The 144179-nt window shown below is 41.8% G+C and overlaps 2 protein-coding genes across 4 annotated transcripts; both read left to right on the plus strand.

Moving 5' to 3' along the window:
- The first annotated feature begins 15610 nt into the window (after window positions 1-15610).
- Window positions 15611-77376, plus strand: rbm17 (RNA binding motif protein 17). 2 transcript variants are annotated; one of them, XM_060902968.1, is made up of 13 exons: window positions 15611-15694; window positions 28108-28236; window positions 34751-34867; window positions 40551-40717; window positions 40849-40958; window positions 44805-44855; window positions 50201-50327; window positions 56108-56259; window positions 56443-56499; window positions 60194-60264; window positions 60386-60484; window positions 67150-67222; window positions 76971-77376. In XM_060902968.1, exons 2-13 carry the CDS (start codon window positions 28114-28116, stop codon window positions 77072-77074), a joined length of 1251 nt encoding a protein of 416 aa, XP_060758951.1. In that variant the 5' UTR covers window positions 15611-15694; window positions 28108-28113; the 3' UTR covers window positions 77075-77376. The 2 variants fall into 2 exon arrangements, with proteins under 2 accessions (XP_060758951.1, XP_060758950.1); XM_060902967.1 differs by having other exon boundaries at window positions 15611-15683.
- Window positions 77377-99643: 22267 nt separating this feature from the next.
- Window positions 99644-126031, plus strand: pfkfb3 (6-phosphofructo-2-kinase/fructose-2,6-biphosphatase 3). Of its 2 annotated transcripts, XM_060902971.1 has the most exons (16): window positions 99835-99922; window positions 102897-102962; window positions 109514-109642; window positions 112705-112801; window positions 112881-112947; window positions 113020-113094; window positions 113198-113254; window positions 113378-113502; window positions 113905-114112; window positions 115304-115450; window positions 115538-115642; window positions 119459-119588; window positions 119686-119748; window positions 120837-120901; window positions 120989-121168; window positions 124717-126031. In XM_060902971.1, exons 3-16 carry the CDS (start codon window positions 109558-109560, stop codon window positions 124741-124743), a joined length of 1431 nt encoding a protein of 476 aa, XP_060758954.1. In that variant the 5' UTR covers window positions 99835-99922; window positions 102897-102962; window positions 109514-109557; the 3' UTR covers window positions 124744-126031. The 2 variants fall into 2 exon arrangements, with proteins under 2 accessions (XP_060758953.1, XP_060758954.1); XM_060902970.1 differs by lacking the exon at window positions 102897-102962 and having other exon boundaries at window positions 99644-99922.
- Window positions 126032-144179: the final 18148 nt, after the last annotated feature.

The following is a 144179-nucleotide window of genomic DNA, read 5'->3' on the forward strand; positions in this document are numbered from 1 at the left end:
AGTGTTCCGTCGTCCGAGGATCAGACGCATAGGGCCCACCCAGGGACGCCGAATTGTAATGGAAATTTCTAATAAACACTTCAGAACGCTTAGCAGTTGTCTTTTCAGTCATTTATTATGGTAAATAATATAAAAGAAATATAAGATAGGAAAGCAAGAAAATTAAAGCAGAACATCACCTCTAGTGATGTGATAGTACACGCGCGCTCTGAGTTGTGGTTTTTTTGGCTGTTATCTATTATACTCTAAAGGCATTCGCTCACTGCTTGTGTCTTCACGTGATTGGCTCAAGATTTTCTATGAAGCTTTGTTAAAGCGTGCACCTGGCATGCTCTGGGATGTGCAGGAACTCAGACACCCTGCTTATCACCAGCCAAGGCCACAGAAAGACGATTACAGCATTGCAAAAAACAACTTCTCAGTACACTAAGTCACTTGAGCTCAACATACAGAAACACAGAGAATAAGAATGTTCATCCACTAAATTTCCCTCACAATGAGATATGGACAAACCTATGAAATACTGTGAGAATATAGTCTGGTTAGATAAGACCAAAATTTAACTCTTTGGATTTCATAGCGCCCACCATGTTTGGAGGAGAATTGGCACTGCACATCACTCCAAAAACACCATACCAACAGTGAAGTTTGGAGGTGGGAACATCATGGTGTGGGGCTGTTTTTCAGCATATGGTACTGGCAGACTTCATATAATTGAAGGAAGGATGAATGGAGAAATGTACCAAGACATTCTTGATAAGAGCCTGCTGCCATCTACCAGGATGCTGAAGATGAAACGAGAATGGACATTTCAGCAAGACAATGATCCCAAACACACAGCCAAGGAAACTCTCAGTTGGTTTCAGAGAAAGAAAATAAAGCTGCTAGAATGGCCCAGTCAGTCACCTGACTTGAATCCAATTGAAAATCTGTGGAAAGAACTGAAGATCAGAGTTCATAGAAGAGGCCCTGGAATCTTCAAGATTTGAAGACAGTTTGTGTAGAACGGGCCAAAATCACACCTGAGCAACGCACGCAACTAGTTTCTCCATACAGGAGGCGTCTTGAAGCTGTCATTACCAACAAAGGCTTTTCTACTAAGTATTAAATAAATTTCAGTAAGTATGTTCAATACTGATTCCCTGTGTCATTCCACTTTATTACACTTAATTTATGGACATATATGTTTTGATTTCTTTGTATGTGTGAATTACTTGGGTTGTTACCGACATCTGGTGAAAATTTCATGTCAGTAGCCCCATCAGAAATATATTTACTGAGAAAAATGTTGATGCATTCAATACTTATTTTCCCTGCTGTGTGTACTGTATATATACACACATATATATACACACACACACACACACACACACACAGTGGTGTAGTGGTTAGCACTGTCGCCTCACAGCAAGAAGGTACTGGGTTCAAGCCCAGCGGCTGGCGAGGACCTTTCTGTGTGGAGTTTGCATGTTCTCCCCATGTCTGCGTGGGTTTCCTCCGGGTGCTCCGGTTTCCCCCACAGTCCAAAGACATGCAGGTTAGGTTAACTGGTGACTCTAAATTGACCGTAGGTGTGAATGTGAGTGTGAATGGTTGTCTGTGTCTATGTGTCAGCCCTGCGATGATCTGGCGACTTGTCCAGGGTGTACCCCGCCTCTCGCCCATAGTCAGCTGGAATAGGCTCTAGCTTGCCTGCAACCCTGTAGAACAGGATAAGCGGCTACAGATAATGGATGGATGGGATGGATATATAATATAGGTCTCTCTCTCTCTCTCTCTCTCTCTCTCTCTCTCTCTGTGTGCGTGTGCAGGGAGAACATTGCCAACTTGGCATTGTGGATAACAGTTGAAATAATCCTGATTGCATGATTGAGTAACAGTGAAATGAGCGAGCATGGGGAACACATTTACTTAATTATTTAGTTTATTTGCTCATTCTTTCGTGTGAACGTTTATTCATTTAAATAAAAAACACGCTTGGAATTAAAAAAAGCCCCAAAATGTAAAATAGTTTAAATTATTAATTACCACATTATATATGTAATGTTTAATGATGATACAATATATTAACATATTTTAAGATTTTATATTTCTTTGGTTTTTCATAAAAACGAATGCCATGTGACCTCATCGACTGGATTTAACAACTACTAATGCCTTCAGCAATGACTGTACGATTGCCTTTAGCAACTACTAATGCCTATATCAAGGACGTGCATTGCAAAGAAGCTCTTTGTCCTGTTGCTCTTTAGACTCCTTCTTACGAGTGAGTTCGGGAAAAACACATACAGAGACAATGTTCATTGTTTAAGAGAGTCTCTCAACTTGCTCTTTAGCCCTAAAAGGCAACGTTATCAGGAAACCTACCCCAGGCTGGTCTGAGGTGACCAGAAGTTTCTAGTAACTCCAATAAGCACTCTTTACAATCATGGTGAGCAGGAAAGCATCTCAAAATGCACAACACATCAAACCTTGAGGTGGATGGGTTCCAACAGCAGAAGACCACATCAGGTTCCACTCTTGTCAGCCACAAAGAAGAATCTGAGACTATTCTGGGCACAGACTCAATGAAAGTAGACAGTTGAAGATTAGGGGAATAAAACGACCTGGGCTGGGTTTCCCAAAATCCTTCGTGCTAAGAGCATCTTAACTGGGAGAGAGAGTGTTCATTGTGATTCTCGCTCTACCATTTAACCATGATCTTTGTGCTACGATGCTTTTGGGAAACCCACCCCTGATATTTTTCCAGTCTTCAACTGAAGATCAAGTGGAAAACTTTTAGACAGGAGGCTTATCCATACATACATACATACATACATACATACATACATACATACATACATACATATACATAAATTTTACATGCTACACATAAATTTTAAGCAAAGTTTGAAGCACATCCAATCCTTGAATCCTGCAGAGTGGAAAAAAATCATGCCTCAACATAGGTTCTGGCCTCAGGGAACAACATTTAAATTAAGAACACACTGAATGACTCTTTATACTCCCTGTTGTCACCACAAAAGTATTACATTTCATGTTCCAGCCTCTCAATATAATGCCAGCAGTTATGCAATATCCTCAAGACACATTCTTTATTTTCCTGGAAGTTCAGTTAACTGTCTCTGTTCTGCACCCTGCATTAATAAGGACAAGATTTAGAAATGATTTAGCACCATTATTACAGGTTTATAATACAGCAACACACTATTAGTGAGTTACAGATAATGTGTTACATTCAAAGAATCAAGCATTTGCCATGGCCAACCCGGTCTGTGACCTAAACCCCAGTGAAAATCTGTGTGCTGAGCTGAAGAGGAATCCAAAAGAGAGGACTAAGGACCCTGAAAGATCTGGAGAGATACTTTACTGGGAGGGATTAGATTTAGATGTGTACATGGAATGTTTCAGTTTTAGATTTAAGCTACAAAGTCAAAGTCCCTTTCACACCAGAATCTGGTCTTCCCAGGCAGTCTCTTGTCTTAGTACTAACCAGGCCCTTAAGGCACATTGTGCGGCTTATATGTTCCTCGGCCTCTCACATAGCTAGGCTAACAGGGGGGGCTAGTCCTCTGGTAACCACAAGAGTTTGACTGAGGAAAGCAAGACAGGGAAAGAAATAACAAGATCAGCTCATCCTGGATTTCGGTGTGCCTCACCAGATGGCAGTATACCATTTTTATGATGGTCTTTGAGATGATACCTGGTCAAGAAGCGGACACGCTAACCACTAGACCAACTTGTGGTCAGATTTAAGCTTAGTATCTAGAAATTTATGAGGATATGTGCATGAGATGTATTGGAAGAAGCAGAGGTACTGTAGATAGTGATGAAATGGGAAGAATGAAGAGAAAGTTGGTTCCTTGGTGAACAGATTAGTGTGGTAGAGCAGTAAAAAGAAAGAAAGCTCTCAGGATATTAAGAAGGGGGCGGCATGGTGGTGTAGTGGTTAGCACTGTTACCTCACAGCAAGAAGTTTCTGGGTTTGAGCCCAGGGACCAATGGGGGCCTTTCTGTGTTGAGTTTGCATGTTCTCCCTGTGTCTGCGTTTTCCCAACAGTCCAAAGACATGCAGGTTAGGCTAATTAGCGGCTCTAAATTGACCGTAGGTGTGAATGTGAGTGTGAATGGTTGTTTGTCTCTGTGTGTCAGCCCTGCAATTATCTGGTGACTTGTCCAGGGTGTACCCTGCCTCTCGCCCATAGTCAGCTGGGATAGACTCCAGCTTGCCTGCGACCCTGTAGAACAGGATAAGTGGCTACAGATAATGGATGGATGAACAAAGTATGTAAAGCAATAAGGAAAAAATGGCAGACCTTTCATAATAAAATTGGTAGATCAACACCAATCAGGAGGGAAAAGCAATATCCAGTAGTGAAGATGGAGGAGAAAGCAGCAAGGATGATAGCGAAGGCTGTTACTCAAATACTTTGATTACTCCATAGCTCTGATAATCTGACTGAGGAGAGCAAGACAGGAAGGTAAATAATAAGATCACCTGGAATTCTTGAGAGAAGGGAAGATATTAACAATGGATCCTCCATTTATTTTGGAAGAAATGAAGACAGCACTAGTAAGATGTGGACTAACATCTCCTGGGAAGGATGTAATTTGCTATGAAAATGTTATGTCAAAGCATTTCGGAGGATTTAGCATCGATGAAGCTGTTAGGTTTTTATAATAAAGTATGGGAAGAGGGAAATTGCCAAGATGGCATGATTATTCATATCAGGAAACCAGGGAAGGACCCAGCAAGTCCAGTGAACTATAGGTCAATAGCACTAATGTCATATATAGGAAAGATAATGGAAAGAATGATAACAGAAAGATTGCCATTTTATATGGAATGCAGAGGAATTCTATCACCTCATCAGAGTGGATTTAGAAGGGGTAGGGTAGGTCTAAAATGTAAAGTGCTCTGATCTTGGCTCGCTGCTCTCCTATAACCAGTGACAGAAAATAAGGACAGCTGAAGGTAAATGCGTATTTTACCTTTATGATTAAAATATCTGTGATTAAAATATGCCATGAAGGAAAGAAAATATCTATTCGCATGTTTTATTCATAACTTCCACATATAACGTGTAGACGAAGAAAAAGTTTGAGGTGGATTTCGAAGGGATCACTAACAGTGAATTTGCAGAGGTTTTGCTGCACAGAAAGCTAGCAGAGTAGCAGTCACATGATTTCAAGACAAAAACAATGAACTGGATTCTGGGAAGGGCGTATCGGTCCCTTTAACAAGGCTGAGTTTAGGACATACCAGACTTAAAGGTAGACGACCTTTCGATTTCATAAAATCGGTGAAATTTAGTTCCCTCTGAAATTTGGTCATTGAAACAGGATATATGTTTATTTCTTTAATATCTCACAAAATATCAGGCCATTCTGTGCCTAGGAAGTTATTTAATTTGAAGGGATTCCCTAGCAAATAATGTGCATGAAATCGCCCGCTTCGCACAGTCAAGCAGTCAGAAGAAGTCCGTGTGTATGCACATGCAGGTTTACCTTCTTCTTCTTCTTCTTTTGGGTTTTACAGCAGCTGACATCCACAGTGTTGCATTACTGCCATCTACAGGTTTACTTTTGACCATGCACTGACAGTTCCATCATTCTGTTGCTAAACGAACAGCTGATCACACCGAGGTGCTCGCTGACCGCCGATATTTATTAGTTTGGTCCTGCGTTTCCTTTCCTTCATATATAACATAACATCTTTTCTTCTCGCTTTCCATTACTGTAGTCGGTCTTTCACATTTCATTCGCACACTCACATCCTCCATTTTTCTCTCCTGTTTCAAATTTGTACCCTTGCGCGAACAGGGAAAGCCTACCATGTGATGCATGATGTAGTATCTTATATTGGGTCATGGTGAAGCAGGAAAAGATAGCAGAGAATTTAGGGCCACGTGACCTGAAATTCATTAATTGTTCTATTTTAAAAATTTATAAAATTGGAAGTCTGTGATTCGAATTCAGTAGCTTTCGGTCCACTAAACAAAAATAATTGGGTGTCAGGGAAAATTCTTTTTATGACCGACACTTGAAAAATCTGAAAGGTAGTCTACCTTTAATAAAACAATGCACTTAGTAAACGAACATCTCTCAGGATTATGTGAGTACTGATAAAAATGAGGAATCAGTGGTGCATGTCATTTTCTTTTATTGCCAAATGTATTCTTGAGAAGAAGAAGCATTAAAGAGGGAAATCAGGAAGCTAAGCACGAAAGAAATTAGTCTAAAAAATGTGTGTTCCGGATTAGGGAGTCTACAACCCCGATTCCAAAAAAGTTGGGACAAAGTACAAATTGTAAATAAAAACTGAATGCAATGATGTGGAAGTTTCAAAATTCCATATTTTATTCAGAATAGAACATATATGACATATCAAATGTTTAAACTGAGAAAATGTATCATTTAAAGAGAAAAATTAGGTGATTTTAAATTTCATGACAACAACACATCTCAAAAAAGTTGGGACAAGGCCATGTTTACCACTGTGAGACATCCCCTTTTCTCTTTACAACAGTCTGTAAACGTCTGGGGACTGAGGAGACAAGTTGCTCAAGTTTAGGGATAGGAATGTTAACCCATTCTTGTCTAATGTAGGATTCTAGTTGCTCAACTGTCTTAGGTCTTTTTTGTCGTATCTTCCGTTTTATGATGCGCCAAATGTTTTCTATGGGTGAAAGATCTGGACTGCAGACTGGCGAGTTCAGTACCCGGACCCTTCTTCTACGCAGCCATGATGCTGTAATTGATGCAGTATGTGGTTTGGCATTGTCATGTTGGAAAATGCAAGGTCTTCCCTGAAAGAGACGTCATCTGGATGGGAGCATATGTTGGAAAGGATATACCTTTCAGCATTGATGGTGTCTTTCCAGATGTGTAAGCTGCCCATGCCACACGCACTAATGCAACCCCATACCATCAGAGATGCAGGCTTCTGAACTGAGCGCTGATAACAACTCGGGTCATCCTTCTCCTCTTTAGTCCGAATGACACGGCGGCCCTGATGTCCATAAAGAACTTCAAATTTTGATTCGTCTGACCACAGAACAGTTTTCCACTTTGCCACAGTCCATTTTAAATGAGCCTTGGCCCAGAGAAGACGTCTGCGCTTCTGGATTGTGTTCAGATATGGCTTCTTCTTTGAACTATAGAGTTTTAGCTGGCAACGGCGGATGGCACGGTGAATTGTGTTCACAGATAATGTTCTCTGGAAATATTCCTGAGCCCATTTTGTGATTTCCAATACAGAAGCATGCCTGTATGTGATGCAGTGCCGTCTAAGGGCCCGAAGATCACGGGCACCCAGTATGATTTTCCGGCCTTGACCCTTACGCACGGAGATTCTTCCAGATTCTCTGAATCTTTTGATGATATTATGCACTGTAGATGATGATATGTTCAAACTCTTTGCAATTTTACACTGTCGAACTCCTTTCTGATATTGCTCCACTATTTGTCGGCGCAGAATTAGGGGGATTCGTGATCCTTTTCCCATCTTTACTTCTGAGAGCCGCTGCCACTCCAAGATGCTCTTTTTATACCCAGTTATGTTATTGACCTATTGCCAATTGACCTAATGAGTTGCAATTTGGTCCTCCAGCTGTTCCTTTTTTGTCCCTTTAACTTTTCCAGCCTCTTATTGGCCCTGTCCCAACTTTTTTGAGATGTGTTGCTGTCATGAAATTTCAAATGAGCCAATATTTGGCATGAAATTTCAAAATGTCTCACTTTTGACATTTGATATGTCGTCTATGTTCTATTGTGAATACAATATCAGTTTTTGAGATTTGTAAATTATTGCATTCTGTTTTTATTAGGGCCCGAGCACCGAACGGTGTGAAGACCCTATTGTTTTTCGAAGGATTATTAATATTATTATTATTATTATTATTATTATGCCGCGTTTGGCCTTATTTGAGGCATTTCCCATGCATGAAAACTCATGAAATTCGATACACACATCAGTCATTGTCACCGCTACTCGGCCACAGACTTTTGGCCCCGGGCATGGCCCAGGGACTTTATAGCGCCCCTTTTTCCATTTCCCATTGAAATGAATGGGGAGAACTTTGGAGTGATGATGTCATAAGGCCATTTGGAGTGAAATTGCACATGGTCATTTCTAACGTACTCCTCCTAGACGGTTCATCAAATTCATGTCAAACTTGGCAAACATGATGCCAAGATATTGCTGAAGTTGAATTGCTAAGGGATTTTTGATATGTTGTAATATGTTGAAATATTATTAACATATAATATGCCAAGATATTGCTGAATGCTGAATGTTGAACTTGATATCTTGTAATATGATTCTGATACTCTTTAGCCGTTATGGGCCTGTCTGGTATAGCGCCACCAACTGGCCAAGGAAAGAATAGGGTTTTGAATATGTGTGTTTTGACACATGATGAATTTTAACATGCTCCTCCTAGATGGTTCATGAGATTCATGTGAAATTTGTTGTACGTGATGCCAAGATGTCGCTGATATTAAATTGCAAAGGGATTTTTGATATCTGGTAATATGTTGAAATGGCCTTATGATTTTAATATCTTGCCACATAAACAGGAAACGTGTCAGAAAGCCACAGTGCATTGACTGTATGGTCGGACACTTCTTACTTCAATAGAAATTATGATTATTATGATAACCTGATGCCCAATGGGCCTGCCTGTTATAGCGCCACCACCTGGCCAAGCAGGAAATGTGCCAGAAATTGGCAATGCCTTAACTGATTGATCTGACACTTGACAAAATCTCATCTCATTTCATTATCTCTTGCCGCTTTATCCTGTTCTACAGGGTCGCAGGCAAGCTGGAGCCTATCCCAGCTGACTACGGGCGAAAGGCGGGGTAGACCCTGGACAAGTCGCCAGGTCCACTTGACAAAATATTGTGTATTATGATTGTGATGATATTCACATGTGTAATTCAGATGCCTAGCACAGCGCCACCATCTGGCCAAGCAGGAAATGGGGAAAATGTTCAATTCATTGATGGATTGATCTGAAACTTTACAAAATATTGGATATCATGAGTCTGATGATATAACATATACAATCTGTGCACACTCATACACACACTCAGTCATATGCATATTTATGCATACACACTCTCATAAGTATGCACTCACATGCACACGCAACATCTATGAGCACACTCTCTTTCACACACACTCCCTCCGACAAACAGACACACACACACACAAAATAATAGCGGAGCTCCAGCAGAGCACCATACCTAAGAAAAAATGGTAAACCCATCGAGTCGATTTTTTGTGGTTTGTCTATGTACGTGTACCACCAGTCATTACACACCGCCTAGTGGTCAGTGTTAGTAATTACCAGTCATACACACCGCCTAGTGGCCAGTGTTAGTAATTACCAGCCATACACACCGCCTAGTGGCCAGTGCTAGTAATTACCAGTCATACACACCGCCTAGTGGCCAGCGTTAGTAATTACCAGCCATACACACCGCCTAGTGGCCAGTGCTAGCCAGTCTCATCTCATCTCATTATCTCTAGCCGCTTTATCCTTCTACAGGGTCGCAGGCAAGCTGGAGCCTATCCCAGCTGACTACGGGCGAAAGGCGGGGTACACCCTGGACAAGTCGCCAGGTCATCACAGGGCTGACACATAGACACAGACAACCATTCACACTCACACCTACGGTCAATTTAGAGTCACCAGTTAACCTAACCTGGACTGTGGGGGAAACCGGAGCACCCGGAGGAAACCCACACGGACACGGGGAGAACATGCAAACTCCACACAGAAAGGCCCTTGCCGGACCCGGGGTTCGAACCCAGGACCTTCTTGCTGTGAGGCGACAGCGCTAACCACTACACCACCGTGCCCGTGCTAGCCAGTAAAGAAATAAAACAAAAGAGACTGGCTAGGATATAAGAAAATTTTACAACCCAGAAACAGATGGGAGCTCCGCTTTTAGGCAGTGCCTAAATCTATATATTAGTGACCTGCCATCATTGTGCATTTTGTTGCAGACATATGAAAACTCTGCATGTACACACACACACACACACACACACGTTGCAGACACAGGAAAGCTAAGATGACTTAAGATTACAGCTTGAGATAGAAATAAGGAGGAGACATGTATAGTTTTGTACATATATAAATGTACATTTTCACACCACAGAAACACACACACACACACACACACACACACACACACACACACACACACACACACACAGTCTTTATCTGACTATCTCTCATCTGTCAAGCAGTCATGGCATTTGCAACATGCACATCACCTTTGAACATTTGATGAATATATGACGTGACTGTTTTGTTGGGTGGTGTGATGTCCTGGGTTGCAGAACCACATGTGCGAGGGCCCGTCAAGGCTGCTAGCGGCTTTAATTATTATTATTATTATTATTATTATTATTTTTTTTTTTTTTCTGTCACGCTAGGCCTTTTTTGAGGCATTTCCCATGCACAAAAACTCATGAAATTTGATACACACATCAGTCATTGTAACTGCTTCTCAGCCACAGACTTTTGGCCCCAGGCATGGCCCAGGGACTTCATAGCGCCCCTTTTTCCATTTCCCATTGAAATGAATGGGTTATATGCGTTTGGACACATGGTCATTTTTAACGTACTCCTCCTAGATGGTTCATCAGATTCATGTCAAACTTGGCAAACATAATGCCAAGATATTGCTGATGTTGAATTACTAAGGGATTTTTGATATGTTGTAATATGTTGAAATGGCAATATTATGAATTGTAGGGATTGTTGCAAAGGGATTTTTGATATCTTGTAATATGATTCTGATACTCTTATCTGTTTTGACATCTTTATTAACAATCACGATCTTACAATTTCTCTAGTTATTATTATTATTATTATTATTATTATTATTATGTCGCGCTTGGCTTTTTCTGAGGCATTTCCCATGCACGAAAACTCATAGATATTATGATTATTATGATAACCTGACGCCCAATGGGCCTGCCTGTTATAGCGCTACCACCTGGCCAAGCAGGAAATGTGCCAGAAATTGGCAATGCCTTAACTGATTGATCTGACACTTTACAAAATATTGTGTATTATGATTGTGATGATATTCACATGTGCAATTCAGATGCCTAGCACAGCGCCACCATCTGGCCAAGCAGGAAATGTGCCAGAAATTGGCAATGCCTTAATTGATTGATCTGACACTTTACAAAATATTGTGTATTATGATGATATTCATATGTGTAATTCAGATGCCTAGCACAGCACCACCATCTGGCCAAGCAGGAAATGGGGAAAAATGTGCAATTCATTGATGGATTGATCTGAAACTTTACAAAATATTGGATATCGTGATTCTGATTATATTGACACATCTAATTCACATGCCTAGCACAGTATCACCATCTGGCCAAGCAGGAAATGTGGCAAAAATTTTCAATGCTTTGACAGATTGATCTATGACATGCCTGACATAGCGCCACCAACACACTCACACTCATAGTGGAGCTCCGAGCAGAGCACCATACCTACCATGTGTGTGTGTCTCTTTCACACACACACTTTCTGTCTCTCTCTCTCTCCCTCTGACAAACACACACACACACACACACACACACACACACACATTAATAGTGACCTGCCATCATTGTGCATTTTTCTGCAGACACATGAAAACTCTGCATGTATACACACACACACACTGCAGACACAGGAAAGCTAAGATGACTTAAGATTACAGCGTGAGATAGAGACAAGGAGGAGATACATGTACAGTTTTGTACATATAAATGTACATTTTCACACCACAGAAACACACACACACACACACACACACACACACACACACACACACACTTACAGTCTTTCTCTGTCTATCTCTCATCCGTCAAGCAGTCATGGCATTTGCAACATGCACATCACCTTTGAACATTTGATGAATATATGACATGTGACTGTTTTGTTGGGTGGCGGAATGTCCTGGGTTGCTGAACCACACGTGCCAGGGCCCATCAAGGCTGCTAGCAGCTTTAATTATCACTTATTTTTTTCGCGGAGCGGTTTTCATCAAATCCTGCGCTCTGATTGGCTGGCGAAGCAGGTCCGTATCCTACGGTATGGACCCCGGATATGGACCTCTGGCGACTCGCTCGTTCACAACAACAACAAACATAGTAGCAATTTTTGCCAACATTTATCTTTTTTATAAGATTTATTTATAAGATTTTTATAAAAAATCTTATAAATCTTTGCTAGCATTTCTCAGCATAATAGCATTAATTTTACAGCATGGATAGCGATAACGACAGTCTTCACAGCAAAAGCGAGTTTTACTACCCTGAGGAAGAAGAAATAAAATAAAACATTTCAGGAGAAAGCTAAAAACCTGTAACTGTTGCTAACACCGAGCAAAAACATGGCTGAATCCTGAATGACTCCTATTTGTATAAATAGGGGACGACATAGGCGGCAAAATGTAGTTTTTTTCCTGCCATGGAAGTGCACTTGTATACCGAGGAGGAAGCCATTTGCATTACAGCCATGAATGAGGATTCAAAATAGCATTAATTTTATAGCATGGATAGCGATAACGACAGTGTTCACAGCGAAAGCGAGTTGTACTACCCTGAGGAAGACAAAAGAAAAGAAAACATTTCAGGAGAAAGCTAAAAACCTGTAACTTGCTAATGCTGAGCAAAAACATGGCTGAATCCTGATTGACTCAGTTTTGTATAAATAGGGGACTACATAGGCGGCAAAATGTAGTTTTTTTCCTGCCATGGAAGTGCACTTGTATAGACCCTTTTCAGTCATGTGACCTTCGTAAACGCGACCACCATTTTGGACATGTAGTGGACTTCGGCTCGAATCAGTTTGAATGTGAGGAAGGCAACAAACGAAAAACATAAAAGAAAAAGGAGCGAGATGCAGAAAACACCTTCCTATCCAGCGACGTAGGGCATTTACAGGGCGAGCAGAGGGAGAGGTATTTGCAAAAATTGAGGTTAGCAGGCTTAGAGAAGGACGTTTACCTGCTTCCACCGGATTGTTCACTGACGTATGCTCCGGCTTGCTCCCCCTCAAATTAAGCAGCGAGCTCCAGCTTGCTCCCGGAGTGCTCCGGCCGAGGTTCCGGAGCGCACTCCGGCTTGCTCCCCCTCAAATTAAGCAGCGCGCTCCAGAACCTCGGCCGGAGCACTCCGGGAGCAAGCCGGAGTGCGCTGCTTAATTTGAGGGGGAGCAAGCCGGAGTGCGCTCTGGAACCTCGGCCGGAGCAAGCCGGAGCGCGCTGCTTAATTTGAGGGGGAGCAAGCTGGAGCGCGCTCCGGAACCTCGGCCGGAGCACTCCGGGAGCAAGCCGGAGCGCGCTGCTTAATTTGAGGGGGAGCAAGCCGGAGCGCACTCCGGAACCTCGGACGTTGGCTCCGGCAGCTATTTACACTGGATCCGGTGTAAATAGCTGCCGGATCATAATTACAGTAAACTAGTAAATACAGTAAAGGAAAAACTTGAGACTGAAAGGTTTTAACAGTCATCCAAATGACTGAACGTAAACATTGCTACAGTAACATACCAGCTGCTATGTTGTTGACATTAGCTAGTCAACAATAGCTACTACAGAAGAACAAAGAAGTTACAATGGGTTATTTTAACCTATTTGGTTACACACTCGCCGCCACAGAATGTTAACAGCAATGTAATGCCTTTTCTGGCTAATTTTATTCATCTTACCTCCAACAAAGTGGTCACTACACAAGCGTTGGTATGCCGAGGGATGACAATCTTTCCTGTTAATGGCCGCTATCCATCTTCTCCGTCGGGATCCGATAAAATGATAAACCTTGCCTTGTTTGTTGATGGTTACTACATCCAGGTGCACAACAATATAGTGGCATGATGGAAGTCTTGCTGAAAGTAAAAACTTTCTTTGCTGCTGTTCCTCAATGTTGGCTGTGGTAAACTACTGGTAGTACATGTCCAAAATGGCGGCTGCGTTTGTCGTGACGTCACGTGAAAAGGGTCTATACTGAGGAGGAAGCAATTTGCATTACAGCCGTGAATGAGGATTCAAAATGGCGTCTCGTCTTGGTTTTCCCTTTCGGGCGCTCTTGTTTTCTGTTAGAATTTCATCTCATCTCATTATCTCTAGCTGCTTTATCCTGTTCTACAGGATCGCAGGCAAGCTGGAGCCTATCCCAGCTGACTACGGGCGAGAGGCGGGGTACACCCTGGACAAGTCGCCAGGTCATCACAGGGCTGACACATAGACACAGACAACCATTCACACTCACATTCACACCTACGGTCAATTTAGAGTCACCAGTTAACCTAACCTGCATGTCTTTGGACTGTGGGGGAAACCGGAGCACCCGGAGGAAACCCACGCGGACACAGGGAGAACATGCAAACTCCGCACAGAAAGGCCCTCGCCGGCCACGGGGCTCGAACCTGGACCTTCTTGCTGTGAGGTGACAGCGCTAACCACTACACCACCATGCCGCCCCTGTTAGAATTTGGTAAAGAAAAAATATAAATATTATTTACCAGCTTAAGGTCGGTCCGTATGGTGAAATACCGTGACCTCGGCCTCGAATACTGACCTCGGCCCAGAGGGCCTCGCTCAGTACTTTCAAGACCTCGGTCACGGTATTTCACCATACGGACCTCCCAGCTGGGAAATAATATGTCTCTTCTCCATCTTCATCATGGGACATATACCCCTTTTCCACCAAATCAGTTCCAGGGCTGGTTCGGAGCCAGTGCTGGTGCTAGTTCACAACTCGTTCAACTTGCGAGCCAGCTGAGAACCAGTTTGCTTTTCCATCGCTCGCGGTGCCACGTCATTATGTCGCTGTATACATCATTACATCGCTGTATACGTCAGTTACGTCGCTACGTTTGCTTAAACCTTGGCGCGAATATCGAAGCAAAAACAACATAGAAGAAGCAGCAGCAGCAGCAACAACAACAATAATAATAATAATGGATGACTTCGCGTTTGTACAGCTGCTGCTTCTCGCCGCTTAAAAATGGCGATCTTTCGCGGTCTTGTTATTGTTGTTGGTCTTAACAACTCCGCCCCCCCGCTGACGTAAGCGGTTCTGTCCTCTGGCCCAGCAAAGAGTTGGTGCTAGCCTGGAACCGGTTTTTCTGGCCCCAGAGCCAGTTCTTTGTCAGTGGAAACAGAAAACCCGGTTCCAAACTAAGCACTGGCCCCGAACCAGCCCTGGAACTGCTTTGGTGGAAAAGGGGCAATAGTGAATTTTTGCACATTCCGGACATACTGTACAGCTTGGACTTCAACAACTCATGCACACACCTGTCCACTTTTCAAATTTGTATATTTCAGATTCTTCTGTTTTCATTCTATGCATATAGCTAGTTGTTGTCTTTGCTAAATTATTTAATTTTAACTGTTCAAGCACCAACCACCAAAACAAATTCCTTGTATGTGAGACTGTACTTGGCAATAAACTTGATTCTGATTCTAATTCTGATCCTGATTTGTAATGGGATCGATAAGGCCGATCCACACTCCAACACAGGAGGTGGCGTTAATGCATGACAGCCATTGTGGACAGGATTGATGACGTCGCTTGACGTCACAATAACGCGACGGCGCAGTTTCTGCTAGCATGCTGTGCTAATTTTGTGGAATATATTGTGCTCTGACACTGGGTTGGTATTTTGTAAGTAGAGTAATAACTGGATAAAAAGTCGAGTCGATTTTCAAAAATACTGCGGTATCGCTGTTAATTGCTATTTCTTTTTTTTTGTGTGTGTGTCTTTTGGCTGTTTATTTAACTGCTTTTCCACACAGCTAGCTAATGCTAAAGCTATGTTTTAGATACTAGAGCAGTATTGGTGTATGATTATAGTGTATTGTTATACAAGTAATGCGTATAATAATGCCAGATACTTAATACAAAACAACTTTGTTGTTATAAAATTGTAATTTGGACAGCAGGTTTAGCCATGTTTTAGCCAGAACAAGTGTGTTGTTCATCTATAGCGGGGGGCGTTTAATAATAATCAGAGACCTGAAGTTCAAATGTCCTTTTAAGTGTACTAGTCTAGACAGTGTGTGTATATACAGTGGTGCTTGAAAGTTTGTGAACCCTTTAGAATTTTCTATATTTATGCATAAATATGACCTAAATTATCAGATTTTTACACAAGTCCTAAAAGTAGATAAAGACTTAGACAACCTTTATTGTCATTCAGTATGCAGTAAGTATACACCAAACGAAATTTCGTTGCAAATTGGCTCAGCGCAGAAATGTATATGTATTAAATTTTATATGCTTACATTAGTGTCGTCGGATCACCATGGAGAACACTTTTTATTTATTTATTTTGTTTTCATGTTCATTCATTTTTTATGCCTTTTGGGTCCATTTTAGGGCTGTTCCACTGTACATTGAACTATATAACATCATACAAAATCCCACATTTCGAGTGCATTTTGTGCTATAAGATTGATATGAAATGATAATGTAGTATCTCTGCTTAATTTAATATATGCATATAAAGGAGTCATTTATCACCTGGCAAAATTTTTTGCAGTTCTTTGATAATGTGTCCGTCGTTATGCCAAATGACGTTTTTGGTCAGTGCTCTCAAAAAGGAGCCCAAAAATTCAATCACTGATTCTTTTAATGGTATCCATTTTGGTAGTTTCAATCTCTATATATGTAGGAATAATGCACAGCAAAAAATTTGACTGTAAGGCACTGACACTTTTCAGCGTCCATTGAAAATGTTCACTGGGATAATGGAAAAAGCAATGTAGTCTCTGTAGCCCTCTCTAAACTCAGGGTTTAATCAGGGTTAAAGAATTTCCCATAATGTTTTTATAAGTCCCATGAGAAGTAAAGTTATAAAAATGCCTTTAGTCATTACAGACTTGAAGTAATTGCACTGAGTAGTGGTTTAATTGAGAAATATAGTCTCCGTAGCCCCTAATTCTTCGTTAGGCATTTCTTCGTTAGAAAAGATATTTGGGTTTCCGGTTGGTGTAAGATGTGGTAGGACGTGCGTGTCGAGTGCTCCCACCACACGGTGCTTATTTGGCCGTCTACTCGCAGTTTTTTTCCTGTGTTTGACGACTTTGGCGATCTGAACGTGGTCTTCCTATATTGCTGACCAGAATGGCTTCAAAATCGAAGAAGAAAGCCGCAAAATCGGACAAGAAAGGGGATTCTGCTTCTGTCCCCGACAACGCCATGCTTGCTAGCATGATAGCACAACTGAGAACTGACATGCTAGAGTTACTGACAGGGCCAGATTCACTGACGGCAAAGATAGACGCCATAGCTGCAAGGCTTGACAGGAAAATAACTGCCGTAGAGGAGAGGGCGGATGCAATTCAGGCTACAGTTAACAGTCACGAACAGCGACTCTCTGACGTGGAAGCTGGGTTGACTAGCCTGCAAGTTTTGGAGGCGCAGGTCGATTCCTTGACCCGAGAGAAGGCTGCGCTGAAAGCCAAAGTTGCCGACTTAGAGGGGAGAAGCAGAAGGAACAACATTTGTGTCGTGGGGATTCCCGAGTCCACTGAAGGTACGAGACCAACTGCATTCTTTTCCAATCTGTTGTTTGAGGTGCTCGGGGAAGACGTACTGCCTACCCCCCTGAGTTGGAAAGAGCCCATCGTACGCTCCGTCAAAAACCAGCTAAGAAAGATCCACCTAGAGCTGTCGTCATGTGTTTCAGTAGGTTTCAAGTTAAGGAAGCAGTAATCCGCGCTGCCAGAGAGAGGCGAGGCAAGTTGACATACGATGGCAAGCCGATACATATCTATGAAGATTTTCCCCCCGCCGTTCTCGCACAACGAGCGAAATACAAGGATGTGATGCAGCGACTCTACAACCTTCAGTTAAAACCCACACTACGGTACCCAGCGCGGTTGTTCATCAAGGTGGGGGATGGAGAAAGACAGCATTTAGAGTCGGTGGCAGAAGCGGAGGGCTTCCTGGCAACCTACGAGGAGCCCAGGTCCGATGCGGGGGTCTGATTCAAGTCACGACCCAGCGGAGTTGATGGTTTGCTGCTGCTGCGCCTTTTCTCTGTGAAATGGACAAAGCCAGGTGACACTCATTTAACTTATTTCCACTATGCCTATGTTCTGTGAAATGGATGGTCCCTGGTGACGCTCATTTCACTCACTTCCACTGTATTCTACTGAGTGGCACAGCGACAACCTGAACTGACTGTTGACCCATGGTTGGGTCATTTTGTTGGCTGAGTTTAATTGTGTATTGAAGCCATGTAATGTAGGCTAAACTAGATAGTAGTTTAGCCTAATCTGTTCTGTGTTTCTTTGGAGTTAGGCTACTGTTGTTGCCTAGTCTATTTTATCATCTTAGTGTTATGCGGTGTAGAATGGTCTAAACCCTTTTTTTTTTAAATTACCTTTTAATTGCTGTGTGGTGGGGCAGAGGAGAGTGGAATAGTGCCCCGGAATAATTTTTCTAAGCGAAACTGCCCAGATGTGCAGGGGTTCTGGGTGTTGGGTGTTCAGGGACAACGGGGATGGGTTAGGACTGGGGGTAGGGTCAGGGTTTTTTTTTTCCCTCGGATACTGTGCCTCCTCCTGTGCTTACTCCTCATACTCATTAATGCCATGGTATATAATGCATACTTCATGCTGAGCTCTCAACCTGCATGGATAATAGGAAGTCAGTGAATAATATTAGATTCATATCATGGAACGTCAAAGGGGCAAACCAAGCAATAAAAATAAATAAGATTATAACTCATGTTCAGGGGCTGGGAGGGGAGGTGGTCTTCCTACAGGAAACACACCTGCGCACTGGGGAAACTCTGCGCATTAAAAGGGGCAAATTCAACCATCTATTTCACTCTAAGTTTACTGATCGGTCTAGAGGGGCTGCAATTTTGATTCAAAACCACATTCCCTTTCAGCTAGAAAAATTGGTCGCTGATTCATTTGGTAGGTTCGTTATAGTGTCAGGGCAGCTGTGCAACACCCCAGTCATTTTGGCTAGCGTCTGCGCACCAAATTGGGATGATGCTGAATTCATATCCAGGTTTTTCACCTCAATGCCCAATATTGAAAATTATCACATAATCATAGGAGGAGAGATTTCAATTTTGTTCAGCATCCTACTTTAGACAGATCATCAACCAGACCATACTCCCTTACAAAGTCTGCCAAACAACTTTCATCCACAGCATCACAGCTGGGTTTTTCAGATCCATGGCGGTTCAAATTTCCAGACAAAAAATCCTCTTTTTTCTCACCTGTCCATCATTCCTATTCTAGGATAGACTTCTTTCTCCTAGATAACAGATTACTTTCTAATATACACACGTGACTACCATAATATTATAATTTCAGACCATGCTCCCATTTCTCTAGACATACATTTTCCCGCTTACAGACGCCCACTAAACTCATGGAGATTTAGCTCAAGTCTACTAGCTAACGACTTCTTTGTTGAGTCTATAAAGACCAACTCTCAATTGTTTTTCACAATTAATGACACTCCAGAGGTGTCAAGGGGCACCCTATGGGAGACCTATAAGGCTTACATGAGGGGCCTTGTAATTTCTTACTCATCTTATTATAAAAAAGTGGATGTGAGGAGACAGTCAGAGCTAGAACGAATGATCCAGGAAGTTGATGATAATTACTCTACAAACCCAGATCCTGCACTCTACAAACCCAGATCCTGCACTCTACAAAAAACGGCTACAACTTAATTCTGAGCTAGCCCTTTTAACCACCAATGAAGCGGAACGGCAGTTGCTCAAGTCTCAGCAAAAATTCTTTGAATCAGGGGACAAGGCAGGCAAACTCCTTGCCCAGCAATCTAGAGCTGCTGCTGCCTCTAGGCTAATTCCTAGCATAAAATCACCAACTGGTGCTACCCTTACTGACCCAAAAAGTATAAACGAGACATTTACAAAATTTTATACTGACCTCTATACATCTGACCACCATCAAACTGCCACACACGACTTACTCAACAACATTGTATTTCCCACAATAGACAAGTAGTGGGTACAACATTTAGCTAATCCAACATCTCCAACTGAGGTTGCCAATGCTATCGGAGCCTTGCAAAGTGGTAAATCACCGGGTCCAGACGGATTCACAGTAGAATTCTACAAGGAGTTTTCCCCACTTCTCTCTAAAATCTTAAGTGATGTATATAATGAAGCACTGTCTGCTGGCTGTCTACCACCAACTTTGAACAATGCCACCATTTCTCTTTTGTTAAAGAAGGATAAGGACCCGTTACTTTGTAGTAGTTTCAGACCAATATCACTATTAAATGTTGATTACAAAATACTAGCTAAACTTCTATCCCTTCGTCTCCAGCAGATTTTACCAAATATTATTTCACCAGATCAAACAGGTTTTATGCTAGGCAGACACTCATTTCACAATACCAGAAGGCTTTTCAACATACTTAACACCCCCAACCCAGACGTCCCAGAGGTGGTGGTGTCGCTAGACGCGGAAAAGGCTTTTGACAGGGTAGAATGGGACTTCCTGTTTGAGGTAATGGATAGATTTGGGTTGGGCTCTGGCTTCATTTCATGGGTGAAACTGCTATATTCGTCCCCAGTTGCATCTGTGCAAACAAACAATATACTTTCACCTCCTTTTCATCTCCACCGTGGTACAAGACAGGGTTGTCCACTATCCCCCTTATTGTTTGCCATAGCTATTGAACCATTAGCAATCTGGTTGAGATCTGAACCAGGATTCCAGGGCATCCTTCATCACAACACTGAACATAAACTATCCCTGTATGCCGATGATTTGCTTCTTTATGTCTCCAACCCATCCACATCACTCCCAGTCACCTTAGACATTTTAAAACAGTTTGGCCAACTTTCTGGCTATAAACTCAATGTTGGGAAAAGTGAATTATTTGCTTTAAACAAGCTGGTTGGGGTTCTTCCTGACACCATAGCTCCCTTTAGAAGGGCAGGCAATAGCTTTAAATATTTAGGCATAACCATAGCCACGACCCTGACAGACACTTTCAATAAAAACTTTGCTCCCTTGCTTAGTAAGGTCGAGGAGGACTTTGCCAGGTGGTCCACTTTACCCTTGTCACTGGCTGGCAGGGTGAACCTTATTAAGATGACCGTATTGCCTAAGTTTCTCTACCTTTTTCAACACATTCCTGTACTAATTTCCAAAAGTTTTTTTGATAAACTAGACAAGTCAGTGTCTAAGTTTCTTTGGGCCAGCAAACCTGTACGAATACGGAAAAAAATATTGCAGCTTCCTAAAAGAATGGGGGGGTCTTGCTCTCCCCAATTTTCTACACTATTACTGGGCAGCCAATATTCATAAACTGTTATACTGGACTGATACATCCATGACCAACCAGCCTGCATGGGTGAGAATGGAACTGTCTTCGTCTCAGTCCTCCCTGAGGGCATGGCTGTGCTCTCCTCTTACCTTGTCAACAACTGAGGCAAGCTCAAATCCAGTAGTCAAACAGTCGCTCAAAATCTGGTCACAATTTAGGAGACACTTTGGCTTGAAAGATTGCTCAATCCATGCACCAATACTAAGTAACCATAACTTTAAACCGTCTATTATGGACTCTGCCCTTAAGTTGTGGTTTGAGAGGGGCATAGTTTCAATTAATGATCTTTATGATGGTGGCATTTTCATGTCCTTCACTAGCTTGTCAACCAAATTTAAGCTTCCCCCCCTCACACCTTTTTCATTTTTTTCAAATCAGGGACTTTGTTCAGAAAAATTACCCTGACTTCCCAAATCTTCCTACACAAACCTTATTGGATGAACTCTTCTTGATAGACCCCAATCAGCGAGCAACTATTTCACATATTTTTAGGGCATTGGACTCCATTACCTCTGTTTTCCCCCAACAAACGAAAAATCTATGGGAACAAGATCTAGGCCTAACCCTTGAGGAGGACCAGTGGGCTAATATACTAAGACTGGTACATGACTCATCTATCTGTGCACGACATGGGTAATCCAATGCAAATTAATATATAGGACCTACTATACGAATCACAGATTGTCAAAATTCTACCCCAATGTTGCAGACTCCTGCAATAGATGCAACCAGTCTCCAGCTGATCTCATGCATATGTTTTGGTCATGCTCTAAATTGAGAACTTTTTGGTCTGAGATATTTGCGACCCTCCACAGTGCCTATGACACTGGGAGTGAACCTCATCCCCTTCCAGCTCTTTTTGGAATCCTTCAATCCAAACCTTTCTCCAGTGAGGCCCAGCACTGTATGGCCTTCTGCTCCCTGCTGGCAAGGCGTCTGATCTTACTTAAATGGAAATGTACTGAACCCCCTACTTTCAGTAGCTGGATCAAGGAGGTTTTGTTTGCTTTGAAGCTGGAAAAGATCAGATTCTCTGCCAGGGGTTCACTAAGCCGTTTTGGCAGGACTTGGGACCCCCTTCTATCGATTATAGATATCGCAGAGGTTGAGCCAGAGGAGGCACAGGCCTGAGGCTTTTCTTTTTTTTTTTAAAATCATTGTTGTTTTTTTTGGATTGTAGGTTTCTTTTCTTCTTTGTTTTTTATTTCCCTTTTTCTTTCTTTTTTCCCCCCTTTTCTTTTAGGTGTGTGGGAGGGGTGTGTGTGTGTGTGGGGGGGGGTTCTTCATTGTTGGAAAAAAAAAGTGGGCTATATGCATGTGTTCTTTTGTTGTGTCTTTGCCGTTGCCCAATAAACAAATTAAAAAAAAAAAAAAAGATATTTGATTCTGTGCTCATTGCCATACAAATTGTATTTCATAATATTTCCAATAAAATATATCTAGTTATATCTTTTTAAATCTTTTTTTTATTCTGTGGAAAAAAATATACACTGTTGTAGTCTCCGTAGCCCCCACCAATTCACCGAAACGGTGGTCTTGATCAACAGGCCATATCTTCTGAATCAGATGAGGATACCTCATGAGATTTTCACACTAATATTAAGATATGTGGAAACAAAATGCACTGACTAAAAATCTGAAAACTAAACTTTCAAAAAATGACCATTTTGGAACAGAAATGTGTACCCTGGGTGAAAAAATTCCCTAAATTAAATTATGCAGCAGCAGAAATATAAAGTGCAATAGTATAAAGTGACCTGTGGAATTTGGAATGTTCAAGTTATAAATAGAAATTTAGGGTTTGGAGTTCAGCAGTCTGCTGACCTGGGGGGAAAAGCTGTTACAGAACCTGGTGGTGCTGCACCGAATGCCGCGGAACCTCTTTCCAGAGGCCAGAGGGGAGAACAGTCCGTAATGTTCCGATTACGTTCATTATGTCTTATATTGAATATTGTTAGTTTTTTCTTTTTTATCAGACATCTAATTTTTTAGGTTTGTTTACCTGACATGTTTCGACGTACGACTGTCGTCTTCCTCAGAGTGTCACCGAATGTTATTGGTGACGCATCTTTTATCAGCTGATGTGTCCGAAGGCGTGGCCTTCCTGTCTGGATTGACCGGTCGGTCACGCCTTCTACTGTCAGTTCGTCCCCTGCAAGATGGCACTCCAGGTATGGGAGAGCATGTATGCTCCCTCATCTCAGTTGATGGTCCTCGGACTTCGCTTATGCCTTCGGACACATCAGCTGATAAAAGATGCGTCACCAATAACATCCGGTGACACTCTGAGGAAGACGACAGTCGTACGTCGAAACATGTCAGGTAAACAAACCTAAAAAATTAGATGTCTGATAAAAAAGAAAAAACTAACAATAGTCCATAATGAGGGTGTGAGGGGTCACTGATGATGTTTCTGGCTCGAGACATGCAACGCCTTGGTGCAATGTCCTGAATGGAGGGAAGAGAAGTCCCAATGATTTTCTCTGCTGTCCTCACCACTCTCCTCACATTCTTCCAGTCAGAGGCACTGCAGCCTCCACACCACACAGAGATGCAGCTGGTTAGAACGCTCTCTATGGTAATTCTGTAGAATGTAGTGAGGATGGGCCGGGGGAGGTGGGCTCTTCTCATCCTACGCAGGAAGTGCAGGCGCTGCTGTGCCTTCTTGACCAGTGATGCGGTGTTCACGGACCAGGTGAAGTTGTCTGTGATGTGCACCCCCAGGACCTTGGTGCTATTGACCACCTCCATGGCTGTGTTGTTGAGAAGAAGTGGAGCGTGGTTGGGCTGGTTTTTCCTGAAGTCAACAATGATCTCTCTAGTTTTGTCCACGTTCAGGATCAGGTTGTTTTCTCTGCACCAGCCCACCAGCTGCTCCACCTCCTCTCTATAGGCCAGGTCGTTATCGTCCCTGATAGGCCCACAGACAAGGAAGGGGGAAATGGGAGGACACCATGGGTGTGCTGGGCTGGCTGGGGTGGAGCCGGCCCCCGCCTCTGCGGTGGGGGAATGGGGCAAGGACGGGAAACGGAGGGAGAAGAGGAGACACGCCGTCAGAACTGCTGCCATGTAGTCCTCTGCCAGCTTGATTGCCTGGTCCAGCGATACCGGGCGATGACACTGGACCCACTCCGCTGGTCCTTCTGGAAGTCGTGCGATGAATTGTTCCAGTGTCACCAGGTCAATCAGTCCCTCGGCGTCGCGGTCGTCTGCCCTCAGCCACCGCCGGCAGGCGTCCCGGAGTTGCTGCCCAAACACGAACGGCCGACCAACCTCCTCCAAGCACAGCGAGCAGAAGCGCAGCCGTTGTTGCTCTGGGGAGCGGCCGACACGCTGGAGGATGGCTCTGCGAAGGTCCGTGTAGACGAGCCAGCTGTCGGCGGGGAGCTGCAGCGCGGCCAGTTGCGCCTCGCCCATCAGCAGGGGAAGGAGGTGCACTGGTCCACCGGCCAACCCCACGCCTCCGCTGCCTGCTCGAAGAGCGCGAGGAAGGCTTCCGGGTCATCGTGCGGACCCATCTTCGTTAAGGTGAGGTGGGGAAGGTCTGCTCTGGTGGCGGTCGTGGGCCCTGCCGACGTGAGCAGGTGCCGGAATGCCTGGTGGTCCTCCTGTTGGGCCAGCACCAAGGCTTCGAATCGTTGCTCCTGCTCTTTCCGGAGGGTGACCAGCACTTGGTGCTGGTTCTGCTGGGCTGTGGCAAGGGCATTTATCAGCTCCTTAAATGGCGAGGACTCCATGGGGCTGTTCCCTTCTGTACTCATTCCGGGTTTCGGCACCACTGTAGGAAGACTCTGGTGTGGGTGGAGCACAGAAGCACGGCAGGCGGTTGTTTGCGATTCGTTCTTGACTTTATTGCTGCTTTACAGCACACAACTTGGACACATTCTCTCTCACAGACGCGCGCATGCACACACACACACGGGCTAGAAGCAAGCTCTCGGTGCCATCCTCCCCTTCTCACCCTCCTTTTATCAGGCACAGTCACTGAAGGAGACACACAAACACACGTTAATTGATAACAGGTGTCGTGACATGACCACTCACCTTCCCTGACTCTGCTCTCCATTCACAGACTGCCGCGCGGCCACGCCCCCGCTGCCACAACATACTTTTGCCACTCAGGCCATCCTTAAAAAAAAATCCGTTTCCTGTCCACCGGGTGAGCAAAAAAATTTTCAGTCAGGAGGGAGGGATTTTTTTTTTTAATATATATTATATATGGATGGATAAGAAATCGCAATGCTGTTTTGCTTATTCTTTCAGTACTTTTTTATTACAAAAGCAGACACATTTAATAAAATGATAGTTTAATCAACTGAAACTTGTACAGAAACTTTAAGTTAGCATTTTAAATGCTGACTGCAACATTTGCAAAACTTTTACAAAGGTACTTAAAATGTCCGACACACGGACTTTTTGTAGTTCTAAATCGAGCGTTAGGCCTAGTTCGGATGAAATTACACTATTAAAATGATCACTGAATGATTTGTTTTTCTGAATCTTTACTATTTTGTTGTTCGCTAGAATACCATTTTGCGATTTCACACTTAAGCAAATGTTTGAAAACTCCGGATCTCCTTCCTTCATGGTGGCTGCCATTTTTTTGTGCCGCACGGCGCATGCGCAGATCTGATTCAGTTCAGAGTGCGCGCGCACTCGGCGGAGGCAGTAGTGTGTCAGAGGCGACAGCGGAGGGAACAGAAGCAGAGATAACGCTTATTTTGTCTCCGGTAAACCAGTCTTCTCTCGTTCAATTACGTGCTGGCATCAAAAGACACCGTTGGTTGTAAATGAAGCCAAACTGAGTGGTTGGAGTGTATTTTCATACACAAATGGAGAAATGTTCGCTGAGTGTGTAATTGTGTAGCCCCACTGCAGACCGTTGTCGTTGTTAATTCATAGCATGCTCAGCTGCGTGAATGTGTCATGCACCGAAAATAAGAGATTTACAAGCCAGGAACGCCTCATGATGCAATACGCAAGAAAAGAAAGATTTACTGCCATTTTACTTTGTATTTGAGTAAAGTGAATAAATAAATGGTCTGTGGAAAATACATTTAATCCTGGGAACTGCGTGCACAGGAGTTTATTTTGTGTTTACTCCGCCCCGGCTGGCTACTTATTTGTCATGGCTAGCTAGTGGGTTTATTGATGGCATGCAATATTATCGTATCACTCATCATCCATGTATTACACCACTCTCCCCACTGGAGAATGAGCATGCAGTATTGTTATAATATTGCACATTGTCAAGACAACACGCCGTCACACATCAGAGCTCATGCGAAGACCCAATGACAAAACTTTTCTGCTGCACATGTGCAGAATCATTTCTTTATCCATGGCGAAAGAGAGATGATGAGGCTAAGCCAGTGCTAGGATTAAGCACTAAATAAATAAACTGAAGACGCACTGAACAACCAGAAGGCTACCAAAACTTCATTAGATATCCTTCATGCATATTTACAGGACAAAAACATTACCAACGGACATCGAAAAACTGGGAAAGGGACACGTCGGAGATGCAAAACTTCTGTATTAGCGAGTGACTGTTACAGTTTGTAAACAAACATGGCCGTGAGGTTTGCTTGGTTAAAAGCGGAAGATTTTGAGAGAATTTTGGCTGACAGGTCACTCCGTAGTGTGTAGTTGTCGATGTTGATTTTAAAAGTAACCAAGTAAATTACACAGGGAATATAATATTTGGCTTGACTGCACTAGCATTGGCCTTCGCTAACACTACACCTGCTGGAAGTTAACTGCACTGCCACACTAACAGCACCGAGTCGTGGGTAAGCTAGCGATGGCCTTTGAGAATGCTGACATGAAGTGTGTGTGTTAGGGATCGACCGATATGTTTTTTTCAAGGCCGATACCGATATCGGTATCGAGCGAGGCCCTCTGGGCCGAGGTCAGTATTCAAGGTCGAGGTCACAGTATTTCACCATACGGACCGACTTTAAGCTGGTAAATAATATATTTATTTATTTTCTTTACCAAATTCTAACAGAAAACGAGGGCACCCGAAAGGGAAAACCGAGCCGAGCCGCCATTTTGAATCCTCATTCACGGCTGTAATGCAAATTGCTTCCTCCTCGGTATACAAGTGCACTTCCATGTCAGGAAAAAAAAACTACATTTTGCCGCCTATGTAGTCCCCTATTTATACAAAATTGAGTCATTCAGCCATGTTTTTGCTCGGTGTTAGCAAGTTAGAGGTTTTTAGCTTTCTCCTGAAATGTTTTATTTCTTCTTCCTCAGGGTAGTAAAACTCGCTTTTGCTGTGAAGACTGTCGTTATCACTATCCATGTTGTAAAATTAATGCTATTATGCTGAGAAATGCTAGCAAAAATTTATAAGATTTTTGATGAAAATCTTATAAAAAAGATAAACGTTGAGAAAAATTGCTACTATGTTTGTTGTTGTGAATGAGCAAGTCGCCAGAGGTCCGTAACCGGGGTCCATAACTGGGGTCCGTACCATAAGATACGGACCCGCTCGCCAGCCAATTAGAGCGCAGGACTTGATGAAAACCGCACCGTGAAAAAAATAGAGATTTATGTCACGGTTTTGGTTCTCCATGTCCCGGCTGTAGCTCGTATGAAAAATACAAGTGCTATACTTCCCAGTAAAACACTCATTTCCATATAGTGTGTGTGTGTGTGTGTGTGTGTGTAAGCTTCAGCCACTGAGCAGGATGCACCATAATTTTTCTCCTTTCCACGTGTATGTGTTTGTGCAGGCGAACATGTCTCTATATGACGATTTGGGGGTCGCCACCAGCGATGCAAAAACTGAAGGCTGGTCGAAAAACTTCAAATTGCTGCAGTCCCAGCTGAAAGTGAAAAAAGCTGCCCTGACACAGGCAAAGGTACACAGCATTTGTGCATCATTTCATTTGTTTGAGAATATACTGTTTGGAAGTATAATCTGTGTTCGAACATGTTGTGAACTTGTGCGATTTAGACGAAAAGAAAAATGGCCGATATGATGCTCTGTGGTCAAACATTGTGATAAAGTACTGTATGTCGTGATGTTCGTTTCTCAGAATGTTCTGAGTGTCATGAGTCGCTCTGGACTGCATGATGCGTGCAATCTTAAAACAACAGCGATGTCCAATTCTGCTGTAAGAAAAAACAGAAAAAAAAGATTTCACGTAAGCCTGCTATATTATCGTATTTTTGTTAATTATCAATTACATTAGTTAATGAACAGGGTTTTTTTTTTTTCCTCCGAGTAATAAATTGTATGACGTGGTATTCACTACATTAAATGCCAGAAATTTTAAATGAAAATCTGGCTGCCTGTGCTAGGAAGTTATAGACGAATCATGGTTGAGTCTTCCAGCAGGACAACGCTCTAAAACAGAGGTCACTAACAGGCGGTCCGGGTCCGGACCCAGAAGCTGTCCCATATGGACCCGGACCTGCAACCAAAGCAGAAGGTTATGATTTAAAACCTCATGGGTCGCTTCTATTTTAACCGGCGCAGCTTTTAGTGGCTGAGGAAACGCACAGACCAATTACTTGCGAGTTAAGCCATTCCACGTGATACCACTCAGGCCCTGTTTACATTATTTCGAATCAGCGGCTCATCAGATTAACGTTTTTAAAACGATTCGCGTGCACACAGCAACGCCAATACACGATTCGCGTGCACACAGCAACGCCAATACACGGATACGCTAATCACATGACTAATTAGATGGCACGTCACATGATCCCAGTGCATATCGGGCATGCGCAAGTCACTCACCACTTGCAAGTGGAAGGACGGCAAGCGAACACCTTCTCCAGCAGATAAACACACCTGGCTGTGATGTTCATGTTCTTACTGAGTTTAAGCACTTGAAGGAGGTTGAAATGTGTAAATAAACCTCAGTGCGGCTCAGCGCTTCCTCCTGCGCTCCAAATCACTCTGCCCTGAACAGCGAGTGCCCTCTGGAGGGTGCGCACTCCGGCCCTGCGCAGCTCACAGAGCGCGCGAGTGAAGCGCACGAGCAGTGATTCGGGACTGAGCCGCTGTGTGTGTGATCCCAACGCCAGCGAATCAGGAAGGTGGATGTCACAGTGACGTTGTCCAATGACAACGTCAGCTAGAGCTCAGCACAGCGTATCCTCAATGTTTACACAGCAACGGTTCAAATACGAACTGGGTTGAATACGTCGGCCCTGGCGAATTCCCGTTTCCCGGCGTTTTAATGTGAACGGACAGTGCATCCGCGAAGAAAACGAGACAGATACAGTCTAATGTAAACTTGGCCTCAGCCAATCAAGTCTGCAGCATTCCAGTCTGTAATTGCGACTCTACAGTGCAGACAGATGAGAGAGTTAGAGGCAAGTTACACATGAAAATACGGTAGAAAGAAAAAGAAAGATAGCAATACATGTAGAAAACAAAGGGAGAGATACAGACGACTGAGCCGGAGAAAGTTGAGAAAATAGACGGAGAAAGTCTTCACCTTTTTCCTGGAAAAAGACGGAGCAAGTTGAGGAAAAAGACAGGTGAGACGAAGAAAGGGAGAGAAAAATAAGGAACAAATGGCGCTCTCCAAAAAAAGAAAAGTGGACAGCGAAAATAGAGCATTTAATCCAGAATCGACAGGCTCATTTTTGTTCATACTTCCTTCTGGGAGCACTAAACCAGTGTGTCTCATGTGTTCAGAAACCGTGGCACTTATTAAAAGTGCCAATGTGAAACACCATTATAAGACAAAACATAAAGGCTTTGAACAAACATACCCACTCAAATCTGAAGTGAGATCACAGAAAATAAGTAGTCTCAGAGTCCAGTATGACCAGTCCACCAAGATCCTGAGCCACTCATTCACTGCCCAACAACGTGCTCATGAGTGTTCCCTCAGAGTTGCTTGGATTTTGGGTCACCACAAAAAGCCATTTACTGATGGAGGGGTTGTCAAAGAATGCATGAGTGCAGTAGCTGAAACACTACTTGAGGGAAAACAAAAGCAAGAGCTTTGTGATAAAATAAAGCAAATACCCATGTCAGCATCATCTGCCACAAAGAAAAGTGAAATATTGACTCAGGACGTGCCAACCCAGCTAGATGAAGCCATGCATAAGGCACCATGTGTAGGCTTACCTGTGGATGAGTCCACTGACGTGTGACAGTGCTGCAGCTGTTAGTGTATGTCAGGTTTTTCAACACCGACCAGAAAGCATTCTGTGAAGACCTGTTAGGTGTCACTCCCCTTCAGACCAGTACAAGAGGAGAAGACATCTATCGTACCTGGCCATTAAGGAGACATTAACAGAGAGGAATAGAGCCAAAAAAGTGGTTTCAATAACCACAGATGGAGCCCCTGCTACGATCGGGAGAGAGAAAGGAGCTGTAGCAAGACTGAAAGAGGACAATCCTGAGCTCATAGCTTACCATTGCATCATTCATCAATCTGTCCTCTGCGCCTCTCTGTCAGATGAGCATGCTGAGGTGATGAATACAATGATGAAAATTATCAATTTTCTCAGGGCATCCTCTTCCTATCAGCATCACATGCTTAGGGAATTCCTCAGAGAAGTTAATGCCAATGCTGATGATCTTTTGCTGCACAACAATGTGAGATGGCTCAGCAAAGGCAGGGTGTTGGCGTGCTTTTGGTCCATTAAGAGGATAGTAGCATCTTTTTTGGCAGAGCTAAGAAGTCAGAAGGCAACACAGTTATTTCTCTCTTTTTAGAAAATGAGAAACAGATGGACAGTGTGGCCTTTTTGGTTGATATCACTTCATATCTGAATGAACTGAATTTGAGGCTACAGGGCAAGAACAATTCAGTTTGTGAACTGATGACAGCTGTCTGCTCCTTTCATGCCCCTTTTCCACCAAAGCAGTTCCAGGGCTGGTTCGGGGCCAGTGCTTAGTTTGGAACCGGGTTTTCTGTTTCCACTGAACAAAGAACTGTCTCTGGGCCAGAAAAACTGGTTCCAGGGTAGCACCAACTCTTTGCTGGGCTAGAGGAAAGAACTGCTTATGTCAGCGGGGGGGTTGTTAAGACCAACAACAATAGCAAGACCGTGAGAGGGCGCCATTTCTGATCCCAATGAAGCACCGTAAAGCCGGAAGCAGCAGCTGTACAAACGCGAAGTCATCCGTTGTTGTTGTTGTTGTTGCTGCTGCTGCTTCTTCTTCTTCTTCTCCGTGTTGTTGTTGCTTCGATATTCGCGCCAAGGTTTATGCAAACGCGCGACGTAACTGACGTATACAGTGACGTAATGACGTGGCTCCCCTTAGCACCCCGAGCTATGGAAAAGCAAACTGGTTCTCAGCTGGCTCGCAAGTTGAACGAGTTGTGAACCAGCACCAGCACTGGCCCCGAACCAGCCCTGGAACTGATTTGGTGGAAATGGGGAACCAGAGGAAACTTGAGGTGTTCAAAGAAGACCTGCAGGAAGACTGTGCACACTTCCCAGCAGTGCAGGAACAGGTTCAGGGACGGCAAGATGCGTCTTCTTTTGTTGACTTTATTGATAAGCTGATTGTAAACTTCAGCAACCGTTTTGACAGCTTCAGCTTTGGACAGCAGCTCACCATGTTCATTCAGAACCCATTTCTCATCACAGATGTCAGGGGGTTCTCAAAGAAAGTGACACAGCACTTTAAATTGCCTCTGCAGATGCAATTGGTTGATCTCCAAGCAGATGTGACCCTGAAAGAGCAGTTTGTAAGAACTGACCCTTCCACTTTCTGGCTCCAAATGGTCCCTGAGACAGCTTTCCCAGGTCTGAGGAAAGTAGCCCTATACATTTTGACCATGTTTGGCTCCACACACAACTGCAAGGCAGCTTTCTCCACAATGAACATACCGTAAAATACCAAATAATAGCCGAGTTCCAATTAACCGCCGAGTTCCCTTTAACGGCCGGGTGTACGCGTGTGTTGTGACAAATAAAGGCCGGTTCCGAATACTCGCCGGGGTCTTAAAAAAAAAAAAAAGCGTCCGAACGTTCTATCTAGAATCTTGAGGCCCAGCACTTTTCTGGTTTTCTGGTGTTTAAACGATTTTGCAGAATGAATGAATGAAATTATTTCTATAATACTGTTTACAACATTTTGTTACGTGATAATAAACATGCCATTTCAATGTTATAATCTTGGTCTACCGTAATATTTCTTGAGGAATGCAACTCCGTAACTTTTGACAGATGTCTTAGCCACCCCTTTGGGTATACCCAACGAAAGCCAGCGTGTGTGGTGACATTGAGGACTGCGGGTTTCCAAGGTTGGACTGCTGCTTCTGTTAAACGACCTAAATTGCCGAATGCATGCGTCAAAGCACACACTGAGTTTTATTAAAGACCTTATACCATTTCACTTGCCCTTACCCATTCGGATCTGGAAGACGCTTTACAAAAAAGGTGAGAGCGTTCTAACATGCATTTCAGTCTGCTCGCGGCCAATGTAATCCAAGGGGCCTTTTCAACAAGTAATCTGTTGTGCAAGTTGGGCAGAAGCACGCGTCAGGCAGGCAACATGTAGGCCTACAAGTCAGTAACCTATTCAACTAACTTTCATCCGAACTTTAAGTTTTCTACGGGGTCGAGCCACCGTACCAACTCACTCGGGGAATAGGCTCATATCGGCCAAATAGGGAGACGTCTTGGAGAGAAATGTGATGCAAGATGACAGTATGTAGCCACTGCAGGTCACTTATTTTTCAGCATAAGAAAAAACCCTTTGGTTTGACACTTCGCACCCTAATTATGTTGCTTCAACGTCGCGCCCTCCATGCAATTTCAGATTGACAGACATCGCGAAGCGCAAAGGGTGGAGGCTGCATGGGTGAGGGTGATAGCAAGTGACCATAACTTTGCAGAGTAATTAAATCACAGTGCTGCGCACAGACAATGGTGTGGTTTCTTGATTATTTTGTAAAGCATGCGCTTAACTAGTCATTAACAGGAAACGGTGTGTGATTTATCCTTTATCCACCCCGACTGTGCCATGCGAAGATGCATTCTGCGTCTTCAAAATTCCCCGAAGTCGGCACCGTGCTATCTGTAATCTAACTCTAAACAAACTGTAAGTTATACTGGTTAAAAGTAGGCCTATCTGAGAATGATTTTTTTCCCCGTTTTGAGGTAGATTTTGGGGAAGGTGTTTGTGAAGAAGGAATTAATCGCCTGTTCCAAATAGCCGCCTAGTCTCTAATACGCGCCGGGTCTCTTACGTGATTGAGACAAATAATCGCCCGGGCTATTATTTGGTATTTTACGGTAATCAGAACTAAATATCGTTCCAGGCTCACCAATGAGCACCTCCACATGTGTATGAGAGTGGCCCTGACTCCATTCAAGCCCAGGTTTCAAATCCTGGCAGGACAAGCTAGAGCTCCGTTCTCTCACTGAGCAAAAAAGTGGGGGAGTTGAATATAAGAGGGGATGAAAGTGAGCCTCTAAAACTGTTCAGTTGTTAAGATGTATTGAGATTTATTGTCTGTAAAATTGGTTGAGACTGTTGAGTCAAGATGTGAAAGAGAAAAGGGGAAATTCAAGCCTTTCCTCTCTTTATTTTATTTTTCTGAAGTTAAGCACTTTATTTGAACATGCACAATTTTCACATTTTATTTATTTTCTCTTATTTTGAAATGCAGCCCTACTTTTATTTAGTAAATGAGAGAGCGTTATACATATCGGCAATCATACATATATGTTCAGTTCTATGTTACTTGACAACAAATATTGTCAAAAAGTTTTCGAATTGTCCTGAATTCATTTGATTTGACAGTCAGGTATTGAATACATGTAGATGTTGATACAACTACTAGGCTACTTAAATATATATATATCACATTAAATAGTTAGACATTACTGTATGATCTGCCGGACCTTTGCTTCAAGAAATTTTCTCCAATTGGACCTCTTTAAATTTTAGTTGAATACCCCTGCTCTAAACCGTCAAAATCAAGAAATGGGTTACAAGCATTTGACATGCCATTCCCAGTCCCATCTAAAGCCTGTATAAAACTCTCCCCGTATTGTAATATTAAAATTTATTATTGTGAAATTGAACAGAAACTGTTGAAGCCTGTAAATTTTCTCTAAACAGTAATAAATTGCCTGACATGAACAGCAGGAATGCTTACATTATCATTCTGAAATCCTGACACTGTGAATAAGCAAACTGCATATGCCTCCTCACCATGTTGGCAAATCGGACATTTGTAGATTAGAACCTGGTTAGCGTTTATATTTTATGACCCAACGACTCTTACCCACTGATCTGTTGAATAGAAAACAAAACTTAACTGAATGTGGCACAAACCTGTGCTGTAACATTTTTGTCCACTTTGTGATTTCATAGTAAAAAGTATTATGGTGACTTTAAAATAAATTTTTTTTTTATTCACATGAGTCATAAATGTTTTGCAGACGCAGAGGATGAGGCAGTCTAATGTTCTAGCTCCGGTCATCGATCTGAAGAGGGGCAGCACTGTAGATGACAGACAGATCTCAGACACGCCTCCACACACAGCACCAGGGTTAAAGGTGAGGACTGTACACGCAGGACTGGCTTTAGGTACAGCTGTTACAAGGTGGCACCAAGAACTCTAATCAGACATATTCTATGAATAGGTTAATGTTATTAATGTACAGTGTCTTGTAAAAGTGTTTGTCCTGTTTTGTCGTATTACAAGCTGGAATTAAAATGGATTTTTGGAGGGTTAAGGCCAATTTATGCTGACAACCCAGTCCTCGCAGATGGCGTCGCAGATGGCGTCTGCGTAGCCCCCCCTTCACAGACACTCTGCGCGCACATCCCAAAAATTGTGACCACTGCAGAAGCCTCGCAGACAAGAGGGCTCTGATTGGTCCACTCTACATCCACTGTACACGCACTTCCACTTCCCTACTTTCCCAGTTTGGTTTGTTTTCACTACCGCCATTTTTAAAAACACGAGCGAAGATGGAGCAGCACGAAGAGCGGTTGATCGAGGAAGTACGTACATCTACAGTGGGGCAAAAAAGTATTTAGTCAGCCACCAATTGTGCAAGTTCTCCGACTTAAAAAGATGAGAGAGGCCTGTAATTTTCATCATAGGTACACTTCAACTATGAGAGACAAAATGAGAAATAAAAAATCCAGAAAATCACATTGTCTGATTTTTAAAGAATTTATTTGCAAATTATGGTGGAAAATAAGTATTTGGTCAATAACAAAAGTTCATCTCAATACTTTGTTATATACCCTTTGTTGGCAATGACAGAGGTCAAACGTTTTCTGTAAGTCTTCACAAGGTTTTCACACACTGCTGCTGGTATTTTGGCCCATTCCTCCATGCAGATCTCCTCTAGAGCAGTGATGTTTTGGGGCTGTCGCTGGGCAACACGGACTTTCAACTCCCTCCAAAGATTTTCTATGGGGTTGAGATCTGGAGACTGGCTAGGCCACTCCAGGACCTTGAAATGCTTCTTACGAAGCCACTCCTTCGTTGCCCGGGCGGTGTGTCTGGGATCATTGTCATGCTGAAAGACCCAGCCACGTTTCATCTTCAATGCCCTTGCTGATGGAAGGAGGTTTTCACTCAAAATCTCACGATACATGGCCCCATTCATTCTTTCCTTTACACGGATCAGTCGTCCTGGTCCCTTTGCAGAAAAACAGCCCCAAAGCATGATGTTTCCACCCCCATGCTTCACAGTAGGTATGGTGTTCTTTGGATGCAACTCAGCATTCTTTCTCCTCCAAACACGACAAGTTGAGTTTTTACCAAAAAGTTCTATTTTGGTTTCATCTGACCATATGACATTCTCCCAATCCTCTTCTGGATCATCCAAATGCTCTCTAGCAAACTTCAGATGGGCCTGGACATGTACTGGCTTAAGCAGGGGGACATGTCTGGCACTGCAGGATTTGAGTCCCTGGCGGCGTAGTGTGTTACTGATGGTAGCCTTTGTTACTTTGGTCCCAGCTCTCTGCAGGTCATTCACTAGGTCCCCCCGTGTGGTTCTGGGATTTTTGCTCACCGTTCTTGTGATCATTTTGACCCCACGGGGTGAGATCTTGCGTGGAGCCCCAGATCGAGGGAGATTATCAGTGGTCTTGTATGTCTTCCATTTTCTAATAATTGCTCCCACAGTTGATTTCTTCACACCAAGCTGCTTACCTATTGCAGATTCAGTCTTCCCAGCCTGGTGCAGGTCTACAATTTGGTTTCTGGTGTCCTTTGACAGCTCTTTGGTCTTGGCCATAGTGGAGTTTGGAGTGTGACTGTTTGAGGTTGTGGACAGGTGTCTTTTATACTGATAACGAGTTCAAACAGGTGCCATTAATACAGGTAACGAGTGGAGGACAGAGGAGCCTCTTAAAGAAGAAGTTACAGGTCTGTGAGAGCCAGAAATCTTGCTTGTTTGTTGGTGACCAAATACTTATTTTACCGAGGAATTTACCAATTAATTCATTAAAAATCCTACAATGTGATATCCTGGATTCTTTCCCCCAATTCTGTCTCTCATAGTTGAAGTGTACCTATGATGAAAATTACAGGCGCCTCTCATCTTTTTAAGTGGGAGAACTTGCACAATTGGTGGCTGACTAAATACTTTTTTGCCCCACTGTATACGACTCCAGTTCTAGTTATTATAAGTAACCGGAGGATAAACACTCCACTAACCACACCCACCAACTACTCCTAGCGATTTCGTGACTTCACGCCCCCTTGCGTTGTGGCGGTGAATAACATCGCGCACGCCTATTACTCCCCGCTCAATGATAAATTACAACTGTCTGCGAAAAGCTATCTGCGAAAGCCTTGTTGCAAGAGCATGCAGAGGCCCTTAGAACCATTTGATTTACACAACATGCCTACCACTTTAAAGGTGCAAATTGTTTTCTTGTGACACAAACAATAATTAAGATGAAAAAACAGAAATATGGAGTGTGCATAGGTATTCGCCCCCTTTCGTATGAAACCCTGAAATAAGAGCTGCTCCAACCAATTCACTTCATAAGTCACATAATTAGTTGATTTAAGATCCACCTGTGTGCAGTCAGTGTCACATGATCTGTCACATGATGTCTATAAAATCAACCTGTTCTGGAAGGACCCTGACTCTGCAGCACTACTAAGCAAGTAGCATGAAAACCAAGGAGCCTCCAAACAGGTCAGAGACAAAGTTGTGGAGAAGTATAGATCAGGGTTGGGCCATAAAAAATATCCCAGGGAGCACTATTAAATCCATTATAGCAAAATGGAAAGAATATGGCACCACTACAAACCTGACAAGAGAAGGCCGCCCACCAAAACTCACAGACCGGGCAAGGAGGGCATTAATCAGAGATGCAGCAAAGACACCAAAGATAACACTGAAGCAGCTGCAAAGATCCACAGCGGAGATGGGAGCATCTGTCCAAATGACCACTTTAAGCCGTACACTCCACAGAGTGGGGCTTTATGGAAGAGTGACCAGAAAAAAGCCATTGCTTAAGAAAACACGTTTGGAGTTTGCCCAGCAGCATGTGGCAGACTCCCCAAACACATGGAAGAAGATTCTCCGGTCAAATGAGACCAAAATTGATCTGTTTGACCATCATGGGAAATGCCATGTGTGGCACAAACCCAACACCCTGAGAACCCCATTCCTACAGTGAAGCATGGTGGTGGCAGCATCATGCTGTGGGGATGTTTTTCATCTGCAGGGACAGGAAAGCTGGTCAGGACTGAAGGAAAGATGGATGGCACTCAATACAGGGCAATTCTGGAGGAAAACCTGTTTGAGTCAGCCAGAGGTTTGAGACTAGGATGAAGATTCACCGTCTTGCAAGACAATGACCCTAAACATACTGCTAAAGCTACACTGGAGTGGTTTAAAGGGAAACCTTTAAATGTCTTGGAATGGCCTAATCAAAGCCCAGACCTCAATCCAATTGAGAATCTGTGGCATAACTTGAAGATCGCTGTACACCAACGCAACCCATCTAACTTGAAGGAGTTGGAGCAGTTTTGCCTTGAGGAATGGGCAACAATCCCAGTGGCTAGATGTGCTATGCTAATAGAGACATACCCCAAGAGACTTGCAGCTGTAATTGCAGCAAAAGGTACAAAGTATTGACTTTGGGGGGGGGATACCTATGCACACTCCAGATTTCTGTTTTTTCATCTTCATTATTGTTTGTGTCACAAGAAAACAATTTGCACCTTTAAAGTTGTAGGCATGTTGTGTAAATCAAATGGTGCTAACCCTCCAAAAATCCATTTTAATCCCTGCTTGTAATGCGACAAAACAGGACAAACACCAAGGGGGATGAATACTTTAGCAAGACACTATGCATAATAGTGAAAGTCAGAGCATTTCCACACTCGCAATGTAACAAGAACTCTCAGAATTGGGTCTAAACAGCTGTGTGGTTGTAAGAAATCCACTTGTTTGTGAGACTAATCAGGAGAAAAGTTTGTCAGGGAGCATAAAGACTGGACTCGGGAGCAATTGGAGAAAGGTCATGTGATCCGATAAGTCCAGATTGACCGTATTCCTGAGTGATGGGTATGTCAGGGTAAGAAGGGAACCCCATGAAGCGACGTACCCATCATGCATAGTGGCCACTGTACAAGCCTCTGGAGGCAGTGTGATGATCTGGGGTTGCTTCAGTTGCTCAGGTCGAGGCTCAGAAACAAAATAAAATGAAGTCTGCTGATGACCTGAATGCACTGAATGACCGGGTTATCATGTGAGGTGGATTTTTTTTTTTTTTGCTTCCCTGATGGAATGGGGATAAAATTAGGGCTCAGATTGTGAAAGAGTGGTTCAGGAAGCATGAATCATTTTCACACATGAACTGGCCACCACAGAGTCCTGACCTTAGCCCCATTGAAAGTGTTTGCAGGGATGTGATTTTTCCGCGAATTCACGGAATTCTGCTTTTTTCACCTCAAAACTTGAAAAAAAAATGTTTCCGATTTTTCCCTCAAATCCACATTCGTATCCTATTCGTTCCGACTTTGTTTGAAAGATGGCAGCCTCGGATTTGCATCTTTATGCCTCGATCACGGAGGCTGTCATCTTTCAACTGTTTGTTTGAAGCGAGTGCGTTCATTGGTTGTTACAGAGCGATGGGCCAATCATGTACCTCGTTTCATCTCATTGACGTAATTACGTCATTTACGCAATTACGTCATTGAGATGAAACGAGCTACGTGATTGGCCCATCGCTCTGTAACAACCAATGAACGCGCTTGTTAGATAGCTGTACGTAAGCTCGCTTCAAACAAAGAGTTGAAAGATGGCAGCCTCCGTGATCGAGCGTAAAGATGCAAATCGAGTTAAAGAAATCGACAGAATAGTGAAAAACAAGTTCCGCTGGGAATGGTTGGAGAAAGAGGTTGCTACAGACGTTGGACATAAGACTGTGAGACATTTGTTCAGCGATTTCGTTCTTTGGGGAGAGGGCAGAGGTCTCTGGCTGTCAAGTTTGGGGATACTGGGACCTCCCCTGCCCGAGCTACGAGCGTCCAAAGTCGGGCTGGAGCCCGGGATAGAAACGAAACCTAAGCGGAGCGCCACGGCTCGCCTCGGGGCGAATTACGTCCCAAGGTGCGGGGCTAGCGGGCCCTGCTCGCGCCGGTTCTTTGGGGGGGGTGAGTGAGTGAGAGAGAGAGAGAGAGAGAGAGAGAGTGTGAGTTAGTGAGTGAGAGTGAGTGTGTGAGAGAGAGAGAGTGAGCGTGTGTGTTAGAGTTGCATGTTGACCATTAAATTGGCTTGAATTTGTTAATCATGACAAGTTTTTTCTTGTGTGTTTTGCTTGCCATTTTAGTACAATTTTTAAGTCAGAAAACCCCAAAACCCAGGAGCTTCGGGGGGCTTCCCCCCTTGTCCCCCCACCAGGGCGCTGCCCTGGACCAGCTGGGGGCCTGCGGCCCCCAGACCCCCACCTAAAATTTTCAGATAATTTCACCAGCCCCAAATCACATCCCTGTGTTTGGGATGGTGGAGAAGATTTTACAGAGTGGTTCGATTCTCCTGTCATCAATCCAAGATCTCGGTGAAAAATCAATGCAGTTTTGGAGGGAAATAAATGTTGACGTTGCATAAGGTTGTTGTTGTTGGGGGGGGAGAATGCCACAGCGAATACACGCCATAATCAAAGCTAATTTTTATTTTTGGCTGGGTAGTGTGTATATAACATTTTCCGTGTGTGTGTGTGTGTGTGTGTGTGTGTGTGTGTGTGAGATAGGACTCTGCACCTGCTGGCTTTTCCTCAGGCGATGTCCTGATCCCACTCGCTGACGAATACGATCCCATGTTCCCCAACGACTATGAGAAGGTGGTGAAAAGGCAGCGAGAGGAGCGCCAGAGACAGAGGGAGCAGGAGCGGCAGAAGGAGATCGAGGAGAGGGAGAAGTACGCGTGTGTGTGTGTGTGTGTGTGTGTGTGTGTGTGTGTGTGTGTGTATATACACTGCACTAATAATACAGTATACATTCACCATCCGTCGATTAACCATTTCACTGTGGTGTCTTTTGCTTCTGTAGAAAGCGTAAAGAGCGTCATGAAGGAAGCGCACCCAGTGGTTTCTCTCGCTTCCCTGCAGAGGCAGACTCTGACGAAGATGAGGAGTACGAGAAAGAGAAGAGGAAGAGAAGTGGGTGTCTTCTGAAAGTGCAGCACCGTTATCACTTACCGTTTCTCTCTCTTGATCTCTTACTCATTAGCTACAGTACTGTGCGAAAGTCTTAGGCACCCTATTTTTTTCATACAAAGTTTGTTATAGATTTCTATTTTATGATTTCTACATTATCAAGTAAAAACATTGCTAAAATATTTTAGGGTACAAATGTTTGTTTTCCAGCGCAAAATTAAATGTTACAGATATTTTTTTTGTATCTGAGCAGCATATTATATAAGAACCAGGGATGAGAGTTTTCCGCTTTTCGGCGGATTTCCGCTTTTTCTGAGCGAAAATCGATATTATGCCAAATCCGTTGAGATTTTTTTTTCATTGAGGGGGGTTGGGGTATGTTCCTTCGTGATACTCAAGCGTATAACGATGTTATATGTTTACAGTTTCGCCATCTTTAGTCTCGCTAAGTCTCGCGGTAGAATACGTGTTATCTACAATGTAATTGGCCAAAACATCGCTGGCGAGAGCATGATAGCCAATCATAACAGTTGTTACAAGAGCGTGAGAGAGAACAAAAGCCAATCATAACAGTTCTTACAAAAGTACCCGCATCTGTTCTATTTTATCGAAACTTGCACATGTTCATCATCGCTGCGCTTCAAAAATACGTTTCTCTTTCGTATCGGCTTTTTTACTCAAAATGCCGAATACAATTGACAAGCGAGACGAAGCGAAGGTAGGTGAAATCGATGCTGGTATAAAAAACAGAGAGAGGACTGACAAGCTTTTGTCTTTGGCCAAAAGGCTGAAGAAGCCGAAATGATTAAATGAAAATGAGAAGTGACTGTGAACTATAAATAATTGTATAAAGTGTACATAGACATTTATCCCGTAAACTTAGCATTCGTTTGATTTAGTACATTGAACATGTATATGATGGTCAGTAAATCTGAATTAATGCTGACAGTTTTGAAAACTTAAATATTTCAAAAGACTTTTTGAAATCATATGCAACTAATGAGGACATAGGGTGACTGACCTTTTCTCCCTAAGAAATTTTGTTTAATATATGAACATTTTGATAATTAATAAAACTTACATTTAAAGGAACAGTCCACCGTACTTCCATAATGAAATATGTTCTTTTCTGAATTGAGACGAGCTGCTCCGTACCTGTCCGAACTTTGCGCGACCTCCCAGTCAGTCAGACGCAGTCAGACGCGCTGTCACTCCTGTTAGCAATGTAGCTAGGCTCAGCATGGCCAACGGTAATTTTTGGGGCTGTAGTTAGATGCGACCAAACTCTTCCGCGTTTTTCCTGTTTACATAGGTTTATATGACCAGTGATATGAAACAAGTTCAGTTACACAAATTGAAACGTGGCGATTTTCTATGCTATGGAAAGTCCGCACTATAATGACAGGCGTACTAACACCTTCTGCGTGCTTCGACAGCGCATTGATACGGAGCTCAGGAGTGCAGGTATCAATGCGCTGTCGAAGCGCACAGAAGGTGTTAGTACGCCTGTCATTATAGTGCGGACTTTCCATAGCATAGAAAATCGCCACGTTTCAATTTTTTTAACTGAACTTGTTTCATATCACTGGTCATATAAACCTATGTAAACAGGAAAAACGCAGAAGAGTTTGGTCGCATCTAACTACAGACCCAAAAAATACCGTTGGCCATGCTGAGCCTAGCTACATTGCTAACAGGAGTGACAGCGCGTCTGACTGACTGGGAGGTCGCGCAAAGCTCGGAGAGGTACGGATCAGCTCGTCTCAATTCAGAAAAGAACATATTTCATTATGGAAGTACGGTGGACTGTTCCTTTAATGTGAATTTAGTTTGTCATTTTTGTTGATCATGAATTATAACCATACCCCTTGAATGTAGAATGTGATTTTATTTTGAATTCAAACAATACTCCTATTGATTTGAAACACATTTTCATGTAAATATATAAAAAAGACAACAGATTTTTTTATCTACTACAGCTCAGATTGCAGAAAAAGTGGTTTGTAAGGCCTTATTTTTCAAAATTTTCCTGGGGGGGTATCCCTCCCAGACCCCCGGCTTCAGGCGCTATCTTGTTTTCTGCTTTTTTGGTGACCACCCACTCTCATCCCTGAAGAACATTTTTCAGATTAAAAAAGAAAACGTAATGAAGACTGCTGGGTTTTGGTGCAAAATGAAGACGCGAGTGTGACAAAGTGTCCAGAAGAACTGTGAAGGTTCTGGAAGATGCTCAGGTGGGGTTTACATTAGACCGTATCAGCGGATCATCAGATTAACGTTTTTAAAATGATTAGTGTGCACACAGCAACGCCAATACACGATTCGCGTGCACACAGCAACACCAATACACGGATACGCTCGGCTCCGCAGGCATCCTGCGTTCCAAATCACTCCGCCCTGAACAGCGAGTGCCCTCTGGAGGGTGCGCACTCCGGCCCTGCGCAGCTCACAGAGCGCGCGAGTGAAGCGCACGAGCAGTGATTCGGGACTGAGCCGCTGTGTGTGTGATCCCAGCGCATATCACTTACCACTTGCAAGTGGAAGGATGGCAAGCCTAAAGACAATCATAACTACACAATGGGCAGTATTTGCATCAGTATTTGCAGTATTTTCATACTTTTATACTCTTTAATGAAAGGTGATACAAGGCGGAAGTCCGCGCCGGTTTTCAGCAGTCGTGTCACATGACCAACGCCAGTGAATCAGGAAGGTGGATGTCACAGTGACGTTGTCCAATGACGACGCCAGCTAGAGCTCAGCACAGCGTATCCGCGTATTCTCAATGTTTACACAGCACCGGACCAGACACGATCTAGATTGAATACGTGGACGCTGGCGGATTCCCGTTTCCAGGCATTTTAATGTAAACGGGCAGTGCATCCGCGAAGAAAACGAGACAGATACGGTCTAATGTAAACTTGGCCTCAGTAAAGCCTACAGCTCATTTCCGCATAAAACTGCACTCATTGGACCTCAGACTACTTTTTTTTTTTTTAAAGCAAAGGGAATTTCGTCTCGCACCAAATATTGACCTTGTTTCATTTATTATGGCTTACTGATTACTGTTTATAGTATTTTTTTAAGGTTCATTCATTCAATCATTTCAGTATTTTTCAGCCATTTTTGATCTACAGCACACATGTGCCTAAGACTTGCACAGTACTGTACATTGTAAAGGATAGGTTATGGCCTATTTGGGCGTTTTATTTAAAGTAAATGTTTAAAGATGCTGATTCTATAGCCACTAGCATTTTTTTTTCTTTCATCCAGCAATCAAAGAAAGAAAAATCCTTGCTCCAAGTGAAAAGTACTTGAGTAATTGTTTAAACGTAACATGCTCCAACACGTTTTGGTATAAAGAATCCTGTCCCTTTGGTGCACTACAGAACATATTTTCCAAAAACTAGTGGACAATCCAGACGACTTTTCTTTAAAAATTGGCAGAAGTACTGAATTTTAGATTGATTGATTGATTGTGATCTGTTATGACTTGAAAGTTCAAGTAGCAGTAGTTGGGACACAAGATGAATAAAACACAGTTAATGTACTCAGTATAATGATTTTATCTGCAGTAGAAAAATAAGACAGTAAAGTAATTTAAAATGTATATCAGGGTAATGTTCTTTTTGAGCTGTTTGTTTCTGAAGGAGATAGAACAGTTTATTATTATTATTATTATTATTATTATTATTATTGTTGTTCCTTCATTACAAAACGGCTGAAAGGTCTGATTAAAATAGTCCATCACCAGAGGTGGAGGCTGATCTTTTCATCCAGCTCATACTTGAACACAATTCTACTTTTCGTGCTGTGTGTTTTTATTCTAACGGCGTCTTGTTTGGCACACAGATTTGGGCGGAGCTGCGATCGCACCTCCATCATCTCTAGTGGAGAAAGACTGTAAGTAAAATTCTGTAGCTATTTAACAGTTATTCCATGAAACTGAGTCGTACATGAGCTGATAGCTGACGAGGCACGCAGCACTGAGCTGGCAAAAAGCCATGTACGATGAGATTGAGTGGAATAGCTGTTTTATTCTCTCCACATTCACTGGATTTTGAGAAACAGAGCATTTTTATCTCATCTCATCTCATTATCTCTAGCCGCTTTATCCTTCTACAGGGTCGCAGGCAAGCTGGAGCCTATCCCAGCCGACTACGGGTGAAAGGCGGGGTACACCCTGGACTAGTCGCCAGGTCATCACAGGGCTGACACATAGACACAGACAACCATTCACACCTACGGTCAATTTAGAGTCACCAGTTAACCTAACCTGCATGTCTTTGGACTGTGGGGGAAACCGGAGCACCCGGAGGAAACCCACGCGGACACGGGGAGAACATGCAAACTCCACACAGAAAGGCCCTCGTCGGCCACGGGGCTCGAACCCGGACCTTCTTGCTGTGAGGCGACAGCGCTAACCACTACACCACCGTGCCGCCCGGAGCATTTTTATTTTTTTGCAAATCCGATAAATTAAAACTTTATACAAAACGTCCGACAAAATCATTTCAGCTTCGGCGGACTTCTTAAAAACCTTTCGATGGCTGCACGAATTGACCTTGAGAGTTGTTTTTTTGTAGAAAGTGCCGTCTTGCTGTCATGCCGAGGTCTAGGACAGCTTTAGACGTCCGTTTGTCTGTCCACAAAAACTGCAACTCCTCCCTGAGTTTTCAATGAATTTCGATTCTGGTTGTTTTTGATTGGAAGATCAAATCAGTCTGCACAAAAGTTACTCCCTGGTTTTGAGATTTCTCATTAACAAGTTGCTGACTAGGCCGATTAACGAACTTTCAGTAAAATCGCTACTCCTCCCTGAGTTTTCAATGGATTTTGATTCTGATTTTGTTTTAAAGATCAAATTGTTTTCATGAAGAGCAACTTGGCTAATTATAAACGATTCTGGTTTCTCATGGTGCGGCCGTGTGAGCTCCTGCGTCACTGACGCTCTGGTTTAATTCTTCCTTGGACATTTCAGTCCTGTAATTTTCAAACTTCTTTGAGCTTTTGGACCAGTCTAAAAAAAAAAATTCAGCCAATTTTAACGCTTAAAGATGAAGAATGTAAACAAACCGGCGAAATGACAGGAGCAATTTTGTGAAAAATGCTATAATAATAATTCTTGGAAAAAAAAGAAAAAGGATATGTTCTTACCATCATATACTTTGCATATTTCGTTGCTTTTTTTTGTATTTTTTGGGGTTTTGTTTTCAAGTAGAGCTTTTATTTCTTCCTCGGTTGGTTCAGCAGCACGCGCCGCCATTTTGTTTTTCTCTCCTCACGGTATGAGTTGATTGGCTACTCTACTACAAGGCAATCAGAGCGCACGATTGTGCAGATCCAGTGAATGTGGATAGAATAATGTGTATTGTTTGCAGCTACTGCGTGTTTTTCTCTCTGATACAGTGTGCAAATGTGTACTGTACATGATTACTAATATTATCTGCCATAGTTGTAAGACAGCTCATATGGTGGTACACGCTGTAGTTTAAACTGGTCTCCATGAGGTTGATATGGTCTTATGATACGGTCGGTTCAGGATCCATCTTTATTTTGTCACGTAGGTGTTTTACAAAGCTTGGAGCCTATTTCTAAAAAGTCTATAAAAGAAATAGTTGCCTGTTTTCATTAATGACATTAACGCAAAGGTTTCATAATTACAAGTGTAATTATGCAAGTCTATTTCATAATTCACTTTCAACAGTTAATGCACACAGTCCCAGACTGCACTAGGGCACTAAATACTATGTCACTTTATTACTCTGTAATGGTTTTGGTCATTGCCACAAGCCAGGGCTTGGTTGTCATGGTAACACGGCAAACAGCGTCATCACTCCATTTAAAAAAAAAAAAAGTCACCGGTCGTTGTATTTTCTCAACTTCACAATCTTATTCGACAACCTTCTGTTGTGCTTTGGCTTTTTATTTGCATATTAAAGTGCATATTCTGGACTTTTTTTTTTTATATGAAAGTATGTCCCTTTACACACTCGTCCAGAAGGGTAATTTTGCACAAGGCCATCTGTCTACAGCAGAAAAAAATAAAATAACAAAACGCGTCTGGAAAAATCCCAAGGGAGTCTGGAGCAGAGGTGGAAAGTAACGAATTACATTTACTCACGTTACTGTAATTAAGTAGATTTTTTGTGTAATTTGTAATTTTTTAAGTAGTTTTTGAAATGGGTAATTTTACTTTTACTCAAGTACATTTTGAACCAAGTATTTTACTTCGCTACGTTCGAAAACCGCCCGTTACTGAGTAAAAAAATTAAATGCGGGGGAAAAAAAGCAATTGGTCTGAACTGAAAGGAAACTGGTGCAGGCACGCGCGTGGAATATCCATATTAGCCTACATGTATGGTTGGATGATGGCTGGTGCCGAGGTAGCCGAGCAAGAGATAGAGGAGGTCATGGAGGAGGTTGAGGATTGCCAAGAAGAGAATTCCCGTGGAACAGATGCGCCGGACAGCGAGGGAAATCCTTGGCCATATCTCAGCCAGTACTTTGCATTCAAACGCAAACGAGGCAATAACATAATAATGCAATGCAAAATGTGCCTGCCCTGCCGTACAGAGCTATCAGTCTACAAAACTTCCACATCAAATCTGCGGAAGCATGTGGTGGTAAGTAGATATGTGCATTTACCTGTGTATCCCAAACGTTATATAACTTCCACTGTTAAGTAAAATGTGCCTTCATTATCAATTCTTTTGGCCGCCTAGCATCCATACTCGTCACTAACGTTTCAAGTGAAGTAGCCTAAATGAAATGAATCACCTCACGTTTACAAATTTGTTTTATCAGAACGACAGTCAGAAATAATACGAGTGCATGGTTTTAGTTGCAATTGGTCTCTTATGAAAAAATCCTAATTCATGTATAGACGAGCTCCTGGGTTGTTGGCTGTAGCCTCGACTAGAGCTCTGGGAGGTCACTGATAGGCCATCAAAACCTTTTCACTGTCTTGGATACTTTGTTTGGTTTTCTTTTCTTTTTTTATTGTGGTGTTTGAGTTGGACCATACAATTCAGAATTTGGCACTTTGCTTAAGAATGTTTTATGGGGTGGTCTCAAAATAGTTTGCACGTTACCTCTCGACAGGTTGTAAATATTATGCAGTTAATTTGTCAATTATATTTTCTATATAAGGAAGAGCACAGTGTTACTAAGGAATCGCTTAGCTGTCTTTAAATCGTGAGAGCCCTGGACACTTTGAGTTTGGTTGGTTTACGTTTCATATGTGTCATTTAGTAAGTCTGCTTTAGTGGCTTTAATAGATTAGATTAGATTAGATTAGATTAGATTAGATTAGATTAGATTCACTTTATTCATCCCACATGGGGGAAATTCACGTGTTACAGTAGCAAGAAAATGTCAAACAGATAACAAATAAAACTGAAATAAAAATTAGACAAACGAAGGATTAAATACAGAGGGCTCTTTGCATTATCTACCGTGAAAAAGTATAGAAAAATTGCCTTATTGAGAGGCTCAGAAAAATTGCACATTACAGGTAGACTCTGTATATATACACACACACACATATATATATATATATATATATATATATATATATGAGTGATTCCACGCTTATGGGTACTGAAATGGGGACATGAACTTATTTTTAAAAATTCACCTAAAACCATTTCTTTTTTTACCATCAGGTCACAAAACATGTAATCTTTAATGAATGATATGTTAAAAGATAACTTTAATTTTCTGAGATGTAATAAAAACATATTTATATGCCAAAGTCAGAACGTAACAGAAGTGTTGTGGACATATATATTCTCAGTTTTAACAATGTAGAATTACTTTTTGAAACATAGGAAGGTGATGTTTTAGCAAATATAATTAATAAACATGTGTAGTAGAATAAACATACACATTCTTTCAATAAGATTAACATGGTATAGAGCTAGATTGTAATTAATTTGTAACAGACGCGAGATGGACAATCGTAACAGAAGTAATGTAACAGACATCATTTTGGAACTCATAGGCTTGACTTTGGCATATAAATATGTTTTTATTACATCTCAGAAAATTAAAGTTATCTTTTAACATATCATTCATTAAAGATTACATGTTTTGTGACCTGATGGTAAAAAAAGAAATGGTTTTAGGTGAATTTTTAAAAATAAGTTCATGTCCTCATTTCAGTACCCATAAGCGTGGAATCACTCGTGTGTGTGTGTGTATATGTATATATATATATATATATATATATATATATATATATATATATATATATAAATATAAATATAAATAAATAAGTATGCATAAAAATAGCAGGCATTTGTCAGTAAAGAAAAAAATGGATGATCGAATTTACAAGTTATGCCACTTGTACTTGAAAATGTTTTATGGGGTAGTCCAAACAAAGCTTTATACATTATACTGCCTGAAAGGTTATGTGGACTAATAGTTCATTAAAAACAATTTGATTTATGACTTGTCCTTTCTTTTTTTACATCAAATAATTGAAAGTAACTAAGTAACTTTTACTCAAAGTACATTTTAAATTGAGTACTTTTTTACTTTTACTCGAGTAGATTTTTAGATGGGTACTTTTACTTTTGCTTGAGTAGAATTTAAGCAAAGTAAAGATACTTTTACTTAATTACAATTTTTCAGTACTTTTTGCACCTCTGGTCTGGAGCCAGATTCGTGACGTCACCTGCGGAAGCGCCAGCAGGCTGCGCGAGCTTTGCACGTTTTCAGTGCACAGCCTGTGTAGACCAAGCGCTCCCATTTCTCTCTCATTGTCCGGTCTTTTGGGAAACAATGAGTACTAATCCCATCAAGATTGGTGTTGCTACCATTTTAATAATTACGCCATAACGTTGAGGAAATTTGCAGAAAACCACCAGGTTGTTTTCTCATAAACAAACCAGCGCTGACGTAGGATTCAGAAGGAGGCGTCCCGCAGATGACGTCACGAAAATCAGTGTTTGCCGTGAAATCCAAATGCCAAGTTTTTCAGAGGCAGACCAATTCGCCTCAAATGGCTTGATTTCAACTGAATTTTTCTGGTATTGTGCAAGGTAAAAAAATTGTACAAAATGTTAGAGATATTTGACCAAAGTTTAATATAAAATAGGAGAATTACACTGATCTCACTCCTGAATTTACCCGTGATGTACACTTTAAGGTTTTCAAGTGAAGGACAGAAACCTGAGCGTAGCGTGTGTTTGTGAGCATCTATCATTGATTCTCACGTTGCATGTGTTGTCTTGTGTCAGCGTCATACTCGTATGATGAGGAAGGTCGTCAGCGGTCCAAAGCAGCGATCCCGCCCCCTGTTTACGAGGACTCGGAGAGACCACGCTCACCTCCAGGACCCACCAGCTCCTTCCTGGCCAACATGGGGTCAGTGTCATAACCGAACACTGCTTATTCCTTACTATTACCTGTTCTATCCTGATTTATTTTACACCTTTTAACTGTTTATTTATTTATTTATTTTTTAAATATACGTGAAAACCTGGACAAGAGAGGGTGTGTTTTTTCTGAAAGAAAAAAGATAACGGCCACAGGGTGTACAGCATATCATGAGATCAATCATAATGAGGGAGATCATCATGTATGGAGGATCAAGAAGCAGAAACAGCTTCCTTAAAACCCTACCGTGCACAGTTTCCACCTTGACAGTTAGCTAAGACACTTCTGGTCCAGAGTTTGTTTAAAGTGTACGTAATGCCTTATTGTATTGGTTTAAAATGAATATGTATCACTAATAATGACCAAAATGAATTAAAGCAGGAGGGGAAATAATATTAATTATGTTATTTTATTATCAAGCACAAAACTATCAATAAATTGCAGCGTCCGGATCCCGGAAGAAGGCAGGCTTGCCCCAGGGCTAATCTCACATGACGTCACGCGTGGAACCCGGTTATCTGGGTCATTTCCGTTCATCTGACTCCGTGCTTGTTTACTCGCTGAAACTGGATAGTTGTTGTTATCTTACAAAAATAACGATGTGAAGGCGCCGAGTTGTGTTTGGATGTTCGAATCCATCTACAACAGGACGTTCAGTTCACAAATTTCCGAGAAATGACACGAATCTAAAGCGACAGTGGGTGAGGTTTGTACAAACGAAGTGGGCAGATTTTGTGTCGCTGACTAATAATAATATCTGATTCATTAAGTGTTCTTCACCACCAGAACGACCACATGGGAATTACTGGAGCAAAAAGAAACCCATTTATTTAATAAATGACATTTGATCTGACATTTGGACAGTTTGTCAATTCCCCTGTTATATCACACACAGCACCAGTTGCAGGATTATGAGCAACATTTACACGCTCGCGACATCAATGCACTTGAACAGGAAGAAAAATGCACGCGCGCAATCATTAATTATTAAATCAAACGTGTTAAACGCTCTCAGATTGCAGTATTGCAACTCGATTTGTTTTTAGTTTTGTTCAGGAAAACATGATGAAAGGGTAACCACTGCGTTCTGCACATCTCTCTCTATCCATCTATCTCTCCATCTTATGTGCGCTACAGAAGAAGACTGTCATGAACTGGCATCTGTTTCTCGTCTTGGGGGCTCGAAAAGATAACCATTTACTCCGGAATATCCTTGATAATTATCTGCCCCTTCATCCGACATATATAGACTGGTACCAAAATTCAAAAAAGTGCTTATTTAAGGAGTTAAAGGCATTTTTGAGACAAAGTCGGCAAACAGTCTTATTTTGTCAATTTGGGTGTGCCGAATTCAAATCTGCAATATGCCGAGCTCTATCTGACCTCTGTTGACCTCTAGAGGTCATTGAACTTTGGGCCTGTAAACGTCTCAGCTGAACCCAGTTTCTCAGCTTTCTAAGGAATGAAATGTACTAAAATGATTAATGAAGTTAGCAAATGGCCTTGTTTGTTAAATGTTTGGGTGCTGAATTCATTTTTCATTTGTAAAACGACATATGACTGATAACCTCAAGGTCATTAAACTTGGCCTATGGAGCACTTGCATGTGACGTCACAGCCAATCCAGATTGTGACAGACGCCATCTTGTCGGTCAAACGCCATATTTCCGCCTTCTACTTCTACCTTTTCTTCTGGAAAACCCTACTATATACAATTCTACTACAACGGCTGCGGCTACAAGCTCTCCCTACCTGTGCACGTTTTTTATGTTTTTTGTGTGTATTTTTGCGTGTTGTTCGTCTGTACCGGACTTCAATATCCACTACAACCGTATGGACTTACTGGACATTGGTTTCCAGCAGAAAATGACGGTTTGTAGCGATTTCCATCGCATGCACAACATTCCGGAAGAGATAGCGAGACCAGCGGGGTCTCCGTGGATTGTTATCGGAAGCAAAGTGAAGGAGGCGGCGTCGGGAGCGGAAGCAAAAGCGAGGCTGCAGGCAGAGCCGGCCTGTTGACTAAGCTCAGAAAACAGCCACTCAAATCTCCACTGCTAAGCCTTTACCTCTCCAACGCCAGATCCATGGTAAACAAGACGGACGATTTGGAATTACAGCTGGAATTACCTTATTCTATTCTATAATCGGCTGGTCAGTGCTATACTCGATACTTAAGTGACTTACCCATCCAATGAGGATTATTTTCTTGTTTACAAGATGCCACATCTGAGTCGTTGACAAATCCTGAATTTCTGTAAAGATAACTGTCCAGAGATTTATAAGCACGCAGTGCTTCACGACTGAACAGCGAGGGAAAGTTAATGAGGTAATTATACACGTTTGGGTATTCTGCTAGCAGTTCAAAATCCACTGACACGGTTGTGAAAACTCCGTCCGGTAAGCCATAAGGGTCACTAATCTGTAGATCGTTTATTTTAGACATATATCTAGTTATCTGTTCATTAGAAAAATGAGCCGTGTAGTCCGTCGGTTGAAATTTATCCCTTCTGTAAACGAGTGCAGCAGTATTCAGCTGTGTTTTTTACCGACAAGATGGCGGCTGTGTACTTTCCGGTCACGTGACTGCAAGATCTCTATAGGCCTATGCATTTAATGGCATTTTTAAACTGACTTTACTCCCCCAAAAAGAATATGAACAGACAAAAATAAATAGAAAGGAACAAATACAACATTAAATGCCAGTCCATGTACATGTGACTTACTTTTCACAATGAGAATGCCAAGGCGATCACCTTACATAACATTGCATTACATTTAGCGGTTATTGTTTATACAAAGCTACTGAAAAAAGGACAGATTCAGCAGCATACAAAATGTGGGGGCATACAGGGTATACAGGTTCATCAGGGTTAGTATATATGAGAGTTTTTTTCTTTGTTGTTTTTTTGTAAAGGCTTTACCCTGTTTAAAACAAAACAAAAAACAAAGAAAAAAACTCTCATATATACTAACCCCGGGCGGCACGGTGGTGTAGTGGTTAGCGCTGTCGCCTCACAGCAAGAAGGTCCTGGGTTTGAGCCCCGGGGCCGGCGAGGGCCTTTCTGTGTGGAGTTTGCATGTTCTCCCTGTGTCCGCGTGGGTTTCCTCCGGGTGCTCCGGTTTCCCCCACAGTCCAAAGACATGCAGGTTAGGTTAACTGGTGACTCTAAATTGACCGTAGGTGTGAATGCGAGTGTGAATGGTTGTCTGTGTCTATGTGTCAGCCCTGTGATGACCTGGCGACTTGTCCAGGGTGTACCCCGCCTTTCGCCCGTAGTCAGCTGGGATAGGCTCCAGCTTGCCTGCGACCCTGTAGAAGGATAAAGCGGCTAGAGATAATGAGATGAGATATACTAACCCTGATTAACCTGTATACCCTGTATGCCCCCACATTTTGTATGCTGCTGAATCTGTCCTTTTTTCAGTAGCTTTGTATAAACAATAACCGCTAAATGTAATGCAATGTTATGCAAGGTGATCGCCTAGGCATTCTCATTGTGAAAAGTAAGTCACATGTACATGGACTGGCATTTCATGTTGTATTTGTTCCTTTCTATTTGTTTTTTGTCTGTTCATATTCTTTTTGGGGGAGTAAAGTCAGTTTAAAAATGCCGTTAAATGCATAGGCCTATAGGCCAAGTTTAATGACCTTGAGGTTATCAGAGGTCATATGTCGTTTTACAAATGAAAAATGAATTCAGCACCCAAACATTTAACATACAAGGCCATTTGCTAACTTCATTAATCATTTTAGTACATTTCATTCCTTAGAAAGCTGAGAAACTGGGTTCAGCTGAGACATTTACAGGCCCAAAGTTCAATGACCTCTAGAGGTCAACAGAGGTCAGATAGAGCTCGGCATATTGCAGATTTGAATTCGGCGCACACCCAAATTGACAAAATAAGATTGTTTGCCGACTTTGTCTCAAAAATGCCTTTGGATGTCACAATTCTGGATTTTGGTACCAGTCTAATAAGAATCCCAATCGCTATCAGAATTCTCTCCAGAACGTGACTCCATATCGAGACTGGTCTAACCACTGCTGCGCACAGGAACGAAATCGATACCCGGATTGTTACACGTGTGACGTCACGCACCGCTTCGGGATCTTCCGGTTCAGTCTCGGCAGATTCCGTGAAAATCGGCTGATCTTATTGATTTTTCCATGAATTTATAGCCTTTTGGATCAGCTATGGTCCGAAAACACATGGTCAATCAACATAATGATTGTTGCTTTGTACAAGGGAAAAAAGAGGGGTTTAGAGGCGTTACACAGACTTGAAGTACTTTGCTGTTGTAGTACTGAATCATCGTCATCATCAGACTCTTGACAAGACAATGGCAGCCTTTATTGTTAGGTGTACAAACACAGGGCAGTTAAATGCTTTACTTGTACATGTCCTGAGGGAACAGGGTCAGCCATGATACAGACCAGAATCTTCATCACTAAGGTGGGGTTTACATTAGACCGTATCAGCGGATCATCAGATTAACGTTTTTAAAACGATTAGTGTGCACACAGCAACACCAATACACGATTCGCGTGCACACAGCAACGCCAATACACGGATACGCTCGGCTCCGCAGGCATCCTGGGCTCCAAATCACTCCGCCCTGAACAGCGAGTGCCCTCTGGAGGGTGCGCACTCCGGCCCTGCGCAGCTCACAGAGCACGCGAGTGTAGTGCACGAGCAGTGATTCGGGACTGAGCCGCTGTGTGTGATCTCAGTGCATGTCGGGCACGCGCGTCACTTACCACTTGCAAGTGGAAGGATGGCAAGCCTAAAGACAATCATAACTACACAATGGGCAGTATTTGCATCAGTATTTGCAGTATTTTCATACTTTTATACTCTTTAATGAAAGGTGATACAAGGCGGAAGTCCGCGCCGTTTTTCAGCAGTCGCGTCACATGACCAACGCCAGCGAATCAGGAAGGTGGATGTCACAGTGACGTTGTCCAATGACGACGCCAGCTAGAGCTCAGCACAGCGCATCCGCGTATTCTCAATGTTTACACAGCACCGGAGCTGACACGATCTGGATTGAATACGTGGACGCTGGCGGATTCCCGTTTCCCGGCGTTTTAATGTAAATGGACAGTGCATCCGCGAAGAAAACGAGACAGATGCGGTCTAATGTAAACTTGGCCTAAGCCACCGCTGCCCCATTTGAATTTTGTATTTTTTTTTTTTATAAATATAACTGAGTAGCGATGCTGTTGAAGCTGAGAAAGTGTCCTATGGAACGAATCATTTTCTTCCTCGGAAATTAGCAAGAGGAACTGATTTACTGACTGCTGATTTTTCTGGTGATTTATGAGTCTGTTTATGTGTAAATAATATTACTGAGCCAAAAAAAATCTTTTGCAGAAGTCTAAATCAACTAGTTAACTATGTTTGCGATGAAGGGGAAAATGACGTACTTTTCATTTTTGACCACTATCACCACCTTCTTCTTCTTACTGAAATGCTTATTTCCAGCACTACTCATTTAGCTCATTATTAATTATGTTTCTTAGATGTGGTCCGTTTTTGTCAAAACACATGACGCAGAAGGTGACAGGTTACACTTAAAGTTGTTTAAAATGGACGTGACTAACTTTGAATGAACGACTCGAGGCTTACCATCACCGGATTTTCATTTTCTGGAATGAAACTGTGTTCATCAGTGCTCGTTGATAGTTGTACTGTCTGATGTGCTACAGCTAGGTGTGTGTGTGTGTGTGTGTGTGTGTGTGTGTGTGTGTGTGTGTGTACTGCAGAGGGACGGTTGCTCACAAGATTATGCAGAAGTATGGCTTTCGGGAAGGCCAGGGCCTGGGCAAGCATGAACAGGGGCTGAGTACAGCTCTGTCAGTGGAGAAAACAAGCAAACGGGGTGGGAAGATCATCGTTGGAGACTTGACAGAAAAGAGTGAGCTCATGCGTGCAATCAGTCACACTCACTGATCACATCAACTTTCATACACGATAAAAGAAAATTTGGGTTAACCTTGGCTCTGTTTTTAACGGTTGAATAAACTGATATTCAGGTTACATGGATATCGTTTTTAAGAACATGTTTAATCATTTGTGGACTGTGTGTGTGTTTTCTCAGCTGGAGGTTCCGGTCAGAATGCAGCTGACACGCCTGGCTATAATTCAGGAGCAGCAGGTTTGGTTTCCATAGGGCATTACTCTCATAGCGACACATCAGGCTTCTGCCTTTATTTTCAGATATCCATGTCATTACCTTGTAGCTTACTTGCTATAGCTTACAAGCACGGGGCTTGAAACGTGGCACACTTTTGGTAGTGTAGTCATTTATTCTTGCTTCGTGTGGTGAGAATCATGCTCATTTTTCTGATTTTTCAGTATACACTGATCAGCCATAACATTATCTACACTGAGAGGTGAAGTGAATCACATTGATTATCTCATTACAGTGGCACCTGTCAAGGGGTGGGATATATTAGGCAGCAAGAGACGAGAACAGTCAGTTCTTGAAGTTGATGTGTTGGAAGCAGGAAAAATGGGCAAGCGTAAGGATCTGAGCGACTCTGACAAGGGCCAAATAGGCCATTTGCAGGAATGGGTCACATGTCAATTTTCCCCATAGCAACAAGCCCGTGGTGGGCAAGCTAACTTGACATTCCTTGACAACCATAAGAGTTTGATTGGCGATGCAAAGCAATCCATTTCTATAATAGCTGTTTTTACCTTTTCTACTGTCTTTTTTTTTTTTTACCTGAATTTTCGTGTGTACTTGGAAAAAGTTTGTGGTTTTATTAACTTCTGTCGTAAGTTAAAGCAGATCATTGGCCGTAAAAGAGAGTTTTTTGGACTCAAGTCGGTCGCCGCCGAAAGAAATTCACGTGTGAAATTGCGGATATATTTGTATTTATATATCTGTATTTATTTTCAAGAATCTTCACACATTAAGCGAATGATAAAGGTAGAAAAGGAGAAATTATAAGTTATAAACATACCTGAGAAATCCGCCATTTCACACATGAATTTCTTTCGGCGGCGACCATCTTGAGTCCAAAAAACTCTCTTTTACGGCCAATGATTCGCTTTAACTTACGACAGAAGTCAAAACCACAACCTTTTTCCAAGTACACACGAAAATTCGGGTCAAAAAAAAAAAGACAGTAGAAAAGGTAAAAACAGCTATTATAGAAATGGATTGCTTTGCATCGCCAGTCAATCTCTTATGGTCGTCAAGGAATGTCAAGTTAGCTTGCCCACCACGGGCTTGTTGCTATGGGGAAAATTGACACGTGACCAATTCCTGCAAATGGCCTATTGTGATGGCTAGATGACTGGGTCCGAGCATGTCCAAAACGAAAGCTAGCCCATATGGTCCAGTCCTACAGAAGAGCTGCTCTTGTACAAACTGCTGAAAAAGTTACTGCTGACACCTTTCTGTTTTAGCCAGCATTAACTTTTTCAGCAGTTTGTGCTACAGTAGCTCTGCTGTGGGATTGGACCATATAGGCTAGCCTTCAGGCCCCATGCGAATCAATGATTCTTCAACACCCATGACCCTGTCACCAGTTCACCGGTTGTCCTTCCTTGGACCACTTTTGGTAGGTACTAACCAGAGGTGGACAAAGTACCCAACTTCATTACTTCAAAGTACAGATCCCGCTGGTCAAATGTGACTCCGATACAAGTGAAAGTTTTCCAGTCAAATTTTTACTTAAAGTGCCATTCCACCATTGTATTCTTTGGCATAAAATACAATATATTTTATGACAACATGACTAGACAGAGAAATCTTTTAGCTTCAAAATGATATATCAAACATAATTTTTTGACAACAACAAGTATATTAATTTTGCGACCAGAGTCACCTACCCTTTTAATTTCCGCACGGTAGTGAAACATGATGTCATCGGCAGGTTCCCCTTCTTGTGTACCACGTGTCGGTCTATTTTTAGACCAGGAAACCCCCAAAGTGAGAGAGTCATTTCTCCTCGTATATGGGGGCCAAAAAAATCGCGAAAAATTTTGAGTTAATCTTTCAGTTAGCTAGATTTATTGGTATTAGCTAGATTTATTGGTATTATTTTTATCGCGTTCTATCCGCCATTGCTGATATGTGCCACGTCACACGTCACGTGGTACACAAGAAGGGGAACCTGCCGATGACATCACGCGTGGAAATTAAAAGGGTACGTGACTTTGGTCGCAAAATTAATATACTTGTCGTTGTCAAAAAATTATGTTTGATATATAATTTTGAAGCTAAAAGATTTATCTAGTGATACCATTTATATATGTTGTCAAAATCTATTGTATTTTATGGCAAAGAATACATCCAATGGTGGAATGGCACTTTAAGTTAAAGTACTGAAGTACTTGCTTTTAAAAATACTTAAGTATTAAAAGTACGTTTTCTGTCAACGCATTGTTGTATTATTGCCACAACGCTTACAAAACCTAATGCCGTTACCAAAGACAGAAATGTGAATTCACAAAATGAACGCATGCTATGCCATCATGGTGGTTTAACGTTAAGCTAGCTAGTCAGTGAAACTCCACCCGATATGCTAGCAAACTCTTTTCAAGCTCGAAATCATATTGGGTAGCTAATGCTACGAGAAAAGAAAGATTTCTACATTCTATTTATTTGGTAAGATTATGCTAAAACACATTTCTGAAAGGGCTTCAGATAAGTTAATGTTATTCATGTTAGCGTAACTCCGTTTTTACATGCTAACTAACAGTGTCCAAGTTAACTAGCTATGTATTAACGTTAGCCGTGGACAAGGCTACGGCAACTTGGTGGGAAAATCCGCAGAAAGTCATTTGATTAACCAGACTGCATACTGTAGCTATTGCAACGTTATCGCTAGCTCTAAAAGCACAGACAACTTCACTGCAAGCTTTCTCTTGGAATAAAACGTTTATATACGTCAATATGCTCCCGCAGGTTGGACGGTGAGTTTTTGAAGGCCGTAATGTGGTTCGTTTTTTGCAAACGTTTAAAACGAAATGAATCTTTAATCCTTTCAGAAAACTGAAACATGGGTTCTCAGTAAAGCCATGGGTGTGTGTGCATTCCCCAGAAGAACCGCCTCCTTCCATTCTGCCATCAACTGATCGTGTTAAATAATGCTGTTGAGAAATCATTGAACTTGATTTTATCTAGTCTATGGACGTGACGTGACTCTAGTCATTACTGATTGGCTGTCTCAGTGTCACCTGCGAAAAAAAACAATCACCTTTTAGAAAAAAAACAAACATCCACTTTCAAAGCCGCTTCATAGTAACGAGGACCTTGGTAGAAATGTAAATGTAGTGGAGGGAAAAGTACGATATTTGCCTTTCAAATGTAGTGAACTTCTTCAAGTCATAAGTTTCCAAAAAAAATAATACTCAAGTAAAGTACAGATACTCAAAAAGTGTACTTAAGTACAGTACTCAAGTAAACATACTTCGTTACTATCCACCTCTGGTACTAACCACTGTATACCGGGAACACCCCACAAGATGTGCCGTTTTGGAGATGTTCAGACCCAGACATCTCGCCATCACAATTTGGCCCTCGTCAGAGTCGCTCAGATCCTTACGCTTGCCCGTTTTTCCTGCTTCCAACACATCAACTTCAAGAACTGACTGTTCTCGTCTCTTGCTGCCTAATATATCCCACCCCTTGACAGGTGCCACTGTAATGAGATAATCAATGTGATTCACTTCACATGTCGATGGTTTTAATGCTATGGCTGATCGGTGTACATGTACAGTGTCTGTCTGTCTGTCTGTCTGTCCGACAGCACTGAGAAACACAGAGCTTCATGTCTGTTCACTCGAAAGGAACAGTTGTGCTCTAACATAAGGTTATGTTCCTTCATTGACAGATACGAAAAAGAATGAGGTCAACCCTCTGACTGAGATCCTCAAGTGCCCTACGAAGGTGGTGTTATTGCGGGTGAGTGGTGTAAAGCAGCGTGTTCACACGTGAAAAAAAGGAATGAGGGTTTTTTGTTTGTTTGTTTTTTTTAACCATGCAACCCATGTATGTACGAGTGATGAGCTTTTTGTGTTTGTAGAACATGGTGGGAAGAGGAGAGGTGGATGAAGACCTAGAGGCTGAAACAAAAGAGGAGTGTGAGAAATATGGCAAAGTCATCAAATGTGTTATCTTTGAGGTGAGAACACCACTCTAATCTTGGATAAAGCAGTAAAGGCAGACGGTAAAGACAGCAGGCTACATTTGCTTTCAGCTAATTTTACAAGTCAAGTGGACTCACGAGTATGCTGGGAAAAACTTTTTTGTGCCTACTGCCTCATATAGTGGCTCCTGTCTCTGTCATCGTGTTGTAAGAATGAGTGTAACAGTCGCGCACTGTGCATATGCATACACGTACACGTGTTCCTATTAAAATGGCTGGTGAGTGTATACAATTCGGTTGACCGTTCGAAATAAATGGACTCGACTAAAGAAATCGCTTTTTGACATGTTTATGCTTATTACAGAGGGAAAGTGCGTTCGTATTTTAGATTATACTCCAGGTCGTCCCCTTTCCTCGCCGTCTTCGGCCAGTGGTCCCATGTATGATGGAGATGTGACGCACTTCCGAGTTGTAACAGGAAGTTGTCGAAAAGAGTATTGAGACCACTGAGCTCTAGCGCCGGGCCATTTCCGGGAAATAAGAGTTTGGGTCACGGTGACAGCGTGTGTATGTCAGCCTCGGTTCAGAGGTTTCAGTTTCGAAAACTGTAAGAGTAGAATAATATAAAGTACAGACACTTGGTATATTTTAGTTCTGTGATTTTTAAATTGTTCATTTTTGGATTACACGTCATTTTTGTGTCTACTGCCTCATATAGAGGCGCTAGCCACTACGTCATCGTGCTGTAAGAGTGTAACCATCACGCACAGTACATACACGTGTTCCGATTAAAATGGCCGGTGAGTGTATACAATTCCGCTCACCGTTCGAAATAAATGGACTCGACTAAAGAAATCGCTTTTTGACATGCTTATTACAGAGGGAAAGTGCGTTCGTATTTTAAAATATGCTCCAGGTCGTCCCCCTTTCCTCGCCGTCTTCGGCCAGTGGTCCCATGTATGATGGAGATGTGACGCACTTCCGAGTTGTAACAGGAAGTTGTCGAAAAGAGTATTGAGACCACTGAGCTCTAGCACCGGGCCATTTCCGGGAAATAAGAGTTTGGGTCACGGTGACAGCGTGTGTATGTCAGCCTCGGTTCGGAGGTTTCAGTTTCGAAAACTGTAAGAGTAGAATAATATAAAGTACAGACACTTGGTATATTTTAGTTCTGTGATTTTTTTAAATTGTTCATTTTTGGATTACGCATCATTTTTGTGTCTACTGCCTAATATAGAGGCGCTAGCCACTACGTCATCGTGCTGTAAGAGTGTAACCATCACGCACAGTGCTGCGCATACACGTGTTCCGATTAAAATGGCCGGTGAGTGTATACAATTCTGCTCGCCGTTCGAAATAAATGGACTCGACTAAAGAAATCGCTTTGACATGTTTATGCTCATTACAGAGGGAAAGTGCGTTCCACTGAGCTCTAGCACCGGGCCATTTCTGGGAAATAAGAGTTTGGGTCACGGTGACAGCGTGCGTATGTCAGCCTCAGTTCAGAGGTTTCAGTTTCGAAAACTGTAAGAGTAGAATAATATAAAGTACAGACACTTGGTATATTTTAGTTCTGTGATTTTTAAATTGTTCATTTTTGGATTACACATCATTTTTGTGTCTATTGCCTCATACTGTATAGAGGCGCTAGCCACTACGTCATCGTGCTGTAAGAGTGTAACCATCATGCACAGTGCATGCGCATACACATGTTCCGATTAAAATGGCCGATGAGTGTATACAATTCCGTTCACCGTTCGAAATAAATGGACTCGACTAAAGAAATCGCTTTCAGGCATTTTTATGCTTATTACAGAGGGAAAGTGCGTTCCACTGAGCTCTAGCACCGGGCCATTTCTGGGAAATAAGAGTTTGGGTCACGGTGACAGCGTGTGTATGTCAGCCTCGGTTCGGAGGTTTCAGTTTCGAAAACTGTAAGAGTAGAATAATATAAAGTACAGACACTTGGTATATTTTAGTTCTGTGATTTTTTTAAATTGTTCATTTTTGGATTACGCATCATTTTTGTGTCTACTGCCTCATATAGAGGCGCTAGCCACTACGTCATCGTGCTGTAAGAGTGTAACCATCACGCCCAGTGCATGCGCATACACATGTTCCGATTAAAATGGCCGGTGAGTGTATACAATTCCGCTCACCGTACGAAATAAATGGACTCGACTAAAGAAATCACTTTGACATGTTTATGCTCATCACAGAGGGAAAGTGCGTTCCACTGAGCTCTAGCGCCAGGCCATTTCTAGGAAATAAGAGTTTCGGTCACGGTGACAGCGTGCGTATGTCAGCCTCAGTTCAGAGGTTTCAGTTTCGAAAACTATAAGAGTAGAATAATATAAGGAACAGACACTTGGTATATTTTAGTTCTGTGATTTTTAAATTGTTCATTTTTGGATTACGCATCATTTTTGTGGCTACTGCCTCACAGAGTAAATATGCGATATTTACTGTATGGACATGGGTTCAGAAAACTATTTTATTTATAAGCAGTAGCCACATGGACCCATAGGGTACCTATTTTTAAAACCTCTTTTTGCTTCCTTTTCCTTTTGGACAAGTATCACTTCTCTCTCTCACTTTGCATGGACTGGAAAGGCCTGCACAAGACTTTTTTTTTTTTTTTATTAAAAAAAAAAAAACACCTTCCTTCCTCTTCTGAAGAAATTCCATCTGCAAGTATTTTCGCTGTTTAAGTTCAATAAAATTGAAATAAAATCCTTGCGCTGTGTGAAAGAGTGCAGAGCCACGGGTTGCGTATTGCCAACTAATCCCACTCAACTAGTTTAGCGTCAGACCAGCAGCACATGCAAATATAATGAAGTGCAGGTCAGTGCATCGTTTGTGGTGCAAATGAAACGACTTAAAGGAACAGTCCACCGTATTTCCATAATGAAATATGCTCTTATCTGAATTGAGACGAGCTGCTCCGTACCTCTCCGAGCTTTGCACGACCTCCCAGTCAGTCAGACGCGCTGTCACTCCTGTTAGCAATGTAGCTAGGCTCAGCATGGCCAACTGTATTTTTTGGGGCTGTAGTTAGATGCGACCAAACTCTTCCGCGTTTTTCCTGTTTACATAGGTTTATATGACCAGTGACATGAAACAAGTTCAGTTACACAAATTGAAACGTAGCGATTTTCTATGCTATGGAAAGTCCGCACTGTAATGACAGGCGTACTAACACCTTCTGCGCGCTTCGGCAGCGCATTGATATGGAGCTCAGATATCAATGCGCTGCCGAAGCGCGCAGAAGGTGTTAGTACGCCTGTCATTATAGTGCGGACTTTCCATAGCATAGAAAATCGCTACGTTTCAATTTGTGTAACTGAACTTGTTTCATGTCACTGGTCATATAAACCTATGTAAACAGGAAAAACGCGGAAGAGTTTGGTCGCATCTAACTACAGCCCCAAAAAATACCGTTGGCCATGCCGAGCCTAGCTACATTGCTAACAGGAGTGACAGCGCGTCTGACTGTGTCTGACTGACTGGGAGGTCGCGCAAAGCTCGGAGAGGTACGGAGCAGCTCGTCTCAATTCAGATAAGAGCATATTTCATTATGGAAATACGGTGGACTGTTCCTTTAAGAGCGATGTCCTGAATCTCTCTATTAAAAAAACAAACCAAAAAAACTAATTGACAACTTATTTTGAAATACTGGTCTACTAGTGAAAATGAGAAGTTATGTAATTCCTAAAGCACAGTGAGAAAATGATAACCATGCCAGATTCTATACTGCTTTACAGGCTTTAAGAATACATTTTACCAAAGTCAAGATGCACAACATACACGTCATCATAGACAACGATTACATGCAAGATCTTAAAGTAGATACACAGAACCTTTATTTTTAAAAAAAATTCTGAGTGGATGGTATCTCCGTCCTTGACTCTTGTATGCTGCATAAATGGGAATAAAATATATATTTTTGAGAGTTAAAATCGACCGCAAAGTTGGCATTCGAGTTGCCCCGCTGAGCCAGCCAGCCCTGAGTGCGTGACGTCACAGCGGGAACCGGTTTTAAGGCCGAGGCCTTTGACAGCTGTAGACTAAAGTCATATAAATAAAAATTTATGGTGAAAGTAAGAAATACCGTTACCGACTTGCTCAACTAAGACTGATCTGACTTCACTGATTGTGGGTTGACTCTCATTAAAACAGGATGGGTGTTATAACTTATGCAACATACATGTACATGCATGCATTTTCACTTATAAAATGTAAAAGGCTCATTAAATAATCAGATGAACTGAGAATCACATTCTGAAGCAAATTAAATAATCTTATACCGGTAACTTAAATACACAATACAAGTTACATGAATCTAAATGCAGGTAAACAACCAGTGTTGTTGTTTTGTATCCAAATGAGAGTCGCATCTTACCCGTCTGCGTTCTCGCTTCTTGAAGGCCGAGCTTGTGGCCGATTGTTTTGAAACAATCTGACCTTCAGTTGTTCATTCTCCGTTCATTTGCTTCTTCCACGTAAGGGCGAGATATTGCTGCTGAGGCAAACATATCCAGCGGAGAAATCAGACAGCTGGTCCACTCATTCTCCATTTTCTCCATACTGAGTACTCCGCCATTACTGCTCGGCTCAGGCAATTACTAAAACTCAGGACGGGACATCACCGGTTTTAGCAACAACCGCTGGGAGGTCACTGCCTGAGCGATAATATGTCCTGTTCCATTCCGGGTTTTAGCAACAACCCTCGGCTCACGCTCCGGGAGAACTGGTGCAACTGAACTTAACTTTCCTTTTCTTGTAGTTTTCTTTTCCTTTAATTATTGCTACTGTACCCTCTTTCAATACGGGCTTATAGCCAACGTTCCTCAAAAGATCAGAGGTTTCGTACGAGTCTTCAGTAAAATGTGCAGAGCAGAGGAGAGACCACTTCATAGGCGCCCAATGTGCCCGTGAACAACTCGCAAAACGCGTCCAAATCTTTGAAGTTTGAACATTCTTGGGTCATGAATTCAGCGTAAATCCACCTTCTGTCATGTTGCTACACCCGCCAGCAACACATCTACGTGGCATGGCGATAAATTAGCTCAAAATGGAGGATCGGAGTTACAGTCAGCTCTGTGTTTTAGTATAGCGGAAATGGCGATGAGACCGATTGACTTCCTGCTGTGACGTCACAGATGTCAAGGTCATTCACTCAGACCGCTACCTATATGAATCGTAAAAATTACAATATTAGATTTATTGTTAACGCTTAAAACTATTCCTGTGCCATTCTTGAGGTCTCAAGCCATTTATAAACAAAAAGTGAGGCCATGGTTCTGCATATCTTCTTTAAGGTAGATACATGGGGAAACTTTTTGGCCAATGGTGCTGGGGACGGCCAACCAGGTGAGACCCAGGGCAACTAATTAGGCAACAGACAATTGGCAACAACCAATCAGATAAGAGCAAATCTATTGCCAGGGAGAGACGCAGCAAAGATGGACACTCAAACATTTGCTGTTGTCACCAAAAAAAAAAAAAATCAATCATGAGTTTTACCTTGACGCAAGAGAGCTAACGTTCTCCCTACATAGCTAGCAATAACGTTCAGTTCATTATTTTCGCAAAAACCACTGCTAGTTAGCTAAATCCCATTCAGTCTCTATGGAGCGGTGGTTAGCTAACAGCGGTTTACATTTAGCTGAAAAAATAAATGTCTTAATTCCAACCTGAGCACATAAAAATAGACATCTGTTGGTTTTCTTAGCATTTGATGAAGAAAATTCACCACTTTGGGTTTACTTACATAAACAGATGTAAGTTGTCTCTGTTTTTCCTTCACTCCATTGCTGGAGACGCCGCCATCTTTGTTGAGAATTTCAGAAGCTCTCAGGTGGTCATGTGATTTGCTGCTAGTGCTCTGATTGGATGATCTTAAGTTGCCCAAAATGATCAAAATCGTTCAGATAGAAATTATGTTGGCGGCACGGTGGTGTAGTGGTTAGCGCTGTCGCCCCACAGCAAGAAGGTTCGGGTTCGAGCCCCGTGGCCGGCGAGGGCCTTTCTGTGCGGAGTTTGCATGTTCTCCCCGTGTCCGCGTGGGTTTCCTCCGGGTGCTCCGGTTTCCCCCACAGTCCAAAGACATGCAGGTTAGGTTAACTGGTGACTCTAAATTGACCGTAGGTGTGAATGTGAGTGTGAATGGTTGTCTGTGTCAGCCCTGTGATGACCTGGCGACTTGTCCAGGGTGTACCCCGCCTTTCGCCCGTAGTCAGCTGGGATAGGCTCCAGCTTGCCTGCGACCCTGTAGAACAGGATAAAGCGGCTAGAGATGATGAGATGAGATGAGAAATTATGTTGCTCAATCTGAGTGGGAAAGTGTCGAGGTGCACTTGCCCGGCAACATTGCCCAAAAAGTTGCCCCGTGTATCATCACCTTCAGATGCATGATTTCATTGTACTGTTTGCATCTTATTTTAATGGCATTCATGTAAATAACCTGAGATGCTGGAATTGTTCTCGTGATGATGAAACAACACTAACTCCAAGACCCAGACCAGCAGCCTGTGTGTGTTGGAAATGATCAGCTGTTCCTGTGGTGGAAAAGAATGAACAGATTTCAAATTAAGAACTAGCACTTACTTTGTTGCTGGAATGTCGCGAAGAGCAAACTGCTGTCTAATTTCTGTCTACTGTCCAATTGGAGAAATCATAATCAATTTGTGTTTGTTCAGATCTCGGACGTGGCAGATGATGAAGCGGTGAGAATATTCCTGGAATTTGAACGGGTTGAGTCGGCCATTAAAGGTGAGCATTTATCGTTTCATGTTGTTGTGTCTATAGCTGGTAGAGTCCAGAATAGGTGCCTCGGGTCTCTTTCTTGCTATTTTCCTCGTCTCGGTTTTATTCCTTTTGTAATAAGTTATATCGCATCCCCTGCAGACTCGGGTCCTCCTCACCCCAACCCTGGCAAAACAAACCAGGTCACCAGTGTTGCCAGATACTGCTGACGTTTTCCAGCCCAAAATATGTTCAAAACCCGCCAAAATGCACTTTAAACCGCCCAATCTGGCAACACTGCAGGTCGCTTCATTCATTCACTCGCTCAGACACGGACTGTACTAGCTCACTCGTTATGATATTGTACTAGTGACCAGAAGGTTGTTAGTTCAAACCCCAAGTTAGTTTTGGACACTTAAACCCTCAAATGCCAAACTCTATACTTGGATTAGATTTTTTTTTTTTTTTTTTCTCACACACCTGACTTTTTGGGTAAAACGTTCTGCCAGGTGAATTAAAAAAAAATGTATATAAAAAGGTTTGTTTCAGTAAGCAGTGTGGGAAATAAGGCCGGACCGGCAGACACTTGATGGTAATTTTACCATTTGTCCATCTGTATTTCAAAAGCATTAAACCGGATGGCCCATGAAAAATTGTAAAGATATGGGTCTAATCTACTTCTAATTTTCTTCCAAATGTTACACCGGGCGAATACATTGTCATAACACAGCCTGTGAAACAGAAGCCTCTGTGGGTACGACTTCAAAAATTCATAACTCTGCCACTGAAGGTTCTAGCCTTGCCAAAATTTACAGTCACATCCCTCTCCCTGAGACCTTTCGAACCAGCACAGGCACGACCCGCTATGACCTTGCCTCGGCCCGTTATTTGCCCCCAAAATCCCCACACGAGTGCTGCTCGCCGAAATCTTTAATATGGCACGAGCCCTGGCTTGTGCCAGCCTTTAAAAATTCATGATTCAGCCACCGATGGGCCTAGTGCGGCCAAACTTTACAGGCACATCCCTCTCCCCAAGACCTTTCGAGCAAGCCCAGGATCGGCCCGATCCAACGTTGGGAGCGATCGCGGATCATGGAAAGCTTTAGCACAAGCCCTAACTCCAGCTGCTTGTGTGTGGGGGGATTTAAAAATTCATAACTCGGCCACCGAAGGTCGTAGCCCCGCCAACATTTACAGGCACCTCCTTCACCCTGAGAGGCACACTGTTGTCACTGTTGTTTTTATTGCATAATGCAGTTGAACTAGTGTTTTAGGGTTGACCGTATCTGATTGATCCGCTCAGTTGATTTAAGAGTTCGGTTTACATGAAACTTTGCAGTACAGTATTATATTAAGCGCCAAACTGCCAATCAATGATCATGATGATGTTCCCATTATGTGCATTTTTTTTTAAATTCATAATAAGAATGACAGTCAGTCATATGCTTTGTAGGATGTAGATTTATATTTTAATAGTTTTTATTTTCTTCTATTTTCTAAAGTTCTTGTCCAGCAGATTTTAGTCTAAATGCCAAATGATATTCCCGTTTCTAGTTTAGAGTCATTTTAAAAGTCATTTTGTGACAAAGCTACTTGGAATCTCATCCTCAAAATTTTAACTCTATTATGTAAGAATAGTTGTTTTGTTAATTATTGAATTTCTTATAGACTTGGTATAAAAAAATAGTTATTGTTGACAGTATTTCACGAGTGTTATTATAGTACCTGTATATGAGGACCAGTAAGTTGTAACCAACTGGAACATCCTTGGCCCCCCAGACTTTTTTCGAGACCTGGAACTGACCTGTGTGCACGATGGTTTTCTTGGGTAGAACTTGAAGCATATTTTTCTTGAATCTTCTGACATTTTCTTGTAAATTATATTCAATTTGTGGTGTAATTAGCAACTAATGCCTCGTGTAATTTGGCCTTTGAAGATCACAAAAATGTGCCTGGAAATAGCTGAGAAGCCATCGCCAGGCATCTAAAGCCCTTCAGACCCCTGGCTGCATTGTTCTGGGCCTTTGGCCCGTCATTCGGACAGGCTGAAATTTGGACTGACGGACAGCGTTTCAGACTTATCTGTCCTATGACAATCTGCTTAAAATTCCTTATTTCCCACATTGCAAGGGGTACAGAAAATAGTCAAATCTGAAAATGTGCCCTCTAATTAGTTAGGGCTCGAGCACCGTTCGGTGTGAGACCCTATTGTTTTTCGAAGGATTATTATTATTATTATTATTCTGCCGTGTTTGGCCTTATTTGAGGCATTTCCCATGCACGAAAAATCATGAAATTCGATACACACATCAGTCATTGTCACCGCTACTCAGCCACAGACTTTTGGCCCCGGGCATGGCCCAGGGACTTCATAGCGCCCCTTTTTCCATTTCCCATTGAAATGAATGGGGAGAACTTTGGAATGATGATGTCATAAGGCCATTTGGAGTGAAATTACACATGGTCATTTTTAACATACTCCTCCTAGACGGTTCATCAAATTCATGTCAAACTTGGCAAACATGATGCCAAGATATTGCTGAAGTTGATTTTGTAATATGTTGAAATATTATAACATATAATATGCCAAGATAATGCTGAATGTTGAACTTCATATCTTGTAATAAGATTCTGATTCTGATACTCTCTAGCCGTTATGGGCCTGTCTGGTATAGCGCCACCAACTGGCCAAGGAAAGAATAGGGTTTTGAATATGTGTGTTTTGACGCATGATGAATTTTAACATGCTCCTCCTAGATGGTTCATGAGATTCATGTGAAATTTGTTATACGTGATGCCAAGATGTCGCTGATATTAAATTGCGAAGGGATTTTTGATATCTGGTAATATGTTGAAATGGCCTTATGATTTTAATATCTTGCCACATAAACAGGAAACGTGTCAGAAAGCCACAGTGCATTGACTGTATGGTCGAACACTTCTTACTTCAATAGATATTATGATAACCTGACGCCCAATGGGCCTGCCTGTTATAGCGCCACCACCTGGCCAAGCAGGAAATGTGCCAGAAATTGGCAACTGATTGATCTGACACTTTACAAAATATTGTGTATTATGATTGTGATGATATTCACATGTGCAATTCAGATGCCTAGCACAGCGCCACCATCTGGCCAAGCAGGAAATGGGGGAAAATGTTCAATTCATTGATGGATTGATCTGAAACTTTGCAAAATATTCGATATCATGAGTCTGATGATATATAAAATTCTGTGCACACTCATACACACAGTCATATGCATATTTATGCATACACACATACACTCTCACAAGTATGCACTCACATGCACACGCAACATCTATGAGCACACACACTCTCTCCCTCTGACACACACAATAATAGCGGCACTCCAGCGGAGCACCATACCTAAGAAAAAATGGTAAACCCATCGAGTCGATTTTTTGTGGTTTGTCTATGTATGTGTACCACCAGTCATACACACCGCCTAGTGTCCAGTGTTAGTAATTACCAGTCATACACACCGCCTAGTGGCCAGTGTTAGTAATTACCAGTCATACACACCGCCTAGTGGCCAGTGTTAGTAATTACCAGTCATACACACCGCCTAGTGGCCAGCGTTAGTAATTACCAGTCATACACACCACCTAGTGGCCAGTGTTAGTAATTACCAGTCATACACACCGCCTAGTGGCCAGTGTTAGTAATTACCAGTCATACACACCGCCTAGTGGCCAGTGTTAGTAATTACCAGTCATACACACCGCCTAGTGGCCAGTGTTAGTAATTACCAGCCATACACACCGCCTAGTGGCCAGTGCTAGCCAGTAAAGAAATAAAACAAAAGAGACTGGCTAGGATATAAGAAAATGCTACAATTCAGAAATAGATGGGAGCTCTGCTTTTAGGCAGTGCCTAAATCTATACATTAGTGACCTGCCATCATTGTGCATTTTGTTGCAGACATATGAAAACTCTGCATGTACACACACACACACTGCAGACACAGGAAAGCTAAGATGATTTAAGATTACCGCGTGAGATAGAGAAAAGGAGGAGACACATGTATAGTTTTGTACATACAGGTATTTGTCGACTTATGACTGCGTTTGGTTACGACTGACCGGTCGTAAACCGATCTGGTTGTAAGTCGGCCTATGTTAAATGAACGCAAGTATATTGTGATGTGTAATGATATGGTAATCATCTTAAAGTCTTATTTTAATCAACATTTTCTTATTTCATTATCTTAGCTCATTATTTGGTTTAAGTCCATCACTGCATACTACACTGCGTACAGTACAATTCGTTTAATATGTGCAAAACAAAAAATACGAAATACAGCTGTGAAAAATAGAAGACATTTTAGTTTGAAACACACCAAAATACAAATGTAAAACATAGCAAAATACAAATATTTAGTCACCGCTGTCATCACTGGTGCTTGGCTGTGGGTCGTCTACGTCATCATCAGCTGTTGCAGCGCTCGGGCTGGCGGGAGCATTTGCTCGTTTCATAAACCAGGAGCTGGGGCGGAAACTGTATGACGGAGTGCGCGAGGGCGCGCGAGAGAGACTGCGCATGTGCCTGGAGCTGGGGTGGAAACTGTTGTACGCGGCGAGAGGCGCTGCCGGGAGCTGGGGCGGAAACTGTCATACGCTCAGCTAGCTCAGCTGGGAAACACTTGCCAGTCATAACCAGACGGTCGTAAGTCGCATAGGGCATAAGTCGACGACTACCTGTATATAAATGTACATTTTCACACCACAGAAACACACACACACAGTCTTTGTCTGTCTATCTCTCATCCGTCAAGCAGTCATGGCATTTGCAACATGCACATCACCTTTGAACATTTGATGAATATGTGACGAGTCATGGAATCCACGGACACATGTCGGCCGAAACGAATCCGAGAAAATCGCAAAAGAAGCATTAATTAATTAATTAAGTTAATTAATTAATTAATTAATTCTTCTTTTGCGATTTTCTCAGATTCGTTTCGGCCGACATGTGTCCGTGGATTCCATGACTCGTCACATATATGACGTGACTGTTTCGTTGGGTGGCGGGATGTCCTGGGTTGCGGAACCACACGTGCGAGGGCCCGTCAAGGCCAATAGTGACTTTAATTTTTTTTTTTTTTCTGTCGCGTTTGGCCTTATTTGAGGCATTTCCCATGCACGAAAACTCATGAAATTTGATACACACATCACTCATTGTCACCGCTACTCAGCCACAGACATTTGGCCCTGAGCATGGCCCAGGGACTTCATAGTGCCCCTTTTTCCATTTCCCATTGAAATGAATGGGTAGAACTTTGGAGTGATGATGACACATGGTCATTTTTAACGTACTCCTCCTAGACGGTTCATCAGATTCATGTCATACTTGGCAAACATGATGCCAAGATATTGCTGAAGTTGAATTGCTAAGGGATTTTTGATATGTTGAAATATTATAACATATATAATATGCCAAGATATTGCTGAATGTTGAATCTGATATCTTGTAGTATGATTCTGATTCCGATTCATTTAATCTCTTTAAAACATAACACGCCTGGGTATGTCCTAAACAAAATGTGGTGTCACAACATGAGTTTCAGGCTTGTGACCTGTAACCCACTGTGGTGAAAACAAAACACTACACCTCATTAAACTGCATTACAATCACATATTGTAACTTTACAAAATATTGGATCTCGTGAGTCTGATGATATAACATATACGAGCCATTCCACCAAATCGGTGCCATTTCTATCCCTAGAAAATTATATGTATAAATGCACATAAAAATGTACTTTAAAATACATTTCCTTATTACACAGAATGTCCTGCACATTGGTCTGATTTCAAATTTAAGATATATAACTGTAAGGATTAATAAAAACTACCTAAAACACTGAAAAATAGCATGTGTTACCTGTCCCCGCACTCTAACTTTATACTTAATTATGAAATATTATGATTAAAATCCTTCAGAAACAGTATTTCTTTTGCACTGTTGTGTGACTCCATATCCTAGCCATGCTTTGAATGAATATATTTTTTTCAAAAGAAATCCACAATATCTTAGTTAAAATACACATTTTAGTCGTGACCCTGGGTTTTCAATCATTACCCAAACATATTACCCCATCTGATAAATTTGGAACATTCCATAAATCACATGCTCAACAGGAAGTTGCATCAGTTGTCTGAAGGCCATGGGAAGACCAAAAGTTAGTTCTCTCATTTACTTTTCTGTATATTTGATGATTTTTTAACTTTGACTGATACGGTCAATGTCAACATACTATCCTGTTACTTAAATTATTTCTTAGATGATATTTGTTTATTTTAAAAATACAGATTTTTGGTAAATCACTAGAATGTGCCAAGTGTGGTCATGCTATTAGCGATGACGCCATGTGGCTTAATTCCATGTATTAGCTAATCCTAGGCTAAAAACTCAGTCCTGTTACTTTCAGAGTTTTGGTAACAGGGCTGAAAAAAATGCGGCCATCTTTGACTTCCAAACCTTGTAACGTAGCCTGAGGTTGACCAATACGCATTTTGAATAGTTAAATTTGTGTGTTATTATAATCGGTGTTGAAAAGATATAACAAATTAAGTTTAATTTGGGAGTGGTACAACAAGCAAATGGCACCCAGTCGGTGGAATCTCCCATACAATTCTGTGCACACTCATACACACACTCTCAGTCATATGCATATTTATGCATACACACACACTCTCTCACAGGTACGCACTCACATGCACACGCAACATCTATGAGCACCCTCTCTCTCTCTCTCTCTCTCTCTCTCTCTCTCTCTCTCTCTCCCCCCCCCTCTCCCCCCCTCTGACAAACAGACACACACACAATAATAGTGACCTGCCATCATTGTGCATTTTGTTGCAGACATATGAAAGCTCTGCATGTACACACACACTGACTACGTTTACATGCACGTCCAAATCGAGCTGCTGTTGGTAATCGAGCAAAGGGTCCCAGCAGGGGTGCCAGAGAAATCCAATCCTACATGCACAAGTGAAATCGGGCTATTGTGCAAGGTGCATTGTGCACCCGAGCCACACGTGGCGCTACACGCCCCATCGTGTTGGTACACTTCCGGTTGTCGTCATGAAGAAGAGCTATAGTGTTGCCAGATACTGCTGACGTTTTCCAGCCCAAAACATGTTCAAATCCGCTAAAATGCACTTAAAACCCCCAATCTGGCAACACTAGCAGTTCCGTGTTCAAGCTGTTAGGCTTGCTCTAACAGACTATGGCTACAAACTGTCCGGCGCAGACCACTGTTTTGTAAGACAACTTATTTTGCACAATAATATTTTTCTAAAGTCCATTTTTTGCTTACAAAAATATATATATATATTTTTTTTGCTTACAATTTAACTTATGTCTTAATAAACACACAAAGTTCAATTGTTTTGTTTTTATTGACATTCTTCAGATGTTGGACATTTATCTATCTCTATCTATCTATCTATATATATATATATATATATATATATATATATATATATATATACACACACACACACACACAAATACACTGACTTGTTTACTTGTTTATGTATACAATTCACAGCTATGCAACAGCTGTACAGATGTATTTGGTGATACAGTAAGTGAGCTAAATTTTAACAGTGCAAACAATGCCACAAAAAGAAAAGATTCATGCCGTTGTCATGCCAACCGAGGCTGTTGTGTTTCCCGCTTGTGGTCTCGTCACTCGTCACTTCCGGAAGTAGCTCGACAACTAGCTCGATAGGGTATACATGCACAAAGTAGCTCGGCAGAAATCGCGTAAACTAGGTCGTGTAGCTCGATTTCGAGAAATCAAGTTCGGTTCAATTTCAGCCGAATTAAGGTGTATACATGGCATTTTGAACTTCGATTTCAGTCGAGCAACGGCAGAAATTCGATTCTCTCTATGTGCATGTAAACGTAGTGACTGTTACAAGTCACATGCCTGGGTATGTCCTCAACAAAATGTGGTGTCACAACATGAGTTTCAGGCTTGTGACTTGTAACCCACTGTGATGAAAACAAAACACTACACCTCATTAAACTGCATTACAATCACATATTGTAACTTTACAAAATATTGGATATCATGAGTCTGATGATATATACAATTCTGTGCACACTCATACACACACACACACACACACACACACACACTCAGTCATAAGAATATTTATGCATACACATATACTGGAATGTCCTGGGTTGCGAACCCACACGTGCGAGGGCCCGTCAAGGCTGCTAGCGGCTTTAATTAATATTGAAATTCTGCTCCTAAATGCGTTCCTTTTGAGCGTTAAATAAACCACTTTGCAATGAAGCGCACATTCTGGTTACGAATAAAATATACACCTGTTCTCTTTTTACTTAATGATCATTTACACAACCCATCTGTTTTGGCTATGGACATTTAGGAATGATAAAAGTCCTGTGCATTTCATTAGCAGGTGGGAAGAGAGATCAGTATTGATCAGCTTATAAAGCTTGTGCATTTAAAACGTCAGAAGAAGGGACTGATGCCGTTGTGAATTGTCTTTCTGTCTTTGGTATACGTTACCTGGTCATTATGTAAGGAATAAAACACAACAACAAGGTGTTGTAATGGATTACCACCATGAAGTGGATTATTTAACAGTTAGCGGATGATGCACAGGTGATTTTTATTTTTTTTTTCAAAAAATGTAATGAACAAAATTTCAAAAGCGACATGCAAATATAATAACGGCGCGGCGCAGATTCGTCACTTCTCTACGCCGACTCACATAAAATACTTTTGTTTTGAAATCGATAAAATAAATTGCAATTCCACCTTGCCTTTGAATAGTTTTAGATCAAACTTCGTAGCATCTTTAATTCTTTTAGGAACAGCATTTTCATTCATAACTTGTAATTCTTCCTCTACTTACGGTGACGACGCGATCGGCCGCCAGTTTGAGATAATTAACGAGAAATAGTCCGAGTCTCTTGACCAGTCACCTCCCATAACCATCTCCGTATTTATACTAATTTCTTATAATGTTATCAAGTGTTCCTGAAGTGTTTTATTCCTCTTATACCAAAGCGATTTTGCAAATGATTAAGTTTCTAATTTATTAATGAATGACGCTTTGTGCGGCTTTTTTTTTTTTTTTTTTAAACCATTTATATTTGCTTTTCACGTTGGAGGATGTCTGTGAGACAAGTTCCTGTTAATACTTGCATTAGTGTCTATAAACAGTCATCACCTCACCAGCCCCTCTTTTTCTCTTTTTTGAAGTTGATGAGAGAGAGAGAGAGACACGCACACAAAAAAAACCCACACACAAGCAACTTGTAATGTTACTAGGAACGGAAAATGCAACATCTTTTGTCCTGAACTCTTTCCTGTTACCAACGGTGCTCCAATACCCTGAAAATCATTTCATAAAGGTCAATAATAACAATAACATTAAACGTTACTTGGAGAAAACTTCACCGTATGAATGATGCTTCTTTGTTAAATAACAGTACATTTTAATCTGTTTATTATTACGCTCAGATTATGTGGCGAATGTATTAAAATGAGCACATCTGAGTTACAGCTGGAACCAGTTTCCAGCTCATCGTCTTGTAGAGATACCTTCAGATTTGAGAATTCAACAGCGCTGTGGTATAATATTAAACTGTTTATCAGGGTGATATAAAGGATATGAATGACTGTTCTTGTTTACAGATACAGGTGTATGGATGTGTGCCAGATAACCTGTATCCGGGTGTGTGTGTGTGTGTTTTTTTTTTCAGCCGTGGTGGATCTCAACGGGCGGTATTTTGGAGGTCGAGTGGTGAAAGCCTGCTTCTATAACCTGGACAAATTCCGTCTGTTAGACCTGGGAGAACCAGTGTGAGTCACGCGAGCAGCATATCATCCCTCACTTTCTCTGTGCGAATGCCAGGAGAAAAATATCTGTGGCCCTTTTTTTGTACATAGTGTGGATGGGTTTTTTTTCCCCTTCATCTTTTCATTTTTGTTTATGATCAATATTGGAACGTTTAACCTACAACCTGAAATAGATTTTTTAATTTGTTAACAAGTTCCCTGTGTCCTCAGTTCAGCGTGTATTACAGTGAACATCTCATTCTTGACTCTGGATAAGAAGCATACTATGTTGTAGAAACCAGGAAATAAATGGTGCATTTTGGAACCCTACATGTGTGTGGTGTGGCCTCTTCTTCTCCTCCTCCTCTTGTTCTTCTCCTTCTCCTCCTCCTCTTGTTCTTCTCCTTCTCCTGTTCTTCTCCTTCTCCTCTTGTTGTTCTCCTTCTCCTCCTCCTTCTCTTGTTCTTCTCCTCCTCTCCTCCTACTACTACTACTTCTCCTCCTTCTTCTTCTCCTCCTCTCCTACTTGTTCTCCTCCTCCTCCTCTTCTTCTTCTCCTTCTCTTCCTCTCCTCCTCCTCCTCCCCTTCTTCTCCTTCTCTTCCTCTCCTCCTCCCTTCTTGAACTCCATGTTAGTGTTTTTGTAGATTTGGGGTTTAGTGCAAGAACGAAGTTCCTGGGAAGTGGGTCTCACAGGGAAAGAAGAAGAAACCTTTGTCACATGCACACTTCAAGCACAGTGAAATTCATCCTCTGCATTTAACCCATCTGAAGCAGTGAACACACGCGCGCGCACACACACCCAGAGCAGTGGGCAGCCACATCAGAGCACCCGGGGAGCAGTCAGGGGTCAGGTACCTTGCTCAAGGGCACTTCAGCCCGAGGCCGCCCCACGTCAACCTAACTGCATGTCTTTGGACTGTGGGGGAAACCGGAGCACCCGCAGGAAACCCACGCAGACACGGGGAGAACATGCAAACTCCACACAGAAAGGCTCGAACCCAGGACCTTCTTGCTGCGAGGCGACCGTGCTAACCACTACACCACCATGCCGAAAGAGTTTAGATGTCTAGCATGTCAGCTAAATCAGGTGGGATTTCTCTTCCTGTCATGCACTTATTGTGTTTTCTGGAAACCAGGATTATTTTAGACTGATGCTCAAAATATACTCCTGTCATGAATCATCTCACAGATCAAAATGTTTGGCTTAATTGAATAATGTGTTTTGCCATTTTTTAAAATGAATGTTCGTCCTTTCCGTTTCATGATCCACATGCTTATTTTCAGGTGATCCATATAACATGGTTTATAATATCCTATCCAGGCTTGAAGAAAAGAACATGAATGAGAGTGAATGAGTCCTGGTTCTTTGATTATGCAATGCCACTCACCTGTCCCTCTGTGAATCTGTAAAGTAGGGAACCTACATACAGCTGATGTCATCTCTGTTCCTGTGAGAGCGTCGCACTCTCATCTGCCGACTATTGATAGACCCGAGGCCTGGTTTTGAGAGGCCATTCCAGTCCATTAGACTTGTGATGAAAATCTGCAGTGATGTGATGTTCTCTATTCGGCTGCACTGTTATTCAATCCGATCGTACAGTCCTGATAGGAACAGGATAATATGGGTTGACTGAGAAAGTAGAGATAACGCCAGTGTTTTGTTATGAACATCTTGGTGTGATAGTGATTCACCGAATATTCTGACAAAGTCTTGGATGCCGCTAATATTGTAACTAAAAGAGCACATATTTCACAATGCCTTGATAAAAAAAAAAAAAAGTTTGTGAAGCAAGTTATATGTCTGTGCTACTTTGCAAAAACAGTGTCACTTATGTAAGCTCTTATGAGATGTGCTGGGGGAATTGCGAAAGCACCCATGTACACTATGGGGATTTTACTTGGAACAGAACAGAGAACACACACGTGCTGCAGGAGCCAGACTGAGAGAGCCACACAGGTGTCTATAGCTTTAACCAGAGTACATCTTGGTGCTGGGCGGCACGGTGGTGTAGTGGTTAGCGCTGTTGCCTCACAGCAAGAAGGTCCGGGTTCGAGCCCCGTGGCCGGCGAGGGCCTTTCTGTGCGGAGTTTGCATGTTCTCCCCGTGTCCGCGTGGGTTTCCTCCGGGTGCTCCGGTTTCCCCCACAGTCCAAAGACATGCAGGTTAGGTTAACTGGTGACTCTAAATTGAGCGTAGGTGTGAATGTGAGTGTGAATGGTTGTCTGTGTCAGCCCTGTGATGACCTGGCGACTTGTCCAGGGTGTACCCCGCCTTTCGCCCGTAGCCAGCTGGGATAGGCTCCAGCTTGCCTGCGACCCTGTAGAACAGGATAAAGCGGCTACAGATAATGAGATGAGATGAGACATCTTGATGCTCGTTCAGGTAACTGGTTTGTGCAGTGCTGATGGAAGACCTGGCTTAACCTAACCCAAGGAGGACCTGCATGTCGTGGCAGAACAAGAACCTTAATAGGTTTGTAATCACAGTGGTTTTGACTATGGCATTGACATTGGTACCAGATGGGCTGGTTTGAGCATTTCGGAAACGGTTGACTTCCTGGGATTTTCACACACACTATTCTATATTGTTTACACAGTATGGTGTGAAGGAAAAAAAATGGAGTGAGCAACAATGACACAAATTTGAGACCATCATGGACACCGGCTCACCCAAACTGGACAGTTGAAGATTAGAAAGGGAAAAAAAATCGCCTAGTCTTTTTCCAATCTTCAACTGTCGTGTTTCAGTGAGTCTGTGCCCAGGATAGCCTCAGACTCTTGTTCTTGGCTGACAGGAGTGGAACCCGATGTGGTCGTCTTCTGTTGTAGCCCATCCACCTCAAGCTTTAGTTTGATGTGATGTGTGTTTTGAGATGCTTTTCTGCTGACCATGTTTCTAAAGAGTGCTTATTTGAGTTCATTTAGATTTCCTGTCAGCTCAGACCAGTCTGAGTTGGGTTTACCAAAAGTCTCTTAACGCTAAGAGCATCTTAATTAGGAGAGAGAGAGAGAGTTCATTGTGATGCTCGCTCTACCATTTAACGATGCTTTTTGTGCAATGATGCTTTTGGGAAACCCACCCCTGATCATTCTCTTTTGATCTTTCTCATTAATAAGGTGTTACAACCTGCAGCTTGCAGTTTCTGAAATGCTCAAACCTGCCCATCTGCTACCAACAACCATACCATGATAATATAAGTCGCAAAGGTCACATTTCTCCTGTTCTGACGTTTGATATAAATATTAACTGAAGCTCTTGTCCTGTACCAGCATGATTATGACGCTGCGACATAATTGAATAATAGGATACCTGCATAGATGTGCACAGTACAGGTGATCGATCCTATTAAAGTGGACAGTGAATTTATATACAGTGGTGCTTAAAAATTTGTGAACCCTTTAGAATTTTCTATATTTCTGCATAAATATGACCTAAAGCAGCAACAGATTTTTCACAAGTCCTAAAAGTAGATAAAGAGAACCCAGTTAAACAAATGAGACAAACATATTATACTTGGTTATTTATTTACTGAGGAAAACGATCCAATATTACATATCTGTGAGTGGCAAAAGTGTGTGAACCTTTGCTTTCAGTATCTGGTGTGACCCCCTTGTGCAGCAATAACTGCAACTAAACGTTTGCGGTAACTGTTGATCAGTCCTGCACACCGGCTTGGAGGAATTTTAGCCCATTCCTCCGTACAGAACAGCTTCAACTCTGGGATGTTGGTGGGTTTCCTCACATGAACTGCTCGCTTCAGGTCCTTCCACAACATTTCCATTGGATTAAGTTCAGGCCTTTGACTTGGCCATTCCAAAACATTAACTTTATTCTTCTTTAAACATTCTTTGGTAGAACGACTTGTGTGCTTAGGGTCGTTGTCTTGCTGCATGACCCACCTTCTCTTGAGATTCAGTTCATGGACAGATGTCCTGACATTTTCCTTTAGAATTCGCTGGTATAATTCAGAATTCATTGTTCCATCAATGATAGCAAGCCATCCTGGCCCAGATGCAGCAAAACAGGCCCAAACCATGATACTACCACCACCATGTTTCACAGATGGGATAAGGTTCTTATGCTGGAATGCAGTGTTTTCCTTTCTCCAAACATAACGCTTCTCTTTAAACCAAAATGTTCTATTTTGGTCTCATCCGTCCACAAAACATTTTTCCAATAGCCTTCTGGCTTGTCCACATGATCTTTAGCAAACTGCAGAAGAGCAGCAATGTTGTTTTTGGAGAGCAGTGGCTTTCTCCTTGTAACCCTGCCATGCACACCATTGTTGTTCAGTGCTCTCCTGATGGTGGACTCATGAACATTAGCCAAGGTGAGAGAGGCCTTCAGTTGCTTAGAAGTTACCCTGGGGTCCTTTGTGACCTCGCCGACTATTACACACCGTGCTCTTGGAGTGATGTTGGTTGGTCGACCACTCCTGGGGAGGGTAACAATGGTCTTGAATTTCCTCCATTTGTACACAGTCTGTCTGACTGTGGATTGGTAGAGTCCAAACTCTTTAGAGATGGTTTTGTAACCTTTTCTAGCCTGATGAGCATCAACAACGCTTTTTCTGAGGTCCTCAGAAATCTCCTTTGTTCGTGCCATGATACACTTCCACAAACATGTGTTGTGAAGATCAGACTTTGATAGATCCCTGTTCTTTAAATAAAACAGGGTGCCCACTCACACCTGATTGTCATCCCATTGATTGAAAACACCTGACTCGAATTTCACCTTCAAATTAACTGCTAATCCTAGAAGTTCACATACTTTTGCCACTCACAGATATGTAATATTGGATCATTTTCCTCAATAAATAAATGCCCAAGTATAATATTTTTGTCTCATTTGTTTAACTGGGTTCTCTTTATTTACTTTTAGGACTTGTGTGAAAATCTGATGTTGTTTTAGGTCATATTTATGCAGCAATATAGAAAATTCTAAAGGGTTCACAAACTTTCAAGCACCACTGTAGCGCTTTTAATGCCACGAAGCAGCTTTACAGACATCCAGATGTACAACGGAATGCTTTTTCAGCTCATGAAGTCCACTGTTAATATATATGGACTTGATTTCTTAGTTCTGCAAGATACGTATGGAAGCATTTATTTATCTTTTGTAAGCCTTTATAGTGGGCAGGTGGCTCAAGGAGCGTATTCCGGAAAACACAAACACACTCAGGAGCAATTTGTAACCAAGCCACCAGTTTGGAAGGGTGATGGGAATCCGAGAACCAACATCCACATGAATGCTGAAGAATATGCAAAACTTGACACCTGAGCTCAGGACAGATTGAACCAGGGACCCTGGGAAAATATAATCTGCAAAATGCCTGAGCATTCTTCTAGCCTGTGTGACACTGATGACACATTAAGTGTGTAAGTCTGTGTTTAGGGTGACCAGATTTCCCGAGTCTAAAACTGGGACACTTTGCGTGTGACCGTGATACTCGTGCACGCACACTCGTTTTGATGTAAACATGCGCCGGCTCAAACCATGGCTCAGACAGGTGCTTTTATCATTTTGTAGAAGCTCACTTTTATCAACATTTCAGAGAATAATCAAGCATTTTCTTGTTATCTACATGTACTTCTATCACAATTCAGTTAAAGTAAGAAAATCAGACAACAGATGTGATGATAGGGAATAGGCCAATAGCCTAATTTCAACTGATTTATTTCACCTTTGTGAAAACGCCAAGAAAATGCATTATATGCATATTAACATCAACATTTTATGCGATGGGGCGGCACGGTGGTGTAGTGGTTAGCACTGTCGCCTCACAGCAAGAAGGTCCGGGTTCGAGCCCCGTGGCCGGTGAGGGCCTTTCTGTGCGGAGTTTGCATGTTCTCCCCGTGTCTGCGTGGGTTTCCTCCGGGTGCTCCGGTTTCCCCCACAGTCCAAAGACATGCAGGTTAGGTTAACTGGTGACTCTAAATTGACCGTAGGTGTGAATGTGAGTGTGAATGGTTGTCTGTGTCTATGTGTCAGCCCTGTGATGACCTGGCGACTTGTCCAGGGTGTACCCTGCCTTTTGCCCGTAGTCAGCTGGGATAGGCTCCAGCTTGCCTGCAACCCTGTAGAAGGATAAAGCGGCTAGAGATAATGAGATGAGATGAGATTTTATGCGACGAACTTTAAAAAAAAAAAAGGCTATGCATTGTAACAGGAATGAGCGCATGAGCCTAATCGTTGTCACCTCCGAACCTTTACCAAAAATGCCTCTGTTTAATCGTAACCAGTGTCGGCTATTAACTATTTTGAAAACGTGAACCCTGAGTTGACAACAGCATCAAACAAGTCAAGACAATCTGTGATACAGATTAAAGACGCATGAAACAGATGAAAGACAACAAAAAATGTTTCAGAAACACAGCCACCCACCCTAAAGAAGATGCCATTTTATTGCATATATTTACATGATGAGTGAATTTGCTCCAGTAGCGCTTTATTGCCCGAGAGCCTGCTGTGAAACTGCAAGCAAGTATCGTCGAAATTGGCCCGGGTAATGAGCAAGGCTTTGAGAGGAGGCACGATCATGCGATTCCTCTCGTCAGTCCAGGTGTTGCTCATGAGTGAAAATATTCGCTCAGCTGGAGCATTGGTGCCAGGTAGGCACATGGCAAACTGGCAAAGCTGGCTGACATTGCTGTAAGGAATCTCCCTACTCTTGAAGTGCGCGAACATCTCCGCCCACGGTCCTACATCCGCGAAGCATCCTACGGTAGGAGGGGATGTCAGACATGTCTGCCGAGCAGTGCTACATTGCAGGAAATCCTACAGTGTGATTCAACTTTAACTTTTAGTCATAGTTCGCGGTTTTTCCCTCTGCAAAGAACATGCTTCTACATTGATGCAACGTCCACCAACCCTGTCAGAATTCATATGAATGTAGGACGTTCTGACAATTCAAACGACTCCGTCAGAACATGCTTTTACGTTCATATATTAATGTAGGACGTCCTGACAATTCAAACGACTCCGTCAGAACATGCTTTTACGTTCATATATTAATGTAGGACGTCCTGACAATTCAAACGACTCCGTCAGAATATGCTTTTACGTTCATATATTAATGTAGGACGTCCTGACAATTCAAACGACTCCGTCAGAATATGCTTTTACGTTCATATATTAATGTAGGACGTCCTGACAATTCAAACGACTCCGTCAGAATATGCTTTTACGTTCATATATTAATGTAGGACGTCCTGACAATTCAAACGACTCCGTCAGAATATGCTTTTACGTTCATATATTAATGTAGGACGTCCTGACAATTCAAACGACTCCGTCAGAATATGCTTTTACGTTCATATATTAATGTAGGACGTCCTGACAATTCAAACGACTCCATCAGAATATGCTTTTACGTTCATATATTAATGTAGGATGTCCTGACAATTCAAACGACTCCGTCAGAACATGCTTTTACGTTCATATATTAATGTAGGACGTCCTGACAATTCAAACGACTCCGTCAGAATATGCTTTTACGTTCATATATTAATGTAGGACGTCCTGACAATTCAAACGACTCCGTCAGAATATGCTTTTACGTTCATATATTAATGTAGGACGTCCTGACAATTCAAACGACTCCGTCAGAATATGCTTTTACGTTCATATATTAATGTAGGATGTCCTGACAATTCAAACGACTCCGTCAGAACATGCTTTTACGTTCATATATTAATGTAGGACGTCCTGACAATTCAAACGACTCCGTCAGAACATGCTTTTACGTTCATATATTAATGTAGGACGTCCTGACAATTCAAACGACTCCGTCAGAATATGCTTTTACGTTCATATATTAATGTAGGATGTCCTGACAATTCAAACGACTCCGTCAGAACATGCTTTTACGTTCATATATTAATGTAGGACGTCCTGACAATTCAAACGACTCCGTCAGAATATGCTTTTACATTCATATGAATCTAGGACGCTCTGACTCTTCAATTGACCCTGTCAGAATATGTAGAATTAATAGGGTTTTTTTGTCACTATTCACAAGTACCATTTGCTCTATTAAAATGAGTGTAGGACGTTATTACAATTCAAATGACGCCGCAGGATGTTCTCACAACTCATATGACCCCATCAGGATATGCTTCTACAGTAATAAATGAATGTAGGATGTTCTGACATCAGTGGGGCTTTGAGGACGAGTACACTCTAAAAAAATAAAGATGCTTCAGTGGTTCTTCAAATCTCTGGATGGTTCCATGGACAGTCAAAACTCTGTGATGAACCATTACATTATGCGAAAGGTTCTTCACATTGGAAATGGTTCTTCAGAGCCTGGCATTCTCTTACCATTTGCTGGTCAATGCACATAGGCTATGTTTACACAAATCTGTCTTCACTGCTCAAACAAATGGTTTAAATGGTTCTTTAAAGAACTGTTGCATGAACAGTTCTTTGAAGCCCTGAAAAAGGTTCTTCTATGGCATCGCCCTGAAGAACCGGTACTGGCTCCATTATTTTTTAGAGTGTAGGGTGTAGAACAACTACAACAGCTGATCAGATAGGTCAGAAGTTGAAGCGCTTTGGTGGAAGATCGTGAAGGGGAGATATTTCAGATGTATTGCAAGACTCACGCAATGGTTAGAAATCAGCATTATGTTAGATTAAGTAGTAAAGATTGAATGCACGCCGTTAATCTGCACCGTTTATAGCACAGCTGATGTAGGACAAAAATCTGTTCTAACTCAATATAATCTTTGGGAGAAGTTTCAGTCTGGGTTTAGGGCCATGCACAGCACCAATACTGCCCTGGTCAAGGTTGTCAATGATTTGCTGTTAGCTGCTGACACTGGCCATGTCAGTATACTTGTTCTCCTCGACCTTACAGCAGCTTTTGACACTGTATGTCACAATCTTTTATTGAGCCGCTTAGAAACTCTGCTTGGTATCACTGGTTCTTCTTTAGCCTGGTTTAAATCTTATCTTACCATGAGAGAACAGTTTGTGTCAATTGGAGATTTTAGATCCCCGAAATCACCCCTCCTTCATGGTGTCCCTCAGGGCTCTGTCTTGGGACCCTTATTATTTGTAATATACATCCTTCCTCTTGGCCACATAATACAGCATTATGGGCTTAACTTTCACTGTTATGCAGATGACACCCAAATTTATATTCATGCCAAACCCTCTCACCCACTCCCTCTGTCTAATCTCGTCAACTGTCTAAATGCTGTTAACAACTGGATGATGCAGAATTTTCCTAAATTAAATCAAGACAAAACAGAAGCCATCCTCATTTCCACCCCTTCTATCTTGAAAAAACTGGAGCACTCACAGCTATCTATTCCTGGTTATTTCACTTCCACTACTGTTGAATTAAGAAATTTGGGTGTTATTCTGGACTGTACTCTTTCTTTTGATTCACACATTAAAAGTATCACTAAAACAGCTTTTTTTCACCTGAAAAGTCTCTCCAAACTCCATCCCTCCTTGACTTCATCTGCAGCTGAAACACTTATACATGCTTTTGTCACCTCAAGACTGGACTACTGCAATGCCCTGCTCGATGGCATCCCAGCCAAGCGACTAAATAGGCTGCAATATGTCCAAAACTCAGCTGCTAGGGTACTCACTCACACCAGGCCCTGGGATCATATCACGCCTGTTCTATACAACCTGCACTGGCTCCCAGTTAAATACCGCATTCAGTATAAAATTATTTTACTTGTTTACAAATCCCTACATAACCTGGCCCCTCCCTATTTATCAAATCTCCTAACTCCATATCAGTTACCTTTAAATCTTCGCTCTACAGATGCCCACCAGAGTGCGAATTACCCCACCATAATTGGGGGGTACCATCATGGTCCACTATCATATCAATCGCCCCCCCCCGGTCCTGTCCCGTCTCGTCTATGGAAGTCGGTGTCAGTAACTCAACACAATAACTCTGAACAATAATTTTTAATGTCATTAAGAAGCATGACAAACCATACAGTACTACCACAGAAGAAAAACAGCAGTACAACCTGATAACCTTCTTTGTCAGAACAAACTGGGTATCAACACTACAAATGAGCCACACACAGTATATACACACATGCAGAACAGTCCTGCTGAATGTCTTGCTCTCTTTCGTCCTGCTGAGCCTCTCCTGTCTGCTGGGAACCCATTTTCTTTATTCACATGAACAGTGTATGAAACCTAACTGCACCTACACTTGTACTGTAATTGTCTGTAGATCTTAGTGCTAGGGCAGCACGGTGGTGTAGTGGTTAGCGCTGTCGCCTCACAGCAAGAAGGTCCGGGTTCGAGCCCCGTGGCCGGCGAGGGCCTTTCTGTGCGGAGTTTGCATGTTCTCCCCGTGTCTGCGTGGGTTTCCTCCGGGTGCTCCGGTTTCCCCCACAGTCCAAAGACATGCAGGTTAGGTTAACTGGTGACTCTAAATTGACCGTAGGTGTGAATGTGAGTGTGAATGGTTGTCTGTGTCTATGTGTCAGCCCTGTGATGACCTGGCGACTTGTCCAGGGTGTACCCCGCCTTTCGCCCGTAGTCAGCTGGGATAGGCTCCAGCTTGCCTGCGACCCTGTAGAACAGGATAAAGCAGCTACAGATAATGAGATGAGATGAGAGATCTTAGTGCTAATATTTACTACTTTACTCTTTTAGCACCAAAAAAATGCCTGATGTCTGGCCCTTTTCCTCATGTTTGGCCTACTGTCTCTGTGAATAAACTCAAACAGGGTACTCAGATGAAACTATGACTATCTTAAAAGGAATACAAAAGGAATGTATGTAAAAACAATAGAAAACATCCATGTACTAGGCTATTTTGCCTAGGCTAGCCTACTACCTGGCTCTTTTTATGTTGCCTCCAGAGGTTCTGATTGTAATTTTACATAGGCTTAGCCAGGCCTACATCAGAACTTCTTGTGCCTAATCACACACACAAGATGGGCCTATGTGCCAAATGAATTTCAGAAGGGCACAATTTATTCATGATAAAATGAGAATGGAAACATATGGAGTTCTTCTCCTTTGAAATGAGAATCGTTTCTATACCACACTGTAATAAGCTTGATTTAAATAGAGACTTAGCTTATCTTGCTAACTAACGTTGGTAACTAACGTTAACGTCCGTCCACTGTAGCCTTCTGGCCTCAGTGGGTAAGTAATTCAATGTATAAAGATGTGACATGAGCTGAAAGAACAAATCACTTTTTAATAAATGAAAGTTGTAAAATAACACATTTTCAACAGGCTAAAAGTTGGTTAGCAACTAACATTACCAATGCACGTCTTCTGCTGCAAACCACAGACTGTATAAATTGCTGCAAACCCATGGACTGTATCTGATGAATCAACTGAATACGGTGTGGACTAGAAGCTATTGCTTCTAGCTCAGGGCTTTTCAAAGTGTGGGGCACGTCTCCCCTAGGGGGCGCCAGAGTTCTTCCGGGGGGGGCGCAACGTGAGGAAAAATAAACCAGAATAAGTCACGATTGCGGACATTTAGCGAACTTCAGCTAGCCTTTGCCAGACACAAAATGGATCGATTTTTAGTACCTAAAGCTACAGTGAGTGAGGAGACAGAGTCTGGGCCAAGCAAAAAAAAAGAAGGAAGTATGACCAAGATTATTTAAAGTTTGGATTTTCATGGACTGGATCTGAAGATGCTCCACTGCCACAGTGTGTTGTCTGCCACGAGGTGCTAGCTAACGATGCTATGAGATGTTTAAAATGTGTAAAACAAGATGTTTAAAAAAAGCACAGATGTTTAAAATATGTTAAAAAAAGAAGTTTTCAAAAAGCACAGATGTTTAAAATGTGTAAAAAAAAGATGTTTTAATAAAGCTCATATGTTTTAAATGTGTAAAAAAAAAGATGCTTTCAAAAAGCACAGATGTTTAAAATGTGTAAAAGAAAAAAATAAAAATGTGTACAACACCCATTTTTTTAAATACGAATGGAACATTAAGTATAGCAACAACAAAAATTGTGTGTGTGTGTGTGTGTGGGGGGGGGGGGGGGGGGGGGCACTGTTGTTTATTTGCTCTCTGCGGAGGGGAGGGGGGGCTGACTCTCCCACACTTTGAAAACCCCTGCTCTAGCGCGTTCTAGCGCTGCGGTGACTAAAAATGGTACGGTCCACAATAGGGGTGTCTGTCTGAAATCATCTCATTATCTCTAGCCGCTTTATCCTTCTACAGGGTCGCAGGCAAGCTGGAGCCTATCCCAGCTGACTACGGGCGAAAGGCAGGGTACACCCTGGACAAGTCGCCAGGTCATCACAGGGCTGACACATAGACACAGACAACCATTCACATCTACGGTCAATTTAGAGTCACCAGTTAACCTAACCTGCATGTCTTTGGACTGTGGGGGAAACCGGAGCACCCGGAGGAAACCCACGCGGACACGGGGAGAACATGCAAACTCCACACAGAAAGGCCCTCGCCGGCCCCGGGGCTCGAACCCAGGACCTTCTTGCTGTGAGGCGACAGCGCTAACCACTACACCACCGTGCCGCCCCTGTCTGAAATCAATTTACATTAAAATGTTCCTACAATAAGAATGCCGAATGGGAGTTGGTTTGAATTATATATTCCTTTTCACAATATCAGAAAAAATATCGGACCCCCCAAAACTTATATTTTTGTCTCTTTGGGGGGTACTGGGTCTTCATTGGGGGGTATAGTACCCCCCAGTACCCCCCGTAATTCGAACTATGATGCTCACCTATTAGCAGTCCCTTACTCTCGGCTCTGTTCTATGGGTGACAGGGCTTTCAATGGCCCTAAGCTCTGGAATGCCCTGCCACTAGCGTTACGCCAATGCTCAACACTGTCCTCTTTCAAAAAACAGCTAAAAACACATCTCTTTAGCTTGGCTTTTTCTCTTTGATTTTTAATAACGTTGTTATTGTTATTATTGATTTCTTATTATTTTATTGTTCTGCTTTTATTGTTTGCTTTCTACTGTTCAGTGTCCTTGGGTACCTTGAAAGGCGCTTATAAATAAAATGTATCATTATTATTAAATGCCAAGAAATTACGTTTTGTGCTCTGCGCATGCGCAGTGGGGCTTTGTAGGACGCATTGACGTGTAGGACAGTTTATCAGAACAGCGGCATTGCCGCTAGCGAAACAAAAAAGCCCGTTATAACGCGGCCTCTATATTGCAACATTGTACAAATAGATACATTGTAAAGTTGACTGCGCACACACGCTCATTGATGCTGAATTGACATCTCGTTGGCTTATATATAATCGCTGTAACCGGGACAGTTTGTTAGTGTTTGGTGTAAACCGGGACATTTCAGCGTCCCGACGGACCTTTGTCGGGACTGGGGACACGCAACTCAAAATCGGGACTGTCCTGGTCAAACCGGGACGTCTGGTCACGTTAAAATATGCAAAACTTGACACCTGAGCTCAGGCCAGATTGAACCAGGGACCCTGGGAAAATATAATCTGCAAAATGCCTGAGCATTCTTCTAGGCTGTGTGACACTGATAACTATTCAGAGAAAACCTGCTGGATTGTTACCCAAATCTAAGTATTGCACTTCGAGTACTCCTCCTCACACTTCCTGTCACAGTGGCTCTGGGGAAAGGAGTTTTTCTGCCTTGAAATTAAGACATATCTCAGGTCCACCATGTGTCAGGAGAGACTGTCAGATCTGGCGGTAATATCCATTGAGCAAGCCGTGAGAAGGAAACTGGACTTGGAAGATGTCATCACTGCATTTGCCAATGCTAAAGCAAGAAAAATCAAGTTTTAAGCACACAGTAAGTAAAATTATAATAAATAATAATTTCATTTATTTAAATCTTATACTGTATATTAATCCATGTTTGGTTTTTCTCTCTCCCTGTCTTTCTGTGCAGGTCTCATCCACTGTAGCCACCACCACCCATGAGACTGATAGATGGGCACACCGACAGCAGCGCACATAGACAGACAGGCAGACACACACACACTCTCCTCTACTGACACACACACACACACACACACAGAGCTTATATTCAGATATTCAGTGCTCTTTATTGGGTTTTTTCAGTCATTTCCATGTGTTCACAATAAATATTGTTCGTCAGTACGTATGATTCATCATCTCATTATTATTACAGATGTATGGGTTGGGGTTGAGGGGGGGGGGGCCTCCAAATTGTCCTTTGCCCAGAGCCTCAGATTTCCTAAAACCGCCCCTGACTGATGACACATGAAGTGTGTAAGTCTGTGTTTAGAAGAAATGTCAGTGCTTGTATCCAAGCTGCACAGACATGACATTTGGAAGAAATAACGCATGCATTCCCAAATGCTCGTGGAAATTTAGGCTGAAGATGGCCGCAGGTCTGAAGGAGCCATAAGTGATGGCGAGGAGGCTCCAGGAGACACACCCTGCACGTGCACGCAAAGATACGTGCGGGTTCGCGCGTGCACTGGGCGGGGCTTCCTTTGCCTTTCAAACAAAAGGTTTTCAGCTGCACGTGAGTATAACAACGCTAATGCTGCAGGAAAGGGATAAAACATCAACTATGCTGGCGAGAACACAAACCAATCCCATTTCGGATGGTCAAATATCGACTGGACTCTTTTTAAAGGAGTTGCTTTTTTCTTTTTTTTAAATGTAATGCAGTACATGCTGCTCGGGCGCTTACCATGAGAATAACAATAAAGCTTAATAAATATTGTTGCTGTTTTTTCCTCCATATAATCCGATCATTCCACAGAGCAGTAGTGCAATGATGCAGCGTGACACAAAGTGATAGCTTAAAAAAATTATATACAGTGGTGCTTGAAAGTTTGTGAACCCTTTAGAATTTTCTATATTTCTGCGTAAATATGACCTATATCATCAGATTTTCACACAAGTCCTAAAAGTAGATAAAGAGAACCCTGTTAAACAAATGAGACAAAAATATTATACCTGGTCATTTATTTATTGAGGAAAATGACCCAATATTACATATCTGTGAGTGGCAAAAGTATGTGAACCTCTAGGATTAGCAGTTAAATTGAAGGTGAAATTCGAGTCAGGTGTTTTCAATCAATGGGATGACAATCAGGTGTGAGTGGGCACCCTGTTTTATTTAAAGAACAGGGATCTATCAAAGTCTGATCTTCACAACACATGGGTGTGGAAGTGTATCATGGCACGAACAAAGGAGATTTCTGAGGACCTCAGAAAAAGTGTTGTTGATGCTCATCAGGCTGGAAAAGGTTACAAAACCATCTCTAAAGAGTTTGGACTCCACCAATCCACAGTCAGACAGATTGTGTACAAATGGAGGAAATTCAAGACCATTGTTACCCTCCGGGCGGCACGGTGGTGTAGTGGTTAGCGCTGTCGCCTCACAGCAAGAAGGTCCTGGGTTCGAGCCCCGGGGCCGGCGAGGGCCTTTCTGTGTGGAGTTTGCATGTTCTCCCCGTGTCCGCGTGGGTTTCCTCCGGGTGCTCCGGTTTCCCCCACAGTCCAAAGACATGCAGGTTAGGTTAACTGGTGACTCTAAATTGACCGTAGGTGTGAGTGTGAGTGTGAATGGTTGTCTGTGTCTATGTGTCAGCCCTGTGATGACCTGGCGACTTGTCCAGGGTGTACCCCGCCTTTCACCCGTAGTCAGCTGGGATAGGCTCCAGCTTGCCTGCGACCCTGTAGAAGGATAAAGCAGCTAGAGATAATGAGATGAGATGAGATGTTACCCTCCCCAGGAGTGGTCGACCAACAAAAATCACTCCAAGAGCAAGGCATGTAATAGTCAGTTAGGTCACAAAGGACCCCAGGGTAACTTCTAAGCAACTGAAGGCTTCTCTCACATTGGTTAATGTTCATGAGTCCATCATCAGGAGAACACTGAACAACAATGGTGTGCATGGCAGGGTTGCAAGGAGAAAGCCACTGCTCTCCAAAAAGAACATTGCTGCTCATCTGCAGTTTGCTAAAGATCATGTGGACAAGCCAGAAGGCTATTGGAAAAATATTTTGTGGACAGATGAGACCAAAATAGAACTTTTTGGTTTAAATGAGAAGCGTTATGTTTGGAGAAAGGAAAACACTGCATTCCAGCATAAGAACCTTATCCCATCTGTGAAACATGGTGGTGGTAGTATCATGGTTTGGGCCTGTTTTGCTGCATCTGGGCCAGGATGGCTCCTGAGTGTCTCTCTCTCTATATCTATATTTATATATATATATAAAAATCACTCAGCAGCGTATAGTCTATTATCCTCCTAAGCAATGCACAATATCTTTAGACATTAAAGAGAGTTATCTTTATTTAATCACCAATTGAAGTGAAAATATCTTTAAAAAAAACCCTGTAGTGTTAGTTATCCACACTGTCAAAAATGGAGCTACAGTAGGAGTCAATTTCTATCCCCCAAGATACAACCTACACTAATATACCCCCTAGGGTTCATTACTAGACCTCAAGTAATGTTTCTTTTTAGGGACAAAAAAATGTACATACAGTGGGGCAAAAAAGTATTTAGTCAGCCACCAATTGTGCAAGTTCTCCCACTTAAAAAGATGAGAGAGGCCTGTAATTTTAATCATAGGTACACTTCAACTATGAGAGACAGAATTGGGGGAAAGAATCCAGGAAATCACATTGTAGGATTTTTAATGAATTAATTGGTAAATTCCTCGGTAAAATAAGTATTTAGTCACCTACAAACAAGCAAGATTTCTGGCTCTCACAGACCTGTAACTTCTTCTTTAAGAGGCTCCTCTGTCCTCCACTTGTTACCTGTATTAATGGCACCTGTTTGAACTCGTTATCAGTATAAAAGACACCTCTCCACAACCTCAAACAGTCACACTCCAAACTCCACTATGGCCAAGACCAAAGAGCTGTCAAAGGACACCAGAAACAAAATTGTAGACCTGCACCAGGCTGGGAAGACTGAATCTGCAATAGGTAAGCAGCTTGGTGTGAAGAAATCAACTGTGGGAACAATTATTAGAAAATGGAAGACATACAAGACCACTGATAATTTCCCTCTATCTGGGGCTCCACGCAAGATCTCACGCCATGGGGTCAAAATGATCACAAGAACGGTGAGCAAAAATCCCAGAACCACATGGGGGGACCTAGTGAATGACCTGCAGAGAGCTGGGACCAAAGTAACAAAGGCTACCATCAGTAAAACACTACGCCGCCAGGGACTCAAATCCTGCAGTGCCAGACGTGTCCCCCTGCTTAAGCCAGTACATGTCCAGGCCCATCTGAAGTTTGCTAGAGAGCATTTGGATGATCCAGAAGAGGATTGGGAGAATGTCATATGGTCAGATGAAACCAAAATAGAACTTTTTGGTAAAAACTCAACTTGTCGTGTTTGGAGGAGAAAGAATGCTGAGTTGCATCCAAAGAACACCATACCTGCTGTGAAGCATGGGGGTAGAAACATCATGCTTTGGGGCTGTTTTTCTGCAAAGGGACCAGGACGACTGATCCGTGTAAAGGAAAGAATGAATGGGGCCATGTATCGTGAGATTTTGAGTGAAAACCTCCTTCCATCAGCAAGGGCATTGAAGATGAAATGTGGCTGGGTTTTTCAGCATGACAATGATCCCAAACACACCGCCTGGGCAACGAAGGAGTGGCTTCGTAAGAAGCATTTCAAGATCCTGGAGTGGCCTAGCCAGTCTCCAGATCTCAACCCCATAGAAAATCTTTGGAGGGAGTTGAAAGTCCGTGTTGCCCAGCGACAGCCCCAAAACATCACTGCTCTAGAGGAGATCTGCATGGAGGAGTGGGCCAAAATACCAGCAACAGTGTGAAAACCTTGTGATGACTTACAGAAAACGTTTGACCTCTGTCATTGCCAGCAAAGGGTAGCCTAGTAAACTAGACCCACCCGCCTAGCGGCCAAAAATATTTTTTGCCTAGCGAATGGGTCTAGCCTCGCACCATATAAACAAAAACACCCCGGGCATCAAATCATGCCCGCCAATCACAACGCAAGGTTTTTGTTTGGATTCTTTGGGCGGGCTTTTGCAGGAGTGACGACAAAGCTGCGCGACGCTGGAGAAAGCGCAACAGGAAAGATGGCTACGGGCTAGTGAACAGTGCGCGTTTGACTCCGCTTTGGAATCAGTTTTAGAAGAATTAGACTTGGAGTTTTCGTTGAAACATGAGCAGGAAGAGGCTCTCCGCTCATTCCTTTTCAAGAAGGACGTTTTCGCTGTTTTGCCGACCGGCTATGGCAAAAGTCTGATCTACCAGCTGGCTCCGCTCGTAGCCAAAAGGATGGGGCTAGTTTGTGCAGTACGAAGAATTAATAAACAGCTTTGAAACATTACTTTTTGATTGTTTCTTATTTTCCCGTTATTTTAAATTTAAGGGAAATTATTTCACCAAACACCACTAAATAAAAACTCTCAAAAACAGTTTAAGCAAAACCTTGAACAACACTTGGAAAAAAATGTGTATGTGGTACAGACTCCAAACTTGTGGTCATTATCTCCAAACTTCTTAATATCTAGAACCTGTTTATTAATTAATACGCATTTTGAAAAATTATTTATTTCAAGGCCTCCCCCACTGCTTTCTGCCGCTCTGACTACGTCACAGTCACTGTTGCGCTGATTGGTCAGAGCGTTGGCCTATACGCACAGAGACAGTTTGAAAGACAGCGGTTTGTTCCTCCTACCCGCTTCGGAAATGTCTACGGATCGAGGCCAGACTAAATATTCACATTTAGTCTGGCTTGCCAGGCTAAGCAAAGGGTATATAACAAAGTATTGAGATGAACTTTTGTTATTGACCAAATACTTATTTTCCACCATAATTTGCAAATAAATTCTTTAAAAATCAGACAATGTGATTTTCTGGATTTTTTTTCCTCATTTTGTCTCTCATAGTTGAGGTGTACCTATGATGAAAATTACAGGCCTCTCTCATTTTTTTTAAGTGGGAGAACTTGCACAATTGGTGACTGACTAAATACTTTTTTGCCCCACTGTACATGTTCATAAAGGGTACAAATAAGTGCCTTAGAGGGTACTGAGACATTGACAAACTATTGTATCCCTAAAGGTACAGTAATATACTTTATTTTCTGAGAGTGTAGTATTTCCTTAAGATTACAATAAAATGAATATTAAATCTATTTCTACACATTTTTTTTTCCAGTTTCAAGCTTTTCAATATCCTTATTGGATTGGCAGATAATTTAGCTTCTTTCAAGTGAATGATGAGTGAAATGAGTAATTATAGGAACAAGCTGCCAATAAAACAAGGCTATATTTTAAAGCTACAGTATATTAAAAGCTTGAAATTAGTAAATAAATATCAAAAAATAGGTTTAATATTGTTTAATTTGGTTTGTGAACAGCGGCATGGTAGTATAGTGGTTAGCACTGTTGCTTCACAGCAAGAAGGTTCTGGGTTCGAGCCCAGCCTTTCTGTGTGGAGTTTGCATGTTCTCCCCGTGTCCGCGTGGGTTTCCTCCAGGTGCTCTGGTTTCCCTCACAGTCCAAAGACATGCAGGTTAGGTTAATTGGTGGCTCTAAATTGACCATAGGTGTGAATGTGAGTGTGAATGGTTGTTTGTCTCTATGTGTCAGCCCTGCGATAACCTGGTGACTTGTCCAGGGTGTACCACGCCTCTCGCCCATAGTCAGCTGGGATAGGCTCCAGCTTGCCTGCGACCCTGCACAGGATAAGCGGGTATGGATAATGGATGGATGGTTTGTGATCTTATAGCCTAATAAGAAATACTAGATTATATCCAAGATATTCTCATTAGATAAAATGTCTTTTTTTTTTCCAATGCCTCATCATCATGATGTAGTGTAACCTAATATTATTCATCTAATAAATTTAAATAAAGCAATCTAACTTGATATAAAGTTTTGGGGAAGCCATGGCCTAATGGTTAAAGAAGCAGCTTTGAAACCAAAAGATTGCTGGTTTGATTCCCCGGACCAGCAGGACTAGCTGAAATGCCCTTAGGCAAGGCACCTAACCCCCAACTACTCTGGCAAGCGTGGTGGTGTATCTTGTGTTTGATTAGCCGGAGAAAAGCTAATGATGTGATCATCAGTTTGGGTGGTGCCTGACCAAAATAAAATTCTATTTATTTCATAAATCAGATGAATCATTCATCACACACTGACTGTATCTGCCCATCTCACAGCATCAGTCCATAACCACTGGGTTTAGATAATCTAACTCTGTGGGAAACAATGTTTAGGGATGAAATCAAAATGAAGAAGATATGGTGAAATCGTTAAAATTTATTTTTTTTGCGGTCCAAATCCTGCGCTCTGATTGGCTGGTGAGAGGGTCCATATCCTACGGTATCGACCTCAGTTACGGACCTCTGGCGACTCGCTCATTCACAACAACAACAAACATAGAAGCATTTTTTGTCAACATTTATCTTTTTTTTTTTATAAGATTTATTTGTAAGATTATCAGAAATCTTATAAATGTTTGCCAGCATTTCTTAGGAGAATAGCATTAATTTTACATCATGGATAGTGATAACGACAGTGTTCACAGTGAAAGCGAGTTTTACTACCCTGAGGAAGAAGAAGAAATAAAAGAAAACATTTCAGGAGAAAGCTAAAAACCTGTAACTTGCTAACGCCGAGCAAAAACATGGCTGAATCCTGAATGACTCCTATTTGTATAAATAGGGGACTACGTAGGCGGCAAAATTTAGTTTTTTTCCTGCCATGGAAGTGCACTTGTATACCGAGGAGGAAGCCATTTGCATTATAGCCATGAATGAGGATTCAAAATGACGGCTCGTCTCGGTTTTCCCTTTCAGGCGCTCTCGTTTTCTGTTAGAATTTGGTAAAGAAAAAAATAAATATATTATTTACCAGCTTAAGGTCGGTCCATATGGTGAAATACTGTGACCTCGGCCTTGAATACTGACCTCGGCCCAGAGGGCCTTGCTCAGTACTTTCAAGACCTCGGTCACGGTATTTCACCATACGGACCTCCCAGCTGGGAAATAACAACATATATCTCATCTCATTATCTCTAGCTGCTTTATCCTTCTACAGGGTTGCAGGCAAGCTGGAGCCTATCCCAGCTGACTACGGGCGAAAGGTGGGGTACACCCTGGACAAGTCGCCAGGTCATCACAGGGCTGACACATAGACACAGACAACCATTCACACTCACATTCACACCTACGGTCAATTTAGAGTCACCAGTTAACCTAACCTGCATGTCTTTGGACTGTGGGGGAAACCGGAGCACCCGGAGGAAACCCACACGGACACGGGGAGAACATGCAAACTCCACACAGAAAGGCCCTCGCCGGCCCTGGGGCTCGAACCCAGGACCTTCTTGCTGTGAGGCGACAGCGCTAACCACTACACCACCGCCTTTCTGTGCGGAGTTTGCATGTTCTCCCCGTGTCCGCGTGGGTTTCCTCCGGGTGCTCCGGTTTCCCCCACAGTCCAAAGACATGCAGGTTAGGTTAACTGGTGACTCTAAATTGACCGTAGGTGTGAATGTGAGTGTGAATGGTTGTCTGTGTCTATGTGTCAGCCCTGTGATGACCTGGCAACTTGTCCAGGGTGTATCCCGCCTTTCGCCCGTAGTCAGCTGGGATAGGCTCCAGCTTGCCTGCAACCCTGTAGAACAGGATAAAGCGGCTAGAGATAATGAGATGAGATGAGATATGCCTTGATAGTAATTTGCAAAAAAAAATGGCCTTAAGTTTGTTCTTTCATTTAATTTAATCTTAATAAAATACAACTTTTATGTTTTTTAAACAAAACTAGGTAATGGTAACCCCTATTTACAGGATAAACAAACCAAGCTGTCTATTTAAAATAAATAAGAACACACACACACACACACACACACACACACACACACACACACACACAGATGTGTAATAAGGTATATCGATTTATTAAAAGTAAGGATATGTGATTAAATTAAAGTGGCAGGAATGCAGCTGGAGACTCTCTCTCTCTCTCTCTCTCTCTCTCTCCTGGTGATGTTGTGTGACATTCTGCACGTAGGCACTTTTTGTGGAGGATACTTTTATGCACTGGGCAAATTCACATTTTTAGCAGATTAGTTATATTTCACTGGAGGGCTGTTACATTCCAAGACGTCGACTAACAAATTATTCATCTGGACGAGGCATACTGGGTCTCTGTAAGTGTGCTGTGTGTACGATAATGCAGAAAAGTGCAGTTATATTCCTTCACTGGACAAAAAAATTGGTGAAATTGTGTGGTTTTGGTTCTCAGTTTTCCACCACAGCGTGGCGCAGAGTGCTCATGCCCAGCGCACGTGCACACACTCAGGTGACGTAGCTGTGGGTGAAGGGGGGGGTCCGATGGGGTGATTCCTTACTTCCTGTTTTTAAATTTATTTCTCTCGGCTGTTCGTTGAAACATATAAAACAGTTATGAGGAATTTTTTTAAAACTTGATATTGAGTGGAAAAAAAGATAACTATCTGAATTTATTTATATTTGATGAGTTTTCACTAACGCTATAAGGGTTGCTATGGTGATGTGAGCATCTCCTCAAGAAAAGGCTGCACGTGAATACGAGCTTCAACCAATCACAAAGCGGGAGGCGGGGTTTGTAGGCGGCAGGAGGAAATGACGTCATATTGAACGTAATGGGGGAAGGAAAGCGCTTTAAAAACGTGCACCTGCCGGCTCACGCGCTGCTCTGGGCGGTTTAGAATAAGAACAAGAATTAGAAAAGAGAGAAAAATAGTTGTTTATATCGGACGCCTTCGATAGTACCGTTCCATTACAGGACTTACTGAAACCTCGAGTAGCTTCGTTTAACGTTTCTTTCTCACTGAAATTTCTCCAAGCGATGACAAGAGAATTGACCCAGACCAGAATCCAGAAGATATGGGTTCCATCCAAGGAGGAGAAACCCACAATACATCGGACATGTACGTGTTTTTATTGTCTGTAGGGATGATGTTGGTTTGTACTGCAACTGTCTATCAGTTTTTACATTAACATATATGATAGAACAACTACTACACTGCAAAAACCCGGCTTACAAAAACGAGGAAAAAAAGTAATAAAATGAGGAATATTTTACTTAAAATAAGCAAAATTATCTGCCAACAGAACAAGAAAATTTGACTTGGCAAGATTTTTAAAAACAAGTAAATATTATCTTGCTTTAGAAACCCCACAGATGTCTTAAAACTAGTGTATTTATACTAAAAACAAGTAGATTTGTACTACTCACTTTAACATGCTAGATAGTTTGTCCCCCAACCACACTGCAAAAAATCTCTTGTTGATGAAAAATATCTTTAATATGGGTGAATTTATCTATTATTTCTTATTAGAAGTTTACTAGAACTCAAATATAAGATTAACTTACTTTGAGACGCTTTTACTAATTTCAAGCCTTAAATTTTCTTATTCTATTGGCAGATAATTTTGCTTACTAGAACTTAATGCTTAAAATGAGCAAAATTATCTGCCAATAGAATAAGAGAATTTGACTTGGCAAGATTTTTAAAAACAAGTAAATATATCTAGCTTTAGAAACCCCACAGATGTCTTAAAACTAGTGTATTTATACTAAAAACAAGTAGATTTGTACTACTCACTTTAACATGCTAGATACTTTGTCCCCCAACCACACTGAAAAAAAAAAATCTCTTGTTGATGAAAAAATCTTTAATATGGGTGAATTTATCTATTATTTCTTATTAGAAGTTTACTAGAACTCAAATATAAGATTTATCTATTGGCAGATAATTTTGCTTCTTTCTAGAACTGAATGCTTAAAATGAGCAAAATTATCTGCCAATAGAATAAGAGAATTTAAGGCTTGAAATTAGTAAAAGCGTCTCAAAGTAAGCTAATCTTATATTTGAGTTCTAGTAAACTTCTAATAAGAAATAATAGATAAATTCACCCATATTAAAGGTATTTTCTCTCAAGAAGAGATCATTTTTTGCAGTGAAACAGTTTGACTATTTCATCTGGGCATATTGGTGTGCTCTGTTTAAGTAAGTGTTTTATACCAACTGAGACCGCCAAATGAATCAAAACAACAAACCAATCCATTTTGTAACCTATTTTTGGTGCCAGATTGACAATACAACAATTCATTTAATTTGGTTATCTGTTTTGTGTTAAGAGATTAAAAGAAAGGATAAGATGCTTGAAATAAGAAATTCTGACTTTGACAAGCTTGTCATGGTTAATATAACACCGATGAAATTATGGTAATTCTCATTTTAAGACAGAACTTACTCATAACCAGTAATAAAATCTCAATAACAAGTTATAATACCTTATTAAGATAATTGAGGGGAAAAATGCTTAAAGTAAGTGAAATACTCTTACACAAAACCTGCCTGGAAAGGAGAATTATCTTGGCAGACAAATAACAAGCATATTTTGTCTTGATTTAAGATATTTAATCTTGGTTAGATTTTACTTTTTGCAGTGTACTACTACTGCTACTAATAATAATAAAGTTTGTCTTTCAGGTCAGCTTCTTTGTCTAGCTCTTTTAACAACAGACATTGTCTCAAAGTAGCTTTACAGACAAAAACATTTAAAAAATATGAACTAATCCATCACTAATGCTTAAGCCTGAGGCGACTGTGGCAAGGAAAAACTCCCTGAGACATCATGAGGAAGAAACCTTGAGAGGAACCAGACTCCAAAGTGCTCATTTGGGTCATTACCTTTATGACATTTAACAGATGCTCTTATGCAGAGAGACGAGCAGTTGGGGGCTAGGTGCCTTGCGGAAGGGCACTTCAGCCTTTCCTGCTGGTCCAGGGTTTCAAACTGGCAACCTTTTGGTCCCAAAACTGCTTCTGTAACCTTGGCGGTACGGTGGTGTAGTGGTTGGCACAGTCGCCTCACAGCAAGAAGGTTCTGGGTTCGAACCCAGCAGCCGGCGAGGGCCTTTCTGTGCGGAGTTTGCATGTTCTCCCCGTGTCTGCATGGGTTTCCTCCGGGTGCTCCGGTTTCCCCTACAGTCCAAAGACATGCAGTTAGGTTAATGTGGGGCGGCCTTGGGCTGAAGTGCCCTTGAGCAAGGTACTTAACCTCTAGTGTGGCTGTTCACTGCTTCAGATGGGTTAAATGCAGAGGATGAATTTCACTGTGCTTGAATTGTGCATGTGACAAAGGTTTCTTCTTTAAGCCATGGCTTCTCCACTAATTTCCCATACTAACGGATATTATGTTTTATAAACAACTTTGGGTCATTATATTACATTACATTTCATTACATTAATGGTATTTAGCAGACGCTGTTATCCAGAGAGACAAGCAGTTGGGGGCTAGGTGCCTTGCTGCTTCCTGCTGGTCCAGGGACTCAAACTGGCAACCTTTTGGTCCCAAAGCTGCTTCTGTAACCTTTAAGCCATGGCTTCTCCACTAACTTCCCATACTAACAGATATTGTTTTTTATAAACAACTTTGGGTCACTACATTTACATTGCAATACATTAATGACATTTAGCAGACGCTTTATCCAAAGAGATGAGCAGTTGGGGGTTAAGTGCCTTGCGGAAGGGCACTTCAGCCATTCCTGCTGGTCTAGGAAATCAAACTGGCAACCTTTTGGTCCTAAAGCTGCTTCTCTAACCTTTAAGCTATGGCTTCTCCACTGATTTCCCATACTAACTGATGGTATGTTTTTTATAAACAGCTCACTTCTCTATAGTCATAAAGTATAGCTGTGTTACCAGGAAATTAATTATAGCTTTAACATGAAGTCTATTTTGGTGAAGTTATCACCTGTTTATTGATGAAAGCTTGAGTGTAAAACTGTTCATGAAAACTGCACTCCTGAAGTTATCATGGTGACATTTGTAGTGTCCAGAGCTGTCTTCTAAGCGTATCTTTAGACTGTCTGTATGGGGCTGTCCTCCACAGGAGAGAAGTAATGATGACCTCAGCTAGAAGTAGGGCATGAGGATGGATCAGGGGCTGTACCTACCGGTATGTGGCCATCCTTGCAGGAGTGATGTGATGAGAACTTCAGACAGGATCACATTTACAATCCACAATCCAGTCTGATTGCTAATAACAGGACTGATCATAAACTCATAAGTATAAAGTGATGCAATGCCATCTTTACTTCCTTTTGGATATTGTTCAAATAAACAAACAGCTTCTAGAAAGTCTTTGTTTTATCTAAAGAGTTTATTAGATTTAAATTGATTGATTTATAATTTGCCATCCTGACATGCTGGTAAAACTGGCCATATTTCTAATGGGATGTACAGTTTGACACATCGGAGTTGATGCACTTTATTTTCCACTCCCAGTCAACAAGACGAGGTGCTCAGTTGAACTGAACATTGATATGCAGCTATGACTTAGATTTGCATCATTAGCAATTAATGAATGAAGCAGAAGGCTTTCACTGGCTGATGTCTCCATGGCGACCACCTAGTATGGTAGATTCAGTGCAAATTCATTGAGTGCAAATGATTCACTAGTGGATCTGATGGTCTACACAGGGTGTAAAACTTCTCTGAATAAGAATCTCTGTTTGAGATTCAGCCTATGTTGGTGACTTGGCCTGCTCACTTGGGGGGGGGAGATAAAGCAGGGGTCTCAAACTAATTTTAGGTACCGGGCCACATTACACTTGGTCCAGTGTAAAATGAACCAACGATTCATTTGCACCCATGGGACCAAAACTGCTTGCGTCATTGACTGACTGCCACCATGTTGGAGGATACAGTGGTAAGAGTACAGACTGGAAGGTAAAGAGGAGTTACATTTAGACGCTTGTGGTTATTTCTCAAATCTATTGTTTTTAAAATAATTTTGACTGCTTCAAAAGATCAGTATCTAACACCCAATATAACCTATTTAGTTATAAAAGAGCGCTCACCGGGTGAGGAAGCTGCACTATTTGAGGAAGTGGATTGACCTGAATCTTGTTTGATTTGACTCTGTGATCATTTGGGAAGATTCTTCAATCATTTTGCGCCTCTTCCTGCGCTCTGTAAGCCTCGCGTTTCGAGCTACTGCTTTAGTACCATCTTTGATTTTGTTGTGGCCTGTGTTTTGTGTCGGAGCCCAGTCTGGATCTGTAAAATTGTCGAGATCAGCTGGTTTCCCTAATGGAAAGAAAAAGCTAAATAAAAGCATCATCATCAAATTATATACAGCTCTTTTTAAAAAGAAACAATTATAGAAGCCTTTGTCACCTCACACACTCGATCACGACGAGTTTCTGCACGACCAGGCTATTAAACGATCCAATATTTCTTATAGATTGCAATCTTTCATTAATAACTAGTTTGTAGCACTTACCATTGATAAAATGCTCACTGCAGACTCGTGTGGTTTTTGCTTTCTCATCACTTCGATCAGCCAGTGTTGGACAGCCAGTGACTTCTACGCACTGTGGACAACTAATTTTTTTTTTTTTTCCTCCTTGATTATTTATAATTGCTGGAATTCTAAAGAACGTGTAAGTCCCCTTGTCTTGAATAGAGTTATGCCCGCATCCAATTACAGCACAAAGAGTCGGCATAGCCAAGAAACTAAAGGAATTATTGAGCGTAACAATCTCTTGAGTGTATCTTCTATAGTAAATGAGTGTATAGATCCTCCAACGCTTCAAAGCCTCATCCATAGTTACCTATGACGTCACGTGCACATGAAGAATAAATCAGCCCCTCTTAAATGTGTTAATTTATCAGTATTTATCTGAGCGGTCCATTTGGAATGCGTAAACAATACCTCGTGTATAGACTGCAATTCAGTTGAAGTTACAACAAATCTAAATAGTTTGAAAAATTCATGCTTCAGTTCTTCCAGCTTGGGGTGTGTGTGTGTGTGTGTGGGGTCACTGCTATGTGGACCTTATTGATCCACATGTCATATTAATTGGAGCATAGTTTTATGCCAGATGCCCTTCCTGCAAATAGTTTGGGGAAAAAAATATTGACACACACATCCAATCACAGCCTTTATTTTATAAGTCTTCACCCCCTTTGTTGTGAAAAGAGACATGGTTAGAGCACTACCTTTTTAACTTGGTAATGAATAATTACATCATTAGCATCTCACTTTATGGCCATGAGTTTAGTCTTCTGTTTTGTGCCAGTGGAATAACTCACCATTTTTTCCATTTTTCAATTAAGTTATGGTTCACTGACTATTTTAGTTTGGATTCTAGATTCATTTGGTTGGCCAGATTGGAGCCTTTATTGGGCTGATCCTGGTAGTCAGTAATGTTACACCTCTTAAAACCAAGCGTTTAGCTGAAAGCAGGAATTACATGTTCATACTTGGCTTAAATTGGTGGAACCTTAACCCTAATCCTCTTCATCCCTACTGGGACATAAGGCCACAGCGTGCGCTCTCCACCCTGCCCGGTTCTGTGCTGCTGCCTCCGCTTGTCCCCATGTCATGTTCATCTCGGCCAACACCGTCCTTCTCCAGGTGGCTTTGGGCCTGCCTCGGTTTCTCTTCCCTGTCGGTGTCCATCTCGGCGCTGTTTTAGCAACCCGTCCCTGGGGCATTCTGAGCACGTGACCCAGCCATCTCAAACGTCTGGTCTTGATGTCTATGGAGATGTTGGAGGAGTTGGTCTTGATGTACAGTTCGTTGTTAGAAATTTTGTTCGGCCCAAAGATGTTACACAGTCGACGCAGGCATCCATTGTGGAAGACCTCCACTGCTATGATGTCCTTCTTCGTGATGCGCCAGCATTCAAGTCAACTTTATTGTCAAATATGCTATACATGCTCGACATGCAGCACAGATGAAATTTCAGTCCTCTCTGACCCACGGTGCAAACAGGCAATGCAATAAATAAAAATAGAAATAGAATAATTGAAAAAAACAAACAATATAAACAGTATAAACACTCTAGATAGGAACTAGACATAGACTAAACACTCAAACAATATAAACGGTATAAATAAACAGTATAAACACACTGCGCCATACAGGAGGATGGACTTCACATTGCTGTTATATAGTCGAAGTTTGGTCTGTAGGCTGAGCTGTTTTGATTTCCATATGGTGCGGAATCTACTAAAAGCGCCCCGGGCCTTCCCTAGGTGGGCTTTGATGTCCTTTGCTGCACCGTTGTCTGCAGCGATGAGACTACTGAGGTAGACGAAGTCTTCCACAGGCTCAAGTTCCTCATCATCTAGGGCAAGGCCAGGGGTTGGCGGGGTGATGTTGATGTACATGGGTTTGGTCTTCTTTTTACTGATGGTAAGGCTGACTGACTTGGCTTTGTTGCCAGGTCTGCTAGTTTTCTCCTTTATGGAGTCTTTTTTTTTTTTTTAAATTGGTGGAAGGGACTCCAAAATTTCATCAGAACAATTTCACAATCCACACATTAAAATGGGGCTTATAACCATACTCGTATACCTTCTGGGTTATTTAGTATAGCTTATTTTGCATTGACACAATGCTTAATGAAGCTGAGCGGTTATAACGTACTCGCCGGACGCAGCTCTGCCTCACACATGACTGATCAGTCTGAGCCGTGGACGTTAATGAGCTCAGCAGTGTTCTGCTGACTGAGTGGAGTTGTCTGGTCCTGAAGGAGGACAGATTACAGACTTTTTTTGGACCATTCAGACTGTTGCCTCAGCAACTGATGAATGGAGACATGCACACACTGTTATAAAGGCACTTACAATGTCCCTTATTAACATTTTAGTGTATAAAATTGAGATCAAAAACAAAAGATGACTTGGTGGGGATGTTGGGATGCTAAATTATTACTTTTTGCGTAATCCAAATGTATGCATTGGTTCCATGTGTGTAAATTGAGTTATATTCACTGTGTTTTCATAAAGCCAACACGATTTGATCACGTATTTTCAAAGCCCTGGGATAAACTCCAGCCAGTTACCGGAGTTTAGAGTCAAACCCAGGAGCCTGTTGTGAGGCAGCAATATTGCCTACTGTCCTGCCATATGAGTTCATGAAGTTAATTCAATACTATAATCGATTCTTTCTGCCATAGCCAACATCCTCACAAGATTTTGTAATGTTCGGATTTTCATTGTATGATTTAGGTTTAGTTAGCCAGTGAGCTCTGAAATTGATTATTAGGCAAAGTAAACAGGTTCAATATATAGGTTTTATTTTGCTCAGGTCCTCCTCTGGGTTTGTTGAGGAGTATTATATGTTTAAAAGCTTTTCTCTCCTTATTTGAGCTCTGTCAATTCATTCACACACTCTGAGAAAAATGACCTTCGAGGAGAGAATGTGCTGGGAGAAGATGAGCAGATCAGAAAGGACAAAATGTCACAGAAAACAAAACATTACAGATGGGCCATATATATGTGGGCGGCACGGTGGTTAGCGCTGTCGCCTCACAGCAAGAAGGTCCGGGTTCGAGCCCCGTGGCCGACGAGGGCCTTTCTGTGTGGAGTTTGCATGTTCTCCCCGTGTCTGTGTGGGTTTCCTCCGGGTGCTCCGGTTTCCCCCACAGTCCAAAGACATGCAGGTTAGGTTAACTGGTGACTCTAAATTGACCGTAGGTGTGAACGTGAGTGTGAATGGTTGTCTGTGTCTATGTGTCAGCCCTGTGATGACCTGGCGACTTGTCCAGGGTGTACCCCGCCTTTCGCCCGTAGTCAGCTGGGATAGGCTCCAGCTTGCCTGCGACCCTGTAGAACAGGATAAAGCGGCTACAGATAATGAGATGAGATCCGTATTGTGAAATACCGTGACAGAGGTCTTGAAAGTACTGAGCGAGGCCCTCTGGGCCGAGGTCACAGTATTTCACCATACGGCTTGACCTTAAGGTGGTAAATAATATATTTATTTTTTTCTTTACCAAATTCTAACAGAAAACGAGAGCGCCCGAAAGGGAAAACCAAGCCGAGCCGCCATTTTGAATCCTCATTCATGGCTGTAATGCAAATGGCTTCCTCCTCGGTATACAAGTGCACTTCCATGCCAAGAAAAAAAAACTACATTTTGCCGCCTATGTAGTCCCCTATTTATACAAAATTGAGTCATTCAGGATTCAGCCATGTTTTTGCTCTGCATTAGCAACAGTTAGAGGTTTTTAGCTTTCTCCTGAAATGTTTTCTTTTCTTTTATTTTTTCTTCCTCAGGGTAGTAAAACTCACTTTTGCTGTGAACACTGTCGTTATCGCTGTCCATGATGTAAAATTAATGCTATTCTCCTGAGAAATGCTGGCAAAAATTTATAAGATTTTTGATAATCTTATAACTACATCTTGTGTGTAGTAAAAAAAAAAAAGATAAATGTTGACAAAAAATGCTACCATGTTTGTTGTGAACAAGCGAGTTGCCAGAGGTCCATAACTGGGGTCCGTATCGTAGGATACAGACCAGCTCGTCAGCCAATCGGAGCGCAGGATTTGATGGAAGCTGGACTGCGAAAAAAATTATTTACTTAAAGCTAGATGGTCTTTTGATTTTCATAAAATTGGTAGAATTTAGTTCCCTCTGAAATTTGGTCATTGTGAAATGTTTTTCTGCAATGCCGCGCAAAAAAAAAAAAACCACCCAGGCCATTCTGTGGCTGGGAAATTATTTAATTTGAGGGGATTAAAGCAAATAATGTGCATTTAAAACGCTCGCTTTGTGTAGTCAAGCAGACCGAGGAAGTCCGTGTGCGTGCACATGGGCAGGTCTTCTGCTGCTTCTTTTCTTTCTTTTGGGTTTTACAGCAGCTGGCATCCACTGTTGCATTACTGCCATCTACAGGTTTACCTTTGAGCGTGCACTGACCGTTCCATCATTCTGTCGCTAAATGAACAGCAGTTTGGTCCTGCGTTTCCTTCGTATATAACATAACGTCTTTTCTCGCTTTCTGTTACTGTAGTCAGTCTTTCATGTTTCATTTGCACACTCGCGTCCTTCATTTTTCTCTCCTGTTTCAAATTTGTATCCCACAATGCCTTGCATGAGCAGGGAAAGCCCACCATGTGATGCATGATGATGCATCTTGAATTGCGTCATGGTGAAGCAGGAAAAAACTGCGGCAAATTTAGGGTCATGTGGCCCCAAATTCATTAATTGTTCTATTAAAAACTAATAAAATTGGAAGTCTGTGATTCGAATTCAGTAGCTTTTGGTCCACTAAACAAAAATAATTGGGTGTCAGGGAAAATTCTTTTTATGACCTACACTTAAAAAGGCAGTATAGCTTTAACAAGCTTTAACAAGTCAGCTGTAGTAGTATTGGGGCAAAATGGCAGAAATATTACATCATAACACTTGTCATCTGACGTTCTCACAATACATAAGATGAGCTTGCAACAAGCACAACATACTGGCAATACTGACATTCTACTAAACAACAAACTCCAAGTCGAGGGTTCATTTTTAATTTAAAACAAATAAATAAACGGACAAGTTGAACATTTAATTGTAAATTAATTACGTGTTACAATGGAAATGGTTAGTGTAGTAGAAGTACTGATCCAAATGCCTTCAGTAAAATTATTATTTTGCCCATGCTTAAAATATTTTCTACTCATTTCCCCCCCACCAACCTCCCTTTCTTCACTTTTCTGTTACAGCCAGCGGAGGCCCACATCTGACCAACTCCCCTTTGGTCATAGTGATGGTTGGTCTGCCTGCTCGAGGTAAAACATACATGTCGAAGAAGCTCACCCGCTACCTCAACTGGATTGGGATCCCTACCAAAGGTAAGCTAGCTCCAGATTTCCAACAATCCTCCTGACTGGATGTTTGCATTTATACAAAGGTGACCTGCACCTGAGCATGCAAAATCAAGATGAGGGTTAAAGGAGATACACAGAACCATGGCCTCACTTTGTTTATAAATGCCTAGAGACCTCAAGAATGGCACAGGAATAGTTTTAAGTGTTAACAATAAATCTAATATAGTCATTTTTACGATTAAAATGATTCATATAGGTAGCGGTCTGAGTGAATGACCTTGACATCTGCGACATTACCGCTTCTATCTATCGGTCTCATCACCATTTCCGCTATACGAAGACAGAGCTGACTGCAACTCCGATCCTCCATTTTGAGCTAATTTATCGCCATGCCACATAGATGTGTTTTTGGCTGGTGCAGCAACATGACAGAAGGTGGATTTATATTGCATTCAGGGCCCAAGAACATTCAAACTGCAAAGACTTGCATGCGTTTTGCGAGAAGTTCACGGGCACGTTGGGCGCCTATGAAGTGGTCTCTCCTCTGCTCTGCACATTTTACTGAAGACTCGTATGAGACCTCTGATATGTTGAGCAGCGTTTGCTATAAGCCCGTATTGAAAGAGGGTGCAATACCAACAATTAAAGGAAAAGAAAACTACAAGAAAAGGAAGGTAAGTTCAGTTGCACCAGTTCTCCCGGAGTGAGAGTCGAGGGTTGTTGCAAAAACCTGGGACAGAACATGACTTGTCACTCGGGCAGTGACCTCCCAGCGGTTGTTGCTAAAACCGGAGATGTTCTGTCCTGGGTTTTAGTAATTGCCTGAGCCGAGCAGTAATGGCGGAGTACTCCGTATGGAGAAAATGGAGAATGAGTGGACCAGCTGTCTGATTTCTCTGCTGGATATGCTTTCCTCAGCAGCAATATCTCGCCCTTGCATGGAAGAAGCGAATGAACAAAGAACTGAAAGTCAGATTGTTTCAAAATAATCGGCCTTCAAAAAGCGAGAACGCAGGCGGGTAAGATGCGACTCTCATTTGGATACAAAACAACAAAAACACCACTCGTTGTTTACCTGCATTTAGATTAATACATGTAACTTGTATTGTGTAAGTTACCGGTATAAGATTTAATTTGCTTCAGAATGTGATTCTCAGTTCATCTGATTATTTAATTCACCTTTTATGTTTTATCAGTGAAAATGCATGCATGTACATGTATGTTGCATAAGTTATAACACCTATCCTGTTTTAATGACCGTCAACTCACAATCAGTGAAGTCAAAGCAAGGCAAGTTTATTTATATAGCACATTTCATACACAGTGGCAGTTCAATGTGCTTTACAGAAGTAAAAGCAAAACAGTAAACAATAGAAAATAAAATTACATAAAATAAATGGGGAAGAAAAATAATAAGAATTAAACAATAGTAGAAATAAAATAATAAAATGAAGTAAAAATTCAGTTAAAAAACAGCAGAATAAAATGGAATAAAAGTTAAGTAAAGTTTAAAACATGCAGAGACTGTAAAAGTTAAGTAAAGTTTAAAACATGTAAAGATGACGATATTTATCAGTTAGCAGAAAGCATCTGAGAACAGCTTGGTCTTTAGTCTAGATTTAAAGCTGCCAACAGCAGGAGCATTTTTGATGTCCTCTGGCAGTTGGTTCCATAGCTGTACTGCATAGTAGCTAAAAGCTGCTTCACCACACTTTGTTTTAACAACAGGTTTTAATAGTAAATTTTGCTGCTGCGATCTGGTAGATCTGATTGGGTTAGGCCGCTGCAACATATCAGAGAGGTAATTGGGCCCTGTACCATTTAGAGATTTGTACACCAGCAGCAATACTTTAAAGGCAATTCTGTAGCTTACTGGAAGCCAGTGAAGGGACCTTAGAATTGGAGTAATGTGCTCTGTTCTTTTTGTTCGTGTGAGAACCCTAGCCGCTGGATTTTGAATCACCTGAAGTCGTTTGATGGTCTTTTTTGGGAGGCCTGTGAAAAGGCCATTGCAGTAATCAACCCTACTAGAGATGAAGGCATGTATAAGTTTTTCCAGATCATCTTTTGACATAAGTCCTCTTAGTTTGGAAATGTTTTTTAGGTGATAGAATGCCGTTTTAGCGATTGCTTTCATGTGACTGTCAAAATTTAGCTCGCTGTCAATGAAAACACCAAGATTTTTAACCATATCTTTTGTTTTAATCCCCTTTGTGTCAAGAATAGTGGTAATCCTGAGTCTTCCATCTTTTTTTCCCCAAATAGAATTACTTCTGTTTTATCTGTGTTCAGCTGAAGAAAATTTTGAGACATCCAGTTGTTGATTTGGTCGATACACTGGTAGAGACATTCAAGGGGGGCATAATCATTAGGTGATAGAGCAAAATAAATTTGGGTGTCATCTGCATAGCAGTGATACAAAATTGAGTTGTTCTTGATAATTTGTCCAAGTGGGAGCATATAAAGGTTGAATAGTAATGGTCCAAGAATCGACCCCTGGGGAACACCACAGGTCAAGGACATTGATGTTGAGGTACAATTTACCATGGTAACAAAGAAGCTTCCATCTTTTAAGTATGATTTTAACCAATCGATAACTTTACCAGTCAACCCAACCCAGTGTTCAAGTCGATATAGCAGTATGTTGTGATCAACAGTATCAAAATCAGTCTTAGTTGAGCAAGTCGGTAACGGTATTTCTTACTTTCACCATAAATTTTTATTTATATCACTTTGGTCTACAGCTGTCAAAGGCCTCGGCCTTAAAACTGGTTTCTGTTGTGACGTCATGCACTCAGGGCTGGCTGGCTCAGCGGGGCAGCTCGTATGCCAACTTTGCGGTCGATTTTAATTCTCAAAAAAAAAAAAAAATATATATATATATATATATATATATATATATATATATATATATATATATAATTTATTTTTTTTTTTATTCCCATTTATGCAGCATACAATAATCAAGGATGGAGATGCTATCCACTCAGAAATGTATTTAAAAATAAAGGTTCCGCATATCTGCTTTAAGTGTTTCCGATGGTGCCCCGTCAGTGTTTGATGCGCTGTCCATCTTTCTTTTCCAGTCTTCAACGTTGGTGAATATCGCCGAGAGACAGTAAAGAACTACAGCTCATATGACTTCTTCAAATCAGACAACAGGGAGGCAGTCAAGATCAGAGAGTGAGTCAGATACCTTATTTAATATACCTTAAAGTAAAATGAGAGTAATAAATAAAATTTGGTAATTGTTATTCCTTAGACAATGTGCCTTAGCTGCTCTCCAAGATGTCAAGATATACCTCACTGAGCTGGATGGTCAAGTTGCAGTAAGTATCCCATCTCTAGACCTATAACTACATCCATGAGGTACAGATTCTTACCAGTATCACGTTCTATAGGTTTTTGATGCCACAAACACCACCAGAGAAAGAAGGGACATGATCTTGCAGTTTGGTGCTGAGAACAGCTTCAAGGTTGGTTATTTGATCACTGCATTTGTCAATGGTTTTGGTAGATTCTTTTGTTCAAAGTGATGTAAAAGTGAGCCACGTTCCCAAAGACTCTTTCCTCTTACAGGTCTTCTTCATTGAGTCTGTATGTGATGATCCAAATGTCATTGCTACTAATATCATGGTAAGTTCTTTTGTGAAAAGAAGTCAGTCTAAAGTTGAGTACATTACATTTCTGGATTAATTGTTTACTGCTGCTAATAAAAGACTTAGATTTTCAGAGTCATTTCATTTGCTTTAAAAACAGGAAGTGAAGGTCTCCTGTCCTGACTACCAAGGCTGCAATAAAACGGACGCTGTGGAAGATTTCCAGAAGAGGATCGACTGTTACAGAGCGAGCTATCAGCCTCTGGATCCTGATGATTATGACCGGTACACTCTCACACCCAGTTTATCTCAAGCTGCATCCATGTGGTATTGAAATGATCATAAATGCCATTTCCTAACCTAAAAGTTGCATATAAATGTTCCTACACATCCATAATTTCCAGTAGGAAAATGTCGATACCAGTATCAACCTTTTATACTTAAAGGATGGGCACCCTTTTTTAAAAGGCAATTTCAGTGTCGTCCCCCCCCCCCCCCCCCCGAAAAAAAAGAAACTTTTAGTACAGATTTGTCCACGCATTTATTTATTTATTGCTATAAAATCAGAAGGTGAAATGGTGCTCAACAAACTGTGCATTCATTAATAAATGGTTTTTAAAAAAAGTTAAGTACAGTTAGAGAGAATTGTCTCTCCATACTTGGCCTCAATTTCTCATTACTTTTCAGGAAATTGTCCTTCATCAAAGTGATCAATGTTGGCCGCAGATTCCTAGTGAACTGCGTCCAGGATCACATCCAGAGCCGCATCGTCTATTACCTGATGAACATCCATGTCCAGCCACGCTCTATCTACCTGTGTAGACACGGCGAGAGTCAGCACAACCTGCAGGGCCGTCTGGGAGGAGACTCGAGCCTGTCTAGTCGGGGTAGAAAGGTACGGTTGACAGGAAGGATAAATCTGTTTTTCATTTCGCTGAGTTGAGCTGTGCGCTGAAAATGTGGTTCTGAAATGGATGATCTGATAGTTTATTCATTTTAAATACCTTTTCACTACTTCCATAAAATGATTCATGCACGTTAACGTTACTTTATGTATGAGCTTAGATGGTGATCTAGTAGAACAGGCCCAAAGTCTCGAAACAATCTGTAAATTATAAAAGGATGATGCAATAGTCAGAAGCTTTTGACAAAACCTGTGGGATATGCTGGCTAGCTACCTCCATCCATTATCCGTAACTGCTTATCCTGTGCAGGGTCGCGGGCAAGCTGGAGCCTATGCCAGCTGACTATGGGCGAGAGGCGGGGTACACCCTGGACAAGTCGCTAGATCGTCACAGGGCTGCACGTAGAAACAACCATTCACATTCACACGTGGTCAATTTAGAGACGCCGATTAGCCTAAGCTGCATGTCTTTGGAGGAACCAGAGGAAACCCACACACACGGGGAGAACATGCAAACTCCACACAGAAAAGCCCCTGTTGCTCGCTGGACTTGAACCCAGAACGTTCTTGCTGTGAGGCAACAGTGCTAACCATGACACCACCTTGCCGTCCTGGCTAGCTACCTAATTTTGCTAATGAAAATGAATGATAAAATCTTGGTTGTAGTGGTAGATTTGTGACATGTTTGGGTTATCTACGGTTTATGAAACTGGGACGAAAAACAATTATCCGTGCTAAATGAAGCTAGTTTACTAGCTTTGCTGGCTAGCTACGTGTTAATGTGAACTAAAGTCAGAGAATGGTATTACATGCACTATTTCAGCTTTCTTTCTTTCTTCCTTCCTTCCTTCCTTCCTTCCTTCCTTCCTTCCTTCCTTCCTCCCTCCCTCCCTCCCTCACAGTTGAAGTTCAGGATCCTGCATGCATGAATCATTTTATGGAAGGTTTTGTCAGTTTTTGGTCTAGAACTTTCTCCTATGAAAATTTCATTCACATTTGCTGTAACTACTGCTTTAAACTCCTCAACCTCGAAATTTTGAAATCTTCCTATCGTAATTGCCTAATCATGTGTCCAAGTTCGGAACAGTTGTATTTTCTCAGCACGGTGTTTCGTGTCGTATGCTATAGCGCAGTGTATGGCAGGCGGACATGTTTCTAATTTGCATCTCTTTGTTTTTACAGTTCGCTGGTGCTCTGGCTAAGTTTGTCAGGGAACAGAATCTTAGCAACCTGAAGGTATGGACAAGCCAGCTACAGTGCAGCATTCAGACTGCTGAGGCGCTGAGCGTGCCGTACGAACAGTGGAAAGCCCTGAACGAGATCGATGCGGTACGTTCATCGACATGGCCGTCTTCCTTTTAATCTCTTGCCAAAGGTCTTCCTAGTAAGCTGCATATTTGTTGTGTATGCCAACAGGGTGTGTGTGAAGAGATGACGTATGAAGAAATAAGGCAGCACTACCCTGAAGAGTTCGCTCTCCGAGATCAGGACAAGTATTATTACCGCTACCCCACTGGGGAGGTGAGTGCCATCGAGTCCCAATAATCCAGTTACATTACAGTAAGAGATCAACAATGAACAGCTGCACTATACAAAGCTCTCAAATTGCACTTAATTAAAAAAAATCCATTTAAAATGCACTTATAAATGTAAAGGAATTAGTTTTTGGTCTAGAACTTTCTCCTATGAAAATTTCATTCACATTTGCTGTAACTACTGCTTTAAACTCCTCAACCTCGAAATTTTGAAATCTTCCTATCGTAATTGCCTAATCATGTGTCCAAGTTTGGAATATTATCACAATATTGTATTTTATCCCACAGCACCGCTGAGCACTCAGTTCTGATTGATCAAAAAGATGATTTATTTTCCATAATAGCACCTTTGACAGTAGATAATTACAACATTTATCATTTTTATATGAATTAATGATGTACAGGTCCCTGTGTATTACTGACGCTTGAACAGATTTAAAACATGATCACTGATCAGGTTGATCTTTGGAAGGAGTCTCCAGTGTGAGACGTGTATCAGAGTAAAGGTGATGATACACGGGGCAATTTTTTGGCAATGGTGCTGGGAACGGGCAACCAGGTGAGACCCAGGGCAACTAATTAGGGCAACCAACAGTTGGCAACAACCAATCCAATAAGAGCAAATCTGTTGCCAGGGAGAGACACAGCAGAGATGGATACTGAAACATTTGCAGTTGTCACTTTTAGATCAGATGATAAGTTGGACAATTTCTGTTACAACTCCAAAAAAAAAAAAAACTAGATAGAACTCGACGCCAACAGCGTCGATGGGAATGCCTCCGCCTGGTAGACTACACGCCTTATTAAGTTGTGATTTGGGGATGGACATTTGACCTCACAGTAATCTTGACCTGTGACCTTTTAACCTCAAAATCTAATCAGTTCATGTTTGTCCCAAAGCGCACAAATGGTGAAAGTTTGGTGAAATTCCTTTCATTAGCCTTTGAGATATCGTGTTCACAAGGTTTCAGGACGGATGCACACACGGACGGACAGATGGACAACCAGAAAACATAATGCCTCCTGCACCTTAAGGTGGCGGAGGCATAAAAAAAAAAAGAGCTGCTCATCACTTTTAACTTGATGCAAGAGAGCTAACATTCTCCCTACGTAGTTAATGATAACTTTCAGCTAACTATGTTGACACAAACCACCACTAGTTAGCTAAATCCCATTCAATCTCTATGGAGCGGTGATTAGCTAGCAGCAGTTTACACTTGGCTGAAAAAAAAAATCAATATCTTTAATTCATTTGATGAGGTTCATCACTTCTAATGCCCCTTTTCCACCAAATCAGTTCCGGGGCTGGTTCGGGGCCAATGCTTAGTTTGGAACCGGGTTTTCTGTTTTCACTGACAAAGAACTGGCTCTGGAGTCAGAAAAAGCGGTTCCAGGCTAGCACCAACTCTCTGCTGGGCCAGAGGAAAGAACCGCTTACGTCAGCGGGGGGCGGAGTTGTTAAGACCAACAACAATAACAAGACTGCGAAAGATCGCCATTTTTAAGCGACGAGAAGCAGCAGCTGTACAAACGCGAAGTCATTTATTATTGTTGCTGCTGCTTCTTCCTTGTTGTTTTTGCTTCGATATTCGCGCCAAGGTTTATGTAAACGTAGCGACGTAACTGACGTATACAGCGACGTAATGACGTAATTGATGTATACAGTGATGTAATGACATGGCTTCCTTTAGCACCGCGAGCTATGGAAAAGCAAACTGGTTCTCAGCTGGCTTGCAAGTTGAACGAGTTGTGAACCAGCACCAGCGCTGGCACTGAACCAGCCCTGGAACTGATTTGGTGGAAAAGGGGTATAAGTTGTCTTTTTTTTTTTTTTTTTTTTAATTTATTTTTTTTTTTTTTTGCGCCACCACTGTTGAGACACCGCCATCTTTGTTGAAAATTTCAGAAGCTTTCAGGTGGTCATGTGATTTTCTGCTAGCACTCTGGATGACCTTAAAGTTGCCCAAAACGATCAGAATCATTTAGATAGAAATCTCATCTCATTATCTCTAGCCGCTTTATCCTTCTACAGGGTCGCAGGCAAGCTGGAGCCTATCCCAGCTGACTACGGGCGAAAGGCGGGGTACACCCTGGACAAGTCGCCAGGTCATCACAGGGCTGACACATAGACACAGACAACCATTCACACTCACATTCACACCGACGGTCAATTTAGAGTCACCAGTTAACCTAACCTGCATGTCTTTGGACTGTGGGGGAAACCGGAGCACCCGGAGGAAACCCACGCGGACACGGGGAGAACATGCAAACTCCACACAGAAAGGCCCTCGCCGGCCATGGGGCTCGAACCTGGACCTTCTTGCTGTGAGGCGACAGCGCTAACCACTGCACCACCGTGCCGCCCCTAGATAGAAATTGTTGCCCAATCTCAATGGGGAAAGTGTCGAAGTGCAATTGCCCAAGAAGTTGCCCTGTATATTATCACCATAACGCTGTGTTCCTTTAGACTTTCTGAAATGGGAGAGTCTTTAGAATGGAGAGCTTTTGTGGAGGAAGGTTTTTTTTTTCTTGTAACATGACAAGCTGCACTTGTCGTGTTAATTTCAAATGAGACGAGAGACTGGTGATGGAGCAAATATTAATACATTTATAAGAATTAAATACTTTAGAGCATGATGTTATTGAAAAATGATGACCTTCAAAGTGGCGTCATTTTGTTTTTTTCCTCTAACAGCATGCCGTATTTTCTATTCCTTAAATAAGTTATTGTTCTCAATTACAATACCCCTTACAAAAAAAAAAGTTTATTCAAGTGTGCTTCTAGTATACTTCTTTTAAACTAAAAATAAGCGTATACTTTCAGTTTACTTTTTATTTACTTATCAGAGATATACTTAAGTATACTTGGCTTATACTGAAAGGTATATAGAAAAGTCTAAGTATATTAAGCTTGTACTTAAGCTTTTGATCAAGATGTACTTAACAAAAGTGTAATAAAGTATTAAAATATTTGTGCCAATTAAACTAAACTATTATGTTTAAGTGTACTTGCCCTGTAGTAAATTTTGATTTTTAAAGAAAATTAATGTTCTTAATCCTGAGTATCTGTTATTTTGTGAATTCTTACCTTTATAACTTAAGGTACAAAACACTTAAGTTGTCTACTGGTAGTGTGCATGAGGTAAGGGTTAGGGCTAGAAAACTATTAATATACCTAGAAGGATAATTGCAGGATACTTCAAAACTAAAGTGGACTAGATGTATATAACCAGTAACTAAAGAATATTTCCAATATGCTATAAAGTATACTTTTATAAACTAAAAAAGTGGACTAGAAGTATAAAACAAGTAAACTCATAGTATATTTCCAGTATACTATGAAGTATGCTTTTGTAAGTTAAAGAGCGGACTACACGGTTAGAACTAGTAAACTATTAGTATATAAGTGTACTTGTGGTTTACTTGCAGTACAAAATAAATACTAGCTGTTTACTTCGCTTAGACTTTTTATAAACTAAAAGTGGGCCAATTTAGTCCCAATAAGTATTAGATTAGTTTACTTACAAGTATACTGCAAGTACATTATCAGTATACTTGGTACCCAAAAGTATCCTTAAAGTTTATGTAAATATTTCCCTTGTGGGATAATAAAAGGCCATTTTAAGTATACTTAATAAAATTAACTTGAAGTATACTTCTTTTTGACAAGGGACTACATAATTACAGCACCACTTTAAGAAGGCTGTGTTTTGGATTTGTTCAAACTGAGCAAATTTTGTAGTGTCTGATTTTGTTACTGCTGGACATTCCCTGTTTTCTTAACCCCCCCCCCCCCCCGCAGTCCTACCAGGACCTGGTGCAGCGGTTGGAACCGGTGATCATGGAGCTCGAGAGGCAGGAGAATGTTCTAGTCGTCTCTCACCAAGCTGTCATGCGCTGCCTCCTTGCCTACTTCCTCGACAAGAGTGCTGGTGAGACTCGTGTGATGAATCACTCCTGATTAGCTACTATTTTTGGCTGCTTTGCATTTTACGGTCATGTGATTGATCCATGGCTTTCTGTTTGCAGAGGAGATGCCGTACCTAAAGTGTCCACTCCACACCATATTGAAGCTGACCCCAGTGGCCTATGGTAAGAGCTTTGTCATCATTCACACCTTTTTAGATTTTTCAGACAAGACGCCCCAGAATATAAGACAGCTTTTAATTGACTGAAGAAAAAATTGCATTGTCTGAACTAGAGACTGTTACGATCTTGATGTTAGTCCTTCTGAAAGATCAGATCTTGAAGGGGAACTGAAGGCAAATTTATTATCAAAATTCTAATTGTCTCATGTTTTATTAAATATAGGAATTGCATTTCTGATCGCCATTTTGTTACTGCCGTCGCAAGTTATGAGTGTTTGAAATATGCTCTGTAATATATCAGCCCATATGTCAACCCAATGGCCGTAAACGAGATTGGCTGAGACCTGTGCGAGACGTCGTAGGACGGAAGTAAAACGTACAGCGGAAATCAAAGTGACAAATGTTGTCAAAAGACACGCGCGCCATCTTTCAAATGCTGATGTAATCAAGCTTGAAGTTTTGTTTGTTTCGATAGCAATCAGGAAAGTTTGGGAAAACGTAGGCAGTAATCGTCATTTAAACTCGTTTTTGTGCGATATTTCATTTGGAAAACGGTTTTCAAAATGGCGGCACTGACACCTGGCTGACACTTCACGTTTCAAAGTCTCGCACAAGTCTCGTGAAGATCGCGCGGATAAGCGACGCCTGCCGTGGACCAAACGAACTAAATTCAACATGGCTAAAAACCGAATAGGCCGATAAGTATATTTAATTGTAATTAGTTGCCAATACGAGTCAGGATATAAGGTTACTACAACCGAAAATGTAATTGAATAACATGTTAATTAAGAAATGAAGCAAGTTTAAAAATGACTTCAGTTCCCCTTTAAGGTGAAAACTTGTAATTCCCTTTAAAAGGAGCTTTTGTTTTAGTCACAGCTGCTATGATGCTGTTAATGCTTACACGTTAAACGTTATCTTTATCTGAGCCCCAAGCTAACAGTAGTGTAGCTTCTAATCATCTTGTAGCATTACAATTAGAATAGACCAAAAAAACTGTATATAAAAATGCATGTACATGGTATCAGCAGCATTAGCTTCCCTTCATATATCAGACTAGGCTAACTGGTACTGTTTTGCTAATCTTTCCAGGATGTAAAGTGGAGTCCATCTCATTCAATATTGAAGCAGTAAATACTCACCGGGACAGACCGGAGGTAAAACACATGACATGCACGCACACAAATGAACACATGCGAATACCCAGTTAGACCTCAAACCTGATCATCATCCCCCCCCCCCAGGAATTGAAGAGAAGCCAAGGCACTCTGATTAGAAGGAACAGTGTGACTCCACTCACGAGCCATGAACCCACTAAGAAGCCTCGTATCAATAGTCTGGAAGATGCAGACATCCCCGAACTCACTCCAGCACCAATGAGCTTCTGTGCGAGTGCAAGCAACTCCCTTGCACTGTCTACACAGGTATGATGACAAACCCCCAGTGTGTTTCTTTGTATGATTGTGTTTGTATATGTGTACCAGCCTGGAAAAACCCTTCACATGGTGACATTTTGTACTAAATAGTATTAAAGGTTGGTCAAAACAAGACTTTCTGTAAAATTTCCCATTTAGAGTTCAGACACAACCACATTTGACAGGTTTTCCCCTGACTGCCACACATGGGCCCCTTATGTGCTACTAACAATTCCATGTGCTCTAATCTAATCACTTGGTCTCGCTCCACCCCACTTCCTTATTTTCTCTCCTTTATTAACATTACAGCACTGGCTTGGCCGAGCTTGTCTGTAAGTATCAATGGTGTCTGTCTTTTTCTCTTCCTTGTAAAATTAGAACTTGAGTATTTAATCATGTAAACTTGAGTAGTGACATTCAGTCTTCATTAACATGTCTTATTACACAGCTCATTCAAATACTCCATTCTGATTGGTCAATTAAGGCATTCTATGGTCTGTTATTTCTGTCTAACGGACCATTGCTATGAACCATATCCCTAGCGGACGCAAAAATTTTTAAATCAATATTTTGTCAGTTATTGAAAGTAGCCATGTAATAAGTGAGCTTATGTAGCCTATAGTACAGTGAGCTGGTCAGTATTGCAAAATAAACCGCTTCAGGGTGATTTCAAGACTACTCTGCTTCACGCTTGCATGATGCTGTCAGGTCATCGTCGTGTCGTATCCCCTCCCCAATTTAATGACCAGCTCGCTGTACGTTATCCCTTGCACATTAGTTTTAGTAAAGTTATGTGAGGTGAAAGAGAAACGCCAGAAAGAATCTTAGTATATGCATTAACTATAGAATATACAGTGCTCAGCGTAAATGAGTACACCCCCTTTGAAAACTAACATTTTAAACAATATCTCATTGAACACAATTTCCAAAATGTTGACAAGACAAAGTTTAATATAACATCTGTTGAACTTATAACGGGAAAGTAAGGTTAATAATATAACTTGGATTACGCATTTTTCAGTTTTACTCAAATTAGGGTGGTGCAAAAAATGAGTACACCCCACAACAAAAACTACTACATCTAGTACTTTGTATGGCCTCCATGATTTTTAATGACAGCACCGAGTCTTCTAGGCATGGAATGAACAAGTTGGTGACATTTTGCAAGACCAATCTTTTTCCATTCTTCAACAATGACCTCTTTTAGTGACTGGATGCTGGATGGAGAGCGGATGCTCAACTTGTCTCTTCAGAATTCCCCATAGGTGTTCGACTGGGTTCAGATCAGGAGACATACTTGGCCACTGAATCACTTTCACCCTGTTCTTCAGAAATCCAACAGTGGCCTTAGATGTGTGTTTGGTCATGTTGGAAAAGTGCACGACGACCAAGGGCACGGAGTGATGGTAGCATCTTCTCTTTCAGTATAGAGCAATACATCTGTGAATTCATGATGCCATCAATGAAATGCAGCTCCCCGACATCAGCAGCACTCATGCAGCCCCACATAAGGACACTGCCACCACCATGTTTCACTGTAGGCACCATGCATTTTTCTTTGTATTCCTCACCTTTGTGACGCCATACAGTTTTGAAGCCATCAGTTCCAAAAACATTTATCTTGGTCTCGTCACTCCAGAGTATAGAGTCCCAGTAGTCTTCATCTTTGTCAGCATGGGCCCTGGCAAACTCTAGGTGGGCTTTTTTGTTCCTGGGCTTTAGGAGAGGCTTCTTTCATGGACGGCATCCACGCATGCCATTCCTCTGCAGCGTACGCCGTATTGTGTCACAGGAAATAGTCACCCCAGTTTGGCTTTCTACTTCTTTAGATAACTGCAGTGAACTCGCATGCCGATTTTCTTCAACCCTTCTCATCAGAAGATGCTCCTGTCGAGGTGTTAACGTCCGTGGACGACCTGGACATCTCTCTGAGATGGTTGCAGTTCCGTCTTTCTTAAATTTTTGTACCACTTTTGCTACAGTATTCTGACTGATAAGTAAAGCTTTGCTGATCTTCTTTTAGCCTTCACCTTTGTGGTGTAAATAAATTATTTTCTTTGGGGAATTATGAAGAGACAAGTTGAGCATCACTCTCCATCCAGCATCCAGTCACTAAAAGAGGTCATTGTTGAAGAATGGAAAAAGATTGATGTTGCAAAATGTCGCCAACTTGTTCATTCCATGCCTAGAAGACTTGGTGCTGTCATTAAAATCATGGAGGCCATACAAAGTACTAGATGTAGTAGTTTTTGTTGTGGGGTGTACTCACTTTTGCAGCACCCTAATTTGAGTCAAACTGAAAAAATGTATAGTCTAAGTTATATTATTAACCTTACTTTCCCGTTATAAGTTAAACAGATGTTATATTAAACTTTCTTTCAACATTTTGGAAATTTTGTATTTATTGAGATATTGTTTAAAATGTTAGTTTTCAAAGGGGGTGTACTCATTTACGCTGAGCACGGTACATCCTTCCATTATTTTGAGGTAAAATTCCATTACCACTTAGGAATTATACTGCACCTGTACTCAAATAACCTCGCCCAAGCTCTTCTCTTCTGCCATTACATCACTTCTCTAATTGCCTTTTCCCCTCCCCCTGCATCATCAGTCATAGAAAATGCATTATATAACGCTGTTCGCTCTGCTTTTTCCAGCTGTCCGAGAGCTTATTTCTCTTTTTAAACACTTTTTGTAACGCTCATCTCATCTATCCTGACTTTGTTTTGCATGCCTAAAGACGTACCGTGTTCCACTACCTGACCGTTGTGTCTGTGCTGCTGTTTCAAAGGTAGTATTCGAGCCTCTGGTGCTGATTTAGGAAAGCTGCCTGCTTTGGTTTCAGTCACCTAGATAGTGATTGTACATTTGCTTGGTACTCAAAATATTTGGTCAACTGAGAGCAGATACCCACAGGATTTTACTAGTTCGACCTTGGCCTTGGTATACTCTGTGCACTCGCCCCTCCCTTCACCCTGTGAGCTGGATTACACTGTAGGTGGATGGGCCAGATCACGGAGTTAACTGAACAATTTATAACCATTTACAACCTATACAGAATCTGTGTTAAAAGGGTCAACATGACTGGTTTTAAGCACATAGAAGAACATGGATCCTAGAATGTGTGTTTTGAGGGTGCTGATGCTAAGCAGTATGCTGTGCCAAACCCCCCCCCCCCCCCCCCCTTTTTTTGGGGGGGGGGCTGTTGAGCATTGTCAGTTCTATTTGTATTGATATACATTTGCTGTCCATTTAATTCGGTATATCTGTTCATTTAAATATTTAATCAATTATCCAATGAGGAGTCGACTGGCTTTGGTGAAAATTGGGGGGGGGGATAAGGTAGTTTTTCCATCTGTCCAGTTTCAGTGATCCTGTGCCCAGTGTAACAGATTCCTGATTGAGGAATTAGGGTCAGGTCTATAGCAAAGGCTTTTATATAATTTTTCAGTGTCTTTTATTACTTGTTGCAGTTTTCATGGATGGTGTTAATCGTTTATTAATAATAAAATAATAATAATAATAATCCAAGTTAAACTGTTTTGTCCTCTTTGCAGGACCTGAAACATCACCGAGAAGCATGACCTTGCCCAGCTCTGCTCGTGAGCTGGATGATTTGCTTCGACTTCATTCTGATGGGAATTAACAGAACCAAGTGCTTGCAGTGTGGGACCATTCAAATCTGTCTCTTCCTGTGAGGACAATAAATTGCCACTGAGGAACTTTGACCCTCAAAGGGGAATGTGTGTGTGTGTGTGTGTTTGTGTGCGCACGTGTGCACTTGCTACATATTGGGGACCGGAATATGGATGTGGTGTGGGGGTGGCTCCCCCCCTTAAACCAACAGAGTTGGGACATTTTTGGGAAGTGGGAACATTCTGGCTGGTCCTCACTTCTTCAAAGGGCTGTTTTAGGATTAAGTTTTAGGTTTCAGGTTAGAGTTGGGGTTAGGCATTTAGTTGTGATGGTAAGGGGGCTAGGGAATGAAGTGTGTGTGTGTGTGTGTGTGTGTGTGTGTGTGTATACAAAGCACACTATGCCTTGTCAAGGGCCACAAATACCAAGTTCTTTACATGTCATTTTATTGTCTTAGGATGGTTATGAATTCCTGAATACTGCTGCTGTCTTTGGGGGAAAGTGAATTTGTTGGTCAGTTTTCGACGTGTCCAATGAATGTGTGTTCAATAATGAAGGAATGTTTTTCTTTGAGAGAGTTGTGTGTATGATTGTCATTATTTGTGTTTCAAACTAGAATGTATTTGTATTGATTAGGTGTTTATGCTTTTGAGAAAAGGTGACTTTTTTTTTTTCCTTTTTACTTGATGTCTGACTGAATGAATTCCATAGAGTGCCTAGTGTTTCGGATTTGTCCAGCAGTGCTTTTCAGTTCTGAAGATCTACGCTCCTACTGTTGTACTGTCTTTAAGAGGAACGGTCATGTTTTTATTTCTATATGCATTTCATATAAAACAAATGTTTACTGTTTGAATTTGCGCGAGAGAGATTTTGTAGGTAAAGCAAGCTTTACTCTTTGAGGCAAGTATTATTTATAGAATTTAGCGAAGGTTTAAATGCACTTTGAAGAGCCTTGGCTGGGCTCCAATGCTACTTATGTAAAGTATAACAATGTAGGTGCAATGTACTATATTGTTCCTAACTGTAGTAAGAGGTACTATTTTGTTTGCTTCTGACTTGAATACTGTATTTTGTAATGCTGTATCCCCCCTGTTAATCTATTTTATTTTAAACTACAACCTGCATTTGTATTTTGAGTATAAAACACCCTCTATGTTGAGGTTAGTGCCACACTTGTCTGTCTCTTTAGCACAATGTTTAATAAGAAAAAATGTATTTGTAAGACCAATAAATAACCTGAAGGAAATATGAATGCCTTTCTTTTTGTTTGTGGGTTTTTTCCTTCACTGGTTGAGCGGTCTCCTTTCCTTTTCCTTGTTTTTCCCGAAATGGTCACCAGCAGAACTAGTCATTAACTAAACTCTGCCTGCTTTGGCCCACAGCCTGACTTTATTTAGATGCAGTGTCTGTCATTAATTCTGAATCTCTCCCACACTCCATCCTTCAGCTTGCTAATGATTCCTTTTACGTTCTGTTCTCATCTATGGGAAGAGAAAATGCTGCCCAAGCCACCTTTGTCTGTCTATCAGTCTGAGATACTTGGCATTGCTCTTGTTAATGGAACAGGCTAGTAATATTAAATGAGTCATTCAAGTCATAGGAACTGTATACTGCACTTGACAGAAGGTAAACAAGGAAATGTGTCCAGGAAATGACTCTTTTATGGCAGTAAAGCAACCCCAATGTGGACCTTGCAAAGTACTTCAGGGGAACAAAGAGTATCAGAGCTGACCAACAATGAATCTAGTTTTCAAAATGAGTACTATTACAGCTTCTGTTGCAGCTCTTCTGTGGCTGTATATTCAATTGCATGCATTTACGTATGTAACTTATTTACCTGAAGGTGGCTCATTAGACCAGACTAGCTACAGGGTGAGCTAAAGGAGAAACGTGTGATGTGACTTTCATAGATAGCCTATGTTTAAAGATGTATGGACATAGAAGTAGGTTCTAGTATTGCCATGCTACGTTCAAAATGGAGGTCTCATCTTTTCAGAAGGCCATGGCATGAATCAAAAATGGTAACATGAAACCATTACAAGTTTAGCTGAATATCCCTGACCCAAACACACTTAAAATTTAGATCCGATCTTGACTTGAATGTCTTTTCCATATATAAGTGCAGATTTATTTCTATAGCCTGCTATCAGAGATGGAGCTGACAAACACTGGTTCCAACCCTTCCCAGCCATACCCTTTTAGTTCCTTACATGTATGAAGAGGGCAGCAAAACCATTCATGGAAAATGGAGATTTCCATCCACCCATTGTTCATTGTCTGACTCAAATTATCTTGAGAATGTAGAGGGTGAGATCTGCTCCTTGGATAAAAGCCAAGCTAGTCGTTGAGTTCGCTGCTAGTACAACAGACCATTTCACGATAATATTGTATTTATACAAGCTTGCACTTTTTTTTTTACACTTTACTGATATTCGTATTACTGCTCTAAACAAGAAGAAACTTTTGCTTTATCATCACGTGAAGATAAACTCATGAGTCACCAGAGCCATGCAACAGCATGAGCAAGCATAAGCGATTTCTTAACTGGAAAGAAAACAAGCAGATATAAATAGGAAATACCTGGTCTATTAAATTTAACAAATCTATTTTTTTTTGGACAGCATTTTATTTGACATTAAAGCTAATTAGCATACATATAGTCATAATTAAATACTTTAAAGATGGTCATCGGTGGCACAACTTTGGCAAATTGTTTCAAGTCCATGTGGATAAGGTATTATCCACAAAATGTAATTGTGAGTTTCAAGCTAATAGTGTTAACTGCAGGTTGCATCATCAGTCTAGAGAGCTGTGTGTATGTGACAGCAGTCAGGCACAGCATTATGAGCTCAAATAGTTATTTATAGGTCAACGTCCATTCAGTCCAAAGACTCATCCTGTGAAGTTGTGTGCAGTCAGATGCCACAGCACAGAATCACACAGCTTAAGAGGTATATATTAATCACCGATGGATACACTTCTATAATTTCTATAAAGTAACCGAACTCAATGTGTGTAAACAGGGTCGGGTATAGCGAAACATCAGGTACACTGGGACGTCAATTTAACAGCCTTGAACTTGTCTAATAAATAAAAGTAAAAATGTATGTAAGAAAGCCCTTGAAGAAGAACTACTCTGCTTATTAGAGATAACATGATTTAATTCATGAAGCATCATGTACAGTAAGAGGGTGTAGTCAGCATCAAACAGGATGTTGACCCATAGTCTTGAGGTAGTAAACGTGACAAAAAATAAAAATGCTTTGGTTATTTCTTTCTTCCTTATGGTTATTAAATTGACATGACTAATACACGGTATCACACAGACTCATGTACAGTATCTATTTTATACATCCTGCTCATGAAATCTAATTATATAATTATGCTTATAAAAGCCTCCACCAATAAACATACCATTTGTGGGCCAAATTACCAAACATATCATTAACTACCGTACATTTTCAGTCAGTTTGACAAAAGAGTCATCCATACTTCTTCAGAATATAAGCTAACATTTTTCCTTCACATGTAGATAGCCGGGGCGGCACGGTGGTGTAGTGGTTAGTGCTGTCACCTCACAGCAAGAACGTCCGGGTTCGAGCCCCGTGGCCGACGAGGGCCTTTCTGTGCGGAGTTTGCATGTTCTCCCCGTGTCCGCGTGGGTTTCCTCTGGGTGCTCCGGTTTCCCCCACAGTCCAAAGACATGCAGGTTAGGTTAACTGGTGACTCTAAATTGACCGTAGGTGTGAATGTGAGTGTGAATGGTTGTCTGTGTCTATGTGTCAGCCCTGTGATGACCTGGCGACTTGTCCAGGGTGTACCCCGCCTTTCGCCCGTAGTCAGCTGGGATAGGATCCAGCTTGCCTGCGACCCTGTAGAACAGGATAAAGTGGCTACAGATAATGAGATGAGATGTAGATAACCAACACATGTAGATAGAGGATTGCAGGAATGTATCATGTGTTTGTTTGTTTGAATTTTAGCTTTGTTTCAAATTGGAAATTGTCCAAATGACTGTCCTGAATGAACCCTAAAATAACTAGGACTTTATTTTGGATTGTTACCTCTGCCAACTTTGTTGGAGGAGGTTGTATTTTCGCCTCCATTTGAAGAAGAAGCCTTTATTTGTCGCATGTACACTCAAGTACAGTGAAATTCCTCCTCTGCATTTAACCCATCTGAAGCAGTGAACACACACAAGTGAGCAATGAGCACACACACATACCCAGAGCAGTGGGCAGCTATGCTACAGCGCCCAGGGAGCAGTTCAGGGTTAGATGGCTTGCTTATGGGCACTCCAGCCATGATACAGAGGGAGTGGAAAGTGCTGTTTATTCACTCAACTCCCCTCACATTTTTCCTACCAGTCCTGGGAATTGAACCGGCGAGCCTTTGGTTGCTTCTCTAACCTTCAGACCGTGGCTGCCCCCATGTTTGACTGTTTGTTTGTTTGTCAGTTCCCAATGTAACTCCAAAAGTAGTGAACAGATTTTGAGGAAATTTTGAGGAAAGGTGCCTCCCTCCTCAAGTTGGTCCCAGGAACAACTGATTATATTTTGATGCAAATCTGGATATGTATATGGATCCAAGATTTTTTTTTCCAGTTCCCAACATGACTGAAAAAGTAATGAACAGATTTTGAGGAAATTTTGAGGAAAGGTGAACCATGGGCCAAGGAACAATTGATTAGATTTTGATGCAAATCTGGATATGTATATGGATCCAAGATTTTTTTTTCCAGTTCCCAACATGACTGAAAAAGTAATGAACAGATTTTGAGGAAATTTTGAGGAAAGGTGAACCATGGGCCAAGGAACAATTGATTAGATTTTGATGCAAATCTGGATATGTATATGGATCCAAGATTTTTTTTTCCAGTTCCCAACATGACTGAAAAAGTAATGAATGGATTTTGAGGAAATTTTGAGGAAAGGTGAACCATGGGCCAAGGAACAATTGATTAGATTTTGATGCAAATCTGGATATGTATATGGATCCAAGATTTTTTTTTTCCAGTTCCCAACATGACTGAAAAAGTAATGAATGGATTTTGAGGAAATGTGAACCATGGGCCAAGGAACAATTGATTAGATCTCATCTCATCTCATTATCTCTCGCCGCTTTATCCTTCTAAAGGGTCGCAGGCAAGCTGGAGCCTATCCCAACTGACTACGGACGAAAGGCGGGGTACACCCTGGACAAGTCGCCAGGTCACCACAGGGCTGACACATAGACACAGACAACCATTCACACTCACATTCACACCTACGGTCAATTTAGAGTCACCAGTTAACCTAACCTGCATGTCTTTGGACTGTGGGGGAAACCGGAGCACCCGGAGGAAACCCACGCGGACACGGGGAGAACATGCAAACTCTACACAGAAAGGCCCTCGCCGGCCCTGGGGCTCGAACCCAGGACCTTCTTGCTGTGAGGCGACAGCGCTAACCACTACACCACCATGCCACCCCAATTGATTAGATTTTGTTGCAAATCCGAATATGGGGCTTGGTGGAGGTATACACTCTACCGAGTACCCTTCCAGTTTGGATTGTTATTGCATTGCTCTATTACTTTAGGGATGACGCCTCAATTTAGCAACATGAATCCTGAAATAAAGGTTTCCTTAAATTCAAATATGTTTTAATCCATTCTATTCCATTCAGAATGCTTGGAACTATAATTCTCCCCTTTATGTAAAAGCAATTTATTTTGTACACATCATACCAATATGTTAAAACATAGTGCATGCAATCGTATTATCTTTATGTAAGATGGAAAAAACAGGAAACTGGGTTTGGCAGCAGTGTTGAAACCACAGCTTCCTCTTACAAATATAAGCCTCCATCTGTCTTAACCTCTAACAGAACAAAGCTGTCCACATTTATTTTAGTGTATTATTATTGGAATTACATTAGACACAGAAAGGAATTATATATGTGTGGTTGTGTAGCAAAAACAAGCAGCTGGAGACTCAACATTTGCTGCTGACAAGACATGGCTGTATTATACTGAGTCATCTTTATGGAACATTTGTATAGTGGTGGCAGTTCCATTTAATAGTGTGGAGTGTGGATGCGACTTCTCTCATGTCCACTGGTGAGACCAGCTTCTCTTCTTAATCAAAAGTATTTTGGAAACCGGGCGGCACGGTGGTGTAGTGGTTAGCGCTGTCGCCTCACAGCAAGAAGGTCCTGGGTTCGAGCCCCATGGCCGGCGAGGGCCTTTCTGTGCGGAGTTTGCATGTTCTCCCCGTGTCTGCGTGGGTTTCCTCCGGGTGCTCCGGTTTCCCCCACAGTCCAAAGACATGCAGGTTAGGTTAACTGGTGACTCTAAATTGACCGTAGGTGTGAATGTGAGTGTGAATGGTTGTCTGTGTCTATGTGTCAGCCCTGTGATGACCTGGCGACTTGTCCAGGGTGTACCCCACCTTTCGCCCGTAGTCAGCTGGGATAGGCTCCAGCTTGCCTGCGACCCTGTAGAAGGATAAAGCGGCTAGAGATAATGAGATGAGATGAGATTTTGGAAACCAAAAAGGAGGAAGGGAAGAAAAGCTCTGCATTATCTGGGAAAGAGTATCGAGAGGAGAAGAAGAACTTTATTCATCACACACTTGTGAAATTCCTCTCTGCATTTAACCCTCTGAAGCAGTGAACACGCACATGCACACACACGTGAGCAATGAGCACACACACACACACACACACACACATACCCAGAGCAGTGGGCAGCCATACTAACAGCACCCAGGGAGCAGTTTGGAGTTAGGTGCCTCGCTCAAGGGCACCTCAGCCCCAGGCCATCCCATATTAACCTAACCATATGCCTTTGAACTGTGGGGGAAACCGGAGCACCCGGAGGGAACCCATGCAGAGAACATGCAAACTCCACACAGAAAGGCCCCTGCCGGCCACTGGGCTCGAACCCTCAACCTTCTTGCTGTGAGGTGACCGTGCTAACCACTACACCACCGTGCCACCCATACATATTTTCATTTTATATAAGCAGTTGATGTAGACAGGAGAATAGAATGATGCAAGTTCCTTTTAAAAATATTTTGGAGTCCAGGAGTTTGGATGATGATATTTGCATTTCCCATGCATGATCCAAGTCTTTGCTTCCAGGTCTCATATCTCTGAACTGATTTGTTTCATTAAGTGTCTTACATTTACTCATGGCTTTTCCAATGGTTTGACACGATCCACTTAGGCGTGCCTTCTTGAAATAGACCATTAATGCTCTTTATGGAGATTAGCAGACTGACTACACGTGGCAAATGTTCCCACGCTCCTTGGCATCATCGTCATCCACGTATTAAGGCATCAGTCCTTGAGGCTAAAGAGACTTGGGCCCATGTGGAAGAACAGGTCACTGAGTACACTGAGGCCAAATGCACAGATAGAGCTGAGTCACCTAGAAACAAACACTTTCCTAGTCTGCTTGCAGTGACTGCTTATACAAGCCCTCAGTGTGTTATTTTGGCTTCAGGCTTATTAGAAGGCAAAAGGAAAAGCAAAATACAGTAATCTTGTCTGGCAAAGCTGACTTATCAGGCATCGTTTTCCTGAGTCATGGGAACGTAGAGCTAAGCGGTTTACCTGAACTACAGGGACAGAGATGGAGATGTACATGTGTGTACTTGTGTGACACAAAGTCTAGATAGAGGGAGATTGGGCTTTGCATGAAAAAATTTCTATGGCTCAGATTGAACTACATCAAAGTTGCTTGCATCAAAAAGAGAAATATGCTACACTCACAAATATCTCATCTCATCTCATTATCTGTAGCCGCTTTATCCTGTTCTACAGGGTCGCAGGCAAGCTGGAGCCTATCCCAGGTGACTACGGGCGAAAGGCGGGGTACACCCTGGACAAGTCGCCAGGTCATCACAGGGCTGACACATAGACACAGACAACCATTCACACTCACATTCACACCTACGCTCAATTTAGAGTCACCAGTTAACCTAACCTGCATGTCTTTGGACTGTGGGGGAAACCGGAGCACCCGGAGGAAACCCATGCGGACACAGGGAGAACATGCAAACTCCGCACAGAAAGGCCCTCGCCAGCCACGGGGCTCGAACCTGGACCTTCTTGCTGTGAGGCGACAGTGCTAACCACTACACCACCGTGCCGCCGTACTCACAAATATGTATTCTACAAATAACATGTTGAGTGTTCTTACACAATTTTAGAAATTGTTAAATAATGAAACTAATGAGGTGGTTTACGAATGTCACATACTAATTATTGGGTAATTAAATAAAGCATAACACTATCTGTAACATGCAGCTAGAGTTTATACAGTGGTGCTTGAAAGTTTGTGAACCCTTTAGAATTTTCTATATTTCTGCATAAATATGACCTAAAACAACATCAGATTTTCACACACGTCCTAAAAGTAGATAAAGAGAACCCAGTTAAACAAATGAGACAAAAATATTATACTTGGTCATTTATTTATTGAGGAAAATGATCCAATATTACATATCTGTGAGTGGCAAAAGTATGTGAACCTTTGCTTTCAGCATCTGGTGTGACCCCCTTGTGCAGCAATAACTGCAACTAAACGTTTGCGGTAACTGTTGATCAGTCCTGCACACCGGCTTGGAGGAATTTTAGCCCGTTCCTCCGTACAGAACAGCTCCAACTCTGGGATGTTGGTGGGTTTCCTCACATGAACTGCTCGCTTCAGGCCCTTCCACAACATTTCCATTGGATTAAGGTCAGGACTTTGACTTGGCCATTCCAAAACATTAACTTTATTCTTCTTTAACCATTCTTTGGTAGAACAACTTGTGTGCTTAGGGTCAGTGTCTTGCTGCATGACCCACCTTCTCTTGAGATTCAGTTCGTGGACAAATGTCCTGACATTTTCCTTTAGAATTCGCTGGTATAATTCAGAATTCATTGTTCCATCAATGATGGCAAGCCGTCCTGGCCCAGATGCAGAAAAACAGGCCCAAACCATGATACTACCACCACCATGTTTCACAGATGGGATAAGATTCTTATGCTGGAATAGAGTGTTTTCCTTTCTCCAAACATAATGCTTCTCATTTCAACCAAAAAGTTCTATTTTGGTCTCATCCGTCCACAAAACATTTTTCCAATAGCCTTCTGGCTTGTCTGTGATCTTTAGCAAACTGCAGACAAACAGCAATGTTCTTTTTGGAGAGCAGTGGCTTTCTCCTTGCAACCCTGCCATGCACACCATTGTTGTTCAGTGTTCTCCTGATGGTGGACTCATGAACATTAGCCAAGGTGAGAGAGGCCTTCAGTTGCTTAGAAGTTACCCTGGGGTCCTTTGTGACCTTGCTGACTATTACATCCCTTGCTCTTGGAGTGATCTTTGTTGGTCGACCACTCCTAGGGAGGGTAACAATGGTCTTGAATTTCCTCTATTTGTACCCAGTCTGTCTGACTGTGGATTGGTGGAGTCCAAACTCTTTAGAGATGGTTTTGTAACCTTTTCCAGCCTGATGAGCATCAACAACGCTTTTTCTGCAATGGAGTCTTAAATCAACCTGAAGGGGTTAATTTAACAGTAATTACCAGCTTGCTGCAGCTTATTACACAGCTACTTACGAAAGAAATCAATAATTTGACACAAAATATTGATTTCAAAACAATTTAATTGCTTCAGCTAATACCATGGTCCATAGCAATGGTCTATTATACAGAAATAACAGACCGTAGAATGATGTAATTGACCAATCAGAATTGACCATTCACCAAAGCCATATTTGCACTGGGGCCCTGTGTCACCCTGTAGCTGTTCATTTCACAATAATGACCAGCTTACTGTATATTATCCCTTATTTGTGCTCACTCTCATATGAACCCCTGATTAGCTAGCAAGCTATCAGCTAGCTAATGAATAGGCTAATGAATGGGGAAGCCATGGCCTAATGATTGGAGAAGCAGCTTTGGGACCAAAAAGTTGCTGATTTGATTCCCTGAACCAGTAAGAATGGCTAAAGTGCCCTTGAGCATGGCACCTAACCCCCAACTGCTCTCCCGGCTACTCTGGGTATGTTGTACGTCTCTGGGTAAGAGTGTCATGCCATTAATGTAATTTATGCTCTATTATAATCTATACACTACACCTTCACAAATGTTATATTGGAATATACCCACAATGCATAAAATCATGTGGATATAGGTTACAAGCTTTAGTTAATGTTCACATAAAACATCAGAATGAAGCAAAAGTGTGATCTTTGTCATGTTAGTGTCAGACTTATATCAGACCTGGTCTTTTTCCCAGTCTTCAATTGTCCAGTTTGGGTGAGTCAGTGCCCATGATAGACTCAGATTCTTCTTCGTGGCTGACAAGAGTGGAACCTGATGTGGCTTTCTGCTGTTGTAGCCCATTCACATCAAGGTTTGATGTGATGTGCATTTGGAGGTGCTTTTCTGCTCGCCATGTATGTAAAGAGTGCTTATTTGAGTTACTACAGACTTCCTGTCAGCTCAGACCAGTCTGGGGTGGGTTTCCTAAAAGCCTCGTAACACTAAGAGCATCTTAACTAGGACAGAGAGTGTTCATTGTGATGCTTGCTCTACCATTTAACAATGGTCTTTGTACTACGATGCTTTTGGGAAACCCACCCCTGATCATTCTGTTCTGATCTCTCTCACCAACCAGATGTCTCAGCCTGAAGAGCCGCTGCTCACAGACACCATTCTGTGTGTAAACCCTACAGACTGTCGTGTGTGAAAATCCCAGGAGATCAGAAATACTCAAACAGCCTATCTGGCACCAACAACCATACCACAGTTAAAGTGACTGAGATCGCACTTATTCTGCATTCTGATGTTTGGTGAGAACATTAACTGAAGCGCTTTTTTAAATTTATTTTTATTTATTTTTATTTTTTGCATTGTGCTGCTTCTAAATGATTGGCTGATTAGATAATTCATGAATATGAAAATGTACAGGTGTTCCTAATAAAGTGGACAGTCAGTGTATCTATGCTTTGCAGACGGCGACACTTTGAGAACCACTGCCCTCTATGTTTCAGCCTGCACACATTGTGCCAGAGGAATCAGGACTCTGCTGACTCTTATCTGAGTGAAAGCGTGACCTAGAACCGTAGCCAGACAGCGGCCCAGTCAGGAGATTAGAGGCTTTATCCCTGCTTCAGGGACAGAGAGAATAAATGAATTGCAAAGCCAGATTTTCAATAGAGTTGAATAATGATATAATCACTCGCTTCCCTTGCATGATACTGCATTCTTCTCAGTCTCAAGAGCAAGAAACAGAAGATGAGAAATGGCAGCGTGCAATAACAATAGTGAAAATGTTAAGTACAAAGAAGTTAATCCTGGTTCACTAATTCGATCAGACAAATTGTGTTTCAAGAGTGCTGATATTTAGTAAAACAGGACTGGGATATTTCAGTGTTTGCATCACTTCACTTGTCTGTATTCACTACGTAAAATTCTAGCAAGAGTTTGTTACGCTGAAACCGTTACTACACTTACTACAGGCTGTCAGTCTGTGCATTGACATCGCAACAATTAACAAAATATTTAAATAATATTGGCTGGCTTTAAGTGGTCTATCAGATATATTCCATTCAGTTAGCATGATACTGAACGAGTTGAAGATGAGTAGCTGAATGGAATATATTTGATAGACCCTGAAAAAAGCCAGCAATTATTATTATTATTATTATTATTATTATTATTATTATTATTATTATTATACATACACACTCTCTTCATATCAGCATTCTTGAAGGCCAACGCAAACTGACCCGCAACTCGGTGCTATTAACACTGCAGTTCAGTTGCCTTCCAGTCGTTGTAGCATTCAGCAGTTGCATTAATGAAGGCCAATGTGAGCTTACCTAAGACTCAGTGCTATTAACACTGCAGTCCAGTTGCCTTCCAGTCGGTGTAGCATTCAGTAGTAGCGTGTAGCATTCAGCAGTTGCGTTAGCGAAGGCCAATGTGAGCTTACCTGCAACTCGATGCTGTTTACGCAGCAGTCCAATTGCCTTCTAGCTGATGTAGTGTTAGCAAAGGCCAATGCTAGTGCAGGCCAATGCTAACGCAGGTCAATGCTAGCACAGTCAAGCCAATTATTATTATTATTATTATTATTATTATTATTATTTTCCCTGTGCAATTTACTTAGTTACTTTTAAAATCAACAGTGACAACTACACACAACGGAACGACCTGGCAGCCAAAATTCTCTCAAAATCTTCCACTCTTTAATGAAGCAAACCTTGCAGCCATGTTTGTTTACAGATTGTCATGGTCACTCGCTAACGGCATAGTTTTACATCTCCAACGTGTCTCTTTTCAAGTTTTTCGATGTCCATTGGTATGTTTTTCTTTTGTAAATATGCGTGAAGAATATCTAATGAAGTTTTAGTAGCCTTCTGGTTGTTCAGCGCACCTTTAGTTTCAGTTTTGGCACAGCACGGTGGTGTAGTGGTTAGCACTGTCGCTTCACAACAAGAAGGTTCTGGATTCGAGCCCAGCGGCTGGTGGGGGCCTGTCTGTGTGGAGTTTGCATGTTCTCCCCGTGTCTGCGTAGGTTTCCTCTGGGTGCTCCGGTTTTCCCCCACAGTTCAAAGACATGCAGTTAGGTTAACATGGGGCGACCTTGGGCTGAAGTGACCTTGAACAAGGTACCTAACCCCTGACTGCTCCCTGGGCGCTGTAGTGTGGCTGCCCACTGCTCTGGGTGTGTGTCCGTGTGTTCACTGCTTCAGATGGGTTAAATGCAAAGGATGAATCTCACTGTGCTTGAAGTGTGCATGTAACAAATAAAGGTTTCTTCTTCTTCAGTTTTCAGTTTATTTATTTAGTGCTTAAACCTAGCACTGGATTAGCCTCGTCTTCTCTCTTTCCTGGTCGACAAAGAAATGATTGTGCACATGCGCAGCAGAGAACTTTTGTCATTGGACCTTCACATGAGCTCTGATGTACGATGTCATGTTGTCTTGACAATGTGCAATATTGTAACAACACTGCACGCTCATTCTCCATTGGGGAGAGTAGCGTAATACATGGAGGATAAGCAATATACATCCATCCCTTATCTGTAGCCACTTATCCTGTTCTACAGGGTCGTAAGCAAGCTGGAGCCTATCCCAGCTGACTATGGACGAGAGGTGGGGTACACCCTGGACAAGTCACAAGGTTAGGATAAGCAATATGATAACAATATTGCATGCCATCAATAAACCCACTAGAAGGGAATGTTTTTATTCCATGGAAAAAGTGATCCGTATTTATAATATTTGGCTATATTATATCTGAAATCTTAGCTACACAATATTAAAGTTGAGTTTCTCATTTCTAGAACTGTTATATGAAAGCAATATCTTACTCACAGTCATGCTGTTGTATTGAATATCAGAGCATGATGTGATTACACGTGGCCTTGTGCTTACATTGTTAATGCAATATTGTTTAATTATACCATTATACTTTGTTTAATTAATTATATAAGTGATGTTGAATGCTTGATTCTGATTGGACAGAAGTTTATTTTTAAATTTGATAACAGCAGCTCTGACAGTGGTTCTAGTTGCAAGGTTTATATTCATGCAATTGTTATTGTTTCTATGATATCAGCATTTGCAAGGAATTGTATGGTGAATGCTCCATGTAGATTTTAAAACCATGTCACTGTTGTTATAGTGAGTGTGATAAAATCTTTTTTTGTTTGTTTAAATATATTTGGAAAGAGTCTCCAGTGTTGGCACTTTGAGGTAAAACTGTAAGTTTTCTGACATGGGAGAGTCTTCAGGAGTTTACACTTGGTGACGTTTATTTTTTGAGGTGAGTGAATGATTGTTCCCTCCACCAACTTTTTTGGAAGAGGTTGTGTTTTTGCTTCTGTTTATTTGTTTGTTTGCCTGTTCCCAACATAACTCAAAAAGTCACACACAGATTTTGATGGAGTTTTGAGGAAAGGTGATGCATGAGCTGAGGAACAGTTGGTTAGATTTTGATGCAAATCTGGATATGTATGTGGATCCAAGATTTGTTTGTCTGTTTCCAACCTAATTCAAAAAGTAGTGAATGGATTTTGATGAAAATTGGTGGCCAGCTTTAGTATTATCCTAGGTTCAAATGATTTGATTTTGAGATTGATAATATGTGGCTTGGCGAAGGTATGAACTCTACAGTGTATCCTAGTTTACAGCTGTTATAATGTAAGTGGGGCGGCACGGTGGTGTAGTGGTTAGCGCTGTCGCCTCACAGCAAGAAGGTCCGGGTTCGAGCCCCGTGGCCGGCGAGGGCCTTTCTGTGTGGAGTTTGCATGTTCTCCCCATGTCCGCGTGGGTTTCCTCCGGGTGCTCCGGTTTCCCCCACAGTCCAAAGACATGCAGGTTAGGTTAACTGGTGACTCTAAATTGAGCGTAGGTGTGAATGTGAGTGTGAATGGTTGTCTGTGTCTATGTGTCAGCCCTGTGATGACCTGGCGACTTGTCCAGGGTGTACCCCGCCTTTCGCCCGTAGTCAGCTGGGATAGGCTCCAGCTTGCCTGCGACCCTGTAGAACAGGATAAAGCGGCTAGAGATAATGAGATGAGATAATGTAAGTGATAACAGAAACTAACTTTTCACAGAGGTTCCACAACATAACAAGACTTTATTTTCAGAATGTTAATAACCAGTTTAGCTCATGCTAATCTTACACTGGGCCTTCTATCCATCCAGGCTTGGGACTAGCACTAAGTATACACTGCCTTGTACAATCCCAGTGGTTGGGTATTTTACCTAATCTGCATGTCTTTGAATGGTGGGGGAAACTGGAGCACCCGGAAGAAACCCTACAGACACGGGGAGAACATGCAAACTCCACACAGAAAGACCTCCGGTGCCCATGGAGTTCAAACCCGGAATCTTCTTGCTGGGAGGCAACAGTCAGTACATTTACATGCACATCCAAATCGAGCTGCTGTCAGTAATCGAGCTGAGGGTCCCAGCAGGGGTGCCAGAGAAATCCAATCCTACATGCACACAAGGAAATCGAGATATTGAGTGAGGTGCATTGTGCACCTGAGCCACAGGTGGCGCTACACGCCCCATCGTGTTGGTACACTTCTGGTTGTCGTCATGAAGAAGAGCTATTCAAGAGCAGTGTTGCCAGATACTGCTGACGTTTTCCAGCCCAAAATATGTTCAAAACCCGCCAAAATGCACTTAAAACCACCCAATCTGGCAACACTGTGAGTATAAACAAAGTTATCAGTTCTGTCTTCACAAGAAGAGTGTTTGTAGTTTGTATGTATGAACAGAAGTGTTCCTAATAAAATGGCCACTAAGTTGAAGTTGATCTGTAATGGTGAACATATTAACTGTTAGCCTGCTAATAACTTACCAACTAATTGGAAATGGGTGCGTACATGCCCAGACACAAGTGTTCCTAATAAAGTGGTGGCTAAGGTGAAGTGTCATGCCGACCGAGGCTGTTTTTTTTTTTTTCCGACCGAGGTTGTTGTGTTTCCCGCTTGTGGTCTCGTCACTCGTCACTTCCGGAAGGGGCAGTGCTGAAGTAAGCAGCTCGATTACGTATCTCGATAGGGTATACATGCACTAAGTAGCTCAGCAAAAATCGCATAATCTAGGTCGTGTAGCTCGATTGCGAGGAATCAAGTTCGGTTCAATTTCAGCCTAGCTAAGGTGTTTCCATGCCATTTAGAACTTCGATTTCAGTCGAGCAACGGCAGAAATTCGATTTTCTCTATGTGCATGTAAACGCACTGAGTGCTAACCACTGCACCACCATGCCACTCCCCATGAACATAGCTATTCGTAAATAAAAAACATGACTTTGTTATTTAATGAACACAAGTCTAATATAAGATAAAGACAATGTAAGTAAACACAAAATGCAGCTTTTAAATTGTCATTCCATTTACTAAAAGTAAAGGGTTAATCAAAACCTGTATCACCCATGTGAAAAAGTAACTGCCCCCTTAAACCTAAGGGTTGGGGCACCCTTGGCAGCAACAACTGCATTTAAACATTTGCGGTAACTTGCAATGAGTCTTTCGCATCGCTGTGGAGGAATTTTTGCCCACTCTTCTTTGCAGAATTGTTTCAATTCAGCCACATTGGAGGGTTTTCAAGCATGAACTGCCCATTTAAGGTCTTGCCACAGCATCTCAATTGGATTCCAGTCAGGACTTTGACTAGGCCACTCCAAAATCTTAATTTCTTTTGAGCCATTCGGAGGTGGACTTGCTTGTGCGCTTCGGATCATTGTCCTGCTGCATAACCCAGCTGCACTTGAGCTTTAGGTCACGAACTGATGGGTGGACATTCTCCTTCAGGATTTTCTGGTAGAGAGCAGAATTCATAGTTCTATCAATTATGGCAAGTTGTCCAGGTGCTGAAGCAGAAAAGCACCCCCAGACCATCACACTACCACCACCACTGTGTTTGACTGTTGGTATGATGTTCTTATTTTGGAATGCTGCGTTAGCCTTACGCCAGCTACACCGGGACCCATGTCATCCAAAATGTTCTATTTTTGACTCATCAGTCCACAGAATATTATCCCAAAAGTCATCGGGGGTCATCAAGATGGTTTTTGGGAAATGTGAGACGAGCCTTTGTGTTCTTTTTGATCAGCAGTGGTTTGCGCCTTGCAACTCTCCCATGAATGCTGTTTTTGCCTAGCAGTGCCTTCCTTATTGGAGAATCATGAACAGTGACCTTAACTGAAGCAAGTGAGACCTGCAGTTTTTTAGTTGTTCATCAGGGTTCTTTTGTAACCTCCTGGATCAGTCATCAAAGTGCTCTTGGTTGAATTTTGGAAGGCTAGCCACTCCTGGGAATGTTTGCCACTGTTCCAAGTTTTTTCCATTTGTAGATAATGGCTCTCGGTGTGGTTCGCTGGAGTTCCAGAGACTTGGCAATAGCTTTGTAACCCTTTCCAGACTGATAGATTTCAATTATTTTGTTGCACATCTGTTCTTGTAACTCCTTACTTCACAGCATCTTTTTAAGATATATTAGCCTACTTCACATTGCCAGCCTGGTTCTATTTATGTGATATTTAGATTGAACAGGTCTGGCAGTAATCATGTCTGAGAGTGGCTAGTGAAATTGAACCTAATTATCAATTAATTTTGGTTAATTGTTTGATTGGTTGAGGTTAATTGGTTGATTGGTTGGGGGGTAATTACTTTTTCATATCAGGCCAGGTAGGGTTGGGTAAATTTTTTTCCATCAATAAATGGAATCATCATTTAAAAACTGCATTTTGTGTTTACTTGGGCTATCTTTGTCTAGTATTAAAATTAGTTTGATGACATGAAACATGGGCGGCATGGTGGTGTAGTGGTTAGCGCTGTTGCCTCACAGCAAGAAGGTCCTGGGTTCGAGCCCTGGGGCCGGCAAGGGCCTTTCTGTGTGGAGTTTGCATGTTCTCCCCGTGTCCGCGTGGGTTTCCTCCGGGTGCTCCGGTTTCCCCCACAGTCCAAAGACATGCAGGTTAGGTTAACTGGTGACTCTAAATTGACCGTAGGTGTGAATGTGAGTGTGAATGGTTGTCTGTGTCTATGTGTCAGCCCTGTGATGACCTGGCGACTTGTCCAGGGTGTACCCCGCCTTTCGCCCATAGTCAGCTGGGATAGGCTCCAGCTTGCCTGCGACCCTGTAGAAGGATAAAGCGGCTAGAGATAATGAGATGAGACATGAAACATTGAAGTGTGACAAATATACAAAAATTGAACAAATCAGGAAGGGGCAAATACTTTTTCACAGCACTGTATAAGAGGAATAAAGCATTTTGTGATGTGCTGTTATAGACAAAAAGTCAACTTTTGGGTTTTTTTTTTATTAATGTTATGTTATGTTATGTTATGTTATGTTATATGTTTTACTTGGGCAACATGATTATTTTCCTATAAAAACACACCCCAGTACAGTTTTAATCTGTACGTTACACAGTATCACTCTTACATTACTTACAGGATAAAATTGATTTTGGGGGTCATGCCCAAATGTGAAACATGGAACAGCTCATTTATGGCTTCACACGGCATCAAGAGAGGTAAACTGATGCACAGTGCTACTGGCGTTCATTGGAAATAAAATCCAATGGCAATAAGTAGTGTAGCTTAGTTTAATTCCATTATTTCACTGACACTCTCACCCACAGAAGTACTTCATTTCAGAGTTGTCTTCACTTCCCTGTAATCCCTCTCTCCATGTCTCTTTTTCTCTCACATGGCTGAATAATTGATCCCCATGTTGTGGTGTGCCAGAGATCACGTACACCACTCTCTGCACTTTCTCTGCCAATCTCATTCCCCACCCCTTCTTGTTAGTTTTCGAATATTTTTCAAGCCACTGATGCTAAGCCAATACTCACATTCACTCGGCGATGGAATAAGAATAATTTTAAAATGCCTTTCAACATGGCATGGTCTCCATATTAGCATGTTAAGCATGTCTGGTTGTCCTCTTAGTGCTTTTGTCAGATGATGCTGTAGCATCAGCAACTGAAAAGTAAAAGTCTGTATTGTGGTAGTACTGGTAATACTGGTAGTTATTTTTTAGCCAAAGGGGAACACAATCAACAGTTAAAAGTAGTACATCTAAAGGGAACTAATATATCAGTACTTTAACTCTTCAGATAATGTAAAAGTTTATTTAAGAGGTGGTCCTAAGTCTTTCTTTATTTTGCACAGGCACAAATATACAGTCTCTATTTAGTGTTCTTTCTCCAAATCTTGGCTCATTGTTTGACCTTTTGCTTAATGATATGTCAGGTAGTGAAATCCGAACAGTCCAGAGTGCTGTTCATCCTCAGCAGTGTATGCCAGTATAGCAGAATGCCAACACATCCACTTCGTCAGCAACTAATGTTGGCTTTGGAGGAGGAGCAAGCACGGGGTAGGTGGTGAGAATCTGAAGCTGGAGTGAAGACCAAGAAGGGAGGAGAAGAGGAGGAGAAAAGAGGCTTTCAGGTGGACGTGATTCCTCTCACATACCAACATGGAAATGGGCACGGATTTTGAAATGTAAATTAACTACTTACTATTAAGGTTGAAATCCCAATATACTTAGATATAAAAGGGAAAGTCTTGACAACATATAATGCAAATGGAAAGCCCAGATCACAGAGGAAGAACAGTTTACGAAAGGATTGTGTATTCCCTCCAAAATAACAATGACACCAAATAATGCAAGAGTGAACTTACACTTCCTCAACATGTCTTAAAAAGGGCATGTCAGTAAGCATACGTGAAGAAAGTCAGGTCGTCTTATAGTTTATTATACAACCCGTTTTCAACATTTTACTGCTTGTTTTCAACATTCAACCTTGTGTTTATTCTCTGTACAGTTTGCTGCTATGCTTGTTCAGCTTTTAGAGAAGTGGGCAAATTAAGA

Source organism: Neoarius graeffei, chromosome 21 (assembly GCF_027579695.1).
Source record: "Neoarius graeffei isolate fNeoGra1 chromosome 21, fNeoGra1.pri, whole genome shotgun sequence".
Taxonomy (NCBI): Eukaryota; Metazoa; Chordata; class Actinopteri; order Siluriformes; family Ariidae; genus Neoarius; species Neoarius graeffei.

What these genes read in the sequence shown, in the direction of transcription:
- rbm17 (XM_060902968.1), top strand. Translation starts at nt 28,114, where the DNA reads ATGTCTCTATATGACGATTTGGGGGTCGCCACCAGCGATGCAAAAACT. An exon ending in TGGAGACTTGACAGAAAAGA is followed by an intron (nt 56,260 to 56,442) that starts GTGAGCTCATGC and finishes GTGTTTTCTCAG; the next exon opens with CTGGAGGTTCCGGTCAGAAT. An exon ending in CTATAATTCAGGAGCAGCAG is followed by an intron (nt 56,500 to 60,193) that starts GTTTGGTTTCCA and finishes CTTCATTGACAG; the next exon opens with ATACGAAAAAGAATGAGGTC.
- pfkfb3 (XM_060902970.1), top strand. Translation starts at nt 99,841, where the DNA reads ATGACAAGAGAATTGACCCAGACCAGAATCCAGAAGATATGGGTTCCA. An exon ending in GTGCTGAGAACAGCTTCAAG is followed by an intron (nt 113,095 to 113,197) that starts GTTGGTTATTTG and finishes TTCCTCTTACAG; the next exon opens with GTCTTCTTCATTGAGTCTGT. An exon ending in CTCACCGGGACAGACCGGAG is followed by an intron (nt 120,902 to 120,988) that starts GTAAAACACATG and finishes CCCCCCCCCCAG; the next exon opens with GAATTGAAGAGAAGCCAAGG.